Source organism: Mustela erminea, chromosome 16 (genome assembly GCF_009829155.1).
Source record: "Mustela erminea isolate mMusErm1 chromosome 16, mMusErm1.Pri, whole genome shotgun sequence".
NCBI classification, from domain to species: domain Eukaryota; kingdom Metazoa; phylum Chordata; class Mammalia; order Carnivora; family Mustelidae; genus Mustela; species Mustela erminea.
In genome coordinates, this window is record NC_045629.1 from 71595021 (window position 1) to 71739199 (window position 144179).

Genomic DNA, 144179 nt, shown 5'->3' on the forward strand with positions numbered 1-144179 from the left:
TGGCTGCTGGCTGATCAGTAGATGAATCAAAGACAGATTTTTAGTGGAAATTTAGTAGAAAGAATGACTTTTTCAGCCATAAATAGAACACCCCAGTGGTTTTATACTATGAGAAAGTCCAATGTCTCACCTCCCACCTCCTCTGTTTTTGGATGGTGTGCAATCCTCTGAACTTGCCCAGACTTCTGGGTTATTTCACTTTATCCTACTGGGTATCCTGATGATCTAGTAAGTCAAACAGTAAAACAAGACTTTCTGAGCTTCCACCATGGCTGTCCCCTCTACACCCCCTGCCACGATGGGTTTACAGTCAGGTAAAAGAAAAAAGCAATGCACATATGTAAATCTAATCACATCACTTCCCTGTTTAAAAATCCATCTAATGACTGGGATGCCTGGGTAGCTCAGTGGGTTAAGCCTCTGCCTTCGGCTCAGGTCATGATCTCAGGGTCCTGGGATCGAGCCCCACATGGGGTGGGGATGTCTCTGCTCAGCAGGGAGCCTGCTTCCCCCCTTCTCTTTCTCTGTCTGCCTCTCTGCCTACCTGTGAGCTCTCTCTCTCTCTGTCAAATAAATAAATAAAATTAAAAAAAATAAAATCTATCTAATGACCTTCCTTTGCATTTAAGATAAAGGTCTTTGACAGGTTCTGACAAAGTTTGGTTGATTTGAACCTTGTCTATTTCTCCAAAATCTTCTGTCTTCCTTCCTCTTTCCATTCCCTAAAAGTATGTTCTTCCTTCAGCAGACTTTTGCTACACCTCTTTCTCTGTCCAGAATTCAGTCCCAGTCCCCAAATAGAAAGCGGGTTGTTAGTAACTTATTGCCATATAACAAACTCAGTGTCTTAACATGATGGCCATTTCACTAGCTCTTGATTCAGCAATATCTGCTAGAATTGTTTTTGTAAGCTGTAGATATTTGGCCTCTGGACCCAGATGAATGATCTAAAACAGAGTTGCTCACAGTTGGAGCAAGGGGCTAGCTGGTTAGGCTCAGAGAATTCAGCAGGGGCTGCTCTTCCCCAGGGACCTCTCATCATCTGGTAAGCTAGACCAGACTTCTTCAATTGGCACTCTCAAAGCTGTGTTCCAAGGGAGCAAAAGCAGAAGTGTTTACTTGGACATTCTGCTGGATGCTCAAGTCAAATACTAACCCAGTTTCTGTGGATAAGGAAACCAATCCTACCTCTTGATGGGGGCAGCCGACCATGTTTGATCTGCCATACTTGGTTAACTACTGCTGGCACTTCCTTTAGATGGCAGTCTTCATTTTTCTACAAGAAAGTATGACTCTGAATCACTGGATACCTTCAGATCCTCTGTTATCTGCTTGCAAATTGCCTGCCCCCTTTTCTTGTAGCATTTATTTTTTCATAAGTGAATACTTATTTGTGAGATCATTTTATTAAACCTGGCTTCCCTCCTCCATAGCGACTTCTGTGATGGCAGGGAAATGATCTATACCTTCAGTATGCTCCAAAAAGCCAGGCCCAAAGTCCCCATCCAGTAAGCATTTGTAGACTAAACACAGCATGTGAAAGCCAGTTGGGAGTAAAGTAGATTAGAAGGTAGATTACTGGGGGTGCCTGGGTGGCTCAGTGGGTTAAGGCCTCTGCCTTCCATTCAGGTCATGATCTCAGAGTCCTGGGATCGAGCCCTACATTGGGCTCTCTGCTCAGCGGGGAGCCTGCTTCCCTTCCTCTCTCTGCCTGTCTCTCTGCCTACCTGTGATCTTTCTTGCTCTCTCTCTGTGAAATAAATAAATAAAATCTTTAAAAAAAAAAAAAAAGAAAGAAGGTAGATTACCATTTCTGAGGCAGGAGGAATTCATTGGGCTACAAAAACTCTCATCAGGTTTTCACATCAGGAAGCTGAGTGTTCACATCATGGATGCCAGTCAACGTCCCTGAAAACAATAGGAGATCAGTGATTTAATTTTTAGTGAAAAACTAACATGCCTTTCATCCTCATATATTTTTAGTGCATGAAGAGTCACAGGTAAACAGGTGATTATTAATTCCTATATTCACTAATATCAGCATATTTTACAATACTGCCCTAAATGATCATGTGTCATTTATGTATGAATAAGGGTGGGTAGATGGTAAAGATTGGCCTCAGGCCAACCACTGAAAGAGTCTCTGTAACCCTCAGGTGTCTCTCTCTCTCTCTCTCTCTCTCTCTTTTTTTTTTTTTTTTTTTTTTGCTCAGCAGGTGGGGAGAATTTCCCAGGGCTAATCTACTATCTTGTCAAAAATACCCTTGATTTGTCAGTTAAGCCCCTGATATTTTTAGTGGTGGAAAATCTGTGAGAATGACCAAAAAGGCTCACATTTACAGAGTAGAAGAAACAAAACCACGTGGGTAGACTGAAATGAAACAGTCATTAGTAGTAAGTTTGAGGTTGATTGCTCTTCAAAAAAAGAAACAAACCCGTTTCTTCTGTTTTTCCAGTGCTGTCAGTCTTCAGGGGCCCCTTTGTACTCTCTGAGAATCAGAAATATGCCTACCCATTTTTGGTTTCCTGCCATTGTATTTAAAATACAGATTTTACGTATTTGGGGTAATCACCAGGGTAACCTCTTCAGTGAAATTGACCTAAGTTGAGAATAGTGTACTTTCAGAAACCCAGTGTTCCATGGGTTACAAATGATTGACCCTCATGCTCTTCCCACCAGGGCAGATGGCATTTTTTGTAAATCCTGAAGCATGAGCCTCTATTTTTTCTCCTTTCACACTATTCTCTTTTTAACTTCCCCTAACTCAAAATATATCCAAAAGGACTTCCCCAAAAGCACTGTGACAGAAAGTGTTTTCAAAAAGCACGAGAGAGTTGGGTTTTTGTTTTGTTTTGTTTTTTAGTTTTTGTTTAAATTCCAGTTAGTTAACATACTGTGTGAAAGAGCACGAGAGAGTTATAGCAAAGAGAAATAGTTTTCACTAAAGGTTTAAAATATATCCGTGCAACAGGATTTCACAATTTTAGCATTATTAGAATCAGCTATTATATTAATTAGTTTAAGCTAGACTGTGATTACAGATCCAAATTTGTAAGCACTTAGCACAACAAAAATTTTTCATTATATCAGTATGGAACAATCCACTGAGGTGGCAAATGAAGTGTGTGTTGAAATTTGTGGAGTGGGATGTGCTTCTGCTTCACGGTCACTCAGGAATCCAAGCTGGTAGTAAGCCGTCATCTTGAATATGCAGCTTCTGAAGTCAACCTGGGGTTGCCATCTCAGTCAGCCAGAAGAGGACAGGGAGTAAAGAAGAATGCGTGGGGTGGCCCTTTTTATATTCTTCCTCATTCTGTTGGCCAAAGCTCAATCTCATAGCCATAGCAAACAGAGAGAGAAGCTGGGTGAGGCCACCACTCTTGATGAAGAAGAAAGAGGAAGACAGTAAACAGTATCTAAAGACACCAATACACAAAAAATTAAAGCTCTCAGTAAGAGAACACTGTTCTTCAGTTTTAGTTTCCGTAACATCTCAAAGTGATCTGATGTCACCTATTGGATCAGAATTCACATTATCCTTTAAAATATGGTATTTGCCCAGTCTTCCTATCTCTCAGTTCTCCATTTCTTTGATCTGTACTGTGCACTGTGGTCAGGATCCCTTTTCTAATCCATAAATATAATTGTCTTCTTACTTTTACTCTCCAATAGCTTCCAGTTTTTCCCTGGATGAAGTGATATGATCATGGTGGGCAGGCTTTGTCTTAATGCAGCCTTGTAGGGTGTATGGTATAGAGGTTGGGAACACAAGTTCTGCAACGAGACTGCCTGGGTTTGACTTTTTCTGTGCTACCTACTGGCTATGAAACTTTGAGCAAAATTTAATGTCTCTCAGAGTTTCTGTCCTTACCTCTAAAATGGGGGAAACACTCATATTCAACTCATTGAGTCACTGTGAAGTTTAATTGATTTCATAGATTTAAATAGCATTTGGAATAATGCTTGCCTTGGGCATTACTGCATAAACTTATCTTGCATGATTTTATCCAGTGAACATCCCAGTTTAGCTGTATCCAGCATCAGGAATGGCACCGTCATCACAGACATAGCAATCACTAATATAGTGCTTCCTATGTTCCAAGAGCTGTGAGATAATACATTTCTGTTGTTTATAAGCTAAAGTTTGAGGCAGTTTGTTATAAAGCAATAGAAAAGATAATGAAAGGTCATGTCTAACTTATTGAACCTCTACATGCCTAAATTTCTTGCAGCCTCTGAATCTTTATTTATAAAATAGAGATAATACTCATTTCATGAAACTCTTGTCAGAATTACATTAAATTATTACCTTCGATTCAATCACATGTTAGAAGACATAGGAAACTGTTTGACTTTTAAAGTATTTAACATAAAGTTAACATTTACATCTTCGTTCTCCTGGAATAAATCACTCCAGGCCTCTCCTCACTGCCAGCTTGGGTTTCTTGCACTCAATATGGGTATTTTAATAGATTCTACACATAAGTATCAGCCCCTATAGAGGTGTCCATTGGAGGACTTTGGGGAAAAATGATTTTTTTTTTTTTTTTTTTTTTTTACTAACACTAAGCACTCCTGAACAGCTTTCAAAGGACTCTGTCTCCAACTCTCAGAATCTCTCCCAGAATTTGTAATGTCCTATTTCTGAGAAACCTTTTCAAACTACAGTAAATGCGGGACAAATATATAAAGACTTGGGACACTGGTAATGAAAGCAATGCAACAAAATTTGCAAACTCAGGAAATATGTAAATGTGAAACAGTGAGGGACTTCACCTGCTGTGAAATGCTTCAGGGAGTAGGGGAGGGCTGCAATTTACTAAAGAGAATGTGTTGACAGCACTATGTGTTGTGGTCTTCTGCAGACCAGGCTTGTACAGTCATGAAAGACTGGAGGCTGGTGGGCCTTTAATTTCTGTACTTGTAGCCTAAATAATGAACATCGTGAGGGCTTGGTGGGTTTATAATTATCTGTGCTACAGTGAATCTTTTGGGGCTTTCGCTGATTTGTCCTTCCTCAGAAGGTGTGAATAGAGTGGGGAAGAAGAAAATGAAACCTGAAAAGGAAACAATGCTTCTCCTTCCTGGAGGGCAATTCATTTGGGGGAAGTAGTTTTAATACTTGCAAGGAATCAAGAGGGTTCTTATGTTCTCTGCCTTTTTTCTAGTGTCTTCTCTGAAGCTCCTATCAGAAGTATGCTTCTCAGGGAAACCCACAACAATAGTAATCTTTATAGGTAAAATGTATGGAACAAAGATGTGTCAGTGGTCAATTCAATTCTCAAACAGTGTATATATGTCCCTCCTGCACCCATTACCTACATTGCACAGACAAGGATACAGAAGCACAGGGTAGTTACTAACTTGACCACAGGCATAGAGCAAACAGAAGAAATCCACAGGATTCTAACTTGGGCATTCAGATTCTTGGGCCAGCCTTGCTAATATTAACCAAGAGTATCAATAACACTTAATTAACAAAAAGAAAAACACTCTAAACATTTCATACTCTTTATAGTAGACAGTATGTGTTCACCTGTATAGTCTTGTTCTGAGATGAGTCCTAATCATTCCCATTTCAGAGCTGCAGAAGCTAAGTCTACAAGAGCTGAAGGGTCTTGATCACTGAGTGAGTGTCAGAACCAGGAACCCCATATTTACCATACAGTCTTCACCACAAATAGCCTGTGGTAGCAAGGGAGTTGCTTTACTTCCCTAAACCTCTTTAAACCAATTTCTTATAAAATGGGAATAATAAGAGTTTTCCCCTGATGAGCATATTGAAGCATTAAACAAGGTTAGATATATAAAATGGTAAGCACAATTCATGGTGCACATCAGGTCTGTGATAAATATTTGTTATTATCATTAGTAAAATCATCTCCATTATTAGCAGACTTCATTTTCATACATTATTGGAAATAATAGTGGATAATTCCTCCACAGAATTTCATCCTTTCAATTATATACTCCTTACTCTTATGACTACTTAGAAGAAATTCTTCTTTTTTTTTTAAATTTTATTTTTTTCAGTGTTCCAGCATTTGTTGCTTATGCAGCACACCCAGTGCTCCATGCAATATGTGCCCTCCTTGATGCCCACCACCAGGCTCACCCAATCCCCCACCCCACTCCTTTCCAAAACCCTCAGTTTGTTTCTCAGAGGTCACAGTCCCCCCATGGTTCTTCTCCCTCTCTGATTTCCTTCATCTCACTTCTCTCCATCTCCTAATATGCTCCGTGTTATTCCTTACGCTCCACAAGTAAGTGAAACCATATGATAATTGGCTCTCTCTGCTCGACTTATTTCACTCAGCATAATCTCCTCCAGTCCCATCCATGTTGATACAAAAGTTGGGTATTCATCCTTTCTGATGGAGGTGTAATATTCCATTGTATATATGGACCATATCTTCTTTATCTATTTATGTATTGAAGGGCATCTTGGCTCTTTCCACAGTCTGGTGATGAACAGACATTTATCCAAAGACATACAAATGGCAAACAGACACATGAAAAAATGTTCATCATCATTAGCTATCAGGGAAATTCAAATCAAAACCATATTGAGATACCACCTTTCACCAGTTAGAATGGCCAGAATTAACAAGACAGGAAACAACAAGTGTTGGAGAGGATGTGGAGAAAGGGAAACCCTATTACACTGTTGGTGGGAATGCAAGTCAGTGCAGCCACTTTGGAAAACAGTGTGGAGATTCCTTAAGAAATTAAAAATAGAGCTTCCCTGTGACCCTGGGTATTTACCCCAAAGATACAGATGTAGTGAAAAGAAGGGCCATATGCACCCCAGTGTTCATAGCAGCAATAACTATAATTGCCAACCTGTAGAAAGAAGAAATTCTTCTAAGTTAGACTTTGAACGAAGAAAAACTCTTTTCTAACAGGAGGCTGGTGAAGTAAAAAGAGAAAATTTTACTTTATAAGCATTTTTACTTTCTGCTGGAGGTGGACACTAAATGATTTGTGTGTGCATTTGTCTATGCAGCTCTCAAAATTAAAATTCCTTAGAGGGAGCCATTGAAAACCAATCATTCAAAAAGCTTAAAAAATGATATCTTGAAGAGCTCGTTGATCGTAATCCATCAAGGTTAGCAATGATTCAACTGTGATTCTTTATTCAGGTTCATCTCTCCCACAATATTAAATGCCATAAAGCTTTGAAGCATTGTACCCCAATGAATGAAGACACTAAGAAGAAAGTAAGGTGAGCAAGTGGGAGGAATTAGGTTTTCTAAATATTTGAAAAATATTTCCAGCAACATTCCTCATCCAGCCCTGAGACTAATCCTGCAGTTGGAGGAGTATAATGTTCCCATTTTTACAGAGGAGAGAACTGAGTCACAGAGAGGTTATTTACTCCAGATCAACAAGTCAGTAAGACCAAGAACCAGAAATGTCATTGTCTTACCAAATCTCCTGCTCTTCAATTATTGTTAGTATCTATAGAATGTTTAAGGTTGGGGATGCCTGGGTGGCTCAGTTGGTTAAGTGGTTGCCTTCGGCTCAGGTCATGATCCCAGCGTACTGGGATCGAGTCCAACGTTGGGCTCTGTGCTCGGCAGGGAGCTTGCTTCTCCCTCTGCTTCTGCCTTCCATTCTGTCTGCCTGTGCTCGCTCTCTCTCTCTCTAACAAATAAATAAAATCTTAAAAAAAAAGTCTTTAAAAAAAGAATGCTTAAGGTTAATAACAGCTCAATAATAATAAATAAATGTCTGATAAAATCTAAGACTTAAGAGTTAGGATCATCTATTTATAAAATAAATTAAATGCCAGTCATTTAATAATATTTATTGAGCACATCCTATAAACTAACATTAGGCCAGGGGTAGATATGAAATATAAGGTCCTGTGTCCATTCAGAGGGTTGAAACATACAGTGTGGTTAGATAAATATAAGCCAGATTATAAACAAAATAATAGTGTTTGGAAATAGGTCTAACTTTTCTCTAGAAAAGAGACCAACTTTCCCTAAGCTGTAAGGTGTCTTATTAGTTCTTCCAGGCCTTAATAACTGGTTTTAAATTCAGTTTAAAAACTGAAGCGAAAAGGAGTGGGGAGACATTCTATGGAAACACAATATCTATCTTTTATTAAAGATTCACAATGCTCCGCAGCCCAGCCCAAGTTCCTAGAGTCACACCAAATTGTGAAAACCTGTTTTCCTTTATTGGGTCAGCATCTCCTAAACATTTCATCATGAAATAAGTTTACTTAGAAAACTCCCATGAAGAAACAGTGTTGTAGAACACAGTGATTCTTAAACTTGAGAATACATGGAAATCACCTAGGGAAAGTTGTTAAAATACAATTCCTTGGCTCTACCCCCCAGAAATTCTGATTCAGGGGCTCTAAGGTGTGGCCTCAGAATTTGTATGTTCTATCAGCTCCCAGCTGATCCAATGTTGTAGGTTTGAGAACTAAATTTGAGATGTATCTCTGCATAACAGTTTCAAAATGTTTTTGTAGAATGCTAAACCCTTACAGTTGACTGAAGGGTGCCCCACCCCCAAAATCCCTATGTTGAACCCTAACCCCAATGTGATTGTATTTGGAGATAAAGCTTTTAGCAGGTAATTAAAGTTAAATAAAGTCATAAGTTAGGGTCCTTATTCCGATAAGATTAGTTGCCTTATAAGAAGAAAAAGGGGTGTCCTCCACCCCCGTCTCCATGCACATGCTCTGTGAGCACACAGTGAAAAGGTATCCATCTGCGAGCTGGGAAAGAAGACCTCACCAGAACCAGACATTGCTAACACTCTAATTTCAGACTTCCACCCTCAAGCAAACTGTGAGAAAATAAATGCCTGTTGTATAAGGCATCCAGTCTATGGTATTTTGTTATAAGCCCAAGGAAACCAAAATGACTCTGAGCCCCCTGACTTTTTATAATATTCACAAATGCATACAAATAGTCTCGTGCACATAACTGCATCCCTTTAAATAACATATCAGAAAGGATACCTGATCTAAGCTGGAAAGAAAGAATGGAGAAAAGTGGTATTTTTAGAAGACTACAATTCAAACTCTATGTCTAAAGTCACTAAGATATGTAACTTTGAACATGGACAGGAGGGCATTTCAAGCTGAGGGAGTACTGTGCACAAACCTGAATGAGAAATGTCATAGGATATGCAGGGGATGAGCCATTTTGCTTGGCTGGAGATGAGGAGGGAAGTTGTATGTAAGGATGAACATTCTTAGTTGAAAACAACAGAACATTTGGAACAAACTAGTTGAAGTAGCAAAGGGAATGCATTGGCTCACATCACCAAAATATCTAGAGACACGGCAGATTTCCAGTTAGAGTCAGTCCAGTTGTTCTAGCCCTTCTGGAATGGAAGCCCCAGGCAGCCAGAAGTTTTCTATTTTAATGGCTGTCCTCCCGATACCTGGCGTACTGCCTGCATGAGGGTAGGAACTGAATAAATTCAAGGGAGCAAAATAAGTAAGTGCCCTCAAAGACGTGGTTTCTTTCAGTGTCACTGTTTGCTCATGGTTTCTACTTTTTTAGTCTGACTTGCTTCACAGGCACAAAAATGGCTGCTATTAACTTCCGTAACCTAACTGCGTCCTTTTTCACACCTGGGAGAGACAATCTGGTTCTTCTCTAAACCAGTTTCTTCTTCTTCCCAGGCACACAGGTAGTCTGCATTTCCCAGGTTCTCTAAAACTAGGCATGGCCATGCAGCAGAGTTCTGGACAGTGAATGAGATGTGAGCAGCTGTGATATTCACCACTTGCCCTCATGGGCCCCCAGACACTCTGCACTCTTTCTCAGACCTCCTCTGATGCCAGTGAAAGCTATGGCAGTTGGTAGATCTGTCATGTTTAAGGCCTTCTCCTTTTGGGTTTTGATGTTGCATTTGCTTAACTTGTTCTTACAGCAGCTTACCTTACCTTACCTAATTAAAAAGCAAATAGAAATAGAGAAACATAAGCCATTTTGAGTTTTCTTATTCGAAACACTGAGATTCACTCTCTTTAAACTGACTTCATGTGACCATCCCTGAAACAGACATTATTTGACGGGAAGGGAATATGCTGATTGACTAAGCCAAAGTCCCAGGGTCCAAACTTGGAATTGAGTTTTGGCATCAGTTTCCTTAGAACCACAGAGACACCCAAGTGGAAATCAGACTCTGTTGACAAAGAGGAAGTAGAATTCAGAAAACAACTACCAATGCCCTTGATAAGCCAACAATTTCCAAGTTAGGAAGGATTTTCCATTAAGGAATTTGTATGTTGTTTGGTAGCCAATTGGAGGCCATTAAAATATTTTAATAAAAGGAATAACACTGTCAGATTTTTTTTCAATTACAAAATGCTTTAGCATAGAGAAAATTATAGAGAACAATATAAGTAAGTATCATACACTCACTATCCTACTTAATCAAATGTCATACTTTGCCATGTTTGAATCAGATTTATTTAAATTAACAAAACATCATTGATCTGGTTTAAACATACTGTGTGCTCTGCTTCTAACACATTTCCCTCTCCTCAAGGGTAACCATTTTCTGACTTTGATAGTTGTCATTCTCATGCATGATTTAATATTACTGCTGATTTTCTATATACACATAAATGGTTATAGAATTTTTTGTTTTTCAATTTTATATAAATGGTATCAAATGATTAAATTTTTTTATCACTTGCTTTTTTTTAACTCAGTCTTTTTTTTAAGATTGCAATGCAGATCTTTCTATCATTCATTTTGACTGTAGTATTATTTTTCATTGTACAAATATGGCATAGTTTATTTATACACTTCCCTACTGGTGAACCTTTACATTTTTTCTATATTTTTGCCATTATACATCATGCACATGTTCTGAACATTCATATGCATTTCTTCTTGTGCACATATGTGAGAGTTTCTTTAATGTATTCTGGGTTATATTGCTGGGGAAAGGCTATGGAAGTGTTTGGTTTCCCTAGATGTTAAACCAATTGATACACGCATGGTCAGTGTGAGTTCCTGTTGCCCTTCATTCACCAGATTTACATTTACATAGAATATGAATGACTATGGGTTAGGCTGACTGATTAGAAAATCATTGCCATCATGGAACACTACATTGAGAACTAATGATGTGCTGTATGGTGACTAACATAATATAATAAAATAAAAAAGAAAGAAAGAAGGAAAGAAAGAAAGAAAGAAAGAAAGAAAGAAAGAAAGGGAGATCCTGAGGGTCTGTGGTACATAGACATAACAGAGACAAGACAAGAAAGGCAAGAAGTTAACATGTTTAATAACAAAACTCATAGGATTTGGTAACGGTTTATGGAGACATGAGAAAGGGGATGGAACCAAGACTCTTCAGTTTCTAACTTGAACATGAGGAGGAAGCTTATATATAGGTAAGCTGATGATGAATGCCTTTTTTTTTTTTTTAAGATTTTATTTATTTGACAGACAGATCGCAAGTAGGCAGAGAGGCAGGCAGAGAGAGAGGTGGAAGCAGGCTCCCCTCTGAGCAGAGAGCCTCATATGGGGCTCAATCCCAGGACCTGAGATCATGACCTGAGCCGAAGGCAGAGGCTTAACCCACTGAGCCACTCAGGTGCCCCGATGAATGCCTTTAGAACATGTTGCCTTTGGAGGAATGGGAGGAAACCAAAAAGCATGATCTATCAGGCACTTGGATATTTAGGTCTGGGGACTGAGACTAGAACAAAATAGTACACACACACACACATACACAGACACACACACACAAATGTAGAGTTGTCAAACTAAGTGAAATTCAGAGTTGAGCTAGGGAAAATCTGTAGATTCAGAAGACAAGTGAGGTGAGAAGATATCCCTGGGAAACATTAGTATTTAAAGGAGAATAGAAGAAATAGAAGGCAGTGGTGGCAACAAACTAAAGGAGGAACCAATGTGTGTGATATCATGGCAGCCAGAGGAATAGAGTTTTAAGGAGTAAGTGGTCAACCACATTAAATGCTTCAAAGAAACCAAGAAGGTGAAAACTGAAAATTAAATATTGTTGCAATCAGGCCATTGAACCCATATCTAAGATAGTTTCAGTGGAGTAGCATAGGAGTAAATGTTTGCAATTGTTTAAGGAATTAAAAGGAAGAAGAAGAGCAAAAGCAGATAGCTAGTTTTTACAAGCTATGTTCTCTGCAGTCCAAATGAGATAGATTGCAAGATATTTATTTTTAAAATTTACATAGCAATAAATTGATTGGAATAAACATTAAGATTTTTTTAATTTAAACTCAATTTAATTTAAACTCAATTGAAAGATGTTTTTGGAAATCAACACATGTGAAAGGAAACAATGAACCTAGAAAACTTAAGAGTCCATGTGTTTAATCACTATGTTATAGTCTTTCTATTCTTAGGGGGAAAAGTATTCCACCTCATGCCTGAAAGTCAGATTAATCTAATCCTTCTGTACTATGTGGTCACTATTTTCATCCTTATAGCCCTACTTTGGAAACTGAAATAAAGATTTAGGAGACCATAGGACATAAAATAAAATGTTCTGTTTCTCCCTCACCTTTGCTGTCTTTGATTTTCCCTATTACTTGTAGAACAAATGCTCAGAAAACTATGGGTTAAACAAGGGCTTGAAAATGAAGCCCTATTATAATGCACTGTGAATCCCCATAATAGAAGAAACAATGGCATTGACATAAGAGCTCCACTGTTAGGGATTAGGTGATTGAGCTCGCTAAGCCTGATCACAAGTGATATAGCAATGATCATGGCATCCCTTCTCTATGATGGCATTTCCCTGAAGATTCAGGGAGACCCCAATGTATTAAAATCTTTAGCACAGCTCCTGACATATTACAGGCTCACTATGTGACAGCTCTGGATACCTCTGCCTAACAGTGTTTCTGGGGGAACAAAGGCAGCTGGTAGATACCTGGATACTCACTGGGAAGAGCTTGGATGAAGCTGTCAAGGATGGAGATCTGGCAAAGATATCTTCCACCCGAAACAGTCTTAACTTTCAGTCAACTTTCTTAGGAGTTAAGAAGTGAAAGTTGAACTTGACTATCAAGGAACATACCAGTTGTTAACTGGGCCCCAGGAGGAAGTCAGCAAGCTCCACCACATCTAACAACACCTACTGTTGACAGCCCTTCCCCCAGGTCAGGCAGCTCTACACCTAGCTCTTCCGTGTTCCAACTGGTGGAGGATGAATGGACACCAAGAACAAGTTATTTCACTTCCTTTTCAGAGGAGGGAATGAAGGAATCAGCATGTACTGGGCATCTATTCTGTGCTGTTTGCCTTATAGAACTTGTGCAGTATTACTGTCCCCACTAGACAGATGAGAACACTAAAGCTCAATGGCTTGTTCAAGACACACATCTGGTTATTAAGGAGCCAGGATTCAGAGTCATGCCAACCTGATACCCAAGTCCCTAGTATTTCTATAACTACATCAATCTCTAGATAGTCTAGGTTTAAAAACATGGATCCCATGTGAAAGGAGACTGGCTTTTGGAACTTAACCTTCTTAGCAAGCTTCCATCATCACTTGCTTTGCCTTTATCCTCTACTTCAGCACTTATTGTTGGGCCCTTCTCTAGGAGTTTGCAATCTAGGAGGAGAAATGAACATGTGAGGAAAGAATTTAAATGTCATATAGTAAATGCAAAGCCAGAAGAATGCATTGGTGACTGTGGAGAACAGAGGACGAGGAGTAGGAGGAAACTCCTTGCAAAGAAAACTCAGAGTCCTAAAGTGTACATGAGAACTGGAAAGAAAAAGAAAAGGGTAAGAAAATCCCAAAGAGAGGCAAGAGCATGAATAATGGTAAAGAGGCATAAAACAGCCTGGACATTTTAGTCTTTGGGCAAATCACAAACAAGCTTACACAGGCTTAATTCCAAGGACAGCTTAAGATACAGATAGGAAAGCTTATATGGGATATTTTAAGATCTTTGTAGAATATTTAAGAACTGGGGTAGATGTTTTATTAAGCACTCCTCTCTTAGTGACAGAACCCACACCAAGTCAAACCTAATAAAATGTACTCACATCACACATTAACACATTTATTCAACAAGTATTTATTGAGAGCCTACAATGTGCCAAGCACTCTCTTAGTCATCTAGTATCCCAGCATTAAAAAAAAAAAAAAAATCACAAAAAACAGCACTCTACTTGGAACGACCTTCTGGTGTGAGCAGACAGTAAAGGAAACAAGTAAATTATATATTATCCCAGAAGATGTTGCATGGAAGGAAGTCAGAAGACCCAATGGAGGGAGTACAATATTAATAGAGTATTCATAAAGATCTCACTGGAAAAGTCATGTTTGACCAAACACTTGAAGGATATGACAGAGTTGGTCAAACTAAACTGAGGGAAGAACATTCCAGAAAGGGGTCCAAAACTGATTGTTACAAGGGTAACAACCAGTACAAAGGCCCTGAGGCAGATGTATGCTTGGCATATGTAGAGTGACAACGAGGCCAGTATGACTGGAGAAGACTGACCAGTGGAAAAAGTGGTAGGAAATGAGGCCAGGGAAACAGTAAGAAACAAGGGCTTCTTAAGTGAGTGGGGATTTAATGTTTCACAAAGAAAAAAGAGAAGCCATGGGTGGTGGAAGAGGGAACGGGGAACTTTGAGGAGAGGATGATATAATTTAACTCAGGTTTAAATGGGATCATTTCAAGGCAAAAGTGGGAGCAGGAAGGGAAGGCACTGTTGAAGAATCCTGAAAAGAGGTGTGCAGGCTTGGACCAGGGAGTAAGCTGCAGAGGTGAAGTGGCCAAGCTCTGAGTATAAGAAAGGGTGGGCAGGAAAGAATGGTGTCAAGGACGAATCAATACTGACCTGAAAAACTAGAAAGAAGACAGTAGAGTTCCATCTGCAGCTTCATTTTGCCTTTAAAAATATTTGAATGAATTATACTTTGAGTTTTATTCATAATTTTTTCTGTATGTTCTTGTGATCTAAACTATGTTTTAATATCAACAAAATTGAGTTGAGTTGAATTTACCTTGATATTATATATGATAGAAATTCTATTAACATCTATTAATTTTTTATTCTTCTTTTTTTTTCTTCTGTGATTAGAACACTACTTATTTTTTGGTTCTCAGCCACCAAAAAGCTTCTAGTGCTAATCATTGTTCTTATAAAAGATGATGCATTAAACATCCCTGCTAGCCCTCTTAGAGTCAGCAGTCAAGAGCAGAAAAACATAATAAAAACAAATGTATGTATTTTTAACTAATATGACTTGGATTCTAAGCCTCATATAAATTACTTTTCATAACACCCCTATGAGATATGTACTAATAGTGCCTCTATTTTTAAGATGAGGAAACTGGAGAACACAGAGGTTGAGTGAACACTTCCAAGGTCAAAAAAAATATGTGTTCCTTAAGCTGGGATTTGAGTTCTGGAAACTGAGTTCCCGAGGTCACTGGGTTCTCTTAACAAGTTCAGTAGTTTACAGTCAAGAGTGGTATAATATCAGGAACTATTTGGAAATGGAGAGTGGGGGTCTTAGCCCATTCTAATGACTGGAGTACTACCATTCTCTGTGAGGGGTAGAGAGGGTAAACATCTTTTGGCCAGTAGAACCATTATGCCACGAGGAACTGTCTTTCCTGGAAAGACATTAGTGCTCCCCTCCTTTAGAAATACCAAAATCTCAGCCATTTATTCGTTTGTATTAACCATTTCTACCTTGCCAGTCAAATGTTTAGTGACAAAGAAGGCACTGGTGAGTTTTGTGAACCCTGCCCTGTCTCCCTCTGCTTTCCGTATTTGCCTGCTCTCTGTATTTGCCTCATCACTGCCTGAGCTGGCTGTCAGAGTCAAATCTCGTGACATTGGTTTTGGGGGATAGGCAAACTTTTCAGGCTATCCTGAAATTCTAGTTATCAGCTATTGGTCAGTATAGGCAGAACATTGATTTGGATTTGATATTTCCATTTTGATTTCTCTTACAATAATACATATTCTACTTGTAAAATTAATTAATATAACATCTTTGGGAAAATTATGAATGAACATGGGGCATTAAGTCAAAGAAGGAGAGGTGGAAATATCTAGGGTGGCTTGAAAACTTGCTTTGAGACAGGCAATTTCATAAACTCTGAAAAGGCGTGGCCACACAACCAGTAAAGGACAGAGTCTGGATCTAGTGTCAGAGGTGAGTCTACAGCCCACGCTTTGACAATACACCAGGTTTCCTTTCAGTACTAGGAGTCAGAAAAACTTGCTTCTATCCTAATTCTGCATTACCTGACTAAGTGATCCTAATTGGGGCATATAACTTCTCTTGAGCCTTGATATCAATATCTACAAAAAAAACAACAACAAAAAAAACCCAAAAAAAACCAAAAAAACAAAAACAAAAACAAAACTAGAACACTAAAGCCTCTCATTTATCTTACAATTGTTGATTTTATAAGCTTTTGCAGGGTAAATGGTTATTCTATTTTAAGGAAACAAATTTTGTCCTTATGATGTTGCCGGATTTATTGCTCTTAACTCCTATAACTACTTCTCTTTGTTGAAGAGATTTGCTAGGCCAGACATGAGGGGTATGTAGCTTTGACATTTTGGCTAGGTCTAGCACACAGAATCTACTAACAGTTCCCCTAAGTATCTGAGCCCACCGGGCTATGTGTCATACCATGCCAATTGCAGATAGGCAGGGATGAAAGTTGACTTTCATGATTTGGTACCAGAGTTTGAGGGAGAGCAGGTTCGTTAGAATCAAACAGGCCTGGGTTTATATCCCAACTCAGCCATTCTCTGGGTATGTCGTCGCCACCAAGACTGAATTTAAATGTCATTTTCTCAGAGAGGCCTCACGGGGTCTCCCAAGTTAGCTTCATCCAGAACACTGGTTTTGCCCCATGATAAAACTCATATTTAGCAGTATATAGTGGGCATTTAATAAATACTTGAGAATGAATGTTGAATGAGTGTCGAGTAAAAAGTCATGTTTTGACTCCATTCCTATGAACTAGGCAAGAGGAAAACTTTCTTTTCCTACAAAAAAGAAAGTAAAAATGCTTCACCTACAGCCAGAGTAAACATGGTTACAATGTTAAATAGTGTAGTTATAGTCTGAAATGAGCTAGTTTGAAAGCAAATCTCAGATTCAAGTGAGGCTTTCTCTAGTTTAGAACCTGGCATTAGAGGGAACCATGAGGAAGCTAATGTTTAACCAAGGGTCTGTAATGAGCCACATGCTGTGTGTAACAGGGTGATGCACATAAGATACTTGTTTAAAAATATGAAAGTGTGAATTTCCAAAGAGAAAAGCAAGGTTTTCTCTAACTGTTCACACACCGTAGTGGGCCTCCTTGCCTTCTTCTGAGTGGGAACTTTTGAGGCCACTACTGTTAGAAGGAAAAAGTGTGTGATGCTTATCTGTGTTCAGAACTAGAAAATGCCCTCTTCCGCTCCCTAGGTTGGCCCTGTTGTTGTTCAGGTGCTGCCTGTGAACAGACACCCACAGAAGACGGAAAAGATGAATCCGCAGATTGCTGTGTACACATGCTCTTCTAGGTGAGTGGCAAACCAGTGTTCGCAGTGTTGGTTCGACCAAGAAGTAACTACCCCATTTCAGGATGACCACACCTTTCTCAAAAGTGGCATGGGCAGGGCCGGGAGGAGCAGCACCAGGGAGATACGAAGAGGGCAGCTGAGTTCCTGTCCAGTATTAAGAGTCTGAGGATCCAGATTTTTGCCCAAGATCTATTGCTCGCTAGGATCCTCTATCAGCCTGTTCTCTCACCTGCAAAATGGGTCACTGAACATCCACACTTTTGTGTATTCATTTTTTCATTCACTGAATATGCCTACAGCAAACACGTGTAATTTATATCAGAGACTATGCAAGACACTTAAATACACAGATCTGATTACTACAAACTGCTACAGTGAAGGAGTCAACATCTAGTGAAGGAGAAAATTATTAAAGCAAACAATGAATTTAACAAAACTTCAAAAATTCTTACTGAGATACAGGAGAAGTGTTATGTGATCACAGAGGAAAAAGAGAATATCTCATTCTGTCCAGGGGAGGGGAAGTTCTCAGTGAAGTGAAGATATTTGAATGTGTCTTAAAATATGTGTTAGAATGTGTCATATTAGCAGGTAGAGAAATGTGTTCAAGGCAGAGAATGTCCTAAACCAGTGAGTCACAGAATGGCACAATGCCTAGCCTAGAGTAGCCGCATTATTTATCTTATGAATGAATAAATGTATGAAAGAATGAATGAGCATCCGGAGAAGCATAAAAAATGAATTGTTGAGGTGCCTGGGTGGCTCAGTTGTTTGAGTGTCCAACTCTCGATTTTGACTCAGGTCATGATTTCAGGGTCATGAGATCCAGCCCTGCATCAGGCTCAGTGCCCAGTGAGGAGTCTGCTTGGGACTCTTTCTCCCTCCCTTTCTGCCCCTGCCCTCTCTCTTTCTCTCTCTATCTCTTTCTCAAATAAGTAAATAAATCTTTTTTTTTTTAATAATTGTTCCTGGATGGACTGTACAAGATTTAGAGAAAATAGCAGAGTAGAGCAGAAATGTTTGAAATATGAGAAAGGTTGAGATAAACTTATATATCCAAATAAATAGTTTTGACATTATTGTGTTTTTTCTCTAACCTAATTTTTTCTAGCAATTGACTCAAACTCTTGTTTAAATCCCAAAGTGCTCTTTACACCTTTGAATATCCCCCATGTTTGAATTATGAACAATGATTTAGTTGGGGAAATTGATTGACACAACTGTAACTAATCAAGTAACAATTTCATAGTAAAGGGCTACAATTTTTAATTATAGGTTTGTTTATTAGTTATTCCTTACTACTTATTAAATATACATTTATTAATAACCCATTAATTATTTTTTTAAATGTGTGTTAAGCACTTATTTACTCCCCAGGCATTGGGTTAGGACCTGGGCATTTAGTGATGAAAAAGCAATCATGCTTTCTGAATTGATGGATTTAGTTTATAGTCTGGTGGGTAGAGAAATGATATACAGATAAGAGTTCAAATCAGTAAATCAAATAGAGGTAAGTATTGGGAAAGAAAAGAACAGTGTGCTAGAAAAGAGAATTATGGAAATTGATGACTGAATCTAAACTAATTGATTATACAGTATGGTAAACCTTACCTCCCTTGGTAGCAGATGCTACTTATTGCCTATGTATTGGCCATTGCCTTTTTTCATTGCTGAAGGATTCCTGTTTATTCTGAAGTGACAGTACTCACAGCTCTAGTGGAATCACCGTGGCTGATCTATGTTTTCCATAGTAAACCCACTCTTCTTTTCCAGATACTCACTTTACAAGGGTGACCTGCTGTATAGTTCCTGCCACTGATACGTAGAAAAGGTCTTCAGAGGAGCTTCTAAGAAAGATTCCACATCTTTAAAAAAAAAAAAAAAATAGAGAAAACCTGTTCTTTCACTTTGTTTCTTCATTGAAATCTTGGTAGGAAGTTGTCATGTTTAGAACTGCAGGAACCACAATGGTCTTAAGATGATCAAAAACCAACAGTCCGAGGATAAGTAGAAAAACTTTGGTCCTCAATGATGTGTTTTTCCTGCATTAAACTTAAAATTAAATACATCCAGATATGCAGTTATACTGGAAAATTAGATAGCTTTTTGAATCTAAGAATACAAGTGTTTTATTATTTGCAGCTGAAAGCCACAAAGTTGTAGGCTCAAAAAACACAGGATTGTATCTATTTTTTTAATGGCTTTCCCAGTATCTTCCAAAGCACTTGGCACATAACTTAATAAACATCTGCTTAATGAGTGAATAAAAGATGGAAGGGATTAATGAAAATTGCATAGGCAGTAAAGGGTTATAGGAAAATCAATTTTGAGATAGTTTAACCTCGACCAATCAGGTCTTCACAAGATTAGATCGAGGAGTTACATAGGGCATTGGACACAACCCTACCAGAATAATTAACTCAGTCCTGAGTGATAGGGGTTTGTTAATACAAGCACAAGATCTGCCTCACCAAAATTGTTCCGGAGGCAGTATTTCTCTTGGTTTAATTATAGGGTCAGAGAAATTAGGTTTTGTCCCCTCAACTTCTATATTTCACACTATATTTTCCTCACCTTCAAATTATAGATATATTATGTCTCTCTTCCTATTAACACTTATGGTTAATATTATACAAGTCTTGGCTAGTGCAATAAGGCAAGAAAAATAAATAAAAGACACACAGACTAAAAAGGAGGAAGAAAAACTGTCTTATTCAGAGATAATATAATTGTGTAGAAAGCAAATCCAAAAGAATTTACAAACTATCAGACCTAATGATGGAGCAAAGTCATTGCCCATAGCAAAGTCATTGGCCATAGAGTTTTTATTCAAAAGTTGATTATAATTCTATGCACTAAGAATAGAAAATTGGAGATAATGTGAAAAATAGTAACATTTTCAATAGCATCAGAAAATATCAAATTATTAGGACTAACTCTAATCAAATTTTCCAAGATCTCCAGACTGAAAATTGAAAATCAATGCTGAGAGAAAATAAAGAAAACTTAACTACGTGGAGAGACTTACTGGGCTTATGGTTTGGAAGACTTAGTATTTCTAAGATATAAATCTTCTCCAAAGTTATCTACGGATTCATTCCAATCCTGGTTAAAATCTCTGATTTTTTTTTTTTAATATGCAAGCTGTTCTAAAGTTTATACAGAATTGCAAAGAACTTAGAACAGCCAAAGAAATTTTGCAGAAGGAAATTGGAAGATTTAACTGTCAGGTTTTGAGAAATTTTAGAAAGGGACAATTACTAACAGAGTGTGTACTGGTGCAAGAACAGACAGACTAATGAACAGAAGAGCATTCACACAAGCATAGTTACTTATTTATGACCAAAGTGCCAAGGCAATTCAGAGTAGAGAAAATGATGTCCTAAGTAAACTGTTGGGTAAGTAGGTGTTAAAAAACAAACCTTGACTATACCTAATTACCCCCCAAATTAATCATAGATGTGATGCACACAAAATGTGAAGGCAAAACTTCTAGGAAAAGAGAAAAGGTATGTTCATACTTTGGGGTACTAGAGATTTTTTAGACAGAACACAGGAAAGTGAAAAGGCAAGCCACAGTCTGAAATAAAGTTTTTATAATACTGTACCCTCTTACACCTGACGGGGGACTCATACCTAGAATACATTAAGAACCCTTAGAAATTAACAACAAAAGGACAAATACTCACTTTAAACATGAGAAAAAAATAATTGTATTGGCATTTTACAATGATCATTTATCAGGAAAGTGCAAATCGAAACTACAGTGAGTTGCCACCCCATATTTATCAGAATCCCTTTAATTTTAAAAAGACAAACAATACCAAGTATTGGTAAGTTTGGGAAGTACTGGAACTCTGCATATTGCTAGTTTAGAGTGTGAGTAAACTAAACTACTTTTAAGAAACTATTGGAACTATCTACTAGAGGAAAATATTTGCCTACACTATAACCCAGAAACCCTATTCTTAGATGTATACACAAGAGAAACGAAATATAGTAAAGGGCATGCACAAAAATATTCATAACCACCTTGATTCATAATAACTGAAAACTGGAAAAAAAATCAAACACCCATTACATGAAAATGAATCAATACATTATAGTCTAATCATACAATGGAACATTACTCCGCAATAAAACCCAACTGCTGATAGATGCAAGAACATGGATTAAATTCACAACAGTTATGCAGAGTGAAAGATGTCAGACACAAAAGAATATATACAATGTGATTACATTTATGTCAAGTTCAAGGACAGGGAGACCAGCTCTCGAGTGATAGAAGTCAGAATAGTGGTTATATCAGGAGATATAGTAGAGAAGAAACACAAGGCAAGCTTTTAAAGTAATGGAAGGGGGACTCAAATGGAGCACTTATTTGGCTCAGTGGGTTAAAGCCTCTGCCTTCAGCTCAGGTCATGATCTCAGGGTCCTGGATCGAGTCCCGTATCAGGCTCTTTGGTTGGCAGGGAGCCTGCTTCCCCCTCTCTCTCTGCCTGCCTCTCTGCCTACTTGTGATCTCTCTCTCTGTCAAATAAAAATAAATAAATAAATAAACAAATAAATAAATAAAAATAAAGTGATGGAGGAGCACCTGGGTGGCCCAGTCAGTGGAGCATCCAACTCTTGATCTCAGTTCAGGTCTTAATCTCAGGGTCGTGGGTTTGAGCCCCACATTGGGGTCCATACTGGATCTGGAACCTACTTAAAAAAGAAACAAGTAAAATAAAGTGATGTTAATATTTTCTGCTTTGATCAGAGTGGTGATTACAAAGGTGTGTACGGGTAAGCATATATTTAAGCAATTCGTAAGCTGAATGCTTAAGATTTGAGCATTTTATGCACCTTATTCATGTATTTTATACTTCAATTTGAAATGTAAAAAAAATTGTAAGTTATTAAATGTCACATTTCCTAAAACTGCCTCCCCCTTTCTCTCTCTCAATCTCTCTTTCAGTCTTGCTCTCTCCCCCACCCTGCCTCCCTCCTTCTCTCCCTCCCTTTCAGGGAAGGTAAGTCAAACCTCAGAGAAGTAAAGAAAATCCACATGGACAAATTTGGGTTTAAGTAGGCTATTTTAACAATCAAAATGAAGATCGCAAAATCAAGTTGTACCTGAATTGCCTGCTTTGGTTATCTGTAACAAAGGCTCACTGGATAATTGTCCCAAACCCCACTTCATTTTATGTTATGTACTTTACTGTTTTCCGGTTTGAATACTAAGGAGGAGTTTACAGCAGAAGACAAAAATAGCTTCCCAGTAGTAGTGGCCTTCACTCACCACGTTCAGGGGATACCAGAAAGATTATGGCGTCGGTCCAGTTCACACAGGGAGTGGCGTGGACTCCAGGCTGCTCACGTAGCCCTCTGGGTCTCTCTGAACCCTCGCTTGAAACATGAAGGGGCTAGACCATGTGTTCTTAGATATCGTGTTTTGTTCTAATGAAATACAGTCTCTGTTCTTCCATGTAACTAATATTTACTCAGTGTCGGCTGTAAACGAGGTGTGTCCTATGAGGGATTCCAATATAGGAGTTTAGTTCTACCTTATTCAATCATCCTTATGACTTTACTTTGTATAAAAGGAAAAAAAAAAAAAGAAAACAATATCAGTCATTTGATGCAAGGATTATCTCCCCACAACCTACCAGTAGGGTGGGATGAGACCTGAGGGTTCAACAGGCAATGGTAGCCATGATATCCCGCTTCTTTTAGAGGAGAAAACAGCCCCAAAGGCATTGGACTGGTAGGTTTCTTCAGTGTTCAGTTGAGTATTTTGGGTCTTTCTACTTCCTTCCTCTCACAGAGAGTACAAAGGCAACACCAAAACAGTGTGTGTGCTCGCCTGCGTGTGCACATGGACATAGGCACACACGTGTGTGTAAGGGTATTTACATGTATACTGAATGTGCATAGGTATGTATTTTATTTTGTAAACATGTATGTTCATGTACGTAGGTGTTTCCTAGTGGTTGCATGTAATCATGTAGATATGTGTGATCTGTGTTTATATGTGTGAGTATGTGTGTAGGAGTGTGCGGGGGTGTACAAAAAAGCTGCCCCAGGCTTTATTTTATTCTAAAAGCTGAGTAATAACATTAAAAACATGAGTCAGAAAGGTGAAGGGTTAAGTGTTTACTGAATACAAAATTCATTCAGAAAACTGTGCTTTGTAACTGGTAAAAGGAAGTATTGACCCGTTTCTCGTAAAGTTACAATAGCCAGACTTGCAAAGGAAACCCCTCCTAGCTTGGAATTTTAGAGCGTTTCCTAGAGTTTGAGAGGTGTCCAATAAATGACCAGGCATTTAAACAAGAAGGGGATGGAGTTGGGAAACCTGGTGTTTAGAGCATGAACTCATTTTCCTTTCCATCCACTACCCCTTTCTCCATCTTTCATAAATAATTTTAAGAGGAAACTAATGGATTCATACCTAATATATTCTCCCTTATCTTTTGCCTTTTTTTTGTTTTGTTTTTCCATGCCCTATCTTCTAGTGTTCTCGTGGGGACCAGGGCATAGTACAGGAGAAACCCATAACCCTGAATTCCAGCTCCTCTTCCTTTCACTAACCAATCTCAGTTTCCTCATCTGTCAAGTGGGTATAATAATGGTACCAAAAGTGGTGGTTGTGCAGTACATGAACATAAGCTTATAGCTTATAGTCTTTAAACTCTGTGGAAATAAGGAACATTCCTGGTTCGTTCATCTTTGTCTATCTTGTATTTAATACAGTGCTTGGCACATGATACATCCCTTAAAATATTTGTTAAATGATTGGATATATAAAAAGGTGACAATTCTTTAAATACACCGTGAAGTGTTGTTATAAAGTAATTGGTGGTAGTGGTGAAAGAGAGGTACTAGGAGGGGACGTCTTTAATTTGTATTCTATGGGTAAATCAAGAGAAGGGGGAAAGCAGGAAGGAGATTGTGTGTGTGGGAGACAGAGGCTGTAGGCAGCAAGACAGACGGAGGCAGCTCACGCTCACAGAGGTGGATCTTCTTTACTGCCTGCCCTCCCTGGCTCCAAGCCTTCCCTCAATCTGTACCTTCCGATCTCTCACATACACAAATCCCTTAATTGACCAACAGGGGGTGCTCCTCCAATGGGCTTGGCACTGAAGTTGATTGCTGTGATCTGACCAGCCCATCAGGTGGGGAAAATAGAGACTTCTTGCAAATCAGGCATATCCAGGTTCATATTCCTACTCCAGTATATGCATAGTCAGATGCTAGTACTAATAGGATTTATTTATACAGGAAAAAAGTACAATATCAGACACTTAGAATTTTGTTGAAATAAAATACACAGCAGAACATAGAACTAATGATTGAATCCCACAGTGTTCCAGTGAGCCTTACCACAGGACAGAAGACTGGTGGCAATCCAGGTGAGTACCCAAAATATTCAGCATTTTTCAAGATGATTTAGCTAAATTTAGCAGAGTAAGCTGCACACATCCTCTTTCCCACCCCAAGCCCTACACTTTGGATTCCAAAAGTCATTCACTATCTTGCTTGAACTATTTGCCATTATTACTGTACAGTTTTCTCCTTGTTTAGGCATCCATTTACAATTTCCTTAACTGACCGCATTTCATAAGCCTCACATATGCTTTCCCCAGTAAGTAGTTGTCAGGCTTGTTTAGGAGCTCAAGGCTCAGGGACACACGGGACAGAATCTTTTTGCTTCTGAAGCTTACCAATACAGTGACTGCTTTATTGTAACTGACAAGCTGCACCAAGTTCTTCCTCTGTTGTAAACACCAAGCAGAGGCTTTGAGGCCCTTTGTCTCATTTAGTTCCCACCACAGCTCTATGTGGTAGGTACTCTCATTAGACCTGTTTTCAAGATGAGGAACTAGGGGTAAAATGGTTCCATAACTTGTTTAGAACAGTCACGTTCCTGATGAGAGATTCAAATTCAGTCTGACTCTCGAATTGCAAGTCACTTCTGTACTAGAAGAGAAATGAATGAAGTGGCCCAGGTCCATATAATGGCTACATCAGTTCAGGGAGAATTTCCTGGTGCAGGATCATTCCATCTGGGTCTTGAAAATAAATGGAAGCATGCAGTTAAGGAAGAGAAGTGAAGGCATTCTAGGAGGAAGAGAGAATTTACTAAACATCTCAGAATTATAAAATTTCCTATTATATTCTGTATTGCGATGCCAAGGTCATTGGTGCAAGTCTTTCTCCTCCCAGTGGAGTTGAGTGGTGGTGAAGGGACATGGGTGGCAATGAGGTTAACAGAGTCTAAACTTTCTCAGTGAAACTTGAATGACCACCTTCTCAATGCCAAAGGAAAACCCAGTCTTGGTGCATGGTTTGGATTTGAGAGCTGGGTTATTTAGAGTTGAAAAAGTGAGTAAGTTGGATGATTGTGCTAATTACTTGTATCAGATCAGTGCTTCAAGGTCATAAGGCAAATTTTGTTGTGTGGCTCAGGTGTGACCTCAGAAACTGTGCTTAAAGTCAGTGCAACCTGTTTTCCGCAAGAGGAACAGATCTTCAGTGCTTAAGATGGAACAAAGGATAAGGATGTGTAAATTCCTGGGCAGTAAATAAAGGGCGGAAGGAAGATAGGTAGCCTTTTCCAACTGTCCACATTTAGCCAGAAATGAGATACCTTCAACAGCTTGTCATACCTGTGGAATGGGATGGAAGATATGGTCTTCCTGTTCCCATTGCCACGGGATCTTGGGAAACAAATCCTAGGCATACAGAGCTATGGATGGGAAGTCTCCCAGCAAACATATTTATTTGGAGGAAGACACTTTACGCAATCCAACAAGAGGGATATTTAAGATATATTACCTTTTCCTTTTCTCCATGCAGGTTATCTAGTTGTCAACTTTCTCATTGGCTATATTCTGTACTTACAAAGGAATAATCTGCACGTGACAATTTGGGGATTTTTGTTGGTTGGTTTGTCTGTTTCATCTTTTTTAAAGTAGACAGCCTGATGATTTGAATCATTGTAAAATGATTACCAAGATGAAGATAATTAACACACCCATCACTTCACAGAGTTTACATAGGTACCTCCTTTTTCTTTGGTGAGAATGCCTAAGACTCACTCTCACCAACTTTCAAGCGTACACATTATTAACTACAGTCACCATACTGTTTGGTAAATCCTCAGAATGTATTCTTCTTAGAACTAAAAATGCTCGCCCTTTGTCCCACATCACCCACATGACATTTTGAAAAAAGTCTCTGCCCATGAGGCATGGTACATGAACTAGGCTGGGAAATTGTGGCAACAATGAAAGATATGTGGGTGTCCTCACCTCTGCTGTCTCAAAATGTCCAGCTCTCAGGTTGAATGTTTTCCCCCATGAAAACCCCATTAAAAACAGAAACCAGAACTATGAACTAAAAGAAAAATATCTATTTGAATTTTTCTTCCGGTGAACTGCCTTTTTAGCTATTTTAGTACATTTTCTTGGGTGGCTGAAGCATAGCAAACAGAATTGTGTTCCTTTCCCACAGACATCATATTTCTTCGAACAATACATGGAATGACATGCATTGCAGGGCATTTAACCTACAATGTCAAAGCCACTGGAGGGAACATGGGTTGGGGAGACGGAAGAAGCAAAGGGTACCATTCCGCTTGGTGTTCTGTTTCTCAGAGGTCACCAGGTAGCATCACATGATATGTGAGTGGTTCCTGGAAGAGAGAGAGTCTTTTCTCCCCATACTGACTGCCATCTCTACATCCCACTAATCCTGGATGTCAAGTGAGCAAGATCACCAGTGCTGAAGGCTGAGCAAATACTATGGCTACATCATATGCAGCTACATCAAATGCAGAGTTGAGAGCCAGACAGAAGGTCAAGAACCTATCTGAGTCAGCCCTTTGATGAATAACAGGTGACAGGTTATAATGCTGGTTTTGAAGACCAGGCAACTGGGGCCCAGAGGTGTTTAGGCATCCTCTTCTCCTCCAAAAGGCAGTCCCTGTGGGAAATGATTCTCTCCATTATCACACAAACCTCCTCAATGTAAAATCAGCATTGTAGCCAAATCTATAGCTATGGAAAACATGAGATTTTCCCTCTGCACAGACACCTTTGAAGAATGTCCTACAAATGTGGAACAGGTCATCCCCCCTGGGGATTCGCTGTGGGACTTCCTAATACTCAGAGCAACGTAAGCAAAACTGCCTCACTTTGCATAGCTGAATTCGGAACTGAGGAAGATCATATCGAATGTTCTGTTCTTTTTGGTAGCCAGATATTTTTAAATACTCTTTTTTTTTACATGTTATAAAAATAATACATGTCTATTACAAAAATAAAAGATAAATATAACAGAGCTTCTTCAAAAACACAATGCTGTAATTATAAAAATCATTATTAACATTTCAGCATCCAGCAAGAGTCCGCAAACTCTCTAAGAACCAGAAGATAAATACTGAGGCATTGAGGAGTGATGGTCTTTATCACAACAACTCAATTCTGCCATCATAGCACAAAAACAGCTATCAACAATACATGCAGAATGAGTGTCTGGGTTTTGGTTATTTACAAAAACAGGGAGCAGAATAGATTTGGGGCCAAATAGATTTGGCCCATGGGACATAGTTTCCCAACACGTGACATATAAAATTTGGACATTTTCTATGCATACCACATCATGGATACAACTGTGCATCCTGCTGTTTTCACTTGATGTTATTATAACAATACTTTCTCAGGTTATTGAACATCCTTATTGAAGATGCACTAACCTGTTGTACATTAATCATTTTATGAATAAACTAAAATTTGCATGACAGTAGATACCTAGATGTTTTACAGTTTTCTGCTGGTTTTATACACCTTGATAAACATCCATGTGTATATTAGATTTTTGTCTGGCTTTCAGGTTGTTTCCATAGGACAGATTCCTGGGAGTGGAATTTTTTAAATACTCTTAAAAAATATTGCCAATTTTTTTTTTTAATCTCAAAAGGCTTCAAAAATTTACTCCCAGAACTGTGTGAAATTGTTCTCCACAACCATACCAACACTGAATATTACCACTTTGTAAATCATAGTTAATTTTCTAAAAGCCAGAATATGAAGTGAAGAACTGTACAAATATGGTACTCGGATCACTAGCCTTTCTCATCCTTTACTCACGTAGATGACTCTACCAGAAGGAAATGCTGAGATCAGGGGCCTCCCTCTTCCTCCTTTCCTGCACTCTCTAAATCTACCCCCTCTTCTGCTCCAGGCAGAGGGGAGGGCAGAGAATGGAACCTATTATCTTTCTGAATGTTCCTTCCCTCTTCCTGCCCATCTCACATCTGGACTGAATACAAATCCCCTGGTTTCCTGTTTCCCCACGAAAGGTCCCAAATGTCAATTCCAAATTAACTCTTTTTGTGCTTTTTTTGGTTTTCTATCTCAACTCCAAACTTTATCTTTACCAATATTTTCTTATTGTCTCAAAATGGGTTGTAATGAGCTCTGCCTTTTTAAAGATTCCCCCATTCAGCCACTCTTGATTAGTTGCCTTCCCTGAGGCAGACAGTTCACGTGAATATGTGAAGAGGCATTGCGGGCAATATAGAGTAGTGAGGTCTGTGGTGAAGGCAGGCAAATTCAAAATCTTTCAACAGCATACCAAGCCAAGAAGTTTCCAGTGCATTGACTGGATCAAGCTCACTGGGTGTTATACTTGCAACCCTGGGTCTACTTAATAAGCTTCTTCTACCCAAATATCTTCTGCATTTTTTCCCAGATACTGGCTAGGGTCAGGTACATTAGCCTAGAATTTTATATGAAACTGATTATGACCAAGGAAAAGCCATTTAACCTCTATAAGCCTCTATTTCTTCATCTGTGAAGCAGGAGTAATAACACTTTTCTTAATAATATCTTGATAATAATGGCTAGTTTGAGTAGTAAATATGATTCCACATTCTTATAACTCTGTTGCTCCATTCTCTTTTATCCGCAATGCCACTGACTTACTTCTGGTCAAAACAATTGCTCTTTAAGTCTTAGAGTGTCTTTCCATTCCAGCCAGGCATAAAGGTCTTCACAACATGCCCTTGCCCCACCGTCCTTGGCTTCTTGACTCCCCCATCTGTTTTGGGAACGCAAACCCCTACCAAACTCAACTATTCCCATGCACATTTTAGCATAGCTAGTCTTTGACTAATCAGGATCTTTTATTTATTTTTTTTCTTCTCAAATGTCCTTTCCTTGAAAACATTCTTAATTAAGAAAAGCTCAAATATCACCTGTGTGATATCACCTCTCTCTCTCAAATACGATATCCCGCCACACCAGGCCCATAGTCCTTTACATATGGCGGCACTGGAGCACTTCAGTCTCCTAACAAATATTTATTGACCACCTAGTATGTGTCAGAACTGCTCTAGGCACTGAGAATACAGCTGGGACCAAGATATACCTTTGTTCTTCTCACACCACTTACAATAGCTTCTGCATTTTGATTATTACATTATTTAGAAGTCAAGGGCCTCCCTCCCAGCCTGGGACCTCCATGAGGAAGAGGGTGATGTTCCATTTGTCAGACACAGCGTAGGTGCTAAGGGGATGTTTATGGAATGACTGAATGTTTTGTTGCCAACAGGAAGCAGTGACCTTCTTGAGAACAAGACAGTGTCTGATTCACCTTTGTATCCCCCACAAGCAGCCTGCACAGAACCTGGCACCATAAATCTTGAGTAAATGAATGCAGGAGGAAATGAACAACTGACACCGTATTGCCTCCTGACCCCCTTTCCTTAACTCTTACCAAAGAAAACAAAACCCAGCAAAATATAAGGAGGAAAACTATCTCCCAAACTAATGCTTTATTTTATTTCCAGGAATACGTGAGCTCTCTAAGTTATAAAAGTCGATATGCTGTACCCATGATCCTTTGGTGATGGCTAATTTTTATGTTATCCCTTGGCTAAGGAAGCTGGGGTGAGGGAGGGATCACCTCTGAGCCTTTTCCATAAGATGGAGAAAATAAAGCATACATAAGTGTGCTGAGGTATAATGAAATAAAATACTTGAAAGTACCTATCTCCTAGCACAAAGTAGGTATTTAAGAAGTGTTCTTTTTTTTTTTCTCTCAACTATTCTAATAATCTAGTGTGACAACAAATTTAAGCTTGCTTTCATGAAAAGTCCCTCTTATTTTTCTTCCAGTCAAACGCACAGGTCCTTCTTTCAAGAGAGTCATGTGTATCTGCTGACCCTTGGAGAATTCTGAATTTTCTTAGTGCACAGGGTGGTGTTGTAATTAGGGCTGATAGGATGGCAGCTCATTGTGTTAACTGACTAAATGTTAAGTATGTTTTGCTCTCAGGGTTCCTGGCTTGAATTTATTCATTTATTTAACACATATCTATGAAGGACTGGCCATGTGCCAGGCACTGTACTAGGCATGATGCACAGCAGAAATCGAAGCCCTGCTCTCATGGAGCTCATTAGAGAATCAAACAACAAATGTATACAATTTCTCTGTAAAAAGAGGATGAGTGTGACAGAGGGAAATAGAGGGAAAGAGGAATGAATATGCTGGAGAAAGCTGGGTCAGGATGGTGGAGGTGGGGAGAGATTGAATCTCTGCTCGACAACCCGCAGGATGAGTAATGGTAACCCTGGGCAGGACAGACTCCCTAAATGTGAGGTCCCGGGCCGAATGAAAATGTAGACCTTCTCTTCAAAACATCATGTCAGGGGCAGGAAAGCATAAGGCCAGATGTGGGTCCTAATAAGTGCCAACACTCTCCTGGTATGGCTGCACAGGTCCCAAGCCTGTGAGCCAGCCCTGACTTTGGGCAATCTAGCAGACTTTATTCTGCTTTGTTTTTTAAATAGGAAGAGACTAAGAAATACTGACACTTTTCATAAAGGATATTGGATCTAAAGCTTTTGCCCCCAAAACACCTTGGATGGAGTTCTTTTTCTAGTTTTTAGGGACTCCTGGGAAGGTTAAGCTTGCTGAAGTTCTAAGAACCTTCTGGAATGTTATATAAGAGTGTGTATAAGTGCATATGCATATTTGGTGTGTGTAATGTGTGTATGCATTGGATGGTATATATGTGATTTCATGCACATGTATGTGCACATATGGTATATTTGGGGTGTGTGATGTGTGTATGTGGGGGTATGCGTGTGATTGTATGTGCATGCATGTGCATGTGTGGTATATGTGGGGTGTGTGATATGTATGGTGTGTATGTGCGGTTGCATGTGCATGTGTGGTATATGTGGAGTGTGTACTATGTATGGGATGTGTGTGTGTGTGTGTGTGTGTGTGTGTATGTGAAATTACATGTGCATGGATGTGCATGAGTGGTGTACTTATGTGTGTTTTTCCACTAGGAAGAAGGCCCATAGTCTTCATCATATTTTCAAAAAGGCGCATGACCACTTTTTTTTAAAGATTTTATTTATTTATTTGACAGACAGAGATCACAAGTAGGCAGAGAGGCAGGCAGAGAGAGAGGGGGACGTAGGCTCTCTGCCTGATGCGGGGCTTGATCCCAAGACTCTGGGATCATGACCTGAGCTGAAGGCAGAGGCTTTAACCCACTGAGCCACCCAGGCGCCCCAAGCTCATGACCACTTTTAAAGGGTTAGGAATCATTTACCTAAAGAAATTGAATCAGAAATTTCACTGACCCATAGGGAAGCAATACTATTAATTCCTACCATATGTGACTCCTACTGTATGACATGTTCATATTTCATCTCATCTGAGCCCAGACAAACCAGTAGACTAGACAGAACAGGAATCCAAGAGCAGTTTTTCTCCCTAATCTAAAATATATGTTCCTAAACATCCTGGCCATTGGAGGGCATCGCTGTTTACCCCTTTGGTCTTAGCTATTCTCCTGAAAGCAGCAAATCAAGGGGCAGAACTACAGTTTGACCTTAAACTATTCAACTCCACTTAATTACCCATTGTCGTGGAAGCACATAAATACAGGATGTCCCCTCACTCTGCCATTCTGCTTTGCATCATTATCAAAAAGACAAATGTAATTCATGTCCAATTACTCACTCACCGCAAGGTCAGAATATTTATTTTTATCTTACTTGTGATGTTTAGGATTAGTGATATCAGTATTTATTCATGGCTAACCTAAATCAAACATCCTGTTGATATCTATAAAGGGCCATATAGTTATTGTCACAGGTATGCTGAGTCACACAGCTCATACAAAGTTTATGAGTTGACAGGGAAAAGGCTACGGGGAGGGGAGATAAGTGTGCAAGTGTCTTGCAAAATACCCACATTGTTTATTTATATTGCCCATTTATTGAACTTGATAGATGCTTGGGAAACCGAAGCCAATTAGAAACAAAATAGTGAGGATTGTTTTAAACTGTTATTATTGATTTTAAAGTTGATGGTGGTGGTGACTTTTTGGTTAAAGTTATCAAATACTCGCTTTAGAAACTGTTTTCTCTTTCTAGTGGTATAGGGCCTTGACCAGCTAGAGGAAGACAAGGAAAGAAGTAGAAGAGATAGGGAAATTCAGGGGGTTCATGTGACTAAGATTAATTTGTTCAGAGATCCAGAGTAGCAATAACTGCTGTCTTTCCGAGACTCCTGCGGTCACTAACTGAGATTAATTTAAAGAGGCTGTATTGAAAGGAAGGACCCAAACATTTAGAAAGAGCAGGATTCGATGGACCTGATTCCTTTTCCCATTCAGATTAGTCCAGTCAAATATAGTTAATTGTCTTTACTTTATAGTTTATTGTCATCAAAACATATCAGCTAATTTCCTGAACTTCTCATCAATTCTCTGTCTTTGCAGACCTCACTCTTGTAGGTTGTGCCTGCTAGTCTTTCTTTCCTTGCTCTATTAATCCATCTATATTAATGGAGTACTTACACACATACATATATTTTTTCTTAACCCATTCCATTGTTTCTCGTGGTGTCCTTAGATAAGCAGTCTAGGAATCAGGCTTCCAGATGAACTCTTGCTAGGAGTAAGCAGCTATGAGACTTGGACAAGCGTTTTATCGCTGAGCCTCAGTACCCGCCATGTATGAAAGAAAGATGTGAAATCACATAATTTCTTTGGTATCTTCCTAGTCCCTCACTCTGTATTTCTATACTTTTCTATCTAGTTTCTGCCGAGCACATGGTCATTAGTAATGGGACAGTTGACTCTTGACTTAATGGGACAAACCAAGCTAGGGGATTTGTGAACAACTTTAGAGTCTCTAGTGAACAGCAAATGAAATATGAGTCATTGATGTGATAAAGTCTCCAAAAAGGTAAATTTGATGTTTGAATACATGGAAATATGTTGGGTTTTATAATATGAAATTTCCATGATGGTGGACTAAAAAATGGTTGAATAAAGGTAATTTCATAAGGGTCATAGTCTGTGGAGTGAGATAGAGGCAAGAAACACCTGCTTTGCTGTGTTCTGTTCTGCTCAGCTCATATTCGATGCCACACCAAACCAAACAAACAAACAGACAAAAAATAGTAAAAGACCAGAAGAGAGACACATTCAGGAGATGCAGACAATGTTGGAAGGGGATTAAAAGGATGTCTTTGTGATGGGGAAAAAGAGGGGGATTCTTTAGAGATGTTGGTAGCCTTCTAGTATTGGAAAGAGTTATACAAAAGATAAAAAATTTCTGAATATATATATATATATATATATATATATATATATATATATAAAACTAAGATAGTGACTAGAAAGTTTAAGAAGACTCAGATTCATGTAAGGAGGCATTTTTGGGGCAGAGCTACCCAAAATTTGAAGGTGCCATCTCAGCTGGTTTTCAAGGTGCCCTCACTGGAGTCCTATAAGTCCAAGCTAACCACAGCTGCTCCAGAAGCACAGGACTGTGGGTATCATCCAAGGGCATCCATCTGGGGTAGGTTTGCCTTCCAAGCAACATTTGGAAATGTCAAGAGATATCTTTGGTTGCCCCAAGTCTGGGTGTGGTAAGATGGTACTACTGGCATCTGGTGGGTAGAAGCCAGCGATTTGCTAAACATCCTATAATGCACAGGACAGCCCTCCAACAGCAAAGAATTATCTGGTCCAAAGTGTGCCTAGGTTGAAAAACCCTAGTCTATAGAATTTGATAAAGATGTTTCATTCCTAACATCCCCAGAGCTGGGAAAGAAGAGAGAAAGAGAAGAAAGAGAAGAAAGAGAAGAAAGAGAGAAAGAAAGAAAGAAAGAAAGAAAGAAAGAAAGAAAGAAAGAAAGAAAGAAAGAGAAAGAAAGAAAGAAAGGAGGAAGGAAAGGAGAAACAGAAAGATCTATAAGAAAAATGGTTGTAGGGGCTCCTGGATGGCTCAGTCATTAAACAGCTGACTTCGGCTTACTCATGATCCCAGGGTCCTGGGATCGAGCCACGCATTGGGCTCCCTGCTCAGCGGGAAGCCTGCTTCTCCCTCTCCCACTCCCCCTGCTTCTGTTGCCTCTCTCACTGTGTCTCTCTCTGTCAAATAAATAAATAAAATCTTTTTAAAAAGATGGTTGTATAAGCAATTGTTTTAAATGGAATTTTAAAAAGAATGGTAATGACATGCAGAGGAACAATTATGAAAACACACCTACACTGGAAATACAATTTCAAAATATTGCTTTGAGAGTGATTATCTCTGATTAGTGGAATTTTTCATACTTTGATTTTCTTTTGTTTGTTTGTTTGATTATTTTTCTTTGTTTTCCCAGTAGTTATAAAATACAGGTACTGCTTTTAAATTTAAAGGAAAGAAAAAAATCTAGTTGAATTCTGAAAGCCTATTATGCCCCTGAGGATCTAATGGCACATGGTAATAAGAACGGTAATGGTAACTTCACTTTAGTTGGCAAGCATATGTTGAGATAGGCTAGCTCATTCACTCCCTGTCAGAATGTAAATTGTTATAACCCCTTTGGAAGACAATTTGGCAATATTACTACAGAGCCTTAAAAATATTCATAGCCTGTGACCCAGCCATTCTACTTCTGGGAAGCTAGCCTAAGGAAATAATCAAAAATAGGCACAAAGATTTATGCACAAAGATGTTCATTTAAGCATGATTTATAATAGTCTAAAATTCAATTTATAATGGCTACAAATTGAAAACAGCCTAAATGAATAGAAATAGGTGAATTATTAACCAAATTATAATAAATCCATTTGTTGTAAAACATAGCCATTGAAAATAATGTTTACAATGACTGTTTGATGATGTGGGAAAATAATTACAATACACAGCTAACTTTAAAATAATAAGAATCTAAAATACATTAAAAAGATAACCCCCAAAATATGAGTATACAAAGGAACAAAAATGTTTGAAAGGGAACATGTTAATATATTAAGAAAGGGTAAACATTTTTAAAATGTGGGATATGAGTGGCTTTTATTTTCTTCCTTATATTATTTCTGTGTCATTTCCAAATTGTATACTATGAAAAATCTAACTGTTATAATCAGATAAAAACACTGGTAAGATTTATCAGATGCCATGCTCTGAGTCCATTGCCATTGTGCATTTAAAGACTATCATCTCATTTAACATTATAACTACGGTCAAGGTGGGTATATCATGACCATTTCATGGATGAGAAAACTGGTATTAATCCTCTTCATCTTCCATGTCCCATCTTAGATATTGTTTCCTCTAAGAAGCCCTCCTTGACCTTCCAAATCTAGTTAATTTTTTTCCCCCAAGTTTCTCATTGTCTTTCTGGGTTTTTTGTTGTTGTTGGTGGTGGTGGTGGTGGTGGTGGTTTTTATTTGTTTGTTTGTTTGTTTGGTTGGTTGGTTGGTTAGTTGGATTTTTGTATAGGCGGTGCCTAGCAAGTATACAAAACAAAGTATTTGTGGACAGAATGACTAGACAAATTAATAACTCACCAGCACTGGTGAGCAGTAGGGTTGGCCAGTTTAGGCTCACTTCAAAGTTGATATCGTCACCAAATGCTCCAGATGGATTGTGGAGAAAAACAAAAGTTCATTTCTCAGTACCTTTCTCAAGGTTCAGAACTTGCTGTTGAAACAGAATGGAGCCTGTACTGGAAGTTATACATTTATCCATTTCTAAAGGCCTGAGGGCCTTCAAAGAGCAGCATGAATTTTTTTCTGTGAATCGTGAGCAATTTCACAATGCTTAACATGGTAGCGGGTAATGATTATTGCTCCTGTTCCCCTTTGAAATTTCATGTTTGTTTACTTAACAGGGCATTACTAATCTAGAGGAAGCAAGTGGGTGAAGAACCACATTTGCAAAGAGGACAAGAGATTAATGAAAAGAAGTGGAGGTATGTGTAGGTGATAGTGTTTCTATAAGGCTCTGTTCAACCAGGATGATTTAAGGGCAAACCTTGGCTGGCTGGTCATAATAAGAGCCAGATTATGGAGGGGATTTACGTGGCAATTACCATGGTCCTTGCTAGTGGGTTACAATGTTTTAGGGCTCCCTAGATACTTAAGATTAATGTCTGAATCAGTAATGTTATTGTTGCAAGATCTCAGTATGATGGGGAGCCATTTGAGACAGGAATTTTTATCCCTTATCAGAACATAAAATATCTCATATTCTGCAAGAATACCAATGCCTATGGCCTGTAGCTGCCCTCAAAATGGGTTAAGCATCACATTGATGGGTTTTTTTTCCTTGGCAGCTAAAAATACATAAATCAGTCTAGAGCTACTTTTGCTCATCCAGGTAATATGATTAAAGTGGGAATTAGACATGTTCAGTCATTCAGAGATGAGAGACTAAAATCACCAACCTGAGTAAGGCAAATGATTATAGAGAATTTACTATGTAAATGGTAGATCAGGACTGCAATTAAGGACTTTTCCATGTACCCCAAAGAGAGCAGATCCACAGCATTCTCTGCAAACTCACTATGCTTCTATCTTAATGTATTTATTGCCAATGGGATCTTAAACCCAAAGGAGTTTAGGGAATAGATGTGTTAAGTGCTAAGTATACACCTGACCAAGATTAATCTATTGAATCAACAATTCCCAGGAATCACACTGTAAGACCACTAAGAGAGCTAATTGATTTCTCAATTAGTGTGTTTCCTCAAAGTTTAATATCTGTTAAAGGGGGAAGTTACAATGGAGAAGGGGAAAAGTGTGAGACGCTCCCCCTCAAGAAAGTGGTCAAAACAAGTGATACTTATTAATAAATCAGTTTGAGATCCAAATCATCCATCCAATGGGATTAATGATTTAACTTCTTGTTCCCAGAATCCCACAGGTTAAATTCTAACACTATCTCAGCAGAAATGAGGTGAAGACATAAGCATGGAGAATATGGTTGCCTCATTGCTTCCAAATAATCAAATAGAATATTGAGAAATTCCACTGAGGGTATGTGTGAGACTAGGATACCAGGGTCAAAAGATTACATTTGGCCAGTAACTTGTAAATATCTGAATCTCACCATTGTCCGTGACCATTCCTTCCCATTATATCTCTGAGAGCAAGGAAAGTAATAACTATTACTAGCTGGATTTTTAGTCCCAACCCTCAATGTGAAACTCCAATAAAACAGACAAGACTACATGGAAAATTCCTTTTGTTCCTGGACAAAGTAAAAGAAAATTAAGTTAATATAATTAAATTAAAGTGGACCAAAACCCAACTCCTCTATTTTTCAGATTTTGGACTTCTCCATTTTTAAAGTCCATATCCACAACTACCCAGAAAGATTCTAATCCAATCCCTAGGGTTCCACTTCTTTAAAACCTCTTAATTAGTATCCTGAAACTGAATGCCCAGATTAGTCTTCTTCCCCATCTTTGTGCATGTGTAAGGAGGGGTAACTTGGAGGAGCAGACAAACAAAAGAGAGGTTTGAACGTCTGCTAGAAGGCAATATCACAAATCCAGAAGGACAAGACAAAGGCCAAGATATAAATAACCTGATGTCAGCCACTCTCCTTCACTCTCATTTATTTATTAATTCACCCATTAAATAAACATTTGCTGAGCCACCCTGGTGGTGATGAGGCAGGCATACATCAGAAGTGAGCAGATGACAAGCCTGGAAGCCCCATGGGAAAGATATGAAGATCATTATCTAACCTCAGAGCAAAAGGAAGAACACTGAAGACTTATAGATGCCCAAACTTTTTCACTTTCTGCAACTACAAGAACTGAGAACAAGAGACACTATTAATGCCTAATTCTGCTTAAGAGGTGAATCTAGTGTCTGCAGGAAGTTGGGATATTTGGTATTTTACACACACACACACACACACACACACACACACACTACCCCCACATCTACCAATTACATATGGAATCAGACAATCTTATTTTCAAATCCCAGATTTTCTCATATGATTTTGGGCAACTTGATTACCCTTTCTGGGCAACTAATACCTCCAGGGCTGCTGTGAAGACTAAATGGAAACTGTAGAAAATGTGTCTAATACCAGGCCTTGTGTGTATGGATAACATCTATTAACTATTCTTCCTTCCCACCCCGAACATTATACCTTCTGTGAAAGCAGAACCCATCCATTATTTGTTCTCTACAATAGACCTAACATTGTGAAAGGAACAAAGGGAAGGAGTGAGAAAAGGAAAGGGAAGGAAGGAGGAAGGCTGGAATGGAGGGAGGAAGGGGAAAGAAAAGAAAGAGGGAAGGAGAGAAAGAAGGAAAGAGCGAAAGAAAGAGAGAGAGAGAGGAAAGGGAAAGGAAAGGAAAAGAGAGGAGAGGAGAGGAAAGGAAAGGAAAGGGAGAAAGAAAAATGTAAGAAATCATGGTACAATGAAGAAGCTGAGTTTACAGGTAGACTTGATGTACTCTTCTTCAACACAAGGGCAGGTCAACTATACTTAGTTCCAGCCCTATCCTCATGAATGAAAACAGTCAACACTTATTCAGTGATGCATTGAAGACCATCATGTGAAACAAAATACAAATAGCAAATGGAAATACCATGTATAATTAACCACCATTATAAAACACTACCTTATTTGCATATCCATAAGCCCCCATTTTTCTGGCCAGACAAAGCAGAACTTTTGGGAAGTGTCTAGGCCTCTCCTATGTCTCAGAACAATAATTACAAAAGCCACAACTTATTGGTCACTTGCTACATATCAGGTGCTTTTATTATATTTTTCCTTTCACCCTCAAATATCCCAGGAGTGGAGGTGTTTCTGGCTTAATTTTCCAGATGAGAAAACTGAGGTTTAGCTACAGTAAATTAGATGCCTAAGGTTAGTTAGCTAGAAATTAATGAAGTCCAGACTCCAAGGTCTGTGTGTCTCCAAAACGAACACACATAACCACCACACTGTAGAGCCCATTACATTTGCAGGAGAAAGGTAGGCTTGAACAAAAGGAAATCCAATTCCCACTCCATTTGGCAAGTGTAGGATTTTCTAAAGCCAATGGCATGGATTTGTGTGAGTAAGAGTAAGGACGCAGGCAGAGGAGAAAGGAAACCCATAGCAATGAGGAATACACAGAAGGCCATGGATTTCAAATGAATAAATGCACGAACATTCATACAGCAACCCTAGAAATCAGAGGATGAAGAAATGCTTCAGTATTTCCCTCATCTTTCAAATGACCAGTCTAAAAGTTTTAAATATATATTCAAGTCACTAAGGCACATAAAAATCAAAAAAGCTTTAGATCCAAAGACTGAATACACAGAAGATGAAAGAATTTGGTAATTGCGGAGGGCCCACTGTGTGCCAGTGGTTGCATATATCCTAGCGTTTCAATGCCATAAACCTCACTGCAAAGAATTTACTCATTTACAGAGTTAGAGACTGGATCTGGAGATGATAAGCCCCTTGCTCAAAGACCTGAAGCTACCGAAAAGAAGAATTCATGATAGAACCCACATATCTCTAGTTTCCATGTACACGGCATATATCTTTCCAATTTTGAAGTATGTGAACTTAGTACCTATTCAAAATAATTAGTGTCAAAATTAACAATTTTATTCATTTATTTATTTATTTACTTACTTATTTAAGAGAGAGAAAGAGCATAGTGTGGAGGGGCAGAAGGAGAGAGAGAATCTCGAGTAGACTCCTGTCAGAGCACAGAGCCTGAGGCAAGACTTGATCTCACGACCCTGACATCATGACCTGAACTAAAACCAAGAATAGGCTGCTTAACAAACTGAGCTACACAGACAACCCCCAAATTAATTTTAAAGTGGATTAACATGAGCATTAAGTAATAAAAAGAAATCTCATTATTTCTGAATTTAAATCCATATGATCGTCAAGTTTAAGAAATGTTGACAAAACAGAAAATGTTCTCAAAGAAAAACATGTATTGAATTTTTTTCCTTCTGCACATTTCAATTAAACTCAGTAAATACATGTTGAGCAATGCCTATTTGTCACTGGGAAATTATGCAACCTTTTAAAATGTTGCTAAGATTATAGGTAAGAACAAATTACAGGTGAAAAAAGTTAATCATAATTCAGTTTATCTTATTTTGCTTAAAGGTTGAAATGATACTTGGAAATTCTTTTCTGAAATAAGGCATGGAAAATAAAAAAACCTAAATAAAAAGTCTACAAGTAAAGTATTAAAATGCTAACTTTCTTCAACATTGGAAAGTATCATTCATAAAAGTAACTTTTTTTAACCTAGCATTTTTCTCAGATAAAGGTAGAAATCAAAATTTTCCCTTTACTTGGAGGAATCCCATTTACAAACTGAATTGATTACACTATAAATGTTAACAATATCAGTGTGCATCTTCTATGTCTTTTTTTGTTGTTGTTAATAATCACAGTTGTGACACTGAACAAATACTGTGTGCCTGACACTATGTTAAATATTTTTCAGATATTGTTATTTATTCCTTCGAACTCCCTGGAAAGTAGATAATAATTAGACCCATTTTAGGGATGAAAAAAATGAGGCTCAGAGAGGACAGTCCTCTAACTAGAAAGAGGTTCTGGCATTGGAACACATTTGACAAAGGCTGCTCTCTCAATTATTACATTTCCCTGCCTCCAAAGGATAAATATAGGTCACAGATGCTCAGGGAAGGCAAGTGTTCTCCTCTTTCTAACTCTTTCTAGCACTTAAACTTGGTAGCAGCTTTGACTTAAAAATGACCCTCATGGATAGGGATCCACATTCCTAACAAGAGTTCATTCAAAAGCACCCAGATTTCACAAGAGGAAATGATGAGGCATTTTTCTGAGGTGTTGAAATTGTTCCCTTTGTCATTCACCAATGGTAAAAAAAAAATAATAATGCTCTGAAAATTCCTCAAAGGTAAAAGGTAGCGTTTCTTCTCCTGAAGTCCTGATATGGTCCCAAAAGGAAATTGATGCTTGCATAATTCAGGCCCCAGTGATTCTTCTTTCATTCTTATTAACTGCAAATCTTTGCCACATTTTTCTTTACTAATTAGTTAAATGCTTAAGCTCCTGAGTCACTGGGCCATTTACTGGTTATAGCTTGTTCTAATTCTTCCACCCTCAAATGGAACTTGCGAGGAATTAGGCGCTCCAAAGATCCCACATTCATGTAGCAAAAACAGCCAACAATGCAATCAGTTACCGCCAAGAGGGATGGGCAAGCATGAGCATTTAGACCTACTAATGCTGAGTCAAGGCCTTTAGATGCGCTGCCAAACGGAAGAAGATAGAATTCTGTTTATTCATTTTTAAGTTATTCATTCTTTCCTCCAAAGGTCCGGATCTCACACTGGTCCTCTTGTCCCTGTTACATTCAGGAGCACAGTTGTATTTATCCTGCTGTTTAAGAATGCATTTGAGCTTCTCTCTAACAGTGATGGAGCCAGACATGAGGTTAGATTTCCTGCAGGAGTGGCTAATGGAGGCTCTGAGATGCCAGAAGTTTGTCAAACTGTATCATCAGAAAATGTCAACCATGCACTCTTTGGTGCATGATCTGACTTTAGTTATAAGCTTAATAGGAGGTGGGGAGATTGCCTCCTGTAGAAAAGTCCTGTATTTAGCATAGATTATTTCAATCCACACATCTCAGTGCCATGCAGGGCTCCCAGTATGTGCTCCATTAATAACTGTCATACAAGCCACAGGAAAAAAGCTATGAGTAGCATTCCCTAGCTGTCTCTTTTGACACAAACTCCTTAGTATAAAAACATGACCTTGCACTCACTGATTGGCTCCAAAACATTTTTCCAAAGCTTGCCTCCCCATTTACTCTTCAACAATGTAGCTACCAGAATGCTCACCATTCCTCAGAGGTTGTATTCTCCATGGCTCTCTAACTCACATTCTCCATCTTTCCTTTGCTGTCATTATCTTTCTAAAAAAAACAAATCTGATTATGTTGTATACACACACATACACGCATGCACACACCCCACATTAATCCAAATCTCCACTTTCCCGTGTAGAATGCAGTCCAAGCCCGTTAACATGGTGTATAAGACCCTTCTCAATCCAACTGCAACCTGCTCCTCTGGCCTCATCTCCACTCTCCTCTTCATCTTTTCCCTTTCCTGATGTCGCCACAAAATGATCTCACTTTCCTCACTATTTCTGAAAGCTCTCAAGCCAGGGTACCTGGGTGGCTCAGTCAGTTAAGCATATGCCTTTGGCTGAGGTCATGATCCCAGAGTTCCGGGATCGAGTCCCACATCGAGCTCCCTGCTCAGTGGAAAGTCTGCTTCTCCCTCTGCCTCTCACCCCGCTCTTGTGCTTTCCCTCTACCTCTCTCTCAAATAAATAAATAAAATCTTTAGAAAATATTTCACTCAGATGCCAGCTCCAAACTCAGTATTTTTGTGCACTTCTGCTTCTCCATGTGATGTGGATTCCATCTCTACCTACCAAGCAGACTCTTTCTTAGCCTACATGAGCTCGTTTAAATATCCTGCTCTGAGAAGCCCATTGCAATGACCTCAAATGGAGTTAGTGACACCCTTTCCTGTGAGCAAGCCAAGAAAATGCTGCTTTGTTCATGTGCTATCTGGCCACATGGTAATAGCTCATCTGCCTACCTCACCATGAGACTGTATTTCAAAAGGCAGAGATCATTTTCTAATTATTTCTGATTCCTCAGTGCCTAGCACAATGCATATCACCTAAGAGTTGCTTAGTACATATTTGTAGCTTAAATAACAAGTACCCTGGTTACTTGGCATTTGGTAGGCAAGGTTGGCAGTCCTAGAAAGGCTTTTTGTGATCAGCTAGTCAGACTACCCTGTGTTATCCGTCACAAGCTCCATCATCAACTTTGAGAATGTCCTTCTCTCCCTCTGAATATCCTGGTCTAGCAAAGACAGTGAAGTCCCAGGGAGCATAAAACAAGAGGCGTTAGCTTCAGGATTCACTGGCACCTCCCATTTCCTCAGGACAGTAGAAGATGTTAATGGTATACTAATAGGAGCTGAAGTGATCATCTGGTTTCCTGCATGTGATAGATCTAAGAAAAACTAAAGATTGAGAACTAACTCCATAAAGCAAAATTATAGAATACTGTGGCTGAAGGACCCCAATATCAACTATTGTAATGTAGAAAGAAGAAAGCTAAGACCCAGTGAGGGAAAGAAACAGGAACGTGAATATACTAACATGACAGTCATAGAGGATGGCAGAAACCTTCCCTAGGAAAAGAAAGGGGGTATCTGTTCAAGGTGATAGTTGTTCTCTGTTTGCCCAGGAAACACTACGCCACCCTGCTCCACAGTGCACCTCAGATCCCCTTGTAGGGCAGAGTAGATCTGGAAAGCAATCATGGACCTTGGCAGCTTTCATTATGCTTGTAGAACATTGACATTTTTGTTAGAGGTGACTAAGAGAGATTTGCCTTGGTTGGAAATTAGTCAGATGGCATTTCCTTGGGCTTTGCTTTCATTTCTCAGTGAAAGGTTGAAATGCATGAAGCATTTGGTTTTCCTGTCATATTATTTCATTGACGATCTATAGTTATTGCATAGTTTCCAAAAGCCTAGGGCAAGAATAGTTGATAACGGAGGATATCCTGAACACCAGAAGATGCCAGGCAGGCACTGGCTGGGGTGCCTCAGGAGAGCTCATTACCAAGTCCTGGATCTTGATTTTCTCACTTATAAAATGAAGAGTTTTGACCAGGTGTACTCTGGTTCCCATTCCTAGGCCAAGAGTCCTTAAGGCTTCCAAAGCCACTCATGAGTGCATTCACTGTTGTTTCTTTCTTGCCCTGTGACTGGCCTTGAGAAGGGAATCATAACAAGGCAGACTTCATTCCTGCCATCACAGACCTTCCTGTCTAGCAGAGAGCACAGACAACAAACTGTCAGAGAACACATGTTAAAAGTTATTACCAATCATTATGAACACAGTGGAACAAATAATGGGGTATTGGATTACATGATACAGGGAATTACATGATGAAAGGGGATCCTCAGTGTAGATCGAGGGTCAGGACCATCTTCCTTAGGAGGGGAATTCTAATCTGAAACTTAATGCCAACAATCTAAAAATCACAAGGCTCAACCATTCCAGACAGAAGAAATAGAATGTACAAGAGGCTGAGGTCAAGAAAAGGATAGTTTGTTAGAGGAGATGAGTGTGCCCAGAATACAGTGAGTAAGGAGAGAGGAAGGGGTATTCAAGATGAAGTGAGAAAGAAGGTACAAAAGGGCAAGGTTTCAGTATCACTTCTAAGGGTGTTCATTAATTAAGCAAAAAGTTAACGTAATTTGATTTTCCATTGTTCTGATGGCTATTTGGAGAATAACTGAATTGGGGCCAGCACAGAAGCAGGCAGATAATTTAGGAGGCTATGGAAGTAGACCTGGTAAGAGGTAATGGTGGTCAGGTTGAGGTAGAAAGGTATATGTGTTTGATTAATATTTTGGAAAAGGCATTGGTAGGACCTCTTGATGGATTAGTATTTTGGTAATCATTTAGGGGCATCACTGAGTTAGGGGCTGGGTAGGATGAATATACAATAGTCCGACCTTAGGAACTCACAGTTCACGTAATTGTCACAGAATGTGGGTGAGCAAAAGTTACGAAAACAATGTTATGTTCTTTTGTTTTCAGGACACAGAGGAGAGAGGCATTCATGATAGAAGAGGAAGAAGAAGAGGTTTGACAAAGGAGTAGGGATGTGAGCTGGGCCATAGAAGTCGGGCTCTGGTTTAACAAGCAGAGAAGGGAGAGAAATCACTCAGAGAAGCGAAAGCAGAACCAGGATGGGGTGAAGACACGTGCTGTGACTCAAGGACTGTGAGCAGTTTAATCTGAATAAGACCAGGGTCAAAGCAAAGAGTATTAGAAAGACAAGGTAGAAAACACAAGCTGAGGTCAGATTTGGAAGGGTCTGAAGCCATCTGGAGGGTCTGCACTCATTAAGGATTTCAGAATGACATTATTAATTCTAAAATAGGAATGATAATTCTGGGGATGAGATCTATTTAGGAGTAAGATGAGCCTAATCACCGAGTTTACAAGTTACTCTAAAACCCCCAAATCTGTTAAGCAGGTGTGAGTGGGAAGCCAGCACATGACTCCTTTCTCCAGGTCTGTGCTCTGCTCTGAATCAATGAAACAAGGAAATGAAAAGGAATCATTAATACCAAACACTTTCTTAGTGCATTTACCTTGTGTAGGCACTGTTCAGAATACTTTCTGTATATTAACTCATTAAATCCTTACAACTTTAGTTGGACAGGTGACAGAGTAGGGTTTTGAACTTCAGCTGTTTGAAGCCATTGCCTATGTACATCCATAATGTCTTCCTGTTTCTGGGAGAATGTAAGATGAAAATATTACCTTTATATATAAAGCATCACTTTGGGAAATCGGCTATATCAGTCATATGGGCTTCCTCATCTAAAACCCAGAAGCAGACAGAGGTACCCACAAGGCATGGACAGCGTTATAATATCCCAGGCTTCAGCCAGAACCATTGTTTAAGTTTCCCTGCATGTCCAAGAACAGTGGAAAATGCGTGTGCTCTATGAGCAGGCCAGTTCTGGGCAGGAGAGGAGGGTAATGAAGGAACCAAGTTGCCTGTGCCTGGGCTTTCTTTGCAAACTCACAAGTCATATCAAGCACTCCTGCTCCAAGGAGAATGACAGATTGGGAGACAGAGGTCAGCAATATCAGTGTGTTGGGATTTCTTCACCATATATGGGAACATTAACACAAAGGAGGGTATCCTTCCCAACATCTGATATCAAGGAAGGTTGGTTCTATTTAGAGGGATATCACAGATATAATAGTGATATCACAGAGTTAAATATGCTTAGCACCAAAATTATGTTGGAGGAAAATCAGCATTATGATGTGCTGTTCTGTCAATGGACAACTATTTGCTTACCACACATCCAGCATTGTATTTAGAATCAGTAAGTATCCATGATATTTTACGCTATCAAAGTACAACTTTCCCCATTTCACTGGCTACTCGATAATTCCCAATAAACAAATTTATTTCACCTAGAGATAATTTGGCTTCTGTTGTAGGATGTTTATCAAAAAATCAAGACATCAATGGAAATAAGAACAAGTCAGACCATAGAAGCCATAGGCTTATAAAATGTTACAATCAACACATTCCAAAGACGACTTCCCCATACCTTGATGTTGTATATGCCAGCTTTCATACAATTAGTGGTTAAAATCCTTTGTAGCTGAGGAGATAAATCTACTATTCCTTTAGTAAAGCGTGGAGACCTGCAAACTAGAATGAATTTTCCACAATGAGCCAGAACTAAGCGTGCTAACATAGCTTGAAACACTCTAAGATAGTTCTCAGATTTATTTAAAATTAAGAAAAGAAAATTGGATAATGTCGGATGGCTGACAGTTGAGAACATTAAAGTGACACAATACTAGCATATCATTACACAATCATTTGTGATAAACAAAAAGGAAAGCTCCTATATGAGAGAATTATAAAACAATGGCAAATCACTAGAGACATCCTTGTCTGTGGCTTTCCTTATTGAAGAAGGAAGAATCAAACATCAGTGAAGCCTCCTTTCAGGTGTAAAAAAATAGCAAGAAGGAATAGCTCAGGGTTTCATGCTTTCTTGAATCTTTGCTGTTACTTGAGGTGCAAAATCACTGTAAGAATCTGATGTGTTGGAGGAGTCAGGGAAGCATTTCAGCTCAATGCAAAATGGTGAGCAGGGAGAACCCAGTGAGTTATGAGTCCGGGGTGACTCTTCTACCACATGATAATCTCATGTGATCCTGAACAAGTCATTTAAGCTTGGTATATGTCAGTTTCCTCATCTGTAAGCTAAGAGAAGTTGGTCCAAGTCATGTGAGTTCCTTGCAATTTGAACATACTAGCACCTTATGTGCAGCTTCTAGAAGCTGAACTCACACCTCTGTCTACTCCCTGTGTCACATGACTTTTTAAAAAAGCACCTGTGGTTTGATGATACAAATTATCATTCACTGCTCTTATAGCCACAGCAGGTATTAGTATGATAAACGGCCACTGACACTAGTTATTAATATAATGAAGTTTCTCTGACACCCACACACCCGGGCTATTAGATTGTTATCTTAATGATCCCTCAGTGTGGAGGAAAGGACAGAAAACACATCCATTTCCCATCTAGAATGTTACAGAACCACACTCCATATAATTCAGTATAATTAAAACAACAAATTAATATACCTAGAATTGGCCAGTGTCAATTTCCTCCACCTACAGGAAAAGTCAGATATGTGTGTTTTTATAATCTGTCTTGTTATTTTCAATGTCATCTATTCAACTAAATATCTGATAAATTGAATGGATTAAGATGGAAATATCCAATGCAAATAATCTAAAATATGCAACAGTATAAAGCATTTTATTTTAAGGAAACTTTATGCTTCTTATACAGGTTCTTTCACCTTTGGGATTGAAATTCCAACCTGCTACTGCCTTTTATAAAGATCAGGAAGTTACAAAGAAAGATGGCAGAGAGGTAATCTTACACATCCACAGTAAAGAATCAAAGGAAATTAAATAACATACAAAGAAAAATAAATCTCTGGTGTCATAAATCTTACCACTTGGACTTGAAGACTGGGTGACCCTGGGATACAGCTAAAAATAGGTCTTTAATCCTTATTAATATTTATTCTAAAGAGATTAGAAGCACAGAGGCCACCCAAATTGGAAAGATTCAGTTCTTATACAAGCAGTCCTCAAGCACGTAACAAATGACGCAAAGGAATTAACAAATATTCCTTGTGCTCTTGCAGCTGAGGGAAGTGGGGCAAGGAGGGGTATTAAGGAGGGGGAAGAAGTATGGATTTGCTTTTCTACAATAGAGGGTATTTATTTTTAATATGAACTACACATTAGAATTACTTTTTGACAAAAAAAGGATGGAAAATAAGCTTGTAAGACTTCAAACTCCAGCAACCAACCAGATTATAAGGAAGCAAGATGAAATCTATTGGACATCCCTGACTCATAATGATGATATCTACCTTGTTGGTCTGTTCTGCGATTGACTGAAATAAGCCATAAAAAGTTCCTAGCATGGTGTCTGGCACCTAAACCACACAGAGTTCTCATTTGAAGTGGTGTGTTCCATTAGTTTTAACCAATTGTCTTATAAATTTGGTTCATAGTAAAATTTCAGACAGCCTGGTTTGCAGAAGTCAATGAGAAGGGTGGGTGTATTAATATGTATGCTCTCAGTTCCAGCTTGCTTAGAGAGCAAAGCTTTTGCACAGTGAGATTTAGAGGTGGTGTAGTCTAGCTCAGGCCTCCTGGCCCTGTCTGTGCAGTAAAATCACATGGACATCTTAAAAAGATATTAATGCCAGGACCTCACCATCCATCAGTGGAATCTAAATCTGTGGGGAGTAGGCTTCCCAGAGTACGAAAAATATCCAGGCTATTCTAGGTATAATCAAGTTTGAGAACCATAGGCACAAGGAACAAGAGCTGCCTAAGTTGAATCTCAGTTCTGCTTTGACAAAGTTTCCATGCCTCATTTTACTAAGTTATAAAATAAGTGTAATAGAGGTTAACAGTGATGCCTACCTTAAAGGGTTAAACAAATTAATTTATTTAAAGTCCATATAAAAGTTATAATTTACAACGATAATGCATGCCTTTTGTCTCTGTCTACGTGGGTGGAAGGTATAAGACTATTACGATCAAGATCCAAGATCTGGCATCTAAGAATTAACCCTTGTAGAAGTCTATCATGGAGTCTGTTTCTACCCATGATGCTACATCTTATACAAGCATAATTTCAGGCATGGTAATATGACAGCTGAGGTTGTGCCCATAAGCACTTACTATTTTTCAGCCACTAAGAAGGTGAAAGGCAAAGAGGTATAATAGGAAACAGATCCCAATATGAATTGTTGCTATATCATTTACTGAACATGGGACCTTGAGCAAATTATTTTACCCTTGTCCATCCTGCTCCTCTGCCTGTCACTGGGAATGATGCTAATGTGTACCACCTAAGGATTATTTCAAAGAATGAAGGAGATAATCAATATGATCTATTTGGTACAGCATCTGGCACTGAATATGGGCTTAATATGTGTTGTTTCCTCAACACAACCTGAGCACTGGTGTGGTACAGGAATTACTGAAACACCTGTCACAATATTCACAGTCTACTTGAGAAGATAGGATACAGAGACATACATAATACTATTATGTTTAAAATCTGTGTATCAGAGACAGACAATGATAAAGAGCTAGCATCTATTTATAGGAAGTTCCTCATATCTGTGTGCTCAGTTTCTTAATAGGGTACATCTGGGGAACTTCAGGTTTTTCTGTGCATGGTTGGTCACTGTTTTGATTTTTGGTTTGGGGTGTTTGGTTGGCTTCACTTGTAAAAGCTTTAAAGGCAGACATGATTTGGCAGATATCTAGAGTAGCAGGTGTGTCTGGCTTTTGAAGTCTTTGAGAACACAGTGTACTTGAGGACTTGGGTGATGTCTTTCTATATAGGTTGTATTCTCTAAGAGCAATGCAGTTCATGAACATTGAACAATGTCAGTCCAAATTACATAACGGGTCATTCCTCAGTAAGCAGTGTGAATTGGTGTGGGAAAAACATAGCACATTCCATATGAATCACATTCAACTCCACTTGATGAGGGGCAAAAGTGATTGGGGAGTTAAGAGAGAAATCTAAAATAGATCCTGTAATCTATTTAAAACTTGGAAGAAGTCTGAACTGAATGGTTCTGACATAAATTGGTGATGGGAATTGGAAGTTGATCATGATTGTCCTTTGGAAATAAAAATGCTGACCCAGTATTTAGGAGACATGGGTTGACTTCCCGTTTACATTCCTAACTAGATGTTTAATTTCTTTAAACATCATTGATAATTTAAGTGACACTGTAATTTACAAGGGATATTTCCACTGCCATCTCATTTGATCCCTACATCACTCCATGTAATATTACTATCCCATTTTAAAGATACATAAGGCAAAGTTCAGAGTTTGTAAGTAAGAAAGGTTTCAATCCCACCTCATCCAACAGTAGCACTGTCTGAGGAACCCCGCCATGTCTCATCTCTAAAGACTATACTCTTCCCACAAAATATGAGCCATTATCAGTATTAGGCAAGTCACTTTACCTACCTACTGGTGCCTCAATTTCTTCATCTCTTGGCATTGCTTACCTCACAGTGATAATACAATAAAATCTGAGTTAATAAGGGAAAGGAGCTTCAAAAGCATAAAGTCCTATATATGCCTATCATGATATTTCAGGAAATGTGGTAGTGGAACTGGACAAGGAATGTGTATAAGTGAGCCCACCACCCCCACTGAAGTCTACAAGCCAGGCACTCTCTAAGTTTTAATTATTTTTTGGTCAACATTCTGCATTTCTTAAAGCCTCCTGGAATATTTTACTTTCTCTTGCCAATTTTTTTTAATCCCACTTGGGCTGAGTCCAAACTTGAAAAATTTCAGCTGCAAGTGGATTTTTTTTTTCAATTTTCATAAAGTTCAGAATATAAAGTACTCTTTCACAGAGAATGAAAACAAAGTTTATGGTGGAAATCATGTCGTAGACAGGCCACGAGGCTCTTTGCTCCCCAGACAATCCTCCAGATCTGGGAGAATGGAGGATGGGGTCTGGCCTCAGAGACTAGCCTTATAGTTATATATATCATTATATATATATAGTATACTATATATATATAACGTGTGTGTGTATGTATGTATGTGTATATGTATATATGTATACGTATAAACACATATATGTATGTATATGTGTGTGTATACATACATGTATGTATATATATATATACATCCACGACCCACCTCACTTTACATAGCTACCTACTAAGGATATTATGATATTGTGAATGTCCTGGGCTCATAGGGAGCTTACAACACTCTTTCGAGCTTAGTTCCATGTGACCATCTAGTTCGAGAGGATAATTTGTCCAAACATCCAAAGGAAACACGGCTACTTATCAAAATTGGTCTAAAAGAGAACCTGCCTGACTGGACCAATAATCCTGAAATCCAGAGCTGGTTAACAAGCTGGAGCAGTGGGTCCCATGCTGATGATTTTCAGCTCCATCTGTTTGACTTTATTTAAACACAGCCATGAACTCTTTCTGCCACTTCTTTCCTTTAATACTTCATGAATTTGATACAAGTGAGTCAAAAGCCACAGTGATGAACACAGAGCGGCCATTACCAAGCATATTGAAATGAAGGCTTCTCTTTCTGCTGCCCACTCCCTCCCAGATTATGCTCCAAATGGGACTGTTAAACCAATAATGTTCAGATGTGCTACAGTCTCAGTTGCCTCTTTGAGTTTGGCCCTGAGAGCCCCCTCCTTGAATTCTTGTCCCCACCAACCCATCGTCACCTTTACCGTCCTTATGATTCAGAATGTAGGTCAGTTTCTTCCTCCTCCAGGAAGTTCATGATTCCTTGAGACTGTATCCAGGGGTTCCTGATGCATTCCGTGTTTGCTTGCATCTCAGCATTTATTTCCCTATTTTTTTTTTTTTTGCCTGTATTCCCCTGCATTCCATCAGCTGTGAATTATTCAAACATTCCGGTGCAATATTTTCTACAAGGATTGGATAAAGAATGACATTCAGACAAACCGTTCAGCATCTTCAAGGTGGAAGAAGCTGCTAATTGTGGAGTGCTTCAGTATGCCAGTCACTTCTTGATACTTCAGGGGTCTTATCATTTCATTCAAAATATACCATGAAACTGGTAGGGTTACCAGTATCTCATTTTATAAGTAAAAACAAAACAAAACAGGACAAAACAAAAATATCTGCTGTTCCAAGAGGCTATGTGGTTTAGAGGGATTGTGCCAAGACCACACCAAGAATAAAGTATTCAAAATGGGATCCCAGGTCTGTCTAACTCTAAATCCCAAGCCAGTTCTCCATCATCACACTGCTTCTCTTACTTCTTCTTCTTCTTCTTTTTTTTAAATTTTTACTGTGTTATGTTAGTCAACATAAAATACATCATTTGTTTTTGATGCAGTGTTCCAAGATTCACTGTATATGTACAACTTCGGAAAACAGTGTGGAGATTTCTCAAAAAATTTAAAAATAGAGCTATCCTATGACCCTGCAATTGCACTACTAAGTATTCACCTCAAAGATACAGATGGAGTGGAATTAATGACCATATGCTTCCCTTACTTCTAAGGTATAGCCCTAGTTTCGTGTTTTCAGATTTATTTTTTGGGTTCAAATCAAGCTAAATGCCAAATGCACTTTTAAACTTCTCTGAACAGATTTCTGTGGATGCCATAGAATGTCACCCAGAACCAAGGCACTCATTTTCCCAGGTGCAAGGGATGTTGGTTGCTGATAGGAATTTCCATCTTTAAAGGTAGCTACTTGGCCCTTTTGATGAATATTTTTATACCCTCTCTCTGAAGTCAGTCCTGTCCATACCCGGTTGACGCGAAAGAAGGTATAAAGGCAAGACCTTGCTTGCTTCAATTCTGGAAATATCTGCAGCGCCATTCCCACTCCAAGACTCCCTGGGGATGGGCTGGGTCTTCCACTGAATGTACACTGCAGTTCAGTTTCTTCCTCTGCCATCCTGCTTCCCCTCAGCTCCTACAGATGGTGTTCCCGTGGACACTACTCAGTAAGCTTCCTGCACACAAATCTCCATCCCAGAGTGTTTCTCAGGAAACTCAAGCACAGATAAGATAATAGGAAGTCCCTGACTACAAATTTTTAATGTACTAAGAATTTTCAAGCAACATTTAGCAGTGGTTTAAGGAGGGGAGGTACAGTTCAGAGGGGATGTCTGTCTGAGTGTACTTTCTAGCTCAGGAAGTGCCATAGATCATGAACTTGGAAAAGCATTCTACACACTGCTTTGGGGTTAAAGTTCAACCCCTGAGCATCATCACTCCATGGTGTCACTCTGTGATTTGGTCCAGGCCATGCCAATTTCCTAAGCCTTTGTTTTGCTGGGGTCTCTACCCAGCAAAGATGTCTCCACATCTTCTCAACAGTGCCCTACAGTTAGAGAGGAGTAGTGAGTACCAGCAGCCTGCAAAGTCAAACCTGTACCTACACCGAGATTGCAGACCTAATAATAATCTCTGCTTTAAGCAAAATGAAGACAGCATTCCTCATGGAGCAAACCATTGTTATGCCTTCCAGGCAAGGTTTCAAGTAGATATATTTTTGACCTTGACTATACTCAGATAAAAGTGGTAAATGATAGAACTGGGAACCCCAAATCATGTCATATTCCACTTAGCCAATATACATCCCTTATTAGTTCTGACTGACACTTATCATTTCAAACATTTTTACTTCATTATCATGACTTTAGTGAGATTATATTGAAAAAATATGAACAATGTATGCTTAGAAATGGCAGAGACTTTCGCCCTGGAGAAGAGAAGGCTCAGGGTAAAGATATGATGATTGCTGCTACCTTTAAAGACTTCCTGCGCTATGCCAGACAAATACCTATGTCATTAGATTATCAACCTTAAAATAAAAAGGTTGTTTTCAATTTTGCAATTTTTTTCTTCAAAGGCTACCAAATTCCTTGGCCATTTTATTAGTAAGAAATCATATTGCTAACCAAATTACAAGCTTTATCTCTCAAGAGCTTTGCACAATAGGTTGAGCCTCATTCTTTCCATTTTATGGATGGTAAAAATAAGGCTTACAGTGTTTAAATACCTTACCCTAGACCACACAACTGGCAAATGCCCGAGACAAGTTTTGAATGTGGGTCTGTCAGAATCCAAAACACTTCCTTTGAATCCCTACACACGCCCATACTGCATATAAAGCATAACTCTCTTGATCTCTCTGATTGGATGGCATTTGGAAGCGAGAGGGGTATGTCCCTGTTGAATAGTCCCAGGACAGATGAGAACAAATTACAACGCAGACGGAGATTTCAGTTAAGCGTGTCAGGCATGGTCTAATTCAAACTGAGTAAAGTCAAAAGTCCAGGGACAATCAGACCAAGGTCGTTATGGATGCTCACACAATGTAAGCAGGAATATACTTTCTTTTGTTGGCTTCATTCTCAGAGTTGAACAGAGATGGTCACAAAAATATCTAAGCTTACAACCTATTAGTCTGGCAACCTAGCAGAAAGAATATCTGCCTTTTCAAATTTGTTCTAGAAAAATTCCAGGAGCTGGTCTGAGTAAGCTGGCTTCCATTATGTATCCATTTTTGAACCAGTTGCATCTCATACTGATGCTTTACAGTTACTAGCCAGGACTGGGTAATGTGTTGACTCTGGAGCTAGGTGGTGAGCTGTGGAAAGCTAACATCAACTCCTTCTAAATTATGTGGACTGACACAAGGGAAGGGAACATTTTCTCAAGGAAGGGTTAGCAAGAGAAGAGGGATGGGAGATCCAGGGAAGGTAAAAGTGGCAGACAACTTTCGCAGTGAGGAGTAGACTTTTACAGCTTGAGGCATACTTTGCTGGAGCCCTACCTATATATCCTCAGCTCTTATGATGTCCGTGCACACCAACTAAACTAACTGCCAGTACCATTCTCCTTTGCTAAAAGGCTAAAGATTATTCTGCAATTCTAGACTATCCCTTGCATGACATTTAACTCCTCTCAGTAGTAGATAAAAGCAGTAATTGTGTAATCTGGTGGATAAATACCCCAGCTACCTCATCCCTCCAGTTAGATAACTCTGAGATTCCTAGAGTTTCTGGATTAAGCCCCAGGAATCTAAAGCAGTAATTTATTTAAAAACATACCCTATATTCATTTCCCTTTCAGTTCCAAATGTCAGTTCTCCTTGTCCCTGCTGTATGTACATACAGGGATAAACTCCCAAATGAAATAAATGCCCCTGAATCCTTATAAGTCAAAATTAATGAAATAGGCTATTTTATGAAGTAGTGAAATTTTCAGCAGCATAAGTCTTTGGTCATGATTGTAGAAGGAATTTAGAAAGATTCAGAAATAAAATGGGTGACTGAACTGGAGGGCCAACATTTAAACCTAGCTGTCCCTTGTAATGCTAAGTTGAATCAATTATTTGTTTGATTTGTGACACCTTCACCCTTACAAAAAAGAGACCTTATGTTATGCTTTGGATTCTGCAATTTATGAATGAGATAACATATAAAGTTCTCTGGGGAGGATTTTTTTCTAAAGTTTGTTGGAAAGTATGACGTTCAACCTCTTCTTTGTTGTACCCTATTCTTATAAAATAACCTTCCTTGTTCATTCTGCTCTCCGTCCACTTAGGAAGAGCTCAAGGTTACAAGAATATGTTATTTTCTTGGCCATGATTAGTTTTTTTTTTTTTTCAGTAACCATTTTTATACATTTATTGTCAAGTTAGTAAAATGCCAGATAAAACTAAGGGTTATTGTATATATATACTATATAGAATATAGTATTTAAATTTTACACAATACTTTATAGATAAGAAATACAAGTATTAGTTTGATTTTACTTTAATTTCCCATCAACTGGATCCTGAATAATATTGTGTACTTATCTTTCTCTTCCTCATTTTAAAAATTTATTTATTTTTTTAATTTATTTTTTATTTTCAGCATAACAGTATTCATTATTTTTGCACCACACTCAGTTCTCCATGCAATCCGTGCCCTCTATAATACCCACCACCTGGTACCCCAACCTCCCACCCCCTGCCCCTTCAGATTGTTTTTCAGAGTCCATAATCTCTCATGGTTCACCTCCCCTTCCAATTTCCCCCAACTCCCTTCTCCTCTCTATCTCCCCATGTCCTCCATGCTATTTGTTATGCTCCACAAATAAGTGAAACCATATGATAATTGACTCTCTCTGCTTGATTTATTTCATTCAGCATGATCTCTTCCAGTCCCGTCCATGTTGCTACAAAAGTTGGGTATTCTTCCTTTCTGATGGAGGCATAATACTCCATAGTGTATATGGACCACATCTTCTTATCCATTCATCCGTTGAAGGGCATCTTGGTTCTTTCCACAGTTTGGTGACCATAGCCATTGCTGCTATAAACATTGGGGAAAGAGGTGAGAAGTTGTCATCATCTATATTTCTTTGTGTCTGTTAGGACATGTACCCAGTATACACAAGTTTAAAAGGAAGTAACTTCTCTCAAAATAAATGTATCAATCAAAAAAAAAAAAAAGGAAAAGAAAATAAAATATTATTTCACCTTTTTGATGGGTGAAAGAACACTTGTTATGGAATTTATTCTCAAGCAATGTCTTTATTTCTTCATTGGTATTTTTCTCCAGCTCACTCATGAAAATACTAATAAAAGACAAAAATTTGTTGAGTGCTAACTATGTGTTGGGCACTATGAAAAGTACATAATGTAAATTATAACACTGGGTCCCCCAAATTAATACATAAATACATATAGTATCAACAATTTAAGTTCACACAACAAGGGATAGGTCCTCCTGACTCAAGTGGAATATTAGAAATTACTGTATAACAAACCATTTCAAAAGGCAATGCTTAAAACAATAAGCATTCATAATGCTTACAAGTCTATAGATTAGCTGGGCCATTTTTCTGGTCTCAGCTAGGCTCACACATGGATATGTGGTCAGCCATAGATTGGGTATACATCTCTGCTGATCTTATTTGGACTCACTCACACGTCCAGGGTCAACTGGCTAGTTTAGGATTTTCACAGCTGAGACAACTGGGCTGTCCTCCAGCTAGTCCATCCTCCAAGAGGCCAGAACAGGTTTGCTTTATATGCACACATGTTATTAATTTACTTCCTTATGGGGTGCCCAGAGCCAGCCCCATACTCTGAATGCTAACTTACAAGTGGGAGGTCTAGTGGTCCTATCAACTACCTCAACCTATGTACTCTGTTTGTATTAATACAGCCCAAGATTGGCTTTGGTTTGTGTTTTCCTCCTCTACCTCCTCTTCCTTTTAAAATTGTGACTTCTTTTTTTCTTTATTGTTCTATAATTTTTGTACTGAACATTGTTTATGTCTATAAAATTTTTGTAATGGTTTTGCATTAAATTGAATTTGGTCTCTCATCCAAACTAAAAGATCTGAAAGTGACTCTCATTTCTATGTTCATGAGATTTGGTTTGAAACCAAGTCTTTCTCCCTTTGTCATTTCCTCTGAGTTCAGCCCTAACTGTCCAGTCCATTGCAAGGCTGTGGACACTGGTGATGTGATTTAGTCTGTCCATTCAACATGTGGTGGTCCTTTATAGAGATACTCTTCAGTACAAGGTTTTGTACTTGCTGCTTGGGACATGGAAATGGATAAAACCTAACATTGGTCTCTGAAGAGCTTGTAGGCTTCTGGGGGAGGTTGTGATTTCAGTCTCTTTCAGGTAACTTTAGATTCCCTTTAGGTGCATGTATTTCTTTGGGGGTTTCCTCAATACTCTTCTTCTGTGTCCCAAAGGACACTTGCACAGAGAAAGAATGATGGGTAGTCTTGCATTGTCAGGGGAGGACTGTCTGGTTCCCACCCTGTCTTCCTCTGCAGGTTGCTTCAGTGGATGCTCTTCTTCAGTCCCCAGCCATCAGGCTGGCAACCTCTGCTTTTAGCAGATGCAGGCCATGCCTTCTGTCTTGAGGTCCAGGGCTGTGGGGGTTGGTGGCAATAATTATACACATGGCTTTCTCTGCATGGGGCAATGGAGTATAAGAGGCATAATCCCACCCTCTGTCATCCAACTATTTTTGCACCACAGTGGATGGTAGCTTCATGCTGATTATAGGGTTTCTCTGAAGGGTTTGCAGACTTCCAAGACTTTGCACAATAATGCAGGTAACTAAGTTCTGACGTCAAGTTCTCCAAAATGGTATCAGCTTTCAATATCCTCCAATGTGATGTTCACACCAAAGACAAAGCTGTAACTCAGATAGTATTGCTATGCCCTTTTGTTTGCCATTTTTTTCTGTGCCTAAGCCTATCCACCACCAGAGGGGCCATTTCCTTCCTGATCGTGAGAGCTTCCCTGCATCTGATCTACTTTCCCATGACACTCTATAATTTGCTCCAAGAGCAGCCTTAAACATCTGCCTCCATGGAAGTCATAAGACCTTATTTAGATTGTTTTTTGTCTGTTAACGAAGCCAGCTCTCTGCATATCGAAAGCATTTGCTTTCACACCACAGTGTCACTATATATGTATACATATATATATATATGTGTATATATATATATATATATTCTTTTTTTAAAAAAATTTCTTTTCAGTGTACCAGAATTCATTGTTTATGTACCACACCCAGTGCTCCATGCAATATGTGCCCTCCATAACACACAACACCAGGCTCACCCAACCTCCCACCCACCACCCCTTCAAAACCCTTGGATTGTTTTTCAGAGTCCACAGTCTCTCATGGTTTATCTCCTCCTCCCATTTTCCCCAACTTCCTTCTCCTCTCCATTGCCCCATGTCCTCCATGTTATTTCTTATGCTCCACAAATAATATCATATCACAAATATGATAATTGACTCTCTTTTCTTGACTTATTTCACTCAGCATAATCTCTTCCAGTCCTGTCCATGTTGCTACAAAAGTTGGGTATTCATCCTTTCTGATGGAGGCATAATACCCCATAATATATATGGACCTCATCTTCCTTATCCATTCATCCATTGAAGGGCATCTTGGTTCTTTCCACAGTTTGGCAACCATGGCCATTGCTGCTATGAACATTGGGGTACAGATGGCCCTTTTTTTTCACTACATTTATGTCTTTGGGGTAAATACCCAGTAGTGCAATTGCAGGTTCATAGGGAAGCTCTATTTTTAATTTCTTAAGGAATCTCCACACTGTTTTCCAAAGTGGCCATACCAACTTGCATTCCCACCCACGTGTAAGAGGGTTCCCCTTTCTCTCTAACATACATTATTTACTGTCCTGTTAATTTTGGCCATTCTAACTGGTGTAAGGTGGTATCTCAATGTGGTTTGATTGGAATCTCCCTGATGGCTAGTGATGACGAACATTTTTTCATGTGTTTGTTAGCCATTTGTATGCCTTCATTGGAGAAGTGTCTGTTCATGTCTTGTGCCCACTTTTGAACACGACTATCTGTTTTCTGAGTGTTGAGTTGAGGAGTTCTTTATAGATCCTGGATATCAGCCTTTTGTCTGTACTGTCATTTGTGAATATCTTCTCCCATTCCATGGATTGCCTCTTTGTTTCGTTGACTGTTTCCTTTGCTGTGCAGAAGCTTTTGATCATACACACACGTGTGTGTGTGTGTGTGTGTGTGTGTGTATTCTTTAAAACAATATTCTGGAACTTGTAGCAACAAAGTTCCAGGGTTCAGACTGGTTCTATTCTCACATGAAGAAAATAAAAAGTCATTGATCATAGAGCAGCAAAGGGAAAAGGGACAAGGATCCCAGGAGCTATATGTGCATGGTACATGAGGGTTTGTGATATTGTTCTCTCCACAATAAGTATGTTTGAAATTTTCACAATAAGATATTTTTTTAAATCAAGTATAATTAACAGACAGTGTTAGTACAGTATAGTTATTCAACAATTCTGTACATGATTCAGTGCTCATTACAATAAGTGCACTTTTAGTCCCCTTCAACTATTTCACCCATCCCCTCACCCACCTCCACTCTGGCAACCACCAGTCTGTTCTTTGTAATTTTAAGGGTCTGTTTTCTTGTCTTTTTTGTTTGTTTGTTTGTTCATTTTTTTTCTTAAATTCCACATATGTGTGAGATCAAATGGTATTTATCCATGAAACTTTTAAAAACTTAATTTCCATTAAACTTATGAAGTGATTTGTTGTGCCAAGGAATAAACAAAGAATCCAGGAAGTAGAGTAGTGACAATGACATGACATTCATGAAGATTTCCAACAGGCTTAATGAGATTTCTCCATTTTTTTCTTCTTCTCTGTATCATCTAAATTCTAGTAAGAGAAGGGTGGTTTATCAAGCACAATCCAGTCTGAGAGGTAGAGAATGGGCGGGGGGAGCAGGGGAAGAAAAGAAGAGAAAGAAAACCAAAACTGGACTGGTGACCAGCATCTAGAAGCTACAATCCAAGTCTTAAAAAGACTGAATATTCTGAGAAAAAAAAAAATGACACAAACTCCTCCTCCAAATAATAGATAATGGTGCCTTGAACAACAGTGATAGTGCTAACACTATCTGATAGTCTCAGAACACTGAAAAAAATGAAATAAAGTTAAATAAAAAAGAGTGGTAGTGCTAGAGATGGTGAGAAGTAGATGGGTTCTGGACATATTCTGAAGACAGAACCAACAGAATTTGATAGTAGATTATACATGGGGAATGAACAAAAGAAAGAAGTTAGGAGGTTTTGTCTGAAGGAGAGATCAGGTAGAGAAGATTGCAGAGGTACCTGTTGGGGTTTGGAAGAAATTAGGAGTTTCTTTTGGTAAAACTTTTAGACACTCACGTGCAGATGTCAAACTAGTAGTTGAATATAATTTTGTAGCATTTGCAGAGGAGACCTAGACCTGATATTACTTTGGAAGTCGTCAGTGGATCTTCAGGGCAATGATATAGCTAAAGAAAGGTGGTATTCAAGAACTGATTCCTGGGGCATGCTGAGGGTTTCATGGTCAGGGAGTAAGAAGCAAAATGCAGAGGAGATGGAGATGGAAGTAGTGGAAATATGAGAACAGTATCCTGGAAGAAATGAGAAAATCTTTTGAATCCAGAGGAAGTAGTCAATTGGCCAAATATTAATAGGTTAAGTAGGTCAGGAACGAGATTTGTAACAGGCAGGTCTTTGGTGACATTAGCAAGAGACATTTGTATGAAGTAGTAGGGATATGACCTGAATGAGTGGTTCATAAGAGAACAGAAGGAAGATGTAGGACATGAGAACAACCATTTCTTTTTGAGAATTTTGTTAAAAAGGGGAGTGGGAAATGCAGCATTAACTGGGAAGAAATGGCGGCATGCAGAGGAGTTTTGAGATGGGAGGAATTATACACTAACTTCATTTGCTAATAAAAACATTTGTGGAGGAGAGATAAGGATGCTTGCTGGGATGACATCCTTGAGTAGGGCAAGAGGGAATAGTTCTGGTGAAAAAGTGCAGCAACTGTCCCTTGGACATAACATAGACTTTCATTCACACTAACTGGGAGTAAGTATATAGTGTAGGTACATAAAAATAGATGTGGTGGGGGTGCTGAGGGAGATAAAATTGTCTCCTCCTTTTAGCTATATTCCCAGTTAAACAGGTGAAGATATCAAGAGATTATAGGTCACTGTGCAGTCCAAACTTTTTGGAGTCATCATATTGAATAGACAATTCGGTAAAAACAGAAACGTGGCAGGGGAGAGTGGAATGCTTGAAACAGATTACAGATTTCATGGTTATTTTAATGCCAGATCTGGGGAAGATAAAGAGGCAATGAAAGAAATAAGAAATCAGAGTCCTAGAAGCATATCCTTACTGGTATTGGGATTACCAGTATATGATAGGAATAGTAATTGAGATTATAAGGATGAGTTAGAGTTGCAAACAGTAAAGAATAAGGGGGATGGTGCAGGCATGGCTCATGGGTCCAAAGGTGCTTGTAATAAGGAGGGGTAATAGATGGTATAGAGAGATGACATAAACTTTAAGGTGGCATTTCAGAGAGGAAGGAGAGAGAAGTCTGTAGGCTGTAATGAGGAAACAGGAAAACATCTATCCTGCCTTCAGGTTAAGGGTACAGGGAGGCCAAATATTACAAATTTAAAGGGTTTTATGGGGAGACAGGATTCCGAGGAGTATCTGTGTTTCTGTTAGAGCAAAAAAAGTGTAACAGAATTTACAAAGGAGATAAGGATATAAGAGGTATTGCTGATGACTGAACTGGAATTGCAGAAAGCACAGTGGGAGAGTCTGGGAATTAGGAAGAAAGTGAAGAGGGGACAGATCAGATTGTGTACCGGACTGTGCTGGGGAATTGTCTGAGGGAGAAAGAATGACCTGAGTACCTTGGGTTGCTTAAGTGTCTGATGCAGATGAAGACCAAGGCACTATGGTCCCCAAGGCATTGATGATGAGGCTCTGAATATTGGGGGAGGCAAGGTGCAGGGTCTTCCCCGCAGCACCAGAATGCTAGGGCAGTCCTTTCTCTCTCCTACCAGTTGTGGTATGGAAAGCAGGGGAGACATGCTATTGACTAGACGAATGAAGCCTTAGCCCCCTTTCCACTCTTGCTGATGTTTTTGCTTTGTTCATTCATGAATTAAACAAATATTTATTTGGAGCTACTAAACCTGAATAATAGATGGCAAAATACAACAGTGGGAAAAGCCAGTTTCTTCTTTCATGGAGGCTTCAGAGTACTAAGGAAAACTCCTTTCACTCAATCAACAAATATTTGTAGAGTAACATTATCAGACTTGGGTTTTCTCTTTAAGATTTATTTCTGCACTGTGGAAAATGGATTCATTTAGGACAAGGGTGAGACAAAGATACCAGGTAAGGTGTCAGTGTTATGGTCCAAATAAAAAGCAAGAGTCCTGAGAGGAAAGTTATAGAGCTAGAGAACAGTACATGGATCTTAATTATACCTGCAAGACATATAAACCACAGGACTAACATGGCAATGGGTAGGGGGTTAAGAGAAATGGTAATGTCAAAGACAATTCCTACATATTTGACTTAAGCAACCAGATGAAAAAGGATGTCAGACACTAAGATTGGAAACACTGGGGAAGACCAGTTTTAGGGCATGATAGTATGTGTTAATTTGAGATATTCAAACGGAGTTAGGTGCTTACCAAAAAATATTAAGACCTAATATTTTTTACATATTCTATATGCCAGGATCTTTGCTATGTGGCTTAACAGTTACTAACCATTGAGTCCCAGAACACTATAATAAGGATGGTATTAATTCCCCACCTCCTATGCCCATTTCATAAAGGAAGAAACTGAGGGTCCAGGTGATTTGATAACTCCCCCTTCCCCAAGGTCATACTAGCTGTAAATCCATCCCAAAATCTATGCCTTACCCACTATTCTACACACTATCTCCAGGTTTTGCTTAAATATCTGAATCTGAATTTCTGACACCTTCAGAAATAGGGTTTGGCAAGGAAATAAAAGCTTGGGCCATAGTCGGAGACATGTGACATAAGGGGAAAAAATCTACACTTAGAAGAGAAGAATTATCAAGACTGTGAGAAACGGGAAAACTGGAGTGGTTCCAGAATGTTAAACATTGAAAAATGTTTGCTTTTAAAGGGGATCCTTTTCTTGGGCTGCTGTCACAAGGTACCACAAACTTGGTAGCTTAAAACAACAGAAATGTATTTTCTCACTATTTGGGAGACCCAGAAACTTGAGATCAAGGGTCATCAGGAGGTTCAGAAGGAAGAATCTATTCTATGCCTCTCTCACAGATTCCGGTGGTGGCCAGCAATCCTTTGTGTTCTTTGGCTTGTAGATGTATCAGTCCAGCCTCAGTCTTCATATGACATTTCCCCCCATGTCTGGTCTCTCTGTCTTCAAATCTCCCTCTCCTTGTAAGGATACCAGTAGTTGACCCCAGGACCTGCCCTATTCCTGTATGACCTCAACTTAATCACATCCTCAAAGATCCTATTTCCAAACGAGGTCCCATTCACAGGTTCTAGGTAGACATGAACTTTAGGGGGACACTTCAACCCACTGCAGAAAGCAAAGATGACATTATAATAAAACCAGCTTTTTATTACACCTTGATTATATATTGATAACTTCTAGCATTTTATTTTTTTGAAAAGCTAACAATTAACTTATTGTTTTTGATTTTTTATTATATTCAGTAAGCCACTGTATAGGACATACATATAATATATATAGTATATAGTACATACTGTATAGTATGTCATATAGTGCTTCAGTAAGCCACATATAGTACATTTTTGATGCAGTGTTCAATGATTCATTAGTTATGTATAACACACAGTGCTCATCATAACACATGCCTTCTTTCCTTAACACATGTCACCCTGTTATAGCCTTCCCTCTGAAACTCTCAGTTTGTTTCCTGGGGTCCGTAGTCTCTCATGGCTCATCTCCCTCTCTGGGTTCTTCCCCCTTAGATTTCCCTCCCTTCCCCTATAGTCCTCCATGCTATTGCTTTCTTACATTCTTCATACGAGTGAAACCATATGATTATTGTCTTTCTCTGCTTGATTTACTTCACTTAGCATAATCCCCTCCAGGTCCAACCATGTCAAACCAAATGGTGGGTATTCGTCTTTTCTGATGGATAAAGAAGAAGTGGTACATATATACAATGGAATATTATTAAACCTTCTAGTTTTTTAGATCACTTAATTTGAATTCATCATCAAAATCCCAGGTTCTTCCTCAGAGGGAATATTTTTGATCACATAGTCAGTAGTTCTGTTATGCCAGATAATCACATCTCTCTTCTCTCTAAGTCAATGGTTATCAAAGTTATTAAAATGGACACTGATTTCAATTCCCAGTTTCTGATTTCGTAGTCCAAGGGCATCACCCAAAATTTGCCTTTTTAACAAGTTGCCAGGTAATGTTGATGTTGGAACTGCTAGTTGGGAGCCACATTTTGAAAATCCAGAAGATCTGCTTTCTCTAATTCTATTCTTAGGGAAATGTATATACAGTCACATCAATTATTTATCTCTCTGTTTCCTATGTGTAGTTAAGGTACATGAAAAACCTAACTGATGCAGGAATGATGCTTATACTGAGGTTATTACCACCATAATTGTAATCATTCTTCATATCCTACTACGAATCAAAAAGTGCCTTCCCATCCTTCATGCAATGCAACTTTTGCACCAGCATTAAGTCACATGTTGTTACCCCACTTCACTGAGGATAGCTTACGTTCAGAAGGTGCTCTACTTGGAAGGACATCATGACCAGGGGGCAGTAGAACCTGTGTTGCAAATTCCAGCCTTTTCATCCTAGTGTCAGTGCATGTCTCAGCTACTCAGCAGCTGTTTTATAGCTGTAGAACCTGAATTTGATGAAAAAGATTGAGTAGGGTTCATGGAAAATCACTATAAATGGAGGCAACCGACAGGTTTGCTTTGCTTTGCATTTTTGCCACTGGCTACAACATCAAGGTGGTGGTTTTCCCTTGTTCTCTTCCTCTTACTCTAATCAAGGGCTTATCAGTCTAGTTCATTGGAGTGCTTTGTTCTTTGTTCTTTATGTTTGTCCAAACAGAAGTTTTGTATCTGCTAAGGCACATTTCCTAACACCAATTCTCTAAAGTTCATTGGTCCCTGGCTCTTCCTTCCAAGGAACAAGGGCAGGTAAATATGAGTGAGCTGTGCTCTGTCCATGTTGCTTCAATCTTTCTCCTCTCTAATGCTCTCTCTGCTCAGCATTCCTGGCAAGAGGCAAAGCTGGGACTTGAACCTGTACAGGCTATCTCCAGAACCTGTGCTCTGACCATTTCACATACTGTCTTGCTCACAGCCCTCAACAGCTCTTCGTTTTCTATCAGAATCTTGCTGAATTCCTGAACCTGACACCAAAGGTGCTCAATCAACTCCTCCCACAGGTTGTTATCTTCAGTATGTACAGGCAAGGGCAGCTCTTCCAGGCAGAGAAGTTTCTATTTACCTCCCACACCGGTCATGCTCACTGATGGCTCATGCCCTCACACAGGTGACATGCATCAGATCAACAAGCCTGGGAGCCAGATGACTCCAGATATGACTTCTCACTTCTTCATTGACCTTGTAACCTTGAAGAAGTCATTGACTTCTCTCAGCCACCATTGCTCTATCTGTAAAAAGGGTACAGTAATACTGATCTTGCAGGATTGTTGTGAGAATTATATGGAAAATGTATGTATCTGGTAGTGTTCAATCATTGCTTGTGGTTCTTACCATTTGTATCATTCCACTGCCTCCTCTTAAGGTATTCCATTTACTGCTTTCTGCCCAAATGTTCTTAAATGCTCACCTCTCTTTCTCCTCACATGAAAACACTCTGATGAGTTATGCCAGAGTCTCCATAATATTTTTAGTTCTCTTGGAGTCTTGGTGCACTGCACAGCAAGTGTATTCGTAGTGGCAATCCGCAGGTTTGGGGTCTCTTTCACATAGTATGTGACTGTACAGACTCTAATTCATTATTCAATGAAAATAATAACCACCCTTTAAATTTTGGCCCTTTAAATTTTCCAGTCACTGCAATAAATACCACTACCTGTGGGGGAGGCATTACTATAATTTTCATTTACAGGAGGGTCAGTAAGATTACACAGAATCCTAGTATCTCTATGTTGGAAGGAATCCTAAAATCTATATCTATTCCATTTCACTGGACTGATACTCTGATAGCTGGATTCCCCACCTCCAACTCAGCTGGAGTTCTACTATAATGGGCCCTCAGCCTCTTGGAGATATATATACACATCTGGAGATATAGATATCAGATTATGATAGATACGATATATGTATCAGATTATATGATAATCTGTATATGATATATATTCAATATATGATATAATATATACAGATTATAGATATAATATATATAATATATAATCTATATATGATAATATATAGATTTGATATATTTTGCCACTGGCTACAGCATATAAATGTTGTATAAATATAAATACATATGTATAAATATAAATACATATAATTACAGCATATAAAATATAAAATATAAATAACTAAAATATGAATATATATTATATATGAAATATAATATATTTCATATTATATAATTATATTATATATAAAATATATATTATATATAATATACATATAACTACATATAAAATTATATATTATATTATATATAAAATATATCATATAATCTTATATATTATATATATGATTTTATATATATATGTGTGTGTGTGTGTGTGTGTGTATCAGATTACTCACCTCCCTAATGACAGTGCAACTGTCTTAGTTACTTTTGATTCTCATCAGTACCTAACCCTTCAACCTGGCATAAAAAGCTTAAATACCATGGCTCCTTTCTTCTCTTCCTGCCAGCAATTCCTAACAAACCCTGCCTCATAGGCACTAGAAAAATAAAGTTGAACCGAGTAACTTTGAAGACCCAGTTGACTTCATTAAGATATTCATGAATCAGGCATCATCTCATCTAACAAGTAGAAAAGTGCTTTGAGGAGTTGTACAAAATCCAAGGTTTTTCACTCAGAAAAACAATCTGAGGGTTTTGAAGGGACGGGGGGTGGGAGGTTGGGGTACCAGGTGGTGGGTATTATAGAGGGCACGGATTGCATGGAGCACGGGGTGTGGTGCAAAAATAATGAATACTGTTATGCTGGAAATAAAAAAAATAAATAAATTAAATATTAAAAAAAAAAATCCAAGGTTTTTATAGGAAAGAGGATGGTGCAAAGCATAATTAAGAAAAAGAAAAGAAAAGTGAAGAGAAAATAAAAGGTTGTTTCAGGCAAGGTCACCTACTTTTAGGGCAGAGGGTCTTACACAGATTATCACATCTTCCTTTGGGATATGAAGAGGGCCCATGTGACAATTACCTGATTAGTAATCAATCAGAAAATTCCTGACTGATCCGTTAAAACTGCATTTCTGGGGCAGGTTGAAAGTGCAGTTAGGTCAGGCATTAAGCCCTGGTTTGGTGATATGACCTAGCATAAGTGGCTCCCTCTTGGGCCTGTGGCTTTCGTTTTAACATGTCATATGGTTTCTTTCTAGGTAATTTTGTTCAGATTATCTTCCCATCTCTTGCCTCCCTGCTTCTTAACTGGGCAACCTTTTACACTTCTACAACTAAGTCCAGAAGGGCTACCTCCTCAGGAAGTCTTCCCTCTTTATCCACTGAGGCTGGGTGAAGAGCTTACAGGCTGAGCTGTCACACTGCGTCACACTGTGGCATAATACTCAGTTTATGTACATCTGTGTCTCTCCATTACAGTTGGAGCCCCTTGAGGACACAATTTGGGCTTTTCTTACTGTCATATCTGCAAGGATCTACCCAATCCCTGGCATGCACCACACTTGTATTTATTGAATGAGTGAATATCTTTATGAATTAGCACAAGAATGCCTAACACAACAGCAGCCATCCCCTGAATCACTACTTGCTGACTTAGTCTTAGTTCTAGAAATACCATGGTTCTGGAGCTTTTGGTGAACCCCCCAATACTAAGGACTTGGCTCAAACTTGGCTGTGTGAGAGTGTTGTGAGGCTGTTTTTGGAAGGCCCTGGTTTTCTGTGGATCTAAATGAAAGCAACATGTAAAGCTTTCTTGCTTCCACTCATAAACGTGAGCACTTATGTACAGAGGGACAATTGCCGCCAGGGTTTAGATGAACAGGGTGTGGGCAAACCTTACCACTACGTTATCACCCAGATATGACTGTGAAGTTGCCACAAGTCAAGGTATTTTGCCAGGAAGTTTCCCTTAATTTATATGGCTTTCCAGTAAGGTATAAGAATCACCCAGGCTCATCACTTCCAGACATGGCCCTTCCCATTCATCCTTTGGAACATTCCCAAGATGCACTTTAGCTCATTCTTCTTGTGTGCCCCACTACCCCCCAGAAAGCATCAATTCTGTAGATCTCCAGTAAAGTCACACTGTGCAACCCATCAAACAGGATCTCCCCAGCTTCCAGCCAGGCTCACTAAGTGTAAAAGCTTTGCTGGACTTGGAGCCATCTTCCCCAAGTTCTCATTGGTGAGCTTGATGTCATTTTCTAGTGTTTTGGATGAGGAAAATAGCACTTCATTTATTTCCATTTTTATTGACGTCACTGTGACAATCATGCTCCATGACAAGGCTCCATGACACAGTCAGCAAAAGACTACTTCTAACACAGTGCCACAGCAGGGAAAGAAGAAAAAGAGAGAGAAATAGAAACATCAAAAATTGTTTATTTGAGAAAGAAATCTGGTGGGGAGGGCACCTGGTGGCTTAGTTGGTTAAATGCCTGACTCATGGTTTTAGCTCAGGTCATGATCTCAGGGTCCTGGATCAAGCCTTTCTGTTGGTGGATTACTTGAGTTCCATGCTCAGTGTATAGTCTCCTTCCCCTCTCCCCATTTCTACTTATTCTCTCTCTCTCTCAAATAAATAAATATTTAAATAAAATAAATAAAACTTTTTTTAAATCTTTTTTTTTAACGTTTTATTTATTTAAAATTCTTTTTTCATTTATTTATTTTTCAGCATAATAGTATCATTATTTTTCACCACACCCAGTGCTCCATGCAATTCGTGCCCTCTATAATACCCACCACCTGGTACCCTGACCTCCCACCCCCCAGCCACTTCAAACCCCTCAGATTGTTTTTCAGAGTCCATAGACTCTCATGATTCACCTCCCCTTTCAATTTATCCCACCCCCTTCTCTCTAACTCCCCATGTCCTCCATGCTTTTTGTTATGCTCCACAAATAAGTGAAACCATATGATAATTGACTCTCTCTGCTTGACTTATTTCATTCAGCATAAATCTCTTCCAGTCCCATCCATGTTGCTACAAAAGTTGGGTATTCATCCTTTCTGATGGAGGCATAATACTCCATAGTGTATATAGACCACATCTTCCTTATCCATTCATCCGTTTGAAGGGCATCTTGGTTCTTTCCACAGTTTGGCGACCGTGGTTCATTGCTGCTATAAACATTGGGGTACAGATGGCCCTTCTTTTCACTACATCTGTATCTTTGGGGTAAATGCCCAGGAGTGCAATTGCAGGGTCATAGGGAAGTTCTATTTTTAATTTCTTGAGGAATCTCCACACTGTTCTCCAAAGAGGCTGCACCAACTTGCATTCCCACCAACAGTGTAAGAGGTAGCCCCTTTCTCCACATCTCTCCAACACATGTTGTTTCCTGTCCTTGCTAATTTTGGCCATTCTAACTGGTGTTAAGATGATATCTCAATGTAGTTTTAATTTGAGTCTCCCTGATGGCTAGTGATGATGAACATTTTTTCATGTGTCTGATAGCTATTTGTATGTCTTTATTGGAGAAGTGTCTGTCCATATCTTCTGCCCATTTTTTGATATGATTGTCTTTAAAAATTATCTGGAAAAATAGACTAAGTAGGAAGATGATAATTCACTGACAAACAGGTGCATGGGAATAAAAACAGCAGCAAAAGTGCAAGGTGCCTGCTCTCCCAGCACATACAGGCTGGCAGAGCACTGGACCTGCCCAGCCTTGAGCTCTGGAGACCTCTAGACACAGCCAGGCCACAGGAATGGCATGCATAAGATTTCAATATGAGGCAGGAATCTATCAGAATCATAGAGGAGAACAAAGACAGTAACCTCTTTGCCATAGGCCACAGCAACTTATTTCAAGATTGGTCTCCAAAAGCAAAGGAAACAAAAGTGAAATGAATTTTTGGACTTCATTAAGATCAAAAGCTTCTGCACAGCAAAAGAAACAGTCAACAAAACAAAGAGGCAAACCCATGGAATGGGAGAAGATATTCACAAATGACATTTCAAACAAAGGGCTGATATCCAGGATCTATAAAGAACTCCTCAAACTCAATACACACGAAACAGGGGTCACCCAAAAAGTGGGCAGAAGACATGAACAGACACTTCTCCAATGAAGGCATACATATGGCTATCAGACACATGAAAAAATGCTCATCATCACTAGCCATCAGGGAGATTCCAATCAAAACACATTGAGATACCACTTACACCAGTTAGAATGGCCAAAATTAACAGGACAGTAAATAATGTATGTTGGAGAGGATGTGGAGAAAGAGGAACCCTCTTAAACGTGGGTGGGAATGCAAGTTGATACGGCCACTTTGGAAAACAGTGTGGAGATTCCTTAAGAAATTAAAAATAGAGCTTCCTTATGAACCTTCAATTGGTTTATACACCAAAGATACAGATGTAGTGAAAAGAAGGGCCATCTTTACCCCAATGTTCATAGTAGCAACAGCCATGGTTACCAAACTGTGGAAAGAACCAAGATGCCCTTCGACAGATAAATGGATAAGGAAGATGAGGTCCATATATACTATGGAGTATTATGCCTCCATCAGAAAGGATGAACACCGAACTTCTGTATCAACATGGATGGGATGGGAGGAGATTATGCTGAGTGAAATAAGTCAAGTAGAGACAGTCATATTATCCTATGGTTTCACTTACTTGTGGAACATAAGGAATAACATGGAGGAGGGAGTTGGGAGAGATGTGAGTTGGGGAAATTGGAGGGGAGATGAACCATGAGAGACTATGGACTCTGAAACACAATCTGAGGGCTTTGGAGGGGTGGTGGGTGGGAAGTTGGGTGAGCCTGGTGGTGGGTATTATGGAAGGCATATATTGCATGGAGCACTGGGTGTGGTACATAAACAATTATTCTGGAATACTGAAAATAAATTTAAAAATAAATAAAAATTTTAAAGATAAAAAGAATTTAAAAAAAAAGACTTTTCATCACAAGAAATTATCTCTCTTGTTGCTTTTGCCCCAGGGATCCATTTTCTGAAGGAATTTGATCCAAAAATAAATGATGATAGTTTTCAATTAGTACTTAACTAATTTCCCTTTTTTTTTTTATGGTTTGGAGAACTACAAATTACTAATCAAAACTTCTGATAGACAGAAATCAGACAGTAATTCCAACTTGAAGCACAGGTTGTTTAATATTTTAGTCCATTTATTAAGTATTACTAAAAATCAATGTGAATATCTTATAGGCATTTTTAAGTATTGAGAAATACACATGGCCTCCCCTTCCCAGCTCCGTGTTACCTTTTTTGGTCACTCAGGTGTGGTGTGAGTGAAGAGTGACTGAATGAGGGGCTGGGGCTTACTGTGAAGAATGGAGGGGCTCTGAGGGTGAGTGGGTTTGCAGTCTCCTGGTGGTGTAAGGAAGCTGTGGTGAGGATGGTTGGGATTCACTGTAGAGTGCACAGTGTACAGAGGAAAGATTAGGGGTTCCTATGGGTGTCAAGGGCTATGGAGTGAGGATTTGGAATCTGAAGGACTTGAGGGTTGTTACTATAGAGTGTGAAAAGGCTGTGGTGGGTAAACCTTGGAGTTCACTAGAAAGTATCAAGTATTTGAGATAGGATGGGGTTTAACCTGGACTGTGAGGTGTTTGAGGAGGGAAGGTTGGGGCTTAGGTAGAAGGTGACATGGCTATAGGGAGGAATGATGGGTACTTAATATCTAATATAGAGAGGTTTGTGGAGGGGGTGATTGGCTTAACGTGGGAGTGGAGTGGGTGGAAGTGTGGTGTGGGGAGGAAGGAACAACCCTTTCCATGGAGTATGACATGGTAACAGGTGCAAAAGTGCTGTGGGAAAAGCCAAGGCTTACTGTTTAGTGTGAAATACACATGGGGAGGGAGGAACGGTGCTTAACACAGAGTGAAGCAGTTGCCAGAGTAGGAGGGTGGATGCATACCATGGAGCTTCAGGTAGTTTTGTGGTGGGCACATTGAGTTCACTCTGGAACTTCAAGGGCTTGTGGGGAGGGAAGGTTGGGGTTCACTGAGTTGTGTGAAGTGGTGGTTAGAAGGAGGGCTGTCTTTTCTTGGAATATCAAGTGTTGTAGGAGGATTACTGTTGATTTACTATAAAGTGGGAAGTGGTTGCAGCAGAGATTTGGTACTCAACATGGAAAAGTGGTTGGGTTGTGGACAGGAAGGATTAGGGCTTCCCATGGAAGATGAAGTGGTTAGGGGAGGGTAAAACCATGGTTTGTTGTAGTGTATGAAGTGTCCATAAGCAGGGACAAGTTTTGCTTCATATGGAGTGTGAGCTGGTTGTGGCAGGGAGGATTGCCATCTACTGTATAGTGTGAAGAGATGGGGGTGGGGGGCTTATGATAGGATGTGAATTCATTGTGTCAGCGGGAGGATGATGGCTTTCTCTGGAGTAGAACATGGTCTTCTGTTTTATCTCCAGCCTGCCCTTTGTGTTCTGCCTCTCCACAAACTATCTCCCCAACTTGACTAGTTGTGTCCCTTCTTGGGAGGAAACCTCAGAATCAAGAGAAATTTCTACCACCCGTACATCCCTCCATTCCTCCTCTTATGCAGCTGGTATTATTGAGGACTTACCATGTGCCTTGCCCAGTCCCAAGAGCAGTACATGCAAACAGTATGATGAAGACACAAGTTCTCTTCCCTCATGGGGCACTCAGTCTGAGAGCAAACAGGAGGCTTGAGCAGAAAGCAGGTCACTGGGTCATGCATGAGCTCTGGACTCCATGGAGAGTGTAAATTGCACTCTCAGGTTTCTATCTCAGATATCCACTTCAGGTTCTTCAAGATGAAATGGTGCCTGGTACTCAAGACAGACATGCTTTCCTGAATAATGAAGGTGAATCTGGCAGCAGCTATTTCTTTAGGGATTTTGGACAGAACATGGGAGGTGTCATAGATCCAGAGGCCCCTAATACTGGTATCCCTGGTCCTCTGGGACAAGGACATTAGTGAGCAGCATGGAATAATGTGGTTAAGAGCACAGACTCTGAAGTTGGCTGGAACATGGCCTCTCATCTCAGTTTTATGATTGTGTTGTTTAGCCCAGGTGAACATCCTCTCCATGTTTTGGTGGTTCTCTTACAGTGTGTCTCTCCTTTTCAACGTGTAATTCATGTTTCTTGTTTGTTGGACCAATAGCAGCATGGTCTCCTTTAATCTAATGGGCATTTTGGGGAGAGTGAGATAGATTCATGGAGAAGGAGACAGGATTCAGGGAGTCCATTCTGCTGGCACAGATTGATACAGAAGCAGCCTGGTTCAGGAATACTCAGTTGAGGAGGCATATTCTGGTTCACAATGCAATGGTCATGACAGGGAAGCCTCCTCTCTGGGTGGGTTGGTTTCTTGGTGTGGCTCCCTGGAGGTTTAGCCCACAGTCCTATTACTTCAAGCTCTTAACCAGTTGTGGGACCCAGTGACATCTTTTATGGATGTCTTCCTTTAAAAAAAAGCTAGATTTAATCATGTTGTCTGCAGTTAAGAAACATGGCCAGTACAACTAATTCACTTGAAATCTTTGAGCAAATCAGCTGCGCAGAACCCTTGGCCTACAGGGGCAAAACAGCCTAATCATTAAGGACAGAGGTTCTGGAGCAAGACCAGAACCTTTGGATTTGATTCCTTGGCTCTGAGACTTACATGAACTTGAAAGTTGCTTCACCTCCTTGTGTTTCTGTTTCTTCTTCTACAGACTGAGAATAATGCTGTCTTTCTCATGGGGTTCTTGTGACAATTAAACAGGCTAATTCATATAGGCACTTAGAAAAGCACATGTGACATATAAAACACTGAGTATAGATTAATTATCATTATCACCCTCTCTAAGCCCTTATTTTCCTCTTTTATAAAGTTGAAGCAACATATAACAATTAGGTGTTTAATGATTTACTTGATAAATCATAGCTTGTTTGCTTTCCTCCTTTCTTCTTTCCTTCCTTCTTCCCTCTCTACCTCTCTGCCTTCCTTCCTTTCATTTGTCTTCTTCTCTTCCATTCTTCCTTCCTCCTAACCTCCCTCCCTCCTTCCCTCCATTCCAGAACTGGAGAAGGGAAGAAATGACTCTTGACCAGAACCTGAAGACCCCCTAAGACAGTTATCAACTTATTAATAATTGACCTGTTATCAATTTTTAATTGCTTCTTCTCTTTTGGGCCATCTACAATTACAACCACACCCCCCAAAATAATGCATTACCCAGGGAGAGCCAGAGACTGAGAGGGAGTTTAATAACTATGAGTTGATTAGTTTAAGTCTGCTCTAAGGAGTCAAGCAGCTAATATTCATTTAAGCTCCCACTGGGCAAAGAACTTTCAGCACAATTTTTGTTGTTGTTATTTTTCCTTATTTTTTTTAATTGCCAGGCTTTTAAGTGTACTTCATATGCCTTTCTTTTCTTTTCTTTTCTTTTTTTTGCAATGTTCATAGTTTGTGGGTTTTTTTTTTCCATTTTATACTGTGAATAATACCTTGTAATTAGATAGGAGCTGTTTTTCTTTATTCTCAACAAATATGTTCCCCACTAAGGAAGGTAAAGTTATTAGAACATGAACTTCCTTAGGCAATTATCATTACCACTCCGAAATACCTATAATTTGGGGGAAAACAGTAAAGAGACTTTAGATCAACAGTATAATTGACACTTGACCTACCTTTCTTTTCCCCATGTAAATTGCATACTCTATATGACTTGTATTTGTTTTCATTGCAAGGCAATGGAAAACCTGACTCAACTTGGTTTGAGAACCAGGAGGACATGATAGATGGGCTCATCCAAAGCTTGAAGTGGCCCATTTTCTTTAGTGTTAGTTCCATTCTAAGACAGGTGGAAGCTAGGGGCTACAGCCTATGTTCTCCTAGGTTATATCCCACAGAGAAGGTAAAGCTTCTCTTCCTTCAAAATTCCTACAAAAGGCTCAGGCCTGATTATCAATGGACTAAATCACATCACACAGCCATATTTGGAAATCACTGGAACTAGGATAATACCATGTTTTGATATTCAAAGTCTGAATCACAGGTTCACCCAGAGCAGGTATAGGCAGTGAGGAGGGATAATGCCACAATAGAAAATCAGGGAATGGTTACCAAATAAGAGAAAAGGATCCTGGACAACCCAAAAAAATAATCATCTGCTGGGGTCATCTCCACATTATGTTTGGACCATCAGTTGAAGAACTGAGGTTTTTCCATTAAGCCCAATGTACATGTTGCTCTTACTGACGTACATGCTTGTTAGGTCAATGGGGTTAGAATCCTGAGATTTCAAAGTCCCACTCTGGATCGGTGATTTTCAGTCAGGAAGGACACCTCACACAGGGTGGGGCAAAGGGAGAAGGCAACAGAATATTGTTGGCAAAAGCTTTTGAAGTCATTTGAAAAATATATATATACTTAATTATAGACTTAATGACAAGTACATACCTGTCAAATAAGAATCAAAGCCTTATTGTTATAACAGAAACCACACAGGGAAAGGAAGATAACATTATCTTAGCCAACGGCAACGGGCTAAAAAAAATACTTTGCGTATCTGCACTAACCAGTATATCATCAACAAGATGAGCTCCTCTTGATAATATACTGATTAGTACAGCTATGCCCTGAGAGGAGTGTATGCCATGAGAGGAAGATACTAGAATTTCAATGGCATGAGATTACTATGTAAAAAGTACTCTCACTTTTATTGAGATATAACATTTTGGATTTGCTAAAATGTCACCTGCCAACTCTGACCACCAAATTTAAGTTTGCATCCTGCCAACTGCTCTTCACAATTATTCCTCCACAGCCTTCACCATGGGGTGTGCTTTCTTTTTTCACCTGTTAATTGTCTAGTTTCTTCACTAGATTAAGTGTTCCATGAGTATAAACAGTGTGTCTGTTTTGTTTTCACATTATATTTGGTCTCATAGGTTCAGGGAAGAGCATTATTTTAGTCAGGATCGGACAGTTTCTGCTGTGGTAACAGATGAATCTCCTAATCTCAGTGACTTAGAAAACCAAAGGTTATTTCTAATTCATGAAAAAGCCATTTCAGTATGGATGAACTTTCTTCATCTTATAACCATGCCATTTGGAAACGCAGGTCCCCCCAGGTCACCAAGGAAGAGAATGAGAAGGACAGAGGAACATTTTAACTGATTAAACTCCTAAGCGATACATTACTTCCACTCAAATCCATTGACTAGATAAAGTCACATGGCCCCAATCTAACCATAAGGGGGGCTGGGAAATGTAGGTGACAGTAGATGTGTGGAGAATGTCTACTGGCTTGACCACAATTATCCCCAACTTTTCTGGTTTCCATGAGGAGGAATTTGCCCTAGGCCCGAAGGCCTCTGTCCACTCTCTGTCTTACCCTTCACTGGGAGAGGAAGGGACTTTGCTACTAAGTTCGTATGGGAGAAGGAACTAAGCTCACTGTAAGAGTCCCTCCCTTTCTTTAACTCTCTGGAGGTGTATCTGACTACAGAAAGAATGTATTCCGCTCTGCTCCTCCACCCTGCAAATTTTGTAGAAGGATACCTGCCAACACCCACAGAAATGGGAAACTCTGTGACAGTTCAGCAGTGCTTGAGAATGGGTGTATAAATTAGTTGCCTTCTGCTGTTGGTGGTAGAAAAGCTTTTACTCTCTTCCTTATAGCTTTCTGCCCTCAGTAGTATTTGTCTATAATAGTGGTGATATGTGAATCTCCCTATCTAACTTCAGTATCTTCCTCTCAGTTGGTTCTGAACTCAGACTGAGAATAAGAGACATCTTGATGGATCCTGCAGCCCAGTGCCAGCTTGTTCAGTCCTAATGAATTCGATGAATGAATGAAACTGGAGGGACACCTAAATATTATCTACACTAACCTACCCTTAGCAGACATCCAGAAAGGTGATTTGACTACTCAGAGTCCCTTATCTCGACAGCTGATCGGCAAATCTCACTTCATCTTATATGCTGCTGATACCAAGCACAAATAGAATGTAAAGCAATATTTTTTTACATGGCACTTTCTCCCCATAATTTCAGAGACCTTCCACAACCACAAGAAGGAGAAAAACTAAAAAAAAAAAAAAAAAAAAAAAAAAAAAAAAAAAAAAAGGTGGGGGGCGCCTGGGTGGCTCAGTGGGTTAAAGCCTCTACCTTCGGCTCAGGTCATGATCCCAGGGTCCTGGGCTCGAGCCCCGAGTCAGGCTCTCTGCTCAGCAGGGAGCCTGCTTCCTCCTCTCTCTCTCTCTCTCTCTCTCTGCCTGCCTCTCTGCCTACTTGTGATCTCTGTCTGTCAAATAAATAAATAAAATCTTTAAAAAAAAAAGTTAAACTCCTCTAAGTATATTTCATACTGTTCTTTTCCAGAAGGTGGGGGGGAGGGCAATTCTTTTCCTCTCCCCACTCCTGCCACCAAAACTATTGAATACTTTTGGGTGAATCATTTCCAATCTAAACCGATAATCCTTACAGCAACCTTTTCTTCCTCAACCATAAAAACACGGTAGCTTGTTAATCATACAACTATTTAACCCAGACCCTCCCTGGTTCTACAACTGAGCTCTGAGTCTATTACTTATAATCTACCCACCCACACATATTGAAATGAGATTATTTTTCCCACAGAAAAGAACCTGCAGTTACACAAGTTCCAGTTCTGTTCCAGAAAGTGATAAAAAGGAAAAGGAAAAGGTCCGAGTTGTTTGATAGACTTCTGAGGAAGGCAGCGAAAGGATGAAAGATTACCCTCCCAGGTACATAATGTGAAATAGTGTTCCTGCAAACATTCAGAGAGCTCCCACCCTCCACCTGTGCCATGCCTCCCTAGCCCTTTGATCTGGAAGCCATCACAAATTACTGATAGTTAAAGGGATGGTCCCAATGAATGCACTTATCTCCACTCAAAAATTAATAGCAGCCGGGGAGGAAGACTATCCAGGAAAAGAACACCATGGCAGACAAGAGCCCAGACTGAGGAATGCTTAGGATGACAGAATGAGAAAAGTCTTTGGGGTCATGTAGACATAGATTTTGGTCTCAAACTTATCACTTAGTCGCTGTGAGAGTCAAAAACACAACTGCTAATGGGGTCTATGTACTAAGAACAATATTAGGCACTACAGTTGCAACTGTCTAAGAACTCAACAGAGGCCTCACCTGCTCAGAGCTAGACCCTCTCCTTGAAAACAAGGGTGATAAATTTATCTAATTGTTATTTATAAAGTACAGAGACCATACAGGGACCATGGGCGGCTCATGGTCAGCATGCAGTCAATAGAAATGATAATTTTTGTTTACTCTTTGGGAAGGGCCAGTTGCCAGGTGTCCTGGGGAGTGGGAGTCATTCATCCTAGGGCCAAACACCCAGCTGCAAGTCTAGAGACATTTCCTGATAAAGAAAGTTTGGAGTTTGAGTTTCAACTCTGACCATCCCAGAAACCAGAGTATGTCCTGTATTACAAGGACATACTACTTGGGACACCGGGAGAGGATTGAGAGGGATGGGACCTCTGGGCTAAGAACCTGGAAGTAGAAGCCAGAGATGAATTTGCTGGGAGACTGCTGGAGATTTGGAACTTAGATATGCTTTGACTTTCCATCATTCCTTCTTAGAGAGGCAATATAAACATTGTAAATCAGTCTATCCTGCAAAGATGAGGTTTCAGAGGCAAAAAGGCAAGCCTGGTGTTCTCTGGGACTGTTTTCCTGATCTCTCTCACTGTTGCAGCAAATTCCAGATCCCTTGGGCACTATGGCCTTATGCATGGCCTCCTTGTGTTGCTGAAAAATCCATTATTGAAATGTCTCTCTCCTCCTGAACGGCAGGCAACTCCTACAGTACTGGGACTGTGTTGTATTGGTGTTGATACTAAGTGCCTTACACACTGACATACAGAGATATTTATACACATGAGCACACTTAAAAAAAATTAGAATAATACTATATAAGTTGTTTGGTACCCTCCTTTTTTTTTTTTTCTCTTGAAATTTAAATTTGTTTCCTTAACTTTTTAGTGGTTGGTTGTAAGTACCTCATTGTATAGACATATATAGACATAAGATAATGAAATTAAGCATTCTACTATTGACAGATATTTATAATTTATCCTGTTCTTGTTACTTTCTCTTATAAACTATCCATAGGGTTGTCATCACTGACTACTTCCTAACAACAGAATCCTAGAAGTTGTCATCACCCTGTCTTGAGTATAGTGACACAATAAGTAATAAAGAACAAAAGCTCTGGGGCTGAACCACATTGATATCTGTATGACTTTGGGTAAAATATTTAACTTCTCTGAGCCTCAGCTTCCTTACCTCAAACCATAGCTGATAATAATAACTAATAGGGTCGGTACAACCAATAAATAAATTAATATACTTAAAGCAAACAGAACACTACTTGTAACATAGCCATTGTTCTGTGAATGTTTGCTATTATTATTTATATTTAAATTGCTGCATCTGACAAGACTGGGAGACCATTGAGGGACCTTTTCAAACCTCCACAACTTGGCACTGAGAGGAAGTTTTGTGCATATTTGCTGAATAAATATGAAATGCAGATGTGGAAATCAACTATTGACCTGGCTATTACCCAGTATTCCACAACAGGCAGATCATTAGTTTGGATTAAATCTCTATCCCCCAAAATATATTGAAACTTACCAGTCCTTTGTACCTTAGTTTGGCATGAGCTTATTGGATATTTTCTAGACAATGATTGACAAAAGGGAGGAGAAAAACACATAAAGTAATCCAAGCACCCTAGAGAAAGACCAGAGCAGACATCATAAGAGAGTCAAAGGGTAGAGGAATGGGAGTGACCAACCTGAAGACAAATGTCAATGGTGCCCAATTTTGTCCTGGGTTGGCTCTGTACCTATACAATTATATTAGAGTCAGGCTACTAGTCACATAACTGTGGCTGATTATTCCCCCTTCTATCAACAGATTAAATTTGGAATGAGGAAGCAAACAGGAAAGGAAACTGATGGTTACTGAGTGCCTACCATACAACAAAGACTTCTAAATAATGACTGTATTTGAATATTACAAACACTGCAGGAGGTCTGTATGATTATGCCCTTCCTATAGATGAGAAAACTGAGACATAGTCATGCATAGTCAAAGACCTAAGAAACACGGAGCAATGATTTAAACCCTAACCTCTTTGCCTCCCTGTTCTATCCCTTCCTAGATTAAGCAGGGCCCAAATAGACTTCACTCCGAAGGAACTGAAGTATTGCAAGCCTGGGATTCTGGCTTCTGACACTGGTCAGGAGAGGATATTACATTAACTTTAGATCTGATCCATGAGACTGCCAAGAAAACAAGCACAGTCATTAGCCTTTGTTTCTGCTTATGTACCATGGTCGGAGATGGGAAGGAGCAAATGTGTTGAAACAGGTAGCAATAAGCCCGCCCCCTCTACAAGTGGGAACTTGCATCATCAGAGAACTAATGCTATTGAATGTTCTGTAATTAAGGGGAAAGCAGCACAGCTGAATATCTGAGAAAGTATTCCAAATTTTGCATAAATTTCCTTTCAATCACCAGCTTCCATCCTGGTTGTGAAAAGAGAGGAAAAAAGAAAAAAAAAAGAACAGAATTCTGTTCTTAGTGTTCATTTTTTACTATTATGCTGTGATCTTACCCAGAAAGGGCTAAAATGATTCAATGTAGTCCCTATAAGAGTTTGGCATTTTCTGAAGAAAGTGCAGATATATTTGGAATATATGCACTGCTTAGGCATATGAGTCATTTATATTCTAGAGTCAAATCTGAGATATATATTCAATCTTGCTTCCAAGGATTTTTTAAAACAAATCTTCCATTATTGCCTTATGTGTTATCATCTTTTAGTGGGAAAATAAACTGCGGACTAGAATTTATTTTCCCACCTATACAAGGGGTTAAGTAACTATACAAGGGGATTAAGTAACTCATCTAAGTATAGAAAAATGAGATACATTAAGAAAAAAGGAAAGGAAAAAAAAACATTGCCACAACACAGGGATTGTCTCTAGCATATCCCTGGTGGTGACCATCCAAATCCCACTTCAGTAATCCAAAGAAGAGATAATGTGCTTCCTCTCAACGGGATCCCATTTTTCAAAGCAAAGATTCCACATGATCAATGAAGATAATCAGCAGTTATTGAGCAGGCCTGGAAAATGTTGTAATCTATCTGCAAGGCCATGTTAATACCAGGTGGTTTACTGTAGGTGGAACTGGTGGTTTACTGAAGTACTAAGTACTGCAGTAACAGTTATGTATGCGGCTGTTTCAAAAGCTGAGTCAAGACTTCACCCATCCTTATGTTCAATTTTAACCTTTTTATAGGGCTTCTATTTACGACCTTGATGTATTGAATATTTACTGAATGAAGAACACTGATGAAGCACTTTCAGAGCTTTGCTCATTTATCCCTTCAGTCACTCCAGTGAAGGATTACTATCACTATTTTATAGATGAGAAAATTGAGGGTTAATAATTTGTCCCAGTGAGGGAAGCCATTTGTGAGTGGTAAGTGCTGCCCTCAGAATTACTAGAGGGATCTCTAGAAACAGTAATTCCAGCAGGTGGAAGGCGACCCATTGGAAGAGAGGACTTCTGGAATGGGCACTGAGGATGAACAGAGAGGAAAGCATTCCATACAAAGAGAACACCATGAGGGAAAGGTTTAGGACAGTGAATCTGTGAGACTTCTTACAGGTAACACCCTGACTCCCTGACTAGGCTCCCTTTACTGTACCATTATGTCTGGTGTATATTTATTAATTACCTTATTTGTGGCTCAGATGCTTGACTTCACAGTGCTTGACCCTGGACATAGGTCTCCCAGCTCTCAAGTATAAGATTTGTTCTTCAACCCTGCTTGATGTCATAATGACAGGGATGGCATCAGAGAATCCTGGAGCAGGCAGGGAGGGAGCTCATTTCAAGAGATGCACAGAAGGCTCAGAACTCCTAATCCCTTTGTTAGTTGAAGATTTTCTTTTCCTTCAGTGATACCTCTAACAAATTTTGACTAAAGGGAACAACTGACTTCACTCACCAAATGGCAATCAGTTATAAGTACCAACCCTCAGGGAATCACTCCTCTTTTAAAAAGAAAAATCTCCTTTAAATAATTACACATTGGCCTCTGGGTTAATGCAAATTATGGGATACACTACCAGGGTTTCTGCCAAGAACATATGAGACATTATTTGTAATACTCAATGCTTTCTCCTTTGAGTTATTAATCCATCCTGAGCTTTAATGAGATCAGCTGTGGATCTAGAACATTCTGGAGAGTTTGACACTGAGCCAAATGAGAGGAAAGCAAAATCAGAGAAATTGTACAGCTGGGAAGGTCTTAAGAATGGCTTTTTTTCTAGAGTTTTCAAACTTGTTTTTAACAATGGAAACCCATTTTCAGACAGTATCTTAACTGGACCATGAGGTAGGAGTCTGCTGCTCCTGTTATTCCTGTTTTGCCTCTTTCTTGATAAAATATACCTAAATTTTCTTTCAGAAAATACCCTGACTCCATTTATACTGTGGGGATTGGCCCTACGCCAGTCCATTGGGGCTGCCATTAACATTTGCAACCTGAGGCCAGTGCTGGCCAGGAAGCAGATCTGAGAAATACGAAGAAATGAGCCCCTAAAGTAAACATAATTAACCTGTGGAACAAGGTGTACCTGAAGCCAGTTGCCCCTGGACTTCTTAGTTATGTAAATAAATAAATTATCCTTTGTGCTTAAACAAGTTTGAGTAGGATTCTGTTACTTGAAAGTGAAAACAAGGTAAAAGACTCCTAAACTTAACAATATAGAAAAGATAAAGCCTTACTCCTCTGTTGAAGTATGGTTAGGAAAACTGGAGCAAAACTCACTGTGTACTCCCAGAATTTCCATAAAGCTCTGTCAAAGGACTCTACTCTCCAGTCCAAACCTCTTTACAGATGGACAAACCAAATTCAAAGAAGAATACTAAAAATAATGACAGCACATTCGAAAAATTAAAACATGGTGCAAGTTTTTTTTCTTTTTTAAAACAAGCTTCAGAAAATTAGGCAGAATGAGTAGTTACTGCTTAAATATTACAAAAGTTTTATTTAGGGAAATCAAAATAATAGAGTATACAAAATAACAGTAAGAAAGTCACTAATGATTACACCACAATAACTCATATAATATAATCATGTTTCACAAAGTCCATAGAAATCATGTTTGCTACCCTGATCATGCTTTTTATAAGCTTGTCAGATAAATTTCTGTTATGTTCTGATAAAAAATGCACTTTCCTTTTGGGATCTGGCTTTATATTATGCCATTCATCTTTCTTTTTAGCAGGTGGCACACAGCTTCACAGTGTTCTCTTGAACACCATCACCATTACAAGATATATCCTTCTGATGAACTAAAAGAAATACAACATTCAGATCAAAATTTGGTAGCACAATATGAAAGGCCCTTGGTAGACCATTGTACCATAGTAGACTGGTAAAATATCACAGTCTATAAAGGTCAGAAGAGCTGGCAAACTTCACAAGTCAGAGAGAGAAGAATATGACCATGAATTTATAATTAATGACTCATTGCCTCTTTCATTTAAATGAAGTTACCTACATAGAGGAGCTAATTCCATAAGCCACACTGACTTTCTCTTTTCAGTGAGTGAAAAAAACAATCTAGTGGTTAGATAAACAGATTCTAGACCAAAACTTGAAAGAACATCATTTCCTTCTGTCTCTTATCTAAAGATCAATCATTGCATGACCCCTTTCTGAAGTCTAAGAACCATTTTATAGAAATGGTACATGATTAAGTTTGGAACTCAACTCATTAAAAAAACCTTTTATCCTTCTGTTTGATGGAATGGAAATAGTACTAGCTAGAAATACCTCATACTTTCTGGTTAAAAGAATTTATTTTTGGTCATCAGTATGAACCTTGTTGTATAATTTTTTTTGTTTCTTGCTCACTCATCTAATATATTTAAGTAAAGGAGAATTTTTTTAAACTTCATTTGTGGGACTCCTGTGTGGCTCATGGGCTAAACCTCTGCCTTCAGCCCAGGTCATGATCCCAGAGTACTGGGTTGGAGGGAATACTGCTCAATAGGAAGCCTTATTCTTCTGCCTGCCACTCACTCTGTTTGTGGTCACTGTATCTCTCTCTCTCTCTTCCTTTGACAAATAACTAAATAAAATATTTTTAAAAATAAATAAAAACTTCATTTACTGTTAGTGAAATTTGCTGAAGTATTTGAGAAACCCTCAAGGGACTGGGAGTTGATATATTAAAATATGACTCATTCACGAAAATCCAAGGAAATTATCTTTTCCCCATACACAGAAAGACTAATTTTGCTACTCAAACCTCTTCATCTTGTTTGGGCTATCTTAGGTCAGTGAAATTATTAATAACTTGTTAGTAGAGCCAATGAGTTACTAGAAATGCCAGTTGGGTAGGTATCAGTAAAATTCAAGACTATGCAATTTTTCTGAGACCAGAGAGAGACATTGAAGGATCTAACATACCATGACAATATGCTACAGAATTATTTGCCTGAATTCTAAACTGCTTCTGCCATTTACTAATTATGTGAACTTGAACAAATTACTCATCTCTCCTCAAATGACTTTCTCAGCTTTCTCATCTGTAAAATGGAGAGACATATGGTACTTAATAAGGTTTTTGTAAAGATTAGATGAATTAATATATATTTAAGACTCTTAAGATGATTTCTGGTATATGATAAGCACTCAATGTTAGTCTTTATTGGCTAGTGCAACTGATGAAAGTCAGCAGTTTGTGCCATGAATAGCTTCACCTTGAGAAAGATTGAGATAAAAACTAGATCTCACCAGCCAGATAAATGTCATGTTAGTATTTCAGGTCAGTCTGGATATTCACTGGTTGTGGTAAATGGAATCCTAAGATTTGCCCAAGATTCCTGCTCCATTATGTGCAGTCCCTTTATAATCTCCTGCCTCTAGGTGCAAGCAGAATCATGTATACCATGGGGTACCACTCTTGTGATTAAGTAACTAATCAGTTGACTTGGAGCTAACCAAAAAAGAAGGTTATCCAGGAGGCCCTGACATAATCAGAAAGCTCTTACAAAGGACTGGGTTCTTCCAGAAATTAAAAAGAGCTGAAGTGTGGGGAGTTCTGTGGAAGATTCCATATGACAAGGAACTGAAGTGGTCTTGAAAAACTGGAAACAATCCCTGGGCAGCAGAAGAATGGGGGTCTTGGTCTTATATCACAAGGAACTCAATTCAGATAATACCCATACAAGCCTGAGTGAGTCCCTTGCTCCAGGGGAGATCACAGCCCCAGCTGGTACCTGGATTTCATTTTTGTGATACAGCCACCAGAGAATGTGGTTGAACTCTAGCTTGAATTCTTAGCTACAAAATTGTGATATAATAAATTGATGTCATTTTAAGCTAAGACATTTGTGGTAAATTGTTATATAACAATAGCAAAATAATACACGGCAAATGATTTAAAGTTGTACCTCATCTGCTTGGTTCATGTAAGGCTAGAAGGCTAGACAGTAAAAGTATACAGTCACCACCTTGCTTCTCACCTGCCCTTGTGAAAGAAGCACAACTCAGGGAATCATGTGGCACCAGCGGGTAGCTCCTGCAGGTAGATTGCTGTCATCCCCCAAATGCCTCTAGTTCCCTCAGTAAAGTCCCCAGAAGACCCTTACTCTGCAAAGCATCTCCTTTAGGCTTCTATTTAACAGAAATGTAAAAATAAAGATTCCTAATCACTTAATCTGACTTTGGTCTCCCAGAAATGCCCCTAGCATCACCACTTACTTCCTTCATAATGTACATCTATGATTATCTTGTTTGTTATCTGCCTGGCCTATATGGTGTACTCTATGATTGGAAAATAAGCAACATGTAAATCAGACCTCTATCTTGCTCATATCTCCAGAGCCTGGACAAATGGCTGCCACCTAAGGAATGCTTGCTACATGAGAGTATTACAGAGAAATATGGACAGTGCCCTGAGAGCAAACACATAATGCTGTTACACATTCATATGCCAGGCATTTGTGCACAATTTTATTAAAAGGCTTTTGTAAAACATCGTTCATATTCTTGTTTTAGGACTGTTGATACTGTTTTTATGAGATCCTGGAGGACAGAGATTATATCTTCTTACCTTTGTGTTCTTAGTTCTAAATATAGTGGTCAGTGCATGCTAGGTGTTTAACAAATGTTTGTGGAATATAATGGAATTGATAACTAAGTTATGAAAATCAAACTATCCTCAGTATGGCCAGACAAATATAGATATAGATATATAAATACATAGACATTGATTTGACTAACTGTAATTTTTTTTTTAATTTTATGAGCTATAGCAATTCTCCACTTCTTTCCTAATTCCTAAGACTTTTACAAAAGTCTTCTTCCAGTATTCACCTCCTTTTTCCACATTAACTCCCACATGCACTAGTTCCTCCAAAACTTGACTAAATGACCTTACCATCTGAAGCTCAGTCACCCCAACAGTACAGCCCAGCTCCAGTGACAGGTCGTAGCACTTCAACAGCATCAGCCTATCCATTATGTATGATTTTGCAATAGGTGCTCTTCCATGCCATGAGCTGGTTCTGACCCTACAGCCTTCCCATCCGATTTTCTGATGCCCCTATAGATATCTGCATGCAGCTATGGCTGTTTTTCCCTATCTCCCCAATACTGTACTTTTCCTCTAGGTGAACTCTCTGTCCCTCTACATGTAGAAAAAACTACACATAATACTTATTACCTGCCAGGCTTGAGTGTCTCCTACTCTTGATCTACTTTTCTTAAAAGACTTTCCAGGTATCCCATTTTCCAGGAGAACTGTAGATGAACTGCAACACTGAAAATGGAATGTTAGTCTCTCCCTCTGGTCCCAGAGCCCCCTGCACTTATCTCTCCCTCCGCACTTAGCACACGGCTGTCTAATGACTAGTTTTTATGTCTGTCTCCTTTCTTGAGTAAGCTCCTTGAGAAAGTGTTTTATTTCCATATACCGAGTTCCTATCATACGGCCTGCTACATAGTCGGTTTTTAAGAAATGAAGTTTGAACTAAGAAATAAACATACCACGAATGAAGGTACTATAGGCGGAAAAATGCCCTACCCCCAAAATGTCTACATCTTAAATTCCAGGACCTGGATGTTAAAAAGACTTTTCAGATGCCATTAAGGACTTTGAGATGAAGAGATGATTCTGAATTATCCAGACGCACCCATCACAATCACAATAAACACCCTTCTAATAGGGAGATAGTAGGGTCAGATTCAGGGGAGGAGACACAGCAACAGACTCAGAGGTTGGAGTGATGGAACTGCTGACATTGAAAAGGAAGATTCATGGAGCCAAGGATTTTAGGCAGCTGCTAAAAGCTGGAAAAGGCAAGGAAGCGGATTCTTCTGAAGATCCTGCAGAAGGAACAGTTATTCTGACACATTGATTTTAGCCCAGTGAAACCCATTTTGGAAGTCCAACACCCAGAATTATCAGATAATAAATTTTTTTGCTATTGTTTCGGCCACAAAATTGTGGTAATCTCTTACAGCAGCAGAAAGAAACTGAGAATGAGTGCACAGGGAGAGAACTAGCTTACAAATCTCCTCTTTCTAAAAATCTGCTTGCATTGCTTTCTGTCTGTTAGTCAATGGTGTTAAGTCCTGCCAACAATAGGAACCATGATTTTATCTGTGGTAAAGCTCTCCATCATTTCCTTGGCTTCCTCCTCAACTTTGTGCTGAATGTGATGTGGTTGAGTGGAAGCAACATGGGCTTCAGGAGCAGATAAACATGAATTCAGTCCTAGTTCCATTACTTTTCAACAGCATGCATTAGGACAAGTACCTCCACGCCTCTGATTCTATTTCTCCATCTCATTTTCAGCATTGTTATAAGAGTTAGACAACAAACAAAGAAATCATAACAAAAAAGTGGGTTATTTATGGTAAGCAAGGCAGCCTTCTGAGGAGGTGGGTGAAGTATTCACACTAGAGTGTTTCTTCTCTGGACAATCCACGGGATTGTGTGATGGAGGTGTGGATAGCTAAGTTCCTTCTTAACCTTACAGAAGCAGAAGACTTGGTGCCAATGGGCCGAATCATGGAAGGAACAAAGGAACAAAGAAGTTTGGATGGGACAGGAAAGGTCAGGGGATGGCAGAAGGCAGCAAGGTCAGTAGTGTAAACTACCCCAGAACTTCCAAACCACCAGAAAAAAGTTATAGTACATTTTTTTAAAATGGAAACACACAAAGGCTAATTCATAGAATTTCTCTGACTTAGGGCAAAACAGAGAGAAGTCTCAGGTGGAGGGTGTTCATGAAAGAGTAAGCCCTGGAGCATTAGCAGAAAGTGAAGGGAAAACTTCGGACATCCATGAACCATGAGGATGAGAACTGAGCCACGCCTACCCAACTTTCCCACAACACAGGATAGGAGTGACTGGCAAGTTACACACAATCAGCAAGGATTCAGTGCTGGGGGGGTGATCAGTACAATTTCTCCTCCCATTTGGATCACTTGACTTCCCAGTTTGTTTACATAGAAACATAGGAAACAGCTGATCTGAACCAACAAGAAAACAGTGGGGTCGGCAGGTGGTCATAGTAGTCAAGAGATCCATTTCCCCCTTCAGCCCAGGATTTATCCCCTTTTTTCTCAATCTCCTCTCTGCCCTCTGGGCCACTGCTGTCTGCTGGGGAGACTTAGCACAAAAGAGCAGGTGGCTTCACAGGCTTCTCATTTAGGTAATGAGTTAGAACCTTTACTTAGGCCAAGCCCAGGATGCTTCCAGCTGCTACACACTGGATGCTGACAGACAGAAAGTGTGTGTGTGTGTGTGTGTGTGTGTGTGTGTGTGTGTGTGTGTGTGTTTGGGTTGACAGGGAGGCTGGAACATCTTCATAATAATCAACACATTCATGGCTGTTTCCTTTCCCTGCTCCTCCTGCCTTTCTTTTTGTAAACCATAAGTTTCTTGAATCACTTGATTCCTTTATGGGGTGATGAAAAGAAATCAAACCTAACTTTAAGTAATAAACTACCTCTTCAAGCAATCAACTTTATGCACAATTTTCAAGGAACTCCTCATTGCCTCTTCTGAAACTGCTATAGGAAAAGACTGGAAGGAGATAGGCAAAGACCAACAATACAGGGTGAGGCCCCTGGGACCCCTCTTAAGCTCTGGGTAAATGAATTGCATTCAGGGGACAAAGACAACTTTGGCAACTTCAGGCAGGAAAGGTGGTCATTACCAACTCAGAGCGGAGTGTGCAAACACAGCCTCGATGTTTATATATCTTTTTCCAGGTTGTGGACATTAAATGCGAAGGGAAGAAAGTGCAAGAAGGAAATCCTCTCCTTTTGTCAAGACCAAACTTCACATGCTTGACCTGTATCTTTCGACTCAAGGAGCAAGTGTCACCTCCTTTGTGTTGGGCATCAGAGGGAGAGTTCACAAGCCAGAATTGCCACCACTAATGCCAGTCATTCAACAGTCATTTATGGAACACTGATTATAGGACAGTCACTATACTGGATGCCAGGGTTATAACAGATGAACAAGAAGTGCATGTCCTTTCCTTCCCCTCCCGAGAGCTCTTGGTCACTGTTGTGGTTCACTTTTTCACACTCACCATCACTACCACCTTTCTTCTCATCACTTAAGGCAATCCTGGACATCTAATTGTGCTTACAAAGCATGTAGGGATAAACAAACATGAACATAAAAATAAAAATAGAATCTTAAAAAAATAAAAGAGTGGAAAATAATCACCTGGTGATTTCATTAAAATGCAGATTTCCAGGTGTATTTGCATATTTTGATTTAGAAAATCTAGAAACAGGTCCCAAGACTCAACATCTTCAAAACAATCTAGAAGATTCTGATGCAGGCATTTCATGGCTCACGTTTTGCAAATACAATCTTCTGTTAAACGATCTTGTGTATTTTTGTCACATTCATTGTGTTTTGAATGTCACAACAACCCAAGAAAGTAAATGGGATAGGAATTATTATCTCCAATTTACGGATGAGGAAAAGAAATGCATAAGAATGCCTATTCAACCTGATTTAATATAACTGGCATCTAATTTGTTCAAGCTCTGCACTAGAAATTATAGAGGATGAGACACTCAGTGGATCTGCATTAGGGGGGTGCAGAAGACAAGCACACAAATATGCCAGGTGCTTTCCATGCTGTTCTATCTGGAATCTACTTTAACACTTATCAATATATACATGCACATAAATGTATTATGATAACTTTATTCTGTACCCTGAAGGTGGTAAGTTCACTCATTCACTAATTGGTTCGTTCATTTTACCCAATATTTGTTGGGCAGTTATTATATGTCTGACATTATTCTCGGTATTGGGGATACAGTAATAAATAAAATACACAAAAACTTCTGCTTTCATGAATTAACATTCTAGTGGAGGAAAACAGAGACTAGGAAACCACATCACCCTTCATATCTGAAAAGATCTACCCAGCCCAGTGGGCTATAGGGCTATTTGGTGCCTATTTGATGATGAGTATTTATACAAGTGGCAGAGACTGGCTTTTGTCAAAATATTCCTTCCAGAAGTAAGTTGGGAAGCAGGTGCAGGAACCTCACCTACTAATTGTCATAAACCATTGTTTATCAAAATAACCTGACATGCCAATTTGTAACCTATCATCTCATTTAACCTTTTCCAGTAATATTGGGGTATACATACTATCTCCATTTTACAGATGAGACAATCGAATCTTAACAGGGTCAAATAATTTCCTGATGTTCAGTGATTACGTACTGAGTAGCAGAGACAGGATTTAAACAGGTTTGTGGCCATATACTGTACAATTTCCACTCCTCTATACTGCTCTAAGATCTTGGAGCAACTCTTAACACTTCCCAGTGACCCTGGGTTTCAGTTGGTCATTCTCTCTCATACCAGCAACATTCACCTCATCTTTGTGCTGCCTCTCTAGCCTTCTGGAGAGCCAGTTTAAGGTTATTTTACCAAAGAATTCTCCAGGACTCATTTTGATTGTTGATGATCATGCTCACTTCTTAGCTTGTATTAAATCTTGTCTCACAAATAACTTTTCTTGAGATTAAGGAGTGCTTTCCCTACACTTTTTTTAATATCCTACTGCATCTAATTTAATACAATGCATGTGTAAGATGTAGTCTTTGTTCCTTTGGTAGGTAAATTTTAATTGCACCACTTAGAACATGGTGCCTGGCACATAATAAATACTCACTGAATATTATTGGCTTTTGTAGATAGAATATTCACAAGATTCTGCATAATACAATGGATGTTGCTACCAATTTAGATAATCAAAAACGGAAAACAAGAATTTCATTTTTAAGATTCTTTGATTATAAACAGCTACTAACTTACCTATTCTTTTAATATAAGGCTTAGAATTCTTGGAACAAGAAGTTCATTTTCAACATATAATGTTATGTATCTGAAAATCTGAGTCAGCAATGAGGTTATCTGAGGCCCAACTGTAGAAATATTTGTAGAGGGAGGTTCTGGATAAAGTAGGCAGGAGTAAAAAGGAATACAGAATGTGGGAAAGGGAAGTATGTGTGGGGCCAAGTCTTTATATGACAGGGTTTTCTCTTTTATATTTTCACAGGTTAGAGGAAGAAATAGTGAATGAATCATATATTAAGCTAAAAGGGGCTACTTAAGCAACCCTCTACTTTGGAACACAAAACACATTTCACATCTTGTCACTTCTCAACATTAATGCACTCAATTAATGCATTTATTTGATGGCACTGAAACAAATTTGGCAAGTATTGGTTAATTATGTATAAACGTGATAGAATCATACCATTTAATATATGCACCTGTGTCTGTATAGATATACAGATCTTGTTTTTCAAGTCCAATACTAACATAAACAGTTCAACAGGGCATTTAATTAATTTATGAATTTCTTCACATTAATGTCTTATAGTGCAAAACAAGTTTGTCACATTTATGTATATGTATTTGAAAAGAATAAAATTATCTGAGATTTGTACTTTTGCTGATATGGGAAATAAGTTTATTTTGTGAGCAAGTATGTACAATATAATCAAGGAAAAAACTGTCTGAACTTTATGTAGATTCATGGATCAAAAATATTATGCCAGTAATAACATAAGAAAGAGTGTGTGTGCGATACACACCCATGTATGTACACACACATAGATACATGTGTGTTGAATTCCTATTAACAGTGATTTCATGATGAAAGCATTTCTGACTACATTTGCTTATGTCTCTGAGCCTCAGATTTTTCTTCTCTAAACTTAAGGATAGTCATAATACTTCCTATTTCTAGGAGATGTCAGAATTAAATGATAGAGCATACATGAAAATGTCTAGTTCATAAGGGACATGTAATAAAGGTTATTTACCCTATATTTTTTCTTGCCTCTATTACTACTTATCATGAAGCTGACCTTATGCTATCTCTTTAGAGAAGCCATAAGTAGACAAAAGCATACCTGCTCTCAAGGACAATTTTGTTAGGGAACCCAATTATTAATAAATGGATTAGAAAACTTCAAAAGAGTGGGTATAATCAAGCATTCACTTACGTGCTTCACATGCTTGTATATAAAGTAGAGGATGAGGGGCGCCTGGGTGGCTCAGAGGGTTAAGCCTCTCTCTTTGGCCCAGGTCTTGATCTCAGGGTCTTGGGATCGAGCCCCACATCGGGCTCTCTGCTCAGCAGGGAGCCTGCTTCCTCCTCTCTCTCTGCCTGCCTCTCTGCCTACTTGTGATCTCTGTCTGTCAAATAAATAAATAAAATCTTTAAAAAAATAAATAAATAAAGTAGAGGATGAAAAGGGCTGGTTGAGGTTTCCCCAAGGTTTATGCCTCCAGACTGTGACCAGCAAGAATTAGAGACAAGATCTTGAACAAGCCAGAAAAATCAGAATCCAGGTCATTGCTACACTGCAGAGGTGCCCTGAATGCCGGAAGTCCACAAGGAACAATGATGGGCAGCAGGGAGACAGAAGGAAGGACTAAGCACATACTGGAGCCAGGCTGTAAGAGCCAGAAGTGAGGAACCAGAAAAGAATACCAACAGGAGACAAATCTTCCATCTGAGCCCAAGCTTTAGGACCCACTCCAGTTCTGAAGCTCACAGAGGCTCACCACCCCCAGGTGCCAAGTGCAAGATAGGTAAGGAGCCCATGCATTCTTCAATAACATGGACAGCAATGTCCTGAACGAGTGGAGCAAGCACTGAACTAGAAGCTAAGTGGCCCAGTGTCCAGTCCCCCTTGTACTTAAGAGCTCTGTAATATTGGGCAAATAAATTCCTTCAATGCCCTCACTTATAAAGGGTTGATGTTTGCTCTGTCTTTCTCAAAGGTCATGCGAGACCCAAAGGAAATAAATATGAAGTAGCATAGGTTGGTGGCCAAGGACACAGACTGCCTGGATTCAAATCCCAGACCCACCACTTAAGCAGAATACAATCTTAGCAAGTATAGCTATTTTCATAGTTCTCATCTGGAAAATGGAATAATAAGAAGCCTTTCCGATAGAGCTGCTCTGACTATTAAATGTTACCAGTAATACATGTGAAGTGCTTATAAAAAGCCAGACACATAGTAAACAATAAAAGTAAAGTGAACTATGATTATTAATGAGAACCTGGTTTGTGAATAGGTGATGCAGGAAGCACAGCGAATTTGGCTTTAACATCAGACAGACTTAATCTCTGATTCAAACTCCACCAGTATGAGCTGGATGATTCGAAGGAAATCAATTAACTCTTCATAAATATTGATTTTTAAAATTTGCACACCAGGCATGATAGTTGACTGTTCAAAGTATTCTTATAAAGATTTTGAAATAGTCTATGTCAAACAAATGAAATATAGTATATTTTCAATGAATGGTAGTTATTACATGTATATAGAGAATGATAGACATATGTAGAAAGTATTGTTATCAGAATTGATATTACCGTCAAGTTCTTTCCTAATCAAGAAGTGACTTCCCCAGATGCTAAGACAGAAACATTCTTGAATTGTGAGCAATGTGGACCAGTGCACTTGGGAAAACTGAGAACCTCATTTCAAGCAAACATGAATACTTCTTCTATAGAAAATCTGATCAGAACAGACTGATTCACACAATTCAACCACTCCCAGTGGCTTGCATTTGTTGTGACATTTTGCCCAGCCCTCTCTCCTCTGTGGTCCCATGTGTTGGTGACACCAATGAGGAGAACATGAAATGTCCTGGAAGAAATGCCACAGGTAGCCTGAGGACATGAGCTCTGTGTTTTGTGGGCCTCAGACCTCAACAACGCTGCCACTGTCCTTCCCAGAAAGGCTGGAAAGTGCAACAAGGGCCAGCTGGACCCAGCTGCCACAAAGCAGACCAAAGGGTTGCAAATGGGCCAGGAGGAAGGCTGGAAGATGGGCTGTTGAGAATGTGACTGGCGGTGTGCTCTCACAGTGCCCTTCAAAGTGCTGGACTCATTCCAGCTCCAAGTTTGCCAAATACCCCAAGGAGCAAGAAACACACTTCTAAATCCCAGTAGGAAGTCCTGGCTTACAGAGTCCATAAAGAAGAAAGCATGGGCGCCTGGGTGGCTCAGTGGGTTAAGCCGCTGCCTTCGGCTCGGGTCATGATCTCAGGGTCCTGGGATCGAGTCCCGCATCGGGCTCTCTGCTCAGCAGGGAGCCTGCTTCCTCCTCTCTCTCTCTCTCTGCCTGCCTCTCTGCCTACTTGTGATCTCTCTCTGTCAAATAAATAAATAAAATCTTTAAAAAAAAAAAAAAGAAGAAGAAGAAGAAAGCAGGCCCAGCAATAATTAATTGTCAAGTACTTTATACCTTGACCCCATTTGATTCTCACAACACCTATGCCAAGTTCATAGATAGACTGTTCCATTATAAACCTTCAACAAATGTTAGCTATTATTATTATTATTATTATTATTATTATTGTCATCTTTAATTTTATTTCAAATGAAGAGAATGAGGCTCATGTCAGTGAACTCACTTGCCTATGATACTACAGTCATTAGTGACAAAGCTAGGACCCATACCTAATTGTCTACCTCCGAAGCAAATGCATTTTGGTATCAAGGCCTGCAGCCAATATTGCTTATTAAACACCTTCTCTGCACCCTAGGCCATAGTAGGTACGATAGCAAAGAGACAGGAAATATCCACCTCCCAAAAATTCTCCTGTAGTGTTTTTCAAACTATGAACCTAGGCTCTCAGTGGTTCATAAAACCAGTTTGAGGTAATCACAAATACACTTTTAATGATATTAAATAAAATTTAAATAAAGAATACATCTTACATAATTCAACTAAGTATTTAATGATACTGTTGTTATAATCATATATTAAAGCATATGTGTGCTATACTAGATCAAAATGTATCTTCAAAATATACGAAATATATCTTCTAAAGATCTCGTCAGAAGTAATTGAAAGCCATCAATCTAGTAGGCACGCAAGAAGCAGACAAAGAGGTTTATGTGGTACAATTTCCTGCTTTCTAACTCTTCTCATTAGTCTCTTGGGGATTGTATAGTACCCTTGCAGTACTCCAAAGCAAAGAAAATATCATAATGGCCCACACCAAGATAAGGGAAGCATAGGCTAGGACTTCATAGGTGGGACTTCTCATATCTACTGTGAACATCTCCATTATACGGAGTCCAATAACATGATATAAAGTGAATTTTGAATCAAGCTAAGGTAAACCTAGTTATTTCCATTTAGCATTTGACTAACGTGATTTGAACCCCTCTGGGTACCAGTCATTGTGTTAGCACTGAAATGGGGAAGGATTCCAAAAACAGATAGACTATTGCCCTGGCCTTATAGAGCTCAGAGTTCCTTCCACAACCATGAACTGAATACCTTCGATGTACTAGGACCTGAGCCAGGAGCTAGAAAGACAGACCCAGGTCAACCTATGTTGGAGCCTAAGGCAAAATGAATTTTAATGTAATTTTTAATAGCTAATTTTTTTTGGAACAGTAGGATAGTTAAAACATCAACTCACAAAATTATTTTAAGCATTTTATTTATACCCTAAGCTGAATTTATTAAAATCTTACTTCCCTCATTTTATTTTCTTTTTTCTTCCCTCATTTTTTTAAAAAATTTTATTTATTTATTTGACAGAGATCACAAGTAGGCAGAGAGGCAGGCAGAGAGAGAGAGAGAGGAAGAAGCAGGCTCCCTGCTAAGCAGCAGAGAGTCCGATGCGGGGCTCGATCCCAGGACCCCAGGATCATGACCCTGCCTATCCAAAGGCAGAGGCTTTAACCCACTGAGCCATCCAGGCGCCCTTCCCTTATTTTTATTAGAAAAAAAAATTATCAATAACCTTTCAAAATCAATTTCTTTCTTATCTCACTTTCACTTGGAGAGATTTCCATGTTTGACAATTTCTCTTGACCAAGCAATGACCTTAATTAATTCTTAATTAACTTCAAGGTACTTGTTCTGTCTTTATTTACAATTTTGGTATTGTGTTCACCATGGAATGCTTGCATTAACTTTTGTTTTTTTAAGTAGTGCATTAAAATATTATTTATCTTTTTTTTTTAAATTGTGTTCTGTTATCCAGCATACAACATTGATTTTTCCCCCTTCCACCAAATTCTGCACTCAGAGTAGTGCCTCACTCAGTTTACCTGACACTAGCGATACATAAATGAAACAGGATGGAGCCTTTCTTTTTCAGCTTTTATAATCCAAAGGAAAACTCAAGCAAGTAGACACATACGAGCTAATACTTCCTGAGCATTATTGTTCTAATTATTTTACATGTATTAATCATTTAATCCTTCCAGCAATCCCATGAAGCAGATATTACTTACCATAAAAAAAAAAAAGGAAATTTAGGTACAGGGCAGTTAAGAAATTATTCTGAGGTCACTCAGGGCTAAGAGATAGAGCCTAACTTTGAATCCAGTCAGCCTGGCTCCAAAGCCTAAGCTGTTAACCACTGAGTAGTCGCTAGGTCAAGGCAGGTGATTGTGGCTTTCAACTTAAAGAATCACCTGCTCAGCTGGAGAAACAAAAGTAAACATGATGTCAATGTAGGGCTTTAAACCTAACAGTTAAAAAATAAAACAAAATGGGCACCTGGGTGGATTAAGCCTTTGCCTTCAGCTCGGGTCATGATCCCAGGGTCCTGGGATCAAGTCCCGTGTCAGCCTCTTTGCTCACAGGGAGCCTGCTTTCTCCCTTCCCTCTCTGCATGCTTCTCTGTCTACTTGTGATCTCTGTCTGTCAAATAAATAAATAAAATCTTTAAGAAAATAAAATAAAACAATAATATTTTGAAAGCACTAGGTAATCGACCCCCAGATAATTTTATTTCCTTCTCTCAAAAGAATGAACTTCGTTCCCTGAGCCATATGCTTCTCATTCCCAAGGTAGCTAATAGCAACCCTCTACAGATGCGAAAATTAATCAGACAGTTTCCTTAGGGTGGCAATATGGTATTGAATCGGCCCTTCCTCCACAGCAGGTAGCCACACCGAATGAACACATGGTACTCATGTTTCTTGCATATTTCATCTTATCGATTCATTCAACAAATATTTATTAAGCACTTATTTTGGGTCAGTTTCAGAATTCACAGTCTCATTTTTAAAGAAAATATAAATTGTCTTTAAAGCATCTATCCAGAAGCCTATTTTACTCTGAATTTCTCTGAAGGGATCTCTGAGGAAGAAGCAGAACTAATGCATGAAGCAATATCCTCAAATATAAAACTGTATAACTCGCATCTGTATTATGGTTTATAGGTTACAAAGTGCTTTCATATGCATTATTTCATTTGTTGTTCATCCTCTGGAATGTCTCAGGAAATAAGTAAAATTAAAATAACATGAATTTAGAATACTCTAATTAAAAAAAACCTAAAATGGTAAGTAAGCATTAACAATAGATAAACTTTAATTGTTACCCCACTAAGGAAGAGAATTTGGAAAAATAGGTCATATATACTACTTTCCCTGACTAAGAAAGGAAGATAAAATGCTTGAGCCCTGCCAAATACCACTTGTGTGATGTCAGGTTAATTCATTAGGTTCTGTGTTTCAGTTTCCTTACCAATAAAGTGAGTGTTCAATCACATGCCAGTTCATCTCAGAGAGTGATTGTGGGGATTGATAATACATCCCTCAAGGAAAGAGAGATGTAAGAGTAAAGATCTTTACATTTCTACAGGCATAGCACAGTTCCTGCTATGCGGAATGCATCCAACATGTGCATGGATGGATGGATAGATGGATGGATGGGTGGATGGACGAACAAATAAAGAACTAACTGAGCTGGATTCTTCTGTCATTGGGGCCCATTCAATGAATTTGTACAACCCTCTCATCACATGAAACTAGTTGTGAGTACTAGCCCATTGATGGTATTTTCTCAGGGCCTTTGCACTTGCTGTAACTACTGCCTGGTATGCTTGTCTACCAATTCTTTACCTTCTTTGTTTTTCTACTGCCATTTGGATCCCATTCCAATTGTATTCTCAAAAGGATCATTCCTGATTAACCCCTAATATTGCCTTCTCAGTCTTATTTTATCAGCTTTACTATCTTTAGAGCTCTTTGTACCCCGAATATTCTTATAGATCTTTGTCGACTTGTATGTATGTTATCTCTTTGTCCCCTTGAATATAAGCTCCAGTAAGGTAGTGAATTATTGTCTCTTACTCACCATTGAACCCTCAGTTCATAATATGCTGCTGGCACACAAAAGCATATAATAAGTGACTGTTGGATGAACAAATGAATTAGCCTAAACTACCCTTCCAAGTATCATTCTAACCTAATTATCTTTTTAAAAATTTTCTGGTTATTGGTTCATCTGGTTTTATTCTATTGTTCCCAACATTTTCTTCAGGTCTGTCTCTCTATTTTAGAAACTTTCTTATCAAACTTAACCAATGTGAATCTACTATTCCCTAATTTTCAGAACTCTACAAATAAGAGAATTTCTCTTCTCCTTACCTGTCCCATTAAAGTGTTACTGGTCAGGATTTTTGTTATGTTTCCTGTTAAGATAGGAACTAGAAATAGATGGATGGACGGATGGATGGTTGGACAGATAGGATAGACAGATAAATGAATTATGAATTTAAAAATGTTTAATAAGTTTTATGGTCATTTTCAGCAGTTAGTATTTGTTACATTCTTTTGTTCTCTCTATAAAGATTTCTCCCACGGATAGAAGATTACTGTTATCCCAGGACCCCAACACTGCTCTTTTACAAAGAATATGCACAATTATGTCTTCAATCACCATTTAAGTCATCTGTAGTATACATACAAGCCGAATCTCCCTGTGTGAATTCAGAAACAATTGACTGATTAAGACAAAAGATTCAAACCTGAATCTGAAAATCAAAACATCAACATTATAACTAAACAACCTGGATTGGAGGAGGTGATGTAGAGATATTATGGCAATGGGCTTTATTCCAGTTACCTGCTGCTACATAACAACCATCCCAAAATCAGTAATGTAAATGAACAGCAATCATTTATTTTCCTCATGAACCTCCAACTTGGACAGGGCTTAGTGGGGTCAACTTGCCTCTGCTCCATGTGGCATAAGCTGAGGTGACTTTTCTAAGGCTCCATTTTCTAAGGATCCATTTTCATTATGCTGACTCACACAACTGGCAGGTTGGTCCTAGATATTGACTGAGAGCTCAGCTGAAGCTGTCAACTAGGGGTCTTGAATCCTCTCACTATGGGCCTTTCCTTGGGCTGTTTGAACTTCCTTACAACCTAGGGCTGGGTTCCAAGAGAATAAGAAGTACAAGAAGTTCTGGCCAATATAAGAGGCATCCACCACAGATGTTTGTCCTTGTAGAGCTTAGAGAATGAACGGACTGACTAGAGAGGAAGAGGGTTCTGACTCCTATAACCCAATCAGACCCATTGAAACACAAGGAAATTTTTGCTAGGGTTTCTAGAACGGAGAAGAATACTCTCTACTGTGGGACTTGATAGTGTGAGGATGTGAGGCTTACAGCAGCTTCAGATATTTTATCAGCATTAGGAGAAATAACTAAGAAATAAAGCCTCCCCTCCCCCCAGGAATCAGAGACAAAGATGATCCTACTAGTATATTCAACTGAATCAAACTATACCCGAAGCTGACCACTCTTGGGCTTTACTTACATGTCCCAACAAATTCCCTATTATTTACAAGACACTGAGTTGGGGCTTGATAATGATATGTAAATTCTGTCTTGGAAATTGTCTTCTATCTGGTCCCTCCGTTTCCAGTTACTCTTGTAACGCCTGATTCAGATCTGGGTAAATTTCCTCCCAGACTTCTCCAGTTGCCTCCCCTTTAGTGAGCTTATCCCAGTGACTCCTACAGCCAGTGCATTTCTTATACTCTCCATTCAGCACCTTCCCTAACCAATACCCACATCTTTTCTGACCTGTTCACATCTTTTTATTAATTCCCTATTTCCCACTCTATTAAGGATAAGTGTCTTACTCTTACCTTCTAAGCCTTCCATTCTACCTTCTCAGCTTAAATCCCATGTACCTTATAATTCATCTAAATTGTATAACTCATTCTCTGAAAAAAAAATGCTCTTCTTCCTTATTTCTTGATTTTGTTCTTATCATTTCTTCTGTAATATAGATAGCCACCAATTCTTTGATACTCCTTCCATTAAGAGAGGAAGTCTGCCTTGAACATGGACCAGCCTTGGTTACTTGAATGACCAATAAAATGCACCAGAAATGCATTTCTGGGAAATAAATGTTTGGTATTTTCAAGGCAAGACGATAAGGAACCTTGCAGCTTGTGTGTGGGCTCCTTAGATATATGCTCTCAGAGTCCTTTTCCTTAGAATGCTGTCTCTCAAATCCCAGCCACCATGCTGTCAGGAAGCATCAGCCAAACTTGCAGAGTAGATGCAAGTAGAAATATATGCCCAGCTGGCCTTCCACTGTTCCAGCCATCCCTGCCGAGATACCAGATGTGTGAGTGAAGCCATATTGGACCTGCTAGACTAGCCCATTCATAAGCTCATACCACCAAGTGACCTCAGTTGGTGCTGCTTGGAGCAAAAGTGTACAGCTAAGGTCTCTTAAATTCCAGATGGATCCAATAGGTATATCAAATGGCTACATTTCAAGCCAGTAAGTTTTGGAGGTAATATGAACATAGCAATACAGCCAGAGTATAGCCAAGGTCACCAAAGAAATAACCATGAGAAAAATCCCTCCTGAGAGTTGAAAAAGTTTATGAACAAGAAGTTTTCATTGAAACTAAGTGATACTAGAGAGTTTTAAGGAATATTTGAAGCATGTGATCTCCTTATTTAGCTTGTGATCAATGAATGTATGAAGCTGGCAAAAGAACATCATTGTAATAGAACATTATATGAAAGGCAATAAAATGAGGAAACAGTGTTACTGTGTTAGAAGTCCAGGAATGACTGTGAATGATAATGCCGTGAAAAGAGAAACCATCTGCCTACAAAGGATCCCACACCTAACAGCTTGTTTCACAAAATGTAAAAGACAATCAGTATAGTTTATTCTCTGTGATAAATATTTTTAAATTACTTTTCATAAAAAAGATGATTTTTCTCTCTCAGATGCTCCTAAAAAAGAATGAAAAGGCTATTATCTGTTCTTCTAAGTTTTTCTCTTTAACCAAACTCTTCCTGCTGCTTATAATTTGCAATTGATTACAGTTTTACACCTCAAAATAGAGGATAATGGTATGATATTTGAAAGGGGCCTAGGTTGCCTTATCTATTTCCCTTACCATTATAAATGATCAACCAAAAGAAGAAAAAGAAGAAGGAGGAAGAAGAAGAGGAGGAAAAGGAAGGTCATTCAAAGTGGAAATACTTGCTTACAAATAGTACTGCATAATTTTCTGCAGTTTTTCAAACTCTTGTTGAGAAAATAAACCTTGAATGACTTGAGCTTAAACTTTGAACGACTTGATCATTCCCCACCATTTTCAGTGCAACACTGCAGAAGTAAAACATGGAAGGCACAAAAGCAATTTCTAGCATAAAGACTGAGTACTAAACAAAAACTCTAAACATGCTTTGAATACTATTGTAGAAATAAGCTACCATAATCTAAAAACATACACACACATACCTATATACATACATACCCATCTCAATATTTATCATTGTTGAAATCTTTTCTTCAATTGATCTAAAAGTCTGCATTCATTCATTCATTCATTCTTACACATATTCATTAAACAAATGTTGATTGTGTACTCACACCAAACCCTGTACTAGATGCTGAGAACACCATGATGAATAAGATGGACATTTACCCAATTCTAGATCTTCAAATCTGAGGGGTAGACCTAAATTAAACCTAAATTAGACCTAAATAATTAAGCAAATTTTGGTCATAATTTTTGTCTTTTTTGGGTGTGATTTATAAGAAAAAAAAATTTCACCCAAACTATTTATACATTATATATAGATAGATAGATCTATAGAGAGAGAGAGAGAGAGCATCCAATATAGCATAGGGTATTAAAAGAAGAGCACCAGAACCCAGAACTAGATGATCAAAGAAGGCTTCTTCCTTGGGCAGAACTACAGATTTCTCTTTGTACCATGTAGTCTGGCTTCCTAACAGCAATTCCAGTTCATTTCTTCTTTTTCCCTTCTGCCTTCACTGAGAGGCTACAAAGGGTACATCTTCAGTCTGGGCCTCCCATGAAGCTAGGGATGGTTATAAGACTCAATTCTAGCCAAAAAGACATTAAGGGTCCTTTGCTAAAGTCCTATGATAAATATTTTCTCTACTTTTTTAAAAGTAAGTAGGCACCAGAGGGGAGATCTCCCTCTACTTTGGCCTTCCCTTGTTTGATTACTTTGAATTCAGTTGCTGCAGGAGATCACCATTTTGCAGCTATGAACAAAAATGAAGGAGAATTACATCAGTGGTGGCCTAAAGCCCCGATATTCTTGAACCACTGAGCCAACCATGGACATCTTGCCATGTACAATTATGTCTTAGTTTTTCTAGATTGGTGTTACTTAGAGCTGAAAACATTCCTAGCTTCCAGCTTTCTAGAAAAAAAAGTGATAGTAAACTAACTGATCCTCCTGAATTATGAAAATATCTACCATATGCTTTAAGCAAAGCCAGCATCTTATTATACCTGCCATACAGCATGTACTTCTCCGTATTGTATATTGTCATTTTCTGAGTTCCTTTAATAAGCTACTGTCCTCCAGGGCAGGAATCAGGGCATAGTATTCTTGGTAACTCCAGGCCCTCATGGACTGCCAGGCTATACTCTACTGTAAGTTAGTAACCGCACAGTAAATAACTAAATTAAATGAAGGTAGTAGAGATGGCACCACTGTTAGTAGTAGTCGTAGATGCGGTGCTGGGGCAGCCGCAAAGAGATTTTGGTGGAAGTGTTCCTGGCAGTGGGGGTAGTGATTCTTTTGGCAGCGGGGGGAGGGGTGGGCTGTCAGAGGATGGGTTAGGTAATGGTGGTGACGGCCGTGCTAGCAATTTTGGTAATACAGGTGGTAGTACTGTAGAGCACGGATCGGAAGGAGGGGTGCTAAGTTATCAGGTAGTGATATCATCTTGATAATGAGGGAAAACTTGGTGATAACCCTGATTTTCAGTCTATGCCACAGTTTGGGGGAGGAAACGGTAGACTTTCGTTCTCCAACAGAGGGCATAGACCTGATGAATTAGACAGCAGAGGCCATTAAAAGAAATTTTGTCAACCTCAGGAAAGATGGTCTCTGGAGAGTCCTTCTAGCTGGTTGCCCAAATGCTTCTTTTTGCCCCAGGACTTATGTTTTTTAAGGAATTGAGCAACAAATATAAAAGAGAGGTAAACAGTCACACCCAAAGTGACTTCCAGCTCCTCATTGTCTCATGCAAAGAAAAGAAATTCAAGGAAGAGGGTTCCTTCCAAAGAAAACATCCTGGCACCCAGGCAGCCTGCTCCTAGATCTCCAGTAGCCAGCAAGCTGACTCACTTTTGTGAGGCTCCCTGGAGCCAGTGAATTCTAATGAGGACATTCCAGGCAGTCAAGTTACTGGGGCCTGAAGGGGTGGGGAAGTGGAGGCTGCCCACACAGGTCACTTTCTAGAAAGCAGGTTCTGAGAATGGCTCTCTGTGCTCTGAGAATGAGATCTCCCTCTTCCAACAGGATATATTCTGCCCATAATATACATAGGCTGAGGGAATTAAAATGCCCTGGGTTTAGTTGGAAGCTTATTGTACTTTTAAGTTCAGAAAAATTAGGTAGTCATCAAGCTTATTTACTCTGCACTGTATTTAAACCACCTCCCTCCCGCCTTTGTTCTGTAAATAACTATTCCCAAATCCAGACTTCCTATCGAACAACAAACCAAGGATTCCGTTAATAATTATAAACCCGAACAATTTAGCACACACCCACATACAAAGGAACCAGATATCACTTGCCTGAAATATTACAATCACACAAAAAAGCAAATTGGGCTATGTGAACACAACAGGCATGTCAGGAGCCCTTGGAGAAGGGGTAGGAGAGGGAGGATTTTTGGTTTTTGAATGAAACCTCACCTATGTAGTCCCAGTTGATTCTTTCCCACACAAGTTCAAGCCTATATATCACTGAGGTATTAGATCCGTTCACTTCCTTGTGCTTTGCTCCAAGAATTAGTGAGTCATGTTTTGAGCACAAATTCTTAACATAGGTGCTACCGGGGAACAAAGTAAAACAAAAAGCCTCATTCTCTTATTCATCCTTTGAAAGGAAACTCATGGCGGAAACATTTGTATAACATTCCATTTATATAACAGGAGAGCTAATCAGCTGAAGGAAAGAACGTGCAGCTGAGGAAAGGGGAACCTGTGCGGTTTCTTTTCACAGGGCTGCACCCCTCCCAGCCTAATCAGTTCCTAATGCCCTATCACAGGTCCCAGGCCGGCAAGGAAATGTGAGGGCCATCACGGGAGGCAGTGAGGTAGAGGGGAAGACAGCAAGAGAGCCAGCCGAAGTCATTCAGCAGGGAGTAGGAAATGGCTCTGCAGAAAGTTTGCAAAGCATGCACTCCCGAGTTGGGCAGCCTGGGGTCAAATCGTGCCCACTCTTGCGTGGAGCCCCTTACTTGGCTCCTCACTGCCAAGACTATGTGGCCTGGGGCAGGGTGCTGAATGTCTCTGTGAAAAGGGGTTTAAAAACCTACCTTCTGTGCAATTTATATGAAACTGTGTCTGGTACAGAAACCAAATTCAGTAAAGCCCCTGAGGTCCCGTTCGGGCTTCTCCTCTTGGATCGTCATTGTGCTTCTAGTTTCAAACTCCTCACCTTTCTCTGGATCTCATCTATTCAGCTTTGATGGAAAAAATACAGGAATGTTCTGAAATGGGAAGTCACTGGGCACCAGCCATCGTTCAGTCATGAATCCTCAGTATTAAGGAGGCGTCACTTGCTTTGTGGTCATATAAGAGAAAGGAATACAAATGAAGGTCCTTTGAACTTCTTATAGTCTTGGAAGTATCTTGGAAATGTTGAAAAAGACCTTTAATTACCGTCTTCAAGTCACTTTATCAATGCCTAATTTTTCTTGACCCTTTTCAAAGCAGATGATACATTAGACAAGACTCTGGATGCAGGCAGGTTTTTTTGTTTGTTTGTTTGTTTGTTTGTTTTAAGATTTATTTATTTATTTTAGACAGAATGGGAGGAGGGGCAGAATCTTCAAGCAGACTCCCTGCTAAGTGCAGAGCCCCATGCGGGGCTCAATCTCATGACCCTGAGATCATGACCTCAGCCAAAACCAAGAGTTGGATGCTTGACCCACTGGGCCACCCAAGCGGCTGCACAGGTGGGGTTTTAATTGCAGATGTTCCACTATGTTCCCTGGGCAACTCACTCTTTCCCTTCAGCAGGCTTGCCACCATTAATGTCAATCTGTTAGTCCTTGCTCTTTTCAAAGAACCAGCGTTTGCGCCTCTTTATCTTTTCTACTGTACTGTTTTCCCACATCATGAATTTCTCTTGCTGTCTTCCCCTCCACCTCACTGCCTCCTGTGATGGCCCTCACATTTCCTTGCTGGCCTGGGACCTGTGATAGGGCATTAGGAACTGATTAGGCTGGGGGGGTGCAGCCCTGGATGTGTCAGGACACGTGTTCTCCCTCATGATTTATTTACTTTATGGTTCTTCTTCTAGATTCTTCATTGATATCATTCATTTATTTCCAATAGTAAAATAATTAGCAGTTTAGGTTATCTGTATTTCTCTAACTGTAGATTAACATCCAATAGGTTTTGAAAGAAGGAATTTTCTTTTTATGATCCCTAGATAGGATTTAATTTTTATTTTTATTTATTCTTTGCTCCCATGCTTATCCTGGAGAGGATTCTATACTTTCCTAGTGGTAAAACTTAAAAAAAAAAAATTGATTTGCTTTGTTATTCTCTTTGTTGTGCATATGAATTTTTGATCCTTGATTCCTAGGTTTACTAAATTATGGTCAGAGAATGGAAACTTTGAAAATCTCTATTGAGGGAAATTTTTAAAAACAGGTTAGTTTTTTTTTTTTAATTGATACTTTGATGTAAGAGAACGATTAATAACCTCTACTATTTGTGGGATCCTTTCATATATTAAACCAAACCCATGTGAATCATTCAAATTGTTTCTATATTTCTGGAATTTTTGTCAAATTTTGTCAAATTCTTGTTAAATTTTTCTGTCACATCATAAAATAAGCAGCTTATCTGCTTATATTTCCAGGACTTTTTTTTCTGTTTGAGACAAAAAGGTGTATGACATCTTTGATTTCTCACCTCACTATTTCACAATAAGGCTCTGCTTTAATGCTTTGGACTTTGAATTCATCTTTACCTGACTGACCCTGTCTCGGAGCCTCACTTTACTTATCTGTAAAATAGGACTAATGATGCCTACCTTGCAGCCTTGTTGTAAAAATATAAAATGAGAGAAACACTGTGAAGGACCTGGGAGGGTGGTTAACATAAAGCACACATTGACCCATTTTAACTCTCTTCCTTCTCCCCCTGTAAGTTCTCTGTCTCACAGTTGGAAGAAGAAAATCTTAGAAATGGAAAAAGGTCACTTGATTTCCACTTAAGAACCTTTTAGAGACCAGGTCATTAGGATTCTTCTTTGCCAGTAACCCCTGGGCTATGGGTTTGAAAGAAGAGTATAATATCATTCTAGACAGAAGGATGGAAAACTGGTGTTCTGAGCCAGCACGGAAGGGATTCTGTGAAATAATATGGTCATTGTTCTCCACAGTCTTGTTCTAATAGGTCATGGATGCACTGGTGTATCTGGGGTAGCTATGGATCCTGGGATTTCCCCTTTACCACAAAAGAGATGACGTAGATGTGAAATTCCAGGCCGCTTGCCAATCTTTTGCAATCCATGCTTCCTTTCTTCTCTCCACTGATTTCTTCAGATTCTACCTCCACAGCCCACCTGGCTTAGAGCATCGATGCTTTTCCAAGCCCCTCCCCACCCCTTAAACTTCCCAGCAACTCTGACTGTACCCAGGAAAGTGGACTCACTGTTCTGGAAAATGAACTAAAACCATACACAATGCTTATCAATATCCAAGAAATTCCTTTGAATTGCTTACCCAACACATGAACCTCAGAGTTTTAAATGATACACTCTTGCTCATTAAATATACACTGGGCTGCTTGTTCTCTCTCCTTTTCTTCTCCCGTAAGTGTCTGACAAAATGTTTTCTTTCCCCTGCAACTTTAAATACCTCTACACAGTGACGTCTTTTGAGAAAGAATACATTGCTTAGTACAATAGGCATAACATTTGTTAAATAGTTCAGTCTGCACCTGTGTATAGCACCACCCTGCATTTTCACAAAAAGCCTGAGAGAAGATGATCCTGGGCACTTTTCTGAAAATGAAATGGAAGCTCAGAAGATTAACCTACCACAGAGTTCTCACCTGGAAGGTCTAGGAGTCTAACTCTTTTCTGTTAGGTTTAAAACCATGTTTTCTTTTTTTCCATGCCACCCTCCCATGACGCTCCCTTGAATGTTAGGAGGGCCACAAAGTGAATGTGGTGTGTTTTGCCTGAGTTTCCTCTAGTTTAAGTTGGTCAAGGAGTCACATCTCCAGCAGTATGAGACTGGAGGGGATCCCCTCTAACCCCTTTAAGAAAGCTGCTGATGGATTTGGGAAATTTGGGAAATTTGATGAAGGGAAATCACTAGAATGGAGTTGGGAGGTTCGGTGGGAGGGCAAGGGAGCTCTCAAGCCCAACCACTCTTGGCCAACTGCAAACCCAGCAGGAAGAGATGGATCTTGCTTGTGGAGACTACTGTGCTATCCCAGCATGAGGGAAATGCCTTAACTCCTCACCTGGCAACATCCCAGCCCATGAGGGACAGTCACACCTCAGCCAATGAGAAGCCATTATGCTTCCAACTCCCAGTTGACTCCAATGGACCCTCTGTTTATAATGGCTCCCAATTCTTTCCTTTTTCTCTATGAAAGAACATTCTTCTCCTTTGTTCAGGGGATCCAAGTATGATTCTGACACAGCTTTCTTCTTCTGGACTGCAAATCTCTGCTATTCCCAGACAAACTCATCTTTTGCTTATGAAACAACTGGCAATTTTTTGTTTGTTTCTTTGTTTTGCTTGTTTTTTGTTTTTTTTTATGTTTTTTTTTTTTTGAGGTTAATAGTCCCAAATGCTCATCTGGCCCAGAAGGACATTTTGTGCTATTTTGTTTGGTGTAAGGATTGACAGTCGTCGGAGGTAGGGTGCTATGTTTCAGTTTCCTATTTTGTAGCAAACTGGTAGGAAGAAATGGGGTAGGAAGTCTCCAAAGATAGCGCTATGTTTTCCTTCCCATCCTATATGCACACTTCACTCACCCATCAAAATATATAATCCATGTCCTGTTCACTTAAACCTGGGTGGCTTAGAGTAGAAATAGTGCTGAACCAGTTCCAGGCCTAATCTTAAAGAAGACAGGCAGCTTCTCCTTTCACTCTTGAAGCCAGCAACCACATAAAAAAATTAGATTATGTTGAGACTACCATGCTTTGAGAAAACCCAAACTATCTACATGGAGAGCTGCACAGAAGAGAGGAAGGCCCTGTACATATGAATGAAGATTTCTCAGATTTTCCAGTCCAGCCTGGGCACCAGCTGAATACAGCCAAATGAGTGACCTTGCTGATAGCATGTAGGGCAGAAGAACTAACCAGCTGATCCCAGGCAATCTGCAGAATCTTAAGGAGTATGAAATCACTTCTGTTTAATTTATTCAGTTTGGGGATGTTTTATTATCCAACAATGGACAGTCAGATGGATGTTTACTTCAAGAACAAAGGGAAAACTTCCAGTCTCCCATAATAATTCATGAACGGCCAGGTTTTTGCAACTTGTATGAGAATCACCTGGAAACCTCCCTTTACTAGAGATGCTCAGACCTAATATAGATTTCATGTTGTAAATATCAGGTGTGTATATCTCCATGTTTTTCCATTCCCCAAATATCCGTAATGTGCAGTCACTGTAATAAACCACAAAATCAAAGATTCATTTACTTTCAGAAGTTCTTTCAAAATACAAATTCCTTCTGGGAGTGTTAGATCAATCAGATGGTCTCAGGATTATATTCCTAACTAGATTGTTTTCCTAAATCCTGGCTAGGATTAGCAAATGTTGAGTATAGTGGAACTAAAGATGGAACATACACACAACCCAGCAAGAAGCTGTTGATTGAGGTCTCCAAAACTGTCATCTGAGCAGTTTAGGGCCTGCTTGAGTCTGTTGTGGGTGCCCAGAAACCAGAAGACAGGCACAGAGAAAGCAGCAGAAAATTCACAATACTGAGTACCCCTATTCTGAGGCAATGTCCTTAAAAATCACCTCAGGGGTTACCTTTGGAACTTGTTATTTAGGAGCCTGAGAGATGATTATGGATGTTACTACAAGGGACAGATATTAACACCTGTGTTCATGCCTAATCGCCCAAGAGGCCAGAATATAGACTTTCCTGATTACTTTTATCTTAATTATATAAATAAAATGTGTCTAAAAAGTCAGTCCCTCAAGACTCAAGGTTCAATACCGAAAGCAGAGCTGAAGGGAGAAGGTCAGTGAGGTGAGGGGGATAAATAATAGGGGAAGCCCCTGAGTCTTTCTTCTTTCTTTCTCTGTCACTTCATGTTTCCCCCAAACCACCCCATCATCTCCCCACAAAGTATCCCAGGCTGATGGCTTCTCCCTGAGGAATTGTGAGTCAGCTTCTCTGAATGTTTTTCATTTTCACTCTTCTTTGGTCCCACTCATTCTGTACCAAGACACACCTGGGGGTTTCATGCCCCTGAAAGAAAGGAAGTGAAAGGGCATGCATTTCCTACAAAGCTCAGCCTTCCTTTCTTGCTGTGAAGAGAAAATAAATCTATAATTCCTGAAACTTCTTTACTTCCTGTGTTGCTGAGTCAGTAAGAAGAGATGTCACATGAGCTCAGCACCTACTACATACTAATTGACTTACCTATATTGTCATACTGAATCCTCGTGTCCTGTAAGTCTTCTTTCTTGAGATAGATTTTATGATCTAATTTTACAGGTTAAGACACTGAGGCAAAGAATTCTGAATAACTTAGGAAGTAATGGAGATAGGTTTGGAGCCCTACTTAGACTGACCTAAATCCTATTTTTCTAGTCTACAAAGTACACCTACAAAAAAAAATTTTACAAAATGCTTCCATATATATATATAAAATATCTTTTTAATCCATTATTTCAAGATGTGGAATGAAGATTTTTCATCAGATCATTTTTGGCACCATACAATCCAACCCAATGACCTGCTCTTCCAAGTGTGGTTCATGGTCTAGCAGCATCAGCCTCACTTGGGAGTAGGTATTATTCAAGAGTGGTTCTTTGATGGGCCTCATGACATGACCTTGGAGCTGTTAGAAATGCAGCATCTCAGCTGGCCCCCCACCCCCAATCTACTGAATTAGTATCTGCATTTTAACATGATCCACAGGTAACTTAGTATGCACATTAAAGTTTGAGAAGCACTGACCTGAATTAAAGTGTTCTAATTATTTGAACTTGGTATGTATATAGAGAATCTATATTGTATATTAGAACCTCAATTCTAAACATAATGCTATGCAAATACTTGAATTCCTAGAACCATCAAATCTCACAACAGGAGGACCTTGCAACCCACCAAGGCCAAATAGGTCATCTCAGGCATCCCAGTAAATTAGTGGCTGAGTCAAACCTAAAGTAACTCCTTACCATATGCCCAGTTCCTGTCATTTAGTCAACTGTCACATATGAAGCTCATGTCTGTGTCAGCGATCTTGCTATGTGCTGAGAAGTCAGAGACAGTAAGAACAATCTGTGTCCTCAAAGAACTCATGGTCCATTGGGTGAGACAGATAGACACGTGGATGGGTATCAAACAATATGGCAGTAGAGTAACCAGAAAAGTACAAAGTCTTATAAGACCACCATGCAGAGACACTTGGGGCCCTCCAGAATGCCTGGAGGAAGTGCCACCTTTCCAAACTTATGGACTATACTACTTCATGAGTAATTAACTTACCATTCTATCCCCTTCACCATTCCCCCTGGAATAGGGCCTTTATGCCCTCAAATCTTAATGCTTTCCTTCAAGATTTTTCCTTTCTGCCCTCCGTACTCCACAAATTCTCCTTTCTCTATACATCCACAACTCTTACTTACCAGCAGTTTCCAGACCTGACTACATATTCAAATCATCTGAGGAGGTTTTTTTAAAAAATGCCCCAGAACAGCCCCCAGTCTACAGAGATGATGTTAGAGTATTCACATGTTTCATGACATCCCATATAATGCCAATGTATAGCAAGGGTCATGGGGACAGCATGTTTCACACTAGTCACTTGACACTTAACCCTGGTACCTTGCATTACAGAGAGATGCAGTGTTTTACAAAATGCTTCCATACCAACCATCTCCTTTAGTCCCCATATCAGATGTACCCCCTGTAAAATGACAAGTGAAACATGGTTATCCCATTTCACAGATAGGAAAACTGAGTCATAGTTAAAGTAGCATGCCCAAGTTGCACAGATTGTGGACCTACACTTTCTGACTTGTCCTATGTTGTTTGAAAACAGATATATACAGAAGCACCTGGGTGGTGAAACATCTGTCTTCTTCAGCTCAGGTTATGATCCCACAGTCATGGGATGGAGCCCCAAGTCAGGCTCCTAGTTCAGCTGGGAGCCTTCTTCTTTGTCTTCTTCTGCCCCTCCCCCTTCTTGTGCATACTCTTTCTCTCCCTCTGTCAAATAAATAGATAAAAATCTTTTAAAAAATAGATATACCTATGTAGTTAGGAAGAAGGAAAGGCCATGCCTTTCTTCCAATGTCCCCCCCACCACACCCCACCCCACCGTAGAGCTACCACATGGAAGTTCCTCTGGACAGAGCTAACGGGTCTATTCCAACCACCCATCAGACACATGCATCCCTTCAAGGGTTCACAGGTCTCCCTGAGAAAGAGGAACTAGAAGTCAGTGTAACTCAGATGCCGTATGACCAGACACACTTGAGAGAACTCTGTGAGAAAAAGGAAGGATGCAAATAGCCTGGGGTACTGGAACTTTCCTCAAAATCAATCAGGAGTCACATTTTGATTATATGGGCAGATAACAGGATCATGAGGACTGAAATGTTCTAGAGTTTCATTCCGTTCTGCCCAGCGGCCACCTGCAATTCTGGCTTACCAGTGCTCATGTGAATGAACCCCTTCTTCCCTGACCTTGCTTAAAAAGCAAACACGGAAACATTGGTTAAGCTACCTCTCTCTCTTTCTGAAGCGGCCCAGGAAGTAGGACGGACTAAAAGAGGCCTTAGCAAACACGAACTTGGGAAAGAAGGGGTTTGGGGTGGGGAATGGGCAAAAAACCATAGTCCTTTTATTTTATTTTTTTTCCCTTTTCTGTGTTGTTGTTACTTAAATGGCTTCACTAGGCTTCCTACATGATCTGCTTTACAAAAACACTCATGTTCTTGGGAATGTGTTCTACGCATATTTCATTGCTCCTTTCCCAGGAAGAATTTCCCAGGCAGAATGGCTCTCAGAAAAGAGCAAGACAGAAGGAATGGCAAGGGACAGGCTGCAGAGGCGGAAGGAGACCCCAAGAAGGGCACGCAGGCCAGCTGACGTCACAGGTCCGCGGGTCAGCGTTTCTGCTGCAACCGTATGGAAAGCATGTTTGAAACCAGCAGAAAACAAATGTCCAAGCATCTCAGGCTGTGGCTTTCCTGGGTCACAGGGAGTCTTGCTGTCATTTCTCCAGCGCACTCCGTCTGCGGCCCTAATGTGCTAATGCCAGAAGGCGCTGGTCTTCATTTTCATAAATAAGCAAACCCTCATAGGCCTTTGGAATCTGATTATATTTGGAACAAAACTCCTCAATATAAGGCCCTTATCTGACACCATGGGACCAACCCCCATCTCCTAACTTAATTTTGGCGACTGGAGAAGGGCTAGCTTCCAGGGCAGTGCCTAGGCCTGTAAACTGGGGCTCCACAAATATCCTGGGTTCTATTTGTTGCTTGAGGGGGTGGGGGCAGGAGAGGGAACAAATGTCTTTCTCTTGGTAACACAAATCATTGCTTAACTTTTACCTGGAAACACTCTCGTCTCCTTGTGTATCATTTTTTCGCTAACAGGACAAAGTCCTAGTCTCAGAGAAAAGTTTAATCCCCACATCCCCCTTCTGTGTCACTAACTGGTGGAGAGGTTATTTTCTGTCTCAGAAAACTGACCCATCCCCAGTTTGATTTTTTTTTTTTTTAAGTTAAGGAGTGAGCTCCCTTCCATTCATTCCCCAGAAATTGATTTTTTTTAAAGATTTTATTTATTTATTTAACAAAGAGAGAGAGAGAGAGAGAGCGCATGAGCAGAGGGAGGGGCAGAGGGAGAGGGAGAGAGAGAAGCAGGCTCCCTATCAAGCAAGGAGACCTGAGAACCTGACCTGAGCCAAAGACAGACGTTTAATTGACTGAGGCACCCAGGCACCCCCAGAAATTGATTTTCTAATGTGACTACATCCAAAAAGTAACTTGGCCAAAAGGTCAGATGTCTTTCTTTTCTTACAAAGCTGTCAGCCTAATGGGTAGGAAGAGGTTAATAAATACTCACAATGTAAGTAACCCTAAGTGCCTTGGAAAAGGGGGCTGTGATGCCCTAACTCTGGTTCACAGCCTAGCCTGGGGCTTCAAGAAGGGCTTCTCTGAGGAAATGATGTTGCGTATGAGACATCTCGGGTAACAATGGGCTAGTGAAGAGAAGCCCGGAGGACAGTGTTCTAGGTAGTCCGAATGACCACTGTGAGTGCCCTGAAAGGGGGCCTGCGGCTGCCCCCTCATGCCCTGCCCAGCAGTAGCATGAATGCAAAGTGAACCACGGAGGGCATGTGATGGGAACACGGAGCAGCCACAACTGTACCTGAAGGGGAGAAGCAGCAAGGTCAAGAGAGGTGGCTGGGGAAGGAGGTGAACTAAGATGACCTGTTGTGGAGCTTGATGGCCCAGGGATGGGGAGGGCAGAGAGGAGGAACCACCTCTGAGAGATGGACCCTGTGGGGCATGCTGGGACAAGGACGGTTTGGCATTTCCTGCTGGCATTCAAGGGCAAATCTGGAAACAGATTCCTGTTAAGAGGCTATAGAAGAAACACAACCTCAGACTTCCCTAGGTTTAAAAACATAGCTTTATTTTTTTTTAATTTTTATTTTTTAAAGATTTTATTTATTTATTTGACAGAAAGAATCAGCAAGAGAGGGAACACAAGCAGGGGGAGTGGGAGGGAGAGAATTAGGCTTTCCGCTGAGCAGGGAACCTGATGCAGGGCTTCATCCCAAGACCCTGGGATCATGATCCTAGCCAAAGGCAGACCTTAACGACTGAGAGCCACCCAGGTGCCCCTAAAAGCATAGGTTTAAAAAAAGGAACTCAAATTTCTTTTTCTTTGAGCTTTCTTGAGCCCATGTTTTACCTGTATTATTATGGACCAAGTTCTTTTTCACTTTTCCTTTCCATGGGTCCCCTGTGCCTTCCTGATGATGGCTGAGCCCAAGGGTGACAATGCCTTCTATTCCCTGTGGGTTGCAGATGAATTGCAAAGTAGTGGTGAGCAGAAGAATCTGGGGTTTGAGGCACCACGCAGCGTGCGAAGGCTCGTCCAGAAAAAACAGCAAATGGTGAGATCCTGCTTGTATCGGGCAGCTGAAAACTTTTGTAGAAAATCCAAGGTGTCCAGGTGCCTGGTCCTCACAAATTCCACGGTCATAAAGCCAACAGTAAGTCATCTTCCCTTGAAATATTCCTCCCCATCTTCTGTTGACAAGAATACCAGGAATTGTCCTGGATTTCTGAAAGGACCTTTCTAAAGATAGGATACGATCAAACCATTTCCCTACTCAGTATTCTGCAAGAGACCCTCATGGCCAGAAAGCTCCCCTCCCCAGCTAAGATGTTCAGGATCTGGCCCCTGCCTCCTTGCCCATTCTCATCTTCTAAAAAAATTTAAAAAATCAAACTTACTTTCCTCCCTTTCTCTCTTGGAGCATTTCTGCTTTTACCATGCAATAGGATTTGTGTCCCCAAACATGGCAAGCTTTTTAACCCCTAAACACCGCATATGCTCTTTCCCATGCCCATCCCACCACCTCTCCCACAGAGGCCACTCTTTGCCTGGAGAAGTCCTGCTTATCCTTAGGTCAGATGTTACCTTCCTCAGATTCCTCTAGTCACCCTTAGGGACTCTCTTCCAGGACTAGGGCATAGCTCATTAAAACAGTGTTGTGCGGCAATGGAATCAGGAGAAGATCCAGGTGTTATGGGACATGAAGCCTTATGCACATCTAGGGGGTTCTCTTTAAAGGAAAACACAGAAAATATGTATTACAAAGTTGGACACAACTTATTTAGGTTAAAATATCTTCCCATTGCAAATTTTACAAGAACATATGGACCATGTGAACCTCTTACTAGGACTGTGGGGCACAGGAAATTATCACTGCTCCCAAGAAAGGGGTGCGTTAGAAATTTTCTTCTCATCATAAAGACTCAAAAATCTCAGCCATTTACTGTTAGCTTGTGGCCCAGCAGCTGTTCAAGGAGGGTGTCACTTTCTGGGTTATAATAACCAGTTTCCTATACATAGCAGCTGGAAAACTTTTTCTATGAAGAACAAGACGGTGAACATTTTCTGCTTTGCAGGCCATGTGGTCTCCATTACAAGTCTTATTGTATGCAAAAACAGCCATAGACAATATGTGAATAGGCATGGCTGTGTTTTAATAAAACTTTATTCACAAAAGCAAGGGACAGTGGGCCGGATTTGGCCCATGGGCTGCAGTTTGCTGACTCTTGCTCCAAACCACAGACTGGAGATTCAGGAAAAAGCATGGGATGTATATTAACTCAGTGTTATTCTATTTTGGAGAGAAATACATCACATGAAACCAACTTGTGGACCTCTCCTTCTATGCTAGTTGAGTTCTTGCAGTTCAGAAACACAGTAAGTCCGTCAACAACTATTTCTTGAGTCTGCTAAGCACCAGACCCTGTGCTCACCCTAGAGAATCAGTGAGAACAAGATCAGTGGGACATCTTTCTGTCCAGTCTGTGAACAGGTATGTGTTCATCGTTCATCATGTGCCAGGCTCTGTGTGAGGGCCACAGAATTCATTACTGAGCAAGATTGATGGTGCATCCATCCCTCCATCAGCCCATTCATTCACCTATCTACTCAACAAGCAGCTAATGAATTTCTCCTAGTACAAGACAAGTTGGCAGAACTCTGTGTAATTTATCAGTAACCAAGCCATGGCTCCTGCCTCCAAGTTGCTTACCGTCTAGGGAGGAGATAAGCCATGTACATTAATATCCAGGGTCTGAGGTACAGAGAGAAATGTGCTACACGAAAAGTACAGATGGAGGGCTGTGGGTGCTCAGAGCTAAGCAGGATTACTTCCAGCTGGAAGAGATCAGGAAGGCTGACAAGATGACATCCAGTTTCCTGTTAACCCTTTAACGTGACATATGAGCCTGTGCAAAGATTACAAGCAGATTCTGAGAAGACAATACTCTTTTGTACATATTACCACCCCTCAGGTCGCACTGGGACAAGCCTTGCACACACTCTGTGGATTCAGAGTTCCAGGGAATGGCCCTTCTCCCCTCTCACACAAACAACCCTACCTCTCAGTTTGTCTGCTTGTAAGGAATTTCCATATTTGTAGGCCCTTGAGTTGTGCACCAGAGGGAGTTGTTATTATCCAAAAAATTAATAATAATAATTCTTGCACCTCTATACTGTTGTTGTATCTACTTTGCAGATGGGGAAGTTGAGGTCAAAGGGGATTAATTAGCTTACTAAGCAACAAAGAAGAGGGAGAAGCAAGCCCAGAACCCATGTCTTTTGAGTCTCAGATGGCTCTCTCTTTGACAAGCTGTTTAGTTGTTAGTTTCCAGATAAATAAGCTAGAGTTCATCTTGACTCCTCCTTTGCTCTTCTTCCATCCAGTCCAGCTCCCTGCTTGGCACTTCTTTCTCCACTATATTTCTTGGAGACATGGCTCTGCTTTACCCACTCAGCCACCACACTAGGCTTCATTCACTGGGTCAGCCAACTTTTATCCCCTGCCCCCAGGGAGCTCACAGTCTATTATTTAGGCTTTTAAATTGGCCTTCCCACCTCCTTCCTGCTCCTTTCCAATTTATCAACCAGACAGCATAAATATGGCCCTCCTTAGTTTGACTTAAGACATATTCACTGATTATCTCCCTTCTACCAGACTCTGTTCTAGGTCCTAAGGAAGGAAAATTACAAATTTATAGATCTCATTGTTTACAAAGCATTTTAGTTAAGTCACAAGCATTTGGGGACAAATAGCAAATCTCACCTGAACAGGCTGCAGGCAATCTGAACAAAAGAAACGTTCCAGAAGCAAGAAGAAAGAAAAGATGATTTTTTGAAAGAGAATATTGACTCATCAATGAAGAAGGTTTGTGTGGCATTCATCACCCCAGACATTGCAACATCCTCCAGCCAACAACAGGAGAGGAAAGGGAGAAAAAGCATCTCATTCCCAATTCCAGAGTGAGGACAGAGACAGGATAGCTGCAGGAGGACTCAAGACCTAAATGGATAGGGGCTGCCCTGTCTGAGCTCAGGACTTTAAAGCCCTTGATCATCCTCTGTATTCAGAGGCTGCTCCCCAAAGATGGTGGGTTGTGATAATTAAACTGCTTTTTCGAAAAGGAGCAATTCCAAGAAGGCAAGTTGACCTTTGGGAGAATTTCTAGTAGAAAACATTTCATGATCAGAAATATCTATAAATACGTGTGTCCTGAATGAGAAATGTCTGTTGTGATTTTCTCCCTAATGAGTCCATTTGTCCTAAGAGAACAGTTTGGCAGAGAGTGGCACTGAGGGAAGACAAGTGGCTAGTGAGGTGAGAAGCTCCACTGGGAAAGGACCTTATGGTGCTGGAATTTAGAGGTTGGGAAGGAACAGAGAGCATAGACAGAAGGCACTGCAGAAGAGGAGAGTATACACAATATGATTTTAGGTCACAGAGCTGATTTTTGGTAGAAAGTATGTTGAGAAAAATAGAAATCAATGTTACCAAGTTTGAACTTTATCTTCCTAAAAACAGTGCTTCTGTGGGCAGAGTTCGTATGCAGGAGTAATGAATCATAGCGACGCCCGCTGTGTCACCCCTTGGGAAAATATCTCTGCCTACACTGAGGTTTCCACAGATTCTCTTTTGACATTCAGAGAAAAAAGAAGAGGAGAGGGAAATACCCTTCCCCTCCATTATTCTCTCAGGCCAAAAACCCACTTTGGAGACCACAGTGGATGACAAACACATTCATGCAAATTCTGTGCTTACTTTCGTGCTCTGTTTCTTCACCAACTATGCAACTAAGCAAAATGGAACAAGAAATAGTGTCTTGGGAGAAATAAAATTGCTGGATTAGATACAGGCCACCTTTACATAAAGAAAAAAAAGTGAAACTGTGGCACTGCTGAAAAGAGTCTCGGAAGTTATTGTAGGATTTTGTGTGAGACTGAGAGCTGGTTAAGGGGAGGATGCCTGACTTTGAATATCTTTGGTAATCAGTAAGTTCTAGAATTAAAGGGAAAAATCTAGGGCAGCACGGGACTTGGCAAAATGCAGCTCTGGGCCAGCAATCTGTTTTTGTTTTGTTTTGTTTGCTGGCCATTAAATTCAGATTGGTTTTTGTATTTTTAAAGGGTTACATTTTCAGTAGTTATGTAAGCACCTACCTAATAGCCTCAATTTTGCCTGTTGGGCCACAGAATCAAAAATACTTGCTATCTGGGCCTTTCAGTGTTTGCCAACCCCTGGTGTATTGGGTAAGTATATATAAGCTTCAGGGTCAAAGAGATCTGGATTTGAATTCTACCCAGACATGTCATTTCGTTCATTTGACCCATACTTATCAAATATTTATTCTTTTTCTTTCTTGCCTCCCAAGAGGCCATCCACTCCTGATTTCCTTCTTTGTAGCTCATGACTTCCTCACTATCTCCTAATCTTCCTGGCCTCTTAACACTGGGTCCAGGACTCAGACCTTCCCTTTCTCGTCCGTCTTCACCACGCATTTGGAGTCATCTCTTTCCCATTGCATTAACTATGTACTGATGACTTCCAAGCTTAATATTTCTAGTCCCCAAACTCCACAGCCATAAATGTAAGTGTCTTCTTTATATCTCCCTTTGACATTTAGTGAATATCTCAGACTTAACCACATGCAAAACTGAGCTCCAAACCTTCATTCCCAAACCTGTTCTTCCTACAATTTTCCTCCTCTTAGTACATGGTTACTCCATTCTCCTAGTCATGTCACATGAGGCAAATCACTTAACCCTTCCGAATTTCAGTTTATTTATAAAGTGAACATCGCACCCATCTCAAACTCAGTGTGAAGATCAAATGGGATAATATGATGTAAGTGCTTCTCAGGATACCTGCCACAGTTAGCACTCCAGTAACAGTGATTTAAGCATAACTTTGCAATTCTCTCATCCTAGTCTCTTAGTTCTATCTTTTCTTTCTTACTTTTTTAGAACTCAATTATCTTATCCCAAGATTATGACAAAAGTTTTTTAATGGGTAGTCTTGTCTTTTTTTTTTTTTTTTTAAGATTTTATTTATTTATTTATTTGACAGACAGTGATCACAAGTAGGCAGAGAGGCAGGCAGAAAGAGGGGGGGAAGCAGGCTCCCCGCCAAGCAGAGAGCCCGATGCAGGGCTCAATCCCAGCAGCCTGAGATCATGACCAGAGCCTAAGGCAGAGGCTTTAACCCACTGAGCCACCCAGACACCCTTAAGATAGCCTTGTCTTAATAGTAAAGTAGTCATCATAGATAATATGATTATCTCCATTTAAAGATAAAGAAAATGTAAATCATCCAAGTATGACTTAGGTCCCACAGCTTAGCAAGCACCAAAGTAGCATTTAAACCCAAGCCAAGCGAAAAGCCAGTGCTCTTTATTCTCTAGTATTTAATAGGCTCATCCTCTGGAAGGCAGCATTTACCCTGCTTACTACCAGGTGAAGAGCAGAACCTAGGAGGTATGATATGATAATCAAAGAGGGCAACTGAAGCATGGAAAACAAGAGAAGGCATTCTTAAAGTGGGTTGATATGTCACAACCCTCTGGATTTTTATGCAGTTTCCCGAGCCTTGCCCTAGAGCAACTCTATGAAAAATTCCGTGGACAGGACTCAGGAATGTACACTTTTTAAAATATTTTGTTTATGTATTTGAGAAAGAGGGAAAGAGCAGGGGACGGAGCAGAGGGAGATGGACAAGCAGACTTGCTTTTGACCTGAGAGCCCAAAGCAGGGCTCGATCCCAGGGCCCTGAGATCATAACCTCAGCTGAAGTCAGACTCTAAACCTGCTGAGTCACCCAGGTGCCCCTGGAAAACATATATTTAAAAAAGGCTCCAAAGGCCGTTTTGAACAGTCAGATTTGAGTTACCCTTGCTCTAGAACTCTGGCAGATTTCATAATATTTAGAGCCAATAAGTATGGTCTCGTAACCTAAAACTCCAAAGGGGCAGTCAGAATTCAGACACTCCAGTACATAAAGGGGCAAATATCATGAAAAAATAATTCATAAAAGAGGAAAAGAAGTGGCTAATAGAAATATTTTAAGATATCAGACCTATCATAGTTGAATGAGTGTCAACTTTTAAGAATGAATGGTGTGCCATTTTTTGTACCTATCAAATTAGTTACCTTTTTTTTTTTAAAGATTTTATTTATTATTTGACAGAGAGAGATCACAAGTAGGCAGAGAGGCAGGCAGAGAGAGAGGAGGAAGCAGGCTCCCTGCTGAGCAGAGAGCCCGATGCGGGACTCTATCCCAGGACCCTGAGATCATGACCTGAGCCGAAGGCAGCAGCTTAACCCACTGAGCCACCCAGGCGCCCTAGTTACCTTTTTTTAATGCAAGTGAGGATGTGATGAGATGAACATTTTTCTAAGGTAATGGGAAAATAAATATTGATATTACTATTTTAAAAGGCAATACAGTAGCATTATCAAATTGCTGGAAGTCATCTTTAATTCAGAAATTCTTCTCATATGAATGTATATCCAATGAAATAATCCAAAAAGAATGTAAGATATATTTTACATATAAAGTATATTTATAACAGTCTCATTTGCAAAAGCAAAATAAATGAAAATAAGCCCAAATGTTCAACAATAGAAAAAATGAATTATTCAGCATCATTATATTATCACACAGTTATCGAAACTTTCAGAATATCATATATTATTTTATTTTACTCAAATATAAAAATATATAGGCCAGAAAAGAAGTTGAATGTCCTTAAACAATGTTAACAACAGAGTCTGTGAGTAGGACATCATATTATTCTCTCCATCTCATTAGGCTAAAGCAAAAATTACACTAATTCCAAAACTCAGATTATTCTGCTCTTCTTCTTAGAAGGCTTACCCAGGTTTTTACACTAGGAAAACATTTTTATTTTAAGAACTAATGTAGCTTCTTTGTCTCTTACCTGAGTTGTGCCCCATTTGCCCATTTTATTTACTAGCATAGATTACTTTTACCTTAGCACTTACTTGCTATTCAAAAATTCTTTGTTGGTGCCATTACGGCTCCTAGTAGACTATGAGATGTTTGAGAGTAAGATTTGGGAGTCCCAGATGCCCAAAAGGGCTTATTAATGGACTCTATGGATGACAGAGAAAGCCCAAAGTGAAACTCACATTGAGTGTCTGTGATTCCATCAAAAAGAATGTTGTCAAAGACTTTTGGTTTCTGCTTAGGGTATGAAAAGTGGGAGAGTGTGGCATTACCATGGGGTCTGCAAACACAAAGCCAGACAATCTGCAAATTCACAAAGTTTTTTGAATCAACCTGAGTACTGAGGTCATAGGACAAACAACTTACCCTAAATCAAAAGAAAGATACATGCCTTCAAGAAACACCAAGTTCGAACACTTACCTAAGGCAGATGCCACGAAGAGCCATAAAGTCTATTCATAAGAATTCAACTAAAATTTTTAATACATTGATAAAAGCCACACAGGGGTAACATAAGATTATAGAACCCCTGGCCATGGGAATTTCCACCCACTCACTGGCTTTTCTCAACAGACAACAGACCTCAGTGGGTACTCAGAAGAATGACTGGAGGCAAGGTGTGAAACCTAAGGGACTCTCCCTCATGACATAGGTCTCAGAGAGTGGGCCTGCAGCCACCGTGGGAAAGGCATGAGCCCTACCTGGATCCTTCTACACTTCCTACTCAACAAAAGCATTAAGTTTATAGATAAGGAGCAACAAATAATGCTGGTCCTGGACAGTAGTGAAAACCCACCATAACTGGGAAAAGAAAGCAGACAAAAAGTATTAAAGTATTAAAGGATGGCTTGAAGACCACACCCAGATTTTGTAAGTAGGAGAATAGCTTCCCAGCTTTTAAAGTTAAAGAACCATTATTCAAATTAATCCATGTAGAGAAGCATAAAATGCACAACAGATGAAAAGAGAGCAAGTATGGACAAAAACCCTATTGACGTATCCTCAAACTTTACAGGGAACCTAAGGTACCACTAGGAGATATCTAGGGCTTCACTACACATGCTTTTGAGTTACCAGATGATGGGGTCTGACTATGATGTGACCACTAATACTGTTTTTTTAATTTAAATTTAATTTAATGAACATATACTGTATTCTTAATTCCAGAGGTAGAATTTAGTGATTCATCAGTTGTATACAATACCCAGTGCTCATCACATCACATGCCCCCCTTAATACCCACCACCCAATTGCCCCATTCCCCAACAACCTTCCCTCCAGTAACCCTCAGTTTGTTTCCTAGAGTTAAGACTTTCTCACGTATTGTCTCCCTCTCTGATTTCTTCCCATTCAGTTTTCCCTCCCTTCCCCTATGATACTCTGCTCTTTTTTTTATATTCCATACATGAGTGAAACTATATAATTGCCTTTTTCTGATTGACTTATTTCACTCAACATAACATCCTCCATTTCCATCCATATTGATGTAAATAGTAAGATTTCATCCTTTTGATGGCTGAGTAATATTCCATTGTAACACAGATGTCCATTGACAGATGAATGGATAAAGAAGACTGTAAGCTTTGTAAATTCTAGAGAGGGATTTGGCCACAGACAGGCTTACTCCAGACAACTGGCGCTAATGATGTACTATATGTTAACTAACTGAATTTAATTTTAAAAAAAAAGGAAAAGAAGAAAAAAACCTTAAAATCTTGGGCAAAGCCCATAACTGTTTTGTTTGTTTGTTTGTTTGATTTTTTTAAGATTTTATTTCTCATTTGACAGAGAAAGGCACAGTGAGAGAGGGAACACAAGCAGGAGGTGTGGGAGAGAGAGAAGCAGACTTCGCCCAAGCAGGGAATCTGATGTGGTGCTCAATCCCAGGGTCCTGGGATCATGACCTGAGCCGAAGGCAAACACTTAATGACTGAGCCACCCAGGAGCCCCCCCCCCTTTTTTTTTGCTTTTAAAAGCAATCTCTATACCCAACATGGGGCTCAAACTCACAACCCTGAAATCAAGAGTTGCATGCTCTACCAGCTGAGCCAGCTGGGCACCCCAGGGCAGATTCTATAACTTTTCAAGTTTCAGACTCTCTGTATCTTTATCTGGAAAATGGGGATACTAATAGCAAATAGCATCTACCACAAAAGTTTTTTCAATAATGAAGAAAGGAGTGAATGTATATGAAGCATTTAGAACAGTGTCTGACCCATAGTAAACAAGTAATAAATGCTAGCTATTATTTTTCCTAGACATCAGCGGGTTTTGGGAATGCAAACAGCAAGAGCTTTGGACCTACGTTCACTTGATGGTACTTCACATTGAGCACTGCCAGTTAGTAGCTCTGTAATCATAGGCAACTTACAGCAAGCTTTTCACTTTTGTTGTCTTTATTATGTATTCCACTTTCATTGATTAAATTACTACCATGTGTTAGGCATTCTTCCTGTTTCTTTTTGTACAAAATTGGTATGGAGGATTAACAATTACAAAACTAAAGGATGTAAATAAATCATTTAGTAAATCCAAGGATGCCAAAGAAATAAATATTTCCTAATTTCTCTCTGGATCCAAGGTCTGAAAGTGCCCTTTCAGAATATTTTCTGTGTGTTTATATCCCTTAACTTTATAACAACCTGGGACATAATTAACACCAGTAAGTACTTGCTATAAAAGTGTAGTGGTCATACAAATTGTGATAATAGCCCAAAGAGGGAATTGTGATGTTCTCTGTGGGGCCCAATAAGTTGTGGGAACATCCATTCATAGCAAATCAGAAATAGGGCTCTTTGATGTATATTGTTGTTCTTTACATCTCAAAACTTAGCACCATATCAGCATTTTTCCATCTATTACATTTATTACCATCCATTCATTTGGCTATGTACCCACTAAAAGGAAAGTCAAAGCAGGCTTTAAAAAAAAAATGATAAGGGAGAACAACTATAAATTGAAAAGAATTCTATTTTGTTTATTCTCTTTTCTGTGAACTGGAGAAAAATCATAGTGATTAATATAGCCAAGGACCACTCAAAGAGACTTTTCAAATAAGGTGTTCTATAAGAATGGAGTTTTAGAATCACTGTTGGATGCATATAAATCAAGCAATTTCTAGGATTCAGTTGGCAACAATGAGTGTTTCTCATTTGTCAAATCACAGGGTTGAAGCCAAAAAAAAAAAAAAGATTATGCTTTCTGTAGCCATCAGCCCCCCACCCCCGCCACACACACACACACACACACACACACACACACACACACACTTTTAAAGTAACTATTTCTTATGCTTTAGGTCTCTTGTTCTCCAGGCAATCTATTTGCTCAGTCCCCACTACCTGATCCTTTTTTATTATTTAATCCCTTGAAAGGCTTGAAATGCAAACCTCCATTTCTCATGAAGTTCTTCTACTTTCAAGCCTTATGGAAAAAAAAAAATGCACCTTATACAATATTACCTTGAATTATTTGGGATATCTTATTATATTTCTTATCCTAATTCGTTTATGTGTCCAAATCTTTGAGGGTTTTTTCTTCTTTTTTTTAATTTATTTTTTATTTTCAGCATAACAGTATTCATTATTTTTGCAATATTTTAATAGGGCAATAATCTTTAAGAGGCATATTAAGGGACCAGGCGTTCCTCAGAAGTCCCATGTGCTCCCTCTCCTATGTGGCAATTTAAAACATGCTATTCTTTCTACTTGTCATGTCCCATCTTACCTCAACTGGCTGGTGAACCTCTCCCATCCCTCACAACTTGGTTCAAGTATCAGATCTCTTGTGTTTTTGTTTTTTGTTTTTTGTTTTTTCTTCTTCACATCTTTTGATGACCTCTCTGGATGTTTTGTCTGTGACCTCTGTGATGGGCAGAGTAACAAGCCTCCCAGGATAGTCCCATCTTAAACCCAAGAACCTATGAATATGTTAACTTACATGACACCAGGCAGTTTCAGAGGTGATGAAATGATGAATCTTGAGATGGGGAGGGTATCCTGTATCATCCAAGTGAGCTAAAGGCAATCCCTAAGCTTTGTAAAGGACAGAGAAAGGGAAGAGAGAGTCAGAGATGATGGGATCAGTTAGAATGAGGCAGTGAAGATGGAGGAAGGGATCACACCAGGGGTCAATGACTGTAGGCAGCTTCTAGAAGCTAGAAAAGCCAAAGAAACACATTCTCGCCTAGAGCCTCCAGAGGAACACAGCGCTGCCAGCCCCTTGATTTTAGCCTTGTGAGAGTCATTACAGATTTCTGATCTCAAGAACTACACATAATAAATTTGTGCTGTCTTAAGCCAAGTTTGTGATAATTTGTTATAGCACCATTAGAAAACTAACACAGCTTCCAAGAAACCGATTGTCTTGGGGAACGAAGACTTCCATGTGAGGATTTTTCCTCTTGCTCCATTGTCAATTTTCCTATAACTATTAGTTCTATAAGCCTTAGTAAATTAATGATGGTTAACAAATTAATAAATGCATGGATGATTCACTGAACATTTCTTGCAAGCATTTAATTAAAAATAAGATGGTACTCTAGACAGAGCTACTGATTTAGGTCAGAAGCCAGAGTTAGTTTTAGCTCTTCCACCCAGATGAAAGTAAATTACTTCACTTCTCTGAATTTCAGCTTCCTTACCTGAGAAAATAAACCCAAGATACATACATATTTTTTGACCCCCATGCTAACTTTCAGCCATACGATTATGTGACCATATGCCAGGAAATTTTTGGAAGACGTGCCTGAACTGGGTCGGGGGTTGGACTGATGACCTTACAGGTCTCATCCAGCTCAAAGATTCTATGACACAGACACAGCAGGACACATCTTGTGTAGAAAGTAACTCTAAGACAACTGATTTTTCAGAGCCTCCTGCAGGGAGGGGAAGTCCTCTGAGAGCAAACAAAGGCACCAGTAGCTTTGGGTCAAACCCTGCTTCTGATTCAGGCCAAAGGCAACTTGAATACCACAAAGAACATCAAAGGACAGAATCTGGCCCTGGAACAAGAAGACGGATGGAGGGGAAGTCATGATCTGCAGTAAAACAAATAAATAACCTTTAAAATCACATCTGCAGACGGTCTAACGTTTTTAAATGCTTTCCAATAAGCTTCTCTGGTAGTTTGCCACAAAGCCTGTCCAAGAGGATTTACAACAGATGGAGGCAGGGAATTGCAACCCAGCCCTGATGCTGCTACTAACCATCTGGGTGACCTTGGGCACATCATTTCACCCCTGTGGCCTATACGTTTCTCATTTCAAAGACAGGGGACAGAATTAAATGACTTCTGACCTCCATTTTAGCTTCAGAATCTTACCACCTCAGCCCAAGCACTGATCATGGATTCTCAAAAGCATAGTGATTAGTTTTATGCTAAAAAGCAAACATTTACAGGATTCTGCAAAAGAACCCAAATTTAAATTTAAAACCAAGCCTTGGGAGAAGGAAGGGTAAGGAAGGAAGAAAGAGGAAAACAGGAAGTGTTACAAAAGCTGATATGTTTTCTCCTTAAACCATTTCCTCATTTTTTCCCCCTGTTGATACATCTTCTCAAAATCATCCATAACCAATGTCCTTGTAAATGACCCCACTCTAGCTAAAGATGTACAAGTCAGGCTTAGATCTGTTGCTATCTTTCTGTGCTTAGGCAGAGCTGCAGGCATGAAACCCAAACTTTAAGATAATGTTTAGGACAGTTAATCCCCTTTTGTCCTCAGCTTTCCAGTATAGAGACCCAGCAAGATGGAACATTGAGCTATCTCCCAGATTCCCCATTTTAGGGCAGGTCTTGAAATAGTTTATGATGTAACTGTTTCCATTGTATTTCTTTTTTCAGACCCCTTCCTATATAAGCCAAAGTTGTGAGAACAAGAACTTTTAGTTTTTTGAGGAAAAACCCAAAAGAAAATCAACAAGGAGGAAGGGTTTACATTTACCAGAAGTTAAAAAGTGTTCTGAGTTTGAACTTCAACAAGTTTAAAATTTTACCAAGATCTATCTTCCACCTGTTCCCCAGTCACTATAGAAATACAGGGATAACTATGTCCATGAGATTCTTTTGAGTTTCTAGACCCTGGCATGTATTTGCCAGGGATGAATGGAAGAGAATTATAAAGACAATAAAGTGTACTCAAAGAGCTAACTATAAATAATTCCATCTATTCACAGAATATGTTAAAGCAGTGTATTCCAGAGTATGGTGTACACACATACGGCAGTATACAATATAAAAACAATTTAAAGCAAGACATGTATGTGATACATGATACATTGACTATTCTTACCACTTGCTCATGGGAATCCCTATTCTTAGAGTTGTGCCCCAAGAAGAGAGTCTGTGAAACTTAATGTAATGAAGACACATATTCCATCACCTCAATGATCTGCCCACTTCCAGATGGGTCCCCTTGCTTACCTGCTGCAGTGTCACCCTGGCAACTCCCATCCCTCAAGTCCTATTCAACATCCCTCACCACCTTTCATCAGCATCCTTTCCCTTATCTTTCTCAGTAATCTTGTGTCCCCAACCAACCTTATGTTTCCTCAAGTACCCCCAGTCCCTCAACCCTGACCCTTATATGACCTCTTTAAACCAAACCTTTCTCTAACTCCCCACTCTTCTTTCTCAGTCCCAGCCTCTCCCTACCAATAGAGCCATTACCCTACCAGTACCTCATCTTACCATTCATTTTAAGTCACTGACACCACAGTTCTCTCCTTCTCCCTACCTCAATCCTCCCTTTCAGGTTAGGTTTCTCTTTCAGGAGATAAACCCAATGCCTCAGGTCTTCCTCTTTTTTACTCATTCTATCTGCCTATTTTTTGACCCAGCACCCTGGAAAACTCATGCCCAAGCCTGAGACTCACACTTGTCTGCTCTTCCCTAGCATACACATTGAACAACTCTCACTTTCTGAGCTGAGATTCTTCCTAGATTTCCCTGTCTTTATTTCCCTTCCATTAATTTCCCTTTATAGATAAATTAATTTATATTTTTAAAGTAAGTTTTCTTAAAGAAAAAAATACTAGATATTAAGTAATAATGCACAATAATATAGGTATGTCTCAAAGTTTGATGATTATAAATGAATGACAGACTGACAAAGACTACTGTAGAATTTCAGAATATTTTCTCACATTTTTTTTTTTTCATTTGTCCTTGTGACATCCAGTAACAGCAGGGAGGATACGAGTAATTAACCCACTGTTGAAATGAGGAAACAAAGATGGAGAATGGTTGGAAAAATTACCCAAGGTCAACAACAAGTAGCTAGTAGATCCAGGACTAAAATGAAAGCCCACTGACTTCAGGTTCCCTGCTCTTTACACTTCCTGATGGTGACACTCTTCCCTTACATATACACTTAAATATGAATCCTTCTTAATTCAAGATGCACAATGGAGACCTTAGGAGAGGGTATTTGCCAGGAGTAAAATGAAGAGGAATTTTAAAAAATTTATCTCAGGTACTTTGAATGTATGTCAAATTAAGAAAAAGTATGATCTATAGCCAAGGAAAAGACAACAAATCACTGGAATATAAATAAGGTTCCCTTACAGAAAGTGGCAGAAATATGGAACAGAAATATAACTCAAGGAAAATGATGTAAGACTCCTGCATTTTCAAATATCAGATGTTTGAAAAGAGAAGTTGCTAAAAGATGGGTAATACAGATTGTGAGTGGAGTCAGTTTCCAGGAATATCATGGTCACACATAGGGCTCCAATACATACTGAGACAGCAAGGTGGTGGGGAGAAGGGAATGGGATGAGCCAGGCATTGAATGAGCTTTAACCACTGCCTCAGCGGTAGATTTGGACCCAAAGAGAATGGGCATATACAGATGGCCTTATACAAAACTTGGTGTTAAGCCTGAACTTTATGGAATGTCTTCTTGTATCATGATGAAGAGTACAGGTGATGTAAGCAGAACTGACTCAGGCTTAAATCTCAGCACCTGCTTTCCAGGTGTATTAGTGATGTGTCTAACATCCTTGTGTCTCCTTTCTTCATCTTTAAAAAGGTGGCAAGAACAGTGCCTGTCTTCTAGAACTGGTGCAAGAACAGGGTGAGACAATTCTTCTAAGAATATTACAACAGAAAAAGTCCAGTTACTTGCAACAGAGGAATAAAACAATCATCTAAAAAGGATAAATAATTAGAATGAAATTGGGCTTAAGAACAACATTCAAGACTGCAAGTCGATGGATAACAAAACCCTCAAACACCCAGGCAAATATGGCTTCAACCTAGAATACCACAACCCTCTAAATTATCAGTCAAGTGTATGAGGAGATAAAGATATTTTTAGTCATTCAAGGTCCCAAAATATTGCCTACCAAACAGCTTTCCTCAGAAAGCTGTTGGAACCCATACTCCGTCAAAGTAAGGGAATCAGACAGGGAAAAGATCCAGGAAACAGGAGATCAAACTTAGCAGAAAAAAAGGAGGTAATTCCAAGATGTTGCTAAAGACAAGCTCCAAGGTCACTGTGGTGCACCCAGTGTGGAGAGCAACAAAATGAGACAGAAATAAGAAAAAAAGGACTACAGGAGGATGCTTCCAAGGGAGAAAAAAAAACAAAAAACAAAAAAAAACGGCAGATTACTGACAATAATATGCAGAGTTCTGCCACCTGGAAGAGAGTTTGTAGATGCATTTGTGACAGTTACATGGAATAAATGAAAAAAGTAGGGCAATTTTTTTATCTCCCAAAACACATACCAAAATGGAAAAAAGAAAGTGAAAATATTATAAAACACACTATGTGGCTCAGCAATGAGGAATATATCATATATACAAATTTAAACACTGAATATTGATATAGCAGAACCAGGGAGAGGAGAAGTGTTTAGGATTGTGGTATGGAAGAGACCTAATTCCTTATCTTCCAAATAGGAAGACAAAGACACATATCCAAAAATGTAAAACCAAGCAATTATAATATGAACATGGTATAAGAAAATGAGATAAAGAGTAGAAAAACTGGTCAGATCATTCTAAAAATAGTGGCCTGTGAGTTTTATAATAAACTTTATAATACTATATGGATTTTTAAATTCTATACATGCATTGTTTAAATTTTTTAAAGAAAATGAAAAATAGCAAACAGAGTTTCTGGCATAGAGATAATAGTCCCTAAATATTAGCTATTATTACTGTTAACATTTTTCAGGAGATAAGTCCCAGTATTAGCTGGGTATTGTCAGGCGAACTGGTAATCCAGAATCTAGTATTTGTCCAGCTTTAGTGGTAAACTCTCAGAAGACAGAGACCATGTCTCTCATCCTTTATGGTTTACCACTGTTCCCTACCCTGCTTCAATATAGCAGAGAGCTGGTACAAATAGATAATCAAAATATAGTCATGGAATGAATGAACAAAAGGACGAATGAATGAGAAATATAATATTCAGTTGCGAACATAGGGTTCACTCAGTCTACAGGTACAGAAAATAAAGTTGGATACATTTAAAGTGTTGATTCTAACTAGATCTTAATTCACTCATTTATGGACCAAGCACAAGAGTCAATGACAATTTTAATTCTCTTAGTTGACATTAATTTTAATGAGCATTGTAGTTCATGTATTATGTCTCAACAACTTGTCTTCATTACCTCCCCAACCCTTACAATCTTGAATTTCCAAGAAGTTATTTTATAGAGACCTGGATTGGGGCAGTGACAAAGAAAGGTGGGCAGGAAGAAATATATATAAAGTATTCAAAACTACCTAAAAAGAAAAATGAAAACAATTTCACCTCTCAGAAATATGATAAACAGGGCCTGTAACATTTCCCAGGAACAACCTCCAAGGGAAAAGGACACTAGGGCATTCTCAATCCACCATGTGCTGTACCATGCCAAGTCACAGGCTGACAAATATGACATCCCAGAGCTCTCGGTGCCTGCAGAAGTCATAAAGACACCAGGTGGGAGCTTTGGCACGAACTAGCTTTCTAAAGCATGCATCTTATAAAAATGAGGGTTTAATTCATATGTTAGATACTTTCTGCCTTCCTTTTGAGATCTACTCTCCACACATTTTTCAACGCGCTAACCTGGCCAATACGGATGCAAACTCTTCACCATCTGGCTTCTGGTTGTGAGATGCAAGAGGTCAGGGACAGAGGAAGTATGCTCAGGCTACTGATTCCCAGCCTGCACCCCATACACCCACTTCTCTCTGCTCCATTGGCTCTATTCCTTTACTGAAGCAGACTTCTCTATTGAAATCTTCTTTCTGGATGCAGGTAATTTCTCCTTCCCCTTGCTCTTCAGACACAAAGGTCTTGGCAGCTTATTGTCGTTGTCAACCCTTGAGATACTGCATTTTTTCCTGTTCATTTCTCCAAAGCTTTGCATGGAGTCACTTTATAAAACTCTCCCTCTACTCACCCAGGGTAAGTTTGGTGTCTGTCTCCTGCATTACTAATATACACTTGATTTGTATAATGATCACATAGTCAACAAAAGCTATCACGACTTACCAGATTGGGGGATTGTCAATAAATGCAACTTTTCATGAACCCTTATTCCTCTGCTGGGGGAGCAGGAGGGCGGGGGGAGACTTGCTTGAATTAGGACTTATCACATTCTGCCAATCCATAATGAAGTCCTTCCATGTACCAGAAAGCCCAAAGTTGTGGAAAGGTAAATGGAGTTAAGGTCAATGATGTTAGTCTCTGGAGGGCAAATCCTGGAGAAAATAAGCTAGCGAGAGAGGAATAATAATAAGCAAGTGGGATGTATTTGGGAGAGATGCAATTGCTGGAGATAACAAAGACTAGAACATGGGCATCTGAGTAGGTGGCTGAGGTGGGGCAGAGGAATAAATAGTTGGAGCTAAGCCTGCCAAAGTCTGAATAAGCACAGTCATAGATGACCCAATTTCAAGGATGCTGAATTTGCTAAGGATGTTATAAAGTAGAAAGAAGGAGACGAATAGGTAAGCCACATATTCAAGTCATCAATGAATTAATAACAATAAAAAATAGCAGACATTATTATGTCACTTATACTGTGCCAAACATCATTTTCAGAGTACTCTCCAACTACTTTATCCCCATTTTAAAGATAAGAAACCAAGTCCCAAGGACATTAACTAACCTGCTCCAAGTCTCACAAATAAAAAATGGACAGTGCTTGGATCCTACCCAAGCAATCTGATTCCAAAGTCTATGTCTCTAACCACAAATTTCCTCTTCTGATCTAAAAAACAAAAGTAAAATGATAAAATATATAATTAAGGCTAACACTCTGGATGCACTTCCTCTGTATTTCTGTACCTCTGTACTCTTCAGCCCAGTACTTTAGGGTACTTTTGATATGCTTCAAAGCAGCTGGGATTTTTGAAGTAGGAAAACACACCATGTGTAAAAGGAATAATCACATCACCTTCAGGCCCTAAGTTATGGGGTATGAACATGAAAACTGCCACCATTGGAAGCCTTTCAGAGGAAGCTGCTTCACCAGGGGACAAAAGACTTTGCTTAGTTCAAGGAGGCGATAGGACCTTTCAGAAAGAAAGTTTGGAACATAAGGGATATGTTCATGGCTCACTGTGAATTCCAGGAAACCATAGGTATTTCAGAGAGCAGGAAGAGGTAGGGATAGAGTCAGATTTGGGAAGCCTAGAGGCATGTCCATTGATAAAGTATTAGCTGTGAGCCTTGACTTCTGATTGTGTCTAAGAAGGAAAGGATGAAAGGTGAGAGTCCTAGAGGTCTGGGAGCATCTGAGAGTGATAGAAATCCTAAGTGGAGGAGGAGCTTTTTAGATGCAAGGAGGCAAGACCCTCAGGGCAAGTGATCTGGTCCACAAATGTGTCTTATTGGTGTGTATAGCCCTAGTGTCTGGCACCCATCATGGTTTACAGAACAGAGCTGGTACCTATATTCCTTACAAGGGAAGACAAGGGGCAGCATTGTTTGGCCCTACCTATATCTCTTACTTCATCCTGAACTATTATCCTCCATGTTTATCTAACTCTAACCACACTGGGCTCCATTGTATTCTCCAAACACACCAAGCTCCTTTCCGCCTTGAAGTTTGCATATTTACTATCTCACATCTGCCTGGACCCCTTCACCCCACAGTCAACCGGTTCCTCACATGCCTGGCTCTTTCTTATCACTCACGTAACTGTTCAGATGTCACCCCTTCATTGACACCTTGCTTGACCCCCAACTTTGACATCTCACCCCAGTCTCAATCCCATCCTCCTACTGTATCCCCTTCATAGTGTGTATCACTTATTGCTTATTGCTTATTGCATGGTACTTAGTTTTTGTATATTTTCTTTCTCTCTGCACTAGAATGCCCATGAAGGCAGAAGAATAATCTGTCTGCCTTGTCTTTATGCCCTAGCACTTAAAGTAAGTTAATATTCATTGAAAAAAAAAAGACAAAAAAGTTTGTTTAAACACTTTCAAAATTTGATTAAGATTTTTATCAGAAAAGCCCTCATAATTCATGAAGCACTCTAAAGCTCAGCAATCAGGACTTGGCTCAGTATCCCCAAGCCAGCTCATCATTCTTCATCTGCAACTAAGTGTGTGGGTTTAGTGGCCGAAACTGAATGGCTCATAAGGGGAGTAAGCAAATATTTGGCAGGTCCATTTGCCAGAGTCATTGCCACTGATTATAAAACAATTAATTATGGGAATTAAGGGGTGAGTATGGCCTGCATGTCCCAGGGCCACCTTTTTCTGAATGACTCGTGTGGCCCCGGGCAAGTCAGGACATAAAAATAAAAATAATCCATGTGCTCTGAAGCCATAGCGAGGCTTTGACAATAAAACTGATGAGATTGCAGGTCAGAGATAAGGTGACCTGAATGGAGAAGATTTGAAAAAGCATGCCTTTGAACTTCAAAATGAACAGAGGAAGAAACAGATTCTTAGAATTAAAAGAAAAAATAATGAAGGAAGGAAGGAAGGAAGGAAGGAAGGAAGGAAGGAAGGAAAGAAAGAAAGAAAGAAAGAAAGAAAGAAAGAAAGAAAGAAAGAAAGAAAGAAAGAAAGAAAGAAAGAAAGAAAAAGAAAGCAGCATTGGGTTATTGAAAGATAAGATTTACTGCACTGGGAAAACCAAGGAGAACCCTTGCAAATTGCTGTCATGGGATGAAGCAATTGCGATAAGCCCTTTCCAGCTCCGAATAGAGGGTAGTAGTTTGAAAGCAAAGGGGCCTTTGTGTCTTCCATTTAGTTCATTTGTTTTTTGTTGTTGTTGTTGTTGTTGTTTGTTTGTTTGTTTTTTTAATTTTCTGGTCAATTTGACCTTTGAGTCTTACTCTAGTGATTTCTGACCTAGTTGTGGCATGGAAGCCTGAAGTTCTCTAAAATAAAACTCACTTGATTACAGTGCTTAGCCACTATGAAATTCCTTCACTTTTCCCTTACTTTTAAAAACATTTTCCCACCTCAGTTAAACCAAACTAGTCTTTTCAGTTCATGACTACAAATAATAGCTTGTATTGTTTTAGTACCTTCCAAGGCTAGGAAGTGAGTTTAGCAATCATCCAGTTAGTTCCTGGCTCTGAGGAAAGTCAGCCCCATAATAATGAGAAAACTAAATCAAGAGCACAGCTAGAGACAGGCAGAGGGCAGGGAATCCCAAGTGTGGGTCAGGAGAACCTGAGCTTGAGTCCACCTCCACTATGTGCTAGCTGTGTGACAGTCACCATAGCTTCTATACCTACAACAAACAAGACTATTTGTCTGACTGAAATAGTCCTCATGTATAATATTGTGAGAATTCCATAATTTCCACAGGTCTATCATGTACAAATGCTGTACTGGGAAGATTTAGTACAGATACAACACAAAATAGACACATGGATTTCACCCTCTCTCCATAAGTTCATAGCTATGATTATCTTATTATCCTAGAACTCAGATACTCTAAGCAGGGGTTTTGGGGAGGAAACAAAGAACAATTTCTCCTACCCACAGCTAAGGCTATGAAGACCCTACACCAAGAGGAGCAGTAGACATATGTCTAGGTCCATGTTTTAGGGCCTGCTGAAAAGAAAAGACTTCTTAGCTTTCCTTGCTCCATACTTTAAAGTTCTAGGTACAGACAGTTCTCTCCATACCTTGGTATGCAATATTCTGGAACACTGTCTCCTACTCAGTAGAAGTTATCAAGTACCTTCCCAACCTTTTCCATGCCATGGCACACACAGCAAATGCAGCCTTTTAGCACTCTATGGCCTAACACAGGGGTTGGCAACTTTTTCTGTAAAATGCTAGAGAGTAAATATGTTTGGATATGTGGGCCTTCTGGGCTCTGCTGGGACTACTCAACTCTACCAGCATCCCTTGAGAACAGCCTCAGGCAACATGGAAATGGATAGGCATGGCCATGTTCCAATAAAACCTGATTCATAAAAACAGGTCCTGGATGGATTTGGCTCACTGACCATAGTTTGCCAGCCCTTGGCCTAACACAAAGTAAAATGTCAATAAATACTATTTATTAGTCATTCATTAAGCCAAAAAAATATTTGCTGAGTACTATTTGTCAGGCCCCTTCCTGGGTGCCAAGGCAAAGGGCATATGTAAAAGGACATGGTTCTTACCCTCACTGAGCTTACAGTCTACTGTCTGACTAAGTAGGTACAAAGCAATATTAAAGAAACAAATGTGGTTTTGAGCTAAGGAAAAACCAAGTTCTCAGCTCTTCTGACATCAAAGCTTAAGTTTTAATATTGTTTATAAGCTACTTTGGGGTAAAAAAAAATCTCTGTTACTATTAATTCTTATTGCCAGGCACAGTTCTGGGCACACATTAATCACTTCACTGAAAACATACTGTTGTTTATTTTACATTAGGGGTTTTGGGTCCTCATGGAGACTCTTGCATATCTCTGCCTTTTCCAATCTCTACAAATTTTCTCTCTGCAGATGTAGTAAGAATTGGTAGGCTAATTGACATGACTAATTTTGTCTTTAGGCTCAAGGTCATGGATGATATTAAAGCAACTTGTTCAAAAATTCCAAATCTCAAATGACCTCCAGAAAATTTGTGGATGAAAAGTGGGAAATCATCCAAAAGACTCATCCTAACCTAGGTGCCCCCCAAAGAAGTGCACCCTGGACAAGGTCTTGCAGGGAGTTTATTTTGAATAAGTGATCCCAAGGAACAGAAGAGGGATTGTGAAGGATGAAATAGGGAATGAAGAAAAGCTTGGCCAGGTGCACTGTCCAGGAGATCACCACATGGACAACTGGGGCTTATCCCCCTAGGATCATCTGAGGAACCTTATAAAATATACCACATAATGGCTGCCTAAGAGTCAAATGAGAGGTATATTTTTCTACCTGCTCCTATTGCCTGTTGATCAAAGGTTGACCCAGGAGTTGCTACCCCTCCTATTCTCAAGGCTGCATATACTTCAGAATGTCTGAGCAGGTTCCTTTAGGTACCTCACATTGGCCATGTCATAGAAACTCCAGGGAGAACACAAGAGTTAGAGAATGCAGCTGAGGCCAGATGCTGTTAGATTTGGCCTGCATGGTAGCTGGTTCTGCAGCAGCGGGTAGAATAGAAAAGGTAGACCAAGAGGATATCAGGTGGGCAAAAGAGATGTCAAGTCCAGCCAGGTACTTAGATTAAGCAAAAATATAGCAGGTGCACAGAAGAAAAGTGGGTTCTAGACACAGTGGATATCCAGTCATTTGTCTAGTATAACCAGTTCTTACCTCTAACCTCCCTCTTCTGACGCAGATACTGGCAATCATTCACCTTTGGTAGCACTGGCATAGCACTTTTATGAACATTTGACTCTGTCAGAAATCTTGTGTTGTAACTAAAGACTAAGTCATCATTCTTCTCTTTTCTCAGATAAGGAAACCAAGCTTAAATAAGAGAATAAATCATCTAAGGAATCACTATCCAACGGAACTCTCAACAATGATGGCAATGTGTTCATCGCTCAGTGCAGTAACCATTAGCCACAGGTAGCCCATGAACACTTGAGGTACAGCTCCTAGGACCAAATAACTGAATTTTAAATTTTATTTCATTTTAATTAATTCCGATTTAAATTTAAATGACTTCACATGGATGGTGCAACCGTATTGAAAAAAGCTGCCACAGACACGAAAACATGTATTTTTTACATTAAATTTGAAATATTTTTCACTGGAAGTTCAGTGAAAGAAATCTGTTGACTTCCCTCATATTTCATTTTTGTATACATATGTAGTGCTAAGTTAAAACTATTTCACATGCACTCTTGCTATCACCTGGTTGTTTTCCAGTGCTAACTGTGATGTATAAAGGAAGGACTCACTCAGAAATAGCACTGAATAACTAACGCGGGCTGAAGCACCCAGAATCTTCACAGGAACAGAACAAAGAACAGCTTCTCCCCTCCCTCTACCCACCTTGCTTCTTGCTTTCAGTTTGCACTTGGACAAGACCATTTTGTGCTTCCGTGCATAGAGGGGAAAAACCAGAAAACAAAAAACAAAAACAAACAAACAAAAAAACCCTTCAAGCCTAAAATTACAGTAGTGCCTTGGGGAACGATGCACCTAAGACCCATTTGTACAAGGCAAGATGCCTAATTTGGGGGCGCCTGGGTGGCTCAGTGGGTTAAGCCGCTGCCTTCGGCTCAGGTCATGATCTCAGGGTCCTGGGATCGAGCCCCGCATCGGGCTCTCTGCTCAGCAGGGAGCCGGCTTCCCTCTCTCTCTCTCTGCCTGCCTCTCCATCTACTTGTGATCTCTCTCTGTCAAATAAATAAATAAAATCTTTAAAAAAAAAAAAAGATGCCTAATTTGGGGACGTCTCTGCCTAATAAATAACAGATTTGACCACGTCAAACCTTCAGAGTTTTAATTCCATGACTTTTTACTTCATATCTTACCACTTCTTATTTCAAGTATGATAAGTATGTCAAATCCAAGTACATTCAATAAATGATTCAAGAGCTACTAAGTTACAGTACAATTGTGCTTAAATATTTATGTGTTGTTTGGAGGGAAAGAGGCATTTTAAATCTAAGACAGTCACACATCATCCTCCCTCAGTTGTTAGAACGAGGCACCTCTCCTTCATGTATTTTTCATAAAACAAGCTATGCTAACCTTTAAAGACTACAGTTGCTAAAATCCTATCCACTTTTGCTGGAAATATTTCTGAAACACTTTGTTCCTTCTTATACAGAATACAAACATTATACTCTTTCATCCATTCACTTATTCTTTCATTCTTTCAACAAATATAAAATAAACATCTCCCTCAGGCCATGCCCTGGGAAAGGTTCTGGCTCTGAAGTACACCAAGCAAATAAGTCATTCTGCCCTCAAGGAACTCCACAGTCTTGATCCCCCAGCCCCCCATCCTGCTATTATTACGCAGAACAGGATGAATATAAGGCAAATGTGGGATACAATGACACATTCTGGAGCAGGGCTTTCCCACGGAAATCCAACAGGAGCAGTTTAGGTGATTTTAAATTTCTCAGAAGCCATGTTTAAAAAAAAAAAAAACAAATGGAAACAGCTGCAATTAATTTTAATAATGTATCTTAACCTAATATATCCTGAAGTTATCATTTCAATTATATTAAATATTTAAAAACTGTTCATGATGTATTTTTCATTCTTTTTCATAATCTTCAAAGTCCCATGTATATTTCACATGTATAGCACATCTCAATTCGGATCAGCCACATTTCAGATGCTTAATAGTCACATGTGGCCAGTGGCTTCTGCACCGGATGTCAAAATGCTCAAGCTCATAAAGTATGAATGATTAATTGCCCCTTCATTAAATGGAAGTAGGCATTTAAATATTTTAACTCCATATGTCTGCTTGTCCTAGTTTCTGACTTTGCCTTCTTACTCTCAGCCAGCCTGTTTTCCTCTCTTTTCATTATAAATCTGCTATCTCTACCAAAGGCAGTGTCTCCTGTTACTCATTTATTCTTATAATCTGATACAATCAAATTTCCTAAAATTGATAATAAGATAACCCTGTCTAAAACAGGGCTCTGTTTCTTAGAACCCTGAATAAGGTTTAAAGAGACATTTTGTGACCAAAGCATCTGAGTAGTAATATATGACATTTCTAACACAGATTTGACTTCCTAAGATGAATTTCACTTCTCTCTTCCAGCCTTCTTTTGGATCATTGGTTCCCAAAATGTGGTCCTTGGACCAGTAACACCAGAATCACCTGGGGAGTTGTTCAAAAGGTGATGTCTTATTCCCCCATTCCAGACCTACTAAATCAGAAACTCTGGAGATGAGTCTAACAATCTTTGTTTTAACAAGTCCTTTGGGTGATTCTGGCACCTGTTAACATTTGAGAACCATTTTTCTAGAAAAAGCAGACTGTTGAACACATGGACTTGACATGGATAAGTATTCCTTCGTTTCTGTTAAATTCAGTGTTCTAATTAATTGGAGAAGTATTAAAGAACTTTTTTTTTTAAGATTTTATTTATTTATTTGACAGACAGAGATCACAAATAGGCAGAGAGGCAGGCAGAGAGAGAGAGAGAGAGAGAGGGAAGCAGGCTTCCTGCAGAGCAGAGAGCCCGATGCGGGGCTCGATCCCAGGACCCTGAGATCATAACCCGAGCCAAAGGCAGCAGCCCAAACCACTGAGCCAACCAGGCTCCCCAAGAACATTTTTTTTTTTCTTTAAAACCTGGTACTGGGGCACCTGGGTGGCTCAGTGGGTTAATCCTCTGCCTTCGGCTCGGGTCATGGTCTCAGGGTCCTGGGATGGAGCCCCGCATCGGGCTCTCTGCTCTGTGAGAGGCCTGCTTCCTCCTCTCTCTTTGCCTTCCTCTGCCTACTTGTGACCTCTCTCTGTCAAATAAATAAATAAAATCTTAAAAACAAAAAACAAACAAACAAAAAAAGCAAAAAAAAAAAAACAGTACTAAAAGTTGTGTTGGTGAATATTTGTATTAACTTCCCATTGTTGCTGTTATAAATTTCTTTAAATATATGCACACAACACAATTTTTTTAAACTCTTTGATTCTGTTTTATATTCTTTTTTTCATCATAAATGTACTCTTTAATCCCATCCCCTATTTCCCATCATCTCCCTCCTGGTAACCATCCCCTCCAGCACACCTGTCCTCTGGTAACCATATCATTTTTTTTTTAGCCTTTGCTCATCTGTGCTCTTTCTTAAATTCCACATACGAGTGACATCATATGGTATTTGTCTTTCTCTGACTGGCTTAATTCACTTACTTTATAGTCTCTATCTCCGTCCATGTCATTGCAAAATGCAAGATTGCATTATTTTTTATGGTTGAATTATATTCCATAGTATAGTTACACCACATCTTCTTTATCCATTCATTTATCCATGGACACTTGGCCTGTTTCCATAGTTTGGCTATTATAAATAATGCTTCGATCAACATAGGAGTGCATGTACCCTTTTGAATTAGTGTTTTCTGTATTTTTCAAACATATAAGAAGTAGTGAGAATTCCTAAATTGTAGGGAAGTTCTGTTTTTAATTTTTTGAGGAGCCTTGATACAGTTTCCCACAGTGGTTGCACTAGTTTGCATTCCACCAACAATGCAAAAAGTTTCCTTTTTCTCCACATCCTTGCCAACATTTGTTGTTTCTTATGTTGTTGATTTTAGTCATGCTGACAGGTGTGAGGTGATATCTCATTATAGTTTTGATTTGCATTTCCCCAATGATGAGTGATGTCGAGCATTTTCTTGTGTCTTTTGGCTATCTGTTTGTCCTCTTTGGAGAAATGTCTGGTCATGTCTTCTGCCCATTTTTTAATTGGACTGTTTGTTTTGGGGGTACTGAGTTTTATCAATCCCTTATATATTTTGGATACTAACCCTTTATCACATATGTCATTTGAAAATATATTCTCCTTTTCACTGGGTTGTCTTTTAGTTTTGTTGATTGTTTCTTTTGCTGGGCAGAAACTTTTTACTTTGATGTAGTCCCAATAGTTTATTTTTGCTTTTATTTCCCTTGCCTCTGGAGATATATCTAGAAAAATGTTGTTATAGTTGATGTCAGAGAGATTACTGCCTGTACTCCCTTCAAGGACTTTTATGGCTTCAGGTCCGACATGAAGGTCTTTTATCCATTTTAAGTTTAGTTTTGTGTATTTTTAAAGAAGGTGGTCCAGTTTCATTCCTTTGCATTGGCTGTACAGTTTTCCCAACACCATTTGTTGAAGACACCGTCTTTTTCCCATTGTATATTCATTTCTCCTTTGTCAAAGATTAATTGACCATATTATTGTGGGTTTATTTCTGGAATTGTGATACCTCCAGTTTTGTTTTTTCTTTATCAAAATTGCTTTGGCTGTTTGAGTTCTTTTGTGGTTCCATGCAAATTTTAGGATTATTTGTTCTAGTTCTGAGAAAAATGCTGTTGGCATTTTGATAGGGATTGCATTAAACCTGTAGATTGCTTTGGGTAGTACGGACATTTTAACAATAAATATTCTTCCAATCCATGAATATGGAACATCTTTGCATTTCTTTGCATCATCTTGAATTTCTTTCATCAGTTTTATTGTTTTCAGAGTACAGGTTTTTTGCCTCTGTTTAGGTTCATTCTTAGATA

The 144179-nt window shown here is 39.4% G+C and overlaps 1 long non-coding RNA gene across 1 annotated transcript; it reads left to right on the plus strand.

Moving 5' to 3' along the window:
* The first annotated feature begins 16410 nt into the window (after positions 1 to 16410).
* Positions 16411 to 93903, plus strand: LOC116575080. Its single transcript, XR_004279596.1, has 4 exons — positions 16411 to 17538; positions 36730 to 36810; positions 89473 to 89575; positions 90713 to 93903. It is a non-coding gene; the product is annotated as an uncharacterized LOC116575080 (long non-coding RNA).
* Positions 93904 to 144179: the final 50276 nt, after the last annotated feature.